The 138,694-nt window shown below is 44.4% G+C and overlaps 4 protein-coding genes across 4 annotated transcripts; 3 read left to right on the top strand and 1 right to left on the bottom strand.

Moving 5' to 3' along the window:
* Window positions 1-21,715: 21,715 nt before the first annotated feature.
* Window positions 21,716-25,517, top strand: LOC311108109 (hairy/enhancer-of-split related with YRPW motif protein 2-like; the record flags this gene model as incomplete). Its single annotated transcript, XM_084150747.1, has 5 exons — window positions 21,716-21,798; window positions 22,207-22,285; window positions 22,631-22,714; window positions 22,862-22,943; window positions 23,549-25,517. 5 exons carry the CDS (start codon window positions 21,716-21,718, stop codon window positions 24,223-24,225), a joined length of 1,005 nt encoding a protein of 334 aa, XP_084006873.1. The 3' UTR covers window positions 24,226-25,517.
* Window positions 25,518-37,944: 12,427 nt separating this feature from the next.
* Window positions 37,945-59,093, top strand: LOC311108149 (peroxisomal targeting signal 2 receptor-like; the record flags this gene model as incomplete). Its single annotated transcript, XM_084150777.1, has 7 exons — window positions 37,945-38,208; window positions 38,668-38,776; window positions 50,368-50,438; window positions 50,801-50,884; window positions 51,298-51,327; window positions 52,362-52,417; window positions 58,886-59,093. Exons 1-7 carry the CDS (start codon window positions 38,038-38,040, stop codon window positions 59,091-59,093), a joined length of 729 nt encoding a protein of 242 aa, XP_084006903.1. The 5' UTR covers window positions 37,945-38,037.
* Window positions 59,094-79,865: 20,772 nt separating this feature from the next.
* On the top strand, window positions 79,866-81,725 carry LOC311108250 (solute carrier family 35 member D3-like; the record flags this gene model as incomplete). The annotated part of the gene is made up of 2 exons (XM_084150871.1): window positions 79,866-80,301; window positions 80,869-81,725. The coding sequence occupies 2 exons, from the start codon at window positions 79,866-79,868 to the stop codon at window positions 81,723-81,725; spliced, it is 1,293 nt and encodes a 430-aa protein (XP_084006997.1).
* A 25,526-nt stretch (window positions 81,726-107,251) lies between these two features.
* On the bottom strand, window positions 107,252-117,336 carry LOC311108148 (interleukin-10 receptor subunit alpha-like; the record flags this gene model as incomplete). Its single annotated transcript, XM_084150776.1, has 7 exons — window positions 107,252-108,262; window positions 108,349-108,488; window positions 108,829-108,973; window positions 109,197-109,372; window positions 109,487-109,692; window positions 110,137-110,269; window positions 117,288-117,336. 7 exons carry the CDS (start codon window positions 117,334-117,336, stop codon window positions 107,252-107,254), a joined length of 1,860 nt encoding a protein of 619 aa, XP_084006902.1.
* Window positions 117,337-138,694: the final 21,358 nt, after the last annotated feature.

Raw genomic sequence — 138,694 nt, 5'->3', positions numbered from 1 at the left:
CACACACTCATTTATATTCCTGTACAGAACAGAATGGCCTTACAGACTAGCCAGCTAGCAGAAGGCTTGGCTTCCAACACAGCTGGATCCTTTGACATGTGAGGAAACGGCCAGCTGGGTTGTTATGCTTCCTCACTGTCAGAGCCCCATTACTGCTGCAGAGCTGCTCTTTAGGAACATACTGCCTGATTGATGCTGCTTTGGAATGCCAACTAGCAAGCAGAGAGAGAGAGAGAGAGAGAAGAGAGAGAGAGAGAGAGAGAAGAGAGAGAGAGAGAGAGAGAGAGAGAGAGAGAGAGAGAGAGAGAGAGAGAGAGAGAGAGAAGAGAGAGAGAGAGAGAGAGAGAGAGAGAGAGAGAGAGAGAGAGAGAGAGAGAGAGAGAGAGAGAGAGAGAGAGAGAGAGAGAGAGAGAGACATAATATGACATTTGAAATGTCTTTATTCTTCTGGTACTTCTGAGTGTAATATTTACTGTTAATATTTATTGTTCATTTCAATTTTGTTTACTATCTACTTCACTTGCTTTGGCAATGATAACATATGTTTCCCATGCCAATAAAGCCCTTAAATTGAAATTGACATTGAATTGAATTGAGAGAGAAAGAGAAAGAGAGCGAGAGAGAGAGAGTCTGTCTTGTCTACCGTAGCGCCTGTAGGTTACAGAAAACACACCCCAATAGACACACATGAATACATATCTAACGTCAAAATATTCTGCTTACGTTTGACTGTCACTTTGACATAATTTGTGGTGCAATATTTTAAAAATGCCAATTAATTTTGATTGGGGAAAAAACACCATTGTACTGAACTTCCAGAACCCCACAGACCAATGTCAAGATGGTAATTCAATTCAAGAGTAGACCTTGTCTCCCATACAGAGATCCAGCATTGTCTGTGCGGATGAAAGTCATCAATAACCACAACTTCTCATGCTTCTTATACAGTGAACACAGTTTCCCAGACTGTAGGACTGTGATTGGCAGAAAAGTAGTGTTCTGAACTCCTGAGGTCAGCTTTCAACAGCAGTGAAGACAATTGTGCTTTCGATTGAAACTATCTCATGCCATCAGAGCTGTGCTATGTTTTTGACCAGCATACTGTAGGTCGCACGCACACACACACACACACACACACACACACACACACACACACACGCGCGCGCGCGCGCGCACACACACACACACATTTCCATCCCACTTTCTCTGCATATTACTTTCTCCTGCATCCACACTGGGAGTTAGCTATAGAGCAGTGACAGCCACTTTAAGCACTCCTCGGTGAGAAGAGAACAGAGCAGGTCTGAATGGCCGCAGGTGGTGTTGGCCCTCTCCACACAATGCCAGAATAAATTTGCTGGTGATGTTGAGCGAGGTGCAAGAGGGCTGCCAAATTGGCAGGGAGGGTGCGGGCGGTCTGCACAGGAAGTCAGCACGCAGGCAGGGCCCAGTTCAAAGGAGAAGTGCCCTGGAGGGAGACTCGGCTCTCACTCTCTCTCTCCCTTTCTCTCTCGCTCTCTTTGTCTCTCGCTCTCTTTGTCTCTCTCTCTCTTTCCCTCTCTTTTTCTCTCTCTCTTATCTCCCTCTCTCATTCTCTCTCTCTCTCTCCTACTCCCCCCGTCTCTCACTGGTACTTGCCTGATGAGATTTCATCCGAAGGTATACCACTCAGCCACCTGTAGAGACGTCTCTTCTTCTGCCAAACGTTGACATCCTTAAGTGTACCCGGCCTCTGTTTGGCTGCCTGCTCGAAATACACTGCTGTGAAACTATCTCACACTCCACTCAGTCCCTTCCTCAATCTGAAGAGGGTATTTTAACAAGATCTTGTCTGGGACTAAAAGTGCATCACAACAAAATAACTCCTTGGATAACAACCTGGGGACTAACTGAAATGTAAAGGTAATTTATTAACATATAGATTCATACTGTTACTTAATTGTGTTACAATATACAATATGCTGACTAAATGGAATGACATTTGAATGGGGGTAAATAAAACACTAATTCAAAATGTCATTGCTCAATGTCAGTGTGTAGATGTCCAGTCAGTAGGCTTGAGGTGAGGTCTGTGTTGAGTATGTCACTGTTGGCAGGGCCAGCAGCACATTAACACAGCGACTTCCACTGTGACTCCCAGGACTACTGAGTGATGGGATAAACCATAGGTTAGGGTTTCATTTTAACTACCAGACAGCTACACTGGCAGATCACAGTGGATTTAAGTGATAAAGAGTTCATATATAACCTGTTCTTGTGGAGGAAATTATGTACAGCTCTAGCTATATAAAACTTTCTGACTAATATGTAGTTTTGGAGGTCAACCGTTAAATCAGACATTAAAAACAAAGTTAGTGAAATGTTTGAGAACTGAAGGCCACATGTAAACCATGCATTGTCAACTGACAAACATAGACCTCACTTTTTCTCAATGGGATTTATAGCACTGTACTTGCAACTTTATTTAAGTGTAATATTTACACAACATGTTAAAAGAAATCCTGCTGATTGCACTGTGAAAACAATGTCAGTGGGTATTCCAAAATGTTGGCTGTCATTAAGGGGTGACAGTTGGGTTTCCTAACTCTGCTTAGCAACACAGGAATTAATTTATGTTTGAGTTCCTGGCTGCTGACTGAGACGGAGGTGGTGTGATCAACACGTAATTACCATCACTCTTATCGGCCTCATCTGCTGCAGTGTGACACCCTAATTGTGTTGTGTTGGAAATGGCGCCTTGTCCTATACAACAACCAAGGAAACGGGCAGAAAACATGGAACCCCTTTTACATTGACTTTCCAAGAGTTAAATATTCAATTAACATATGCTCACCTGGAGCCTGTATAAGGCCACCATTACACTTGTACACCTGATAAGTACACTTCAGATAAGTGCCAACTCTTCTGTATCAGTCATAGCAATGTACAGTGCATTCAGAAAGTATTCAGACCCCTTGACTATTTTCACATTTTGTTACGTTACAGCCTTATTCTAAAATAAATTAAATGTTTTTTTTCCCTCATCAATCTACACACAATATCCCATAATGACAAAGCGAAAACAGGTTTTTTAAAATGTTTGCAAATGTATTAAAAACAAAAAAAAGAAATACATGATTTACATAAGTATTCAGACCCTTTGCTATGAGACTCGAAATTGAGCTCAGGTGCATTCTGTTTCCATTGATCATCCTTGAGATGTTTCTTCAACTTGATTGGAGTCCACCTGTGGTAAATTCAATTGATTGGACATGATTTGGAAAGGCACACACCTGTCTATACAGTGGGGGAAAAAAGTATTTAGTCAGCCACCAATTGTGCAAGTTCTCCCACTTAAAAAGATGAGAGAGGCCTGTAATTTTCATCATAGGTACACGTCAACTATGACAGACAAAATGAGGAAAAAAAATCCAGAAAATCACATTGTAGGATTTTTAATGAATTTATTTGCAAATTATGGTGGAAAACAAGTATTTGGTCAATAACAAAAGTTTCTCAATACTTTGTTATACACCCTTTGTTGGCAATGACACAGGTCAAACGTTTTCTGTAAGTCTCCACAAGGTTTTCACACACTGTAGCTGGTATTTTGGCCCATTCCTCCATGCAGATCTCCTCTAGAGCAGTGATGTTTTGGGGCTGTCGCTGGGCAACACGGACTTTCAACTCCCTACAAAGATTTTCTATGGGGTTGAGATCTGGAGACTGGCTAGGCCACTCCAGGACCTTGAAATGCTTCTTACGAAGCCACTCCTTCGTTGCCCGGGCGGTGTGTTTGGGATCATTGTCATGCTGAAAGACCCAGCCACGTTTCATCTTCAATGCCCTTGCTGATGGAAGGAGGTTTTCACTCAAAATCTCACGATACATGGCCCCATTCATTCTTTCCTTTACACGGATCAGTCGTCCTGGTCCCTTTGCAGAAAAACAGCCCCAAAGCATGATGTTTCCACCCCCATGCTTCACAGTAGGTATGGTGTTCTTTGGATGCAACTCAGCATTATTTGTCCTCCAAACACGACAAGTTGAGTTTTTACCAAAAAGTTATATTTTGGTTTCATCTGACCATATGACATTCTCCCAATCCTCTTCTGGATCATCCAAATGCACTCTAGCAAACTTCAGACGGGCCTGGACATGTACTGGCTTAAGCAGGGGGACATGTCTGGCACTGCAGGATTTGAGTCCCTGGCGGCGTAGTGTGTTACTGATGGTAGGCTTTGTTACTTTGGTCCCAGCTCTCTGCAGGTCATTCACTGGGTCCCCCCGTGTGGTTCTGGGATTTTTGCTCACCGTTCTTGTGATCATTTTGACCCCACGGGGTGAGATCTTGCGTGGAGCCCCAGATCGAGGGAGATTATCAGTGGTCTTGTATGTCTTCCGTTTCCTAATAATTGCTCCCACAGTTGATTTCTTCAAACCAAGCTGCTTACCTATTGCAGATTCAGTCTTCCCAGCCTGGTGCAGGTCTACAATTTTGTTTCTGGTGTCCTTTGACAGCTCTTTGGTCTTGGCCATAGTGGAGTTTGGAGTCTGACTGTTTGAGGTTGTGGACAGGTGTCTTTTATACTGATAACAAGTTCAAACAGGTGCCATTAATACAGGTAACGAGTGGAGGACAGAGGAGCTGTGAGAGTTACAGGTCTGTGAGAGCCAGAAATCTTGCTTGTTTGTAGGTGACCAAATACTTATTTTCCACCATAATTTGCAAATAAATTCATTTAAAAAATGTTTTTCTCATTTTGTCTGTCATAGTTGACGTGTACCTATGATGAAAATTACAGGCCTCTCTCATCTTTTTAAGTGGGAGAACTTGCACAATTGGTGGCTGACTAAATACTTTTTTCCCCCACTGTATAAGGTCCCAAAGTTGACAGTAAATTTCAGAGCAAAAACCAAGCCATGAGGTCGAAGGAATTGTCCGTAGAGCTCCGAGACAGGATTGTGTCGACTGCATTGAAAGTCCCCAAGAACACAGTGGCCTCCATCATTCTTCAATGGAAGAAGTTTGGAACCACCAAGACTCTTCCTAGAGCTGGCCGACCGGCCAAACTGAGCAATCGGGGGAGAAGGGCCTTGGTCAGGGTGGTGACCAAGAACCCGATGGTTACTCTGACAGAGCTCCAGCGTTCCTCTGTGGAGATGGGGAAATCTTCCAGAGGGACAACCATCTCTGCAGCACTCCACCAATCAGGCCTTTATGGTAGAGTTGCCAGACTGAAGCCACTCCTCAGTAAAAGGCACATGACAGCCCGCTTGGAGTTTGCCAAAAGGCACCTAAAGGACTCTCAGACTATGAGAAACAAGATTCTCTGATCTGATGAAACCAAGATTGAACTCTGGCTTGAATGCCAAGCGTCACATCTGGAGGAAACCTGGCACCATCCCTAATGTGAAGCATGGTGGTGGAAGCATCATGCTGTGGGGATGTTTTTCAGCGGCAGGGACTGGTAGACTAGTCAGGATCGAGGGAAAGATGAACGGAGCAAAGTACAGAGAGATCCTTGATGAAAACCTGCTCCAGAGCGCTCAGGACCTCAGACTGGGGGGTGAAGGTTCACCTTCCAACAGGACAACGACCCTAAGCACACAGCCAAGACAACGCAGGAGTGGCTTCGGGACAAGTCTCTGAATGTTTTGAGTGGCCCAGCCCGAGCCCGGACTTGAACCCGTTCGAACATCTCTAAAATATGTTTTTGCTTTGTCATTATGGGTTATTGTGTGTAGATTATGGGGCTCCAGGGTGGTGCAGCGGTCTAAGGCACTGCATCTCAGTGCTAGAGGTGTCACTACAGACCCTGATTCGATTCCAGGCTGTATCACAATCCGGCCGTGATTGGGAGTCCCATAGGGCGGCACACAATTGGCCCAGCGTTGTCCGGGGTAGGCCATCATTGTAAATAGGAATTTGTTCTTAACGGACTTGCCTAGTTAAATTACAATACAATTAATATAAAAGAAGATTGATGAGGGAAAAAAACAATTTAATCCATTTTAGAATAAGGCTGTAACGTAACAAAGTGAGGAAAAAGTGAAGGGTTCTGAATACTTTCCGAATGCACTGTAAGTAGGTTAAAGGACTGTTGAATGATTCACTGCACCACAACTATCATAGTTATTTGTGTTTTCAATTAAAACGTATGACTCAGTGACTGACATTGTGAGTGTCTCAGACAGTCTCGCTTGGTAATAAAATGAAATGATGTCTCTGTCACGCCCTGGCTCTGGGGACTCTCGTATGTTGAGCCAGGGTGTTTATTTTGTTTAGGTTCTAGTCGTTGTCTATCTATGTTGGCCTGAGTGACTCCCAATCAGAGGCAACGAGTGTCAGCTGGTTGTCTCTGATTGGGAGCCATATTTAACTGTCTGTCTTTCACTTTGTGTTTGTGGTTTCTTGTTCTGATTTGTGTTATACTGTAGACGTCACGTTATCGTTGTTGTTTTGATCGCGTGATCATTAATTAAATAAATATATAATGTTCGCATTCAGCGCTGCGCCTTGGTCTCTCCCTGACGATCGTGACAGTCTCAAAGAAAGTGGTTTTAAAAAGGGAACAATATGATATTGTAAAGTAAAACATTTGTTTAAACTTCTATTATTTATATTGTTATTTTTTGTGAGTTGGTAAGATCTCATTGGAAGCGCCAACCCAACTTCAATTACAAAAAGTCACGAATACTATGCAAATGCTATCACTAATTCTGCCATTGTGTGCCAAATAAAGGGGGAAAATAGAAATTAAACAAGGGGGAGAAGTTAATCAAGCCTTTTTAACCATTTCACTAGAACCATTTCAAAAGCCCCTACAGTAGCGTCTCACTCAGCACGGTGGTCCTGTTTTGTGGGACCTGATTTTGAAACCCGGCTCCGAGCTACAAAGGCTTTTCTATTTGCTCTGCAGCATAAATTAAAAAGAGTACAATCAGAGCAATCTAACAGCAATAGCAGCCCAGAGTCTGAACTGTGCTCTGGTCACGTTCTGAACTCTTGTCTTAGGGATTTTCCCAAAATCTTTACCCTGCTTCAATGGAAACTGTATCAGTAATTCAGTAATTAAACATGGTAAAGAGGGGGGGGGGGGGGGGGGGGCACAGCCATCAATGTCTTTTCCACACCCCTGTCTCTTCTGGGGAATGTACTGGAGCTCAGATTCCACACCCTGCGCCCCTCCGATACCATCTCTGGAACGTGTGCGGTTAAGCGGCCACAATACGCGCTCTGACAAAGGTCGCACTAATAAAGGGGGGTCGTGTAAGTAGCTGGTTCACTTTGCATAATCATGAGCTGTGCTGAGGGGCTCAGCCTATTGTACCCATCCTCTTTGATTCTCTAAGTAGGCTGATGTTTTGTATGTGCTTGAAAGACAGTGATGTAATCAACCTTTTCTTATTAAACGTGACAAAATTACACACTCCTATCATTGACCGTCACCGACCGTTTAAAGACTTAAACCATACAGGTTTACATGGTGGATTTAATTACACTACATAACGAAAAGTATTTGGACACCTGCTCGTCGAACATCTCATTCCAAAATCATGGGCATTAATATGGGGCCTAGCCCGAACCATGAAAATCAGCCCCAGACCCATTATTCCTCCTCCACCAAACTTTACAATTGACACTCTGCTTTTGGGCAGGTAGCGTTCTCCTGGCATCCGCCAAACCCAGATTTGTCCGTAGAACTGCCAGATGGTGAAGCGTGATTCATCACTCCAGAAAACGCGTTTCCACTGCTCCAGCCGACGCTTGGCATTGCGCATAGTGATCTTAGGCTTGTGTGCGGCTACTCGGCCATGGAAATCCATTTCATGAAGCTCCCGATGAACAGTTATTGCGCTGACTTTGCTTCCATAGGCAGTTTGGAACTCGGTAGTGAGTGTTGCAACTGAGGACAGACAATCTTTACACACTACATGCTTCAGCGGTCCCGTTCTGTGAGTTTGTGTGGCCTACCACTTTGCGGCTGAGCCGTTGTTGCTCCTAGACATTTCCACTTCACAATAACAGCACTTACAGTTGACCGGGGCAGCTCTAGCAGGGCAGAAATTTGATGAACTGACTTGTTGGAAAGTTGGCATCCTATGACGGTGCCACGTTGAAAATCACTGAGCTCTTCAGTAAGGCCATTCTACTGCCGATGTTTGTCTATGGAGATTGCATGGCTGTGTGCACAATTTTATACACCTGTCAGCAACCTGTCAAATAGCCGATGTGTCCACATACTTTTCTATATACAGTGTATTTATATGCAGTGGAACGAGCCAAAAGCTTAATTCTAATTTGTAATGAATAATTCCGATTTCATTATAATAACAAATCAGAGACAAGAGAAAACAGTCTTGCTTTGGAACTGTCTGCTGTACTGGCACCACTGTAGAACCAGATCTGACAGGGCTTGTTTTTCAATTGCATAGCATAAGACCACAAAACAACATACATTCAAATTGTTATTTTACTCAAAGCAATGTCTCACAGAATAATAAAACATGAAATCCCCATATTTGGTGACTAGCCTACATAATGTTTGTATTGCCTTACATATCTTCATATATGTAATTCAAATTATGTGCACCTAGTTGAACCAACTGCAAACGAAACCATTAAAGCTCTTACTATTGGTTTAGTGTGATGAATAGTCAAAACAAATGAAATGTTACATTATTCTCAATGGCCAAAGCTTTATCAAAGAGTAATGTCGCATCTCTTGAGAAGTCTTCTGAAACGCTGGTTCCAGCTGTACCTTGGGGACCTCAGTGGTTGTTTGTCTCTCACCACTCTTTTGCTTTATAAATAGACCTGAACAATGGCTCACAGAAGACATTGTCTATTTTGTAGACCACAAAAAGGGTCACAAACAAGAAAGCGCATGTTTGCAAAAGTCAAAAATGTCTTCACATTCAGCAACATATGCCAAATCAACCGTGAAGTTGTTTTGAAAGCAAAGACACACAAAAACACACTCTGGCACAGAGGAATTCAGACTTCATTTCTAACTTTAAAATTAGCTACAATGACAGTTTTGCCACCACAGCTCTATTCGACAGTCAAATACAGAAAGGGCACAAGAGTACAAATCTAATACCAGGGTAGTTGGAGTAGAGGGAGGCGCGTAGTGGGGTGGTATGCTGTTCATGAAGCAGCAGTCGGTTCAGGTGTGGACAGATGGGGAAATGGAGCTCATATGAGAGTGATGTGAACATTTGACCTTTCAGTTTGGGTGAGGAGGAACGCCGCACGCCCCCATGCTGACCAGCTTTCCATTAGACCTGGCCCTGACGCTGCCCTTCCCCTCACACTATTAACAGCCGGTCCCCAAGGGTCCCAATCACGTGGATACAAGGGTGGCACGGCGGGCCCTCAGAAACCCGTTGGCCTGGGATGGAGGTACAAGGTGACTGATGAAGGATTGACCCAGGCAACTGACGACCACCCTCAATGCTCCCGGCGTTCCCTTCCCTCCCGTCTCTCGGACTCATACAGGCTTCACAGCTCAGCACACATTTAACACAAAGGTTTGAGTGAACCTTTGACCCTTGCCAATGCCCTCTTGAACACAGTTTGGGGAGAGAAAAAAATGTATCACTAGATTTTAATTACAAGATTTGGTAATAGCAGAGATTTTCAAGGCACCTGTGATGTTTTGGAAATACTCAAATCAGAGTTCAGTTCAATGCCATACATGGCAATGACAGTGTAATGGGATTTACACACAAACATACACACACAGGAACCTCTGTTGCTACTTGAAAGTCTCCTCTGACTCTGAGAAAGTGTGTCTCACAGACTTCATTTAGCCCACAGAGGAATGTCTGCCTCACTACCATTTGATACCACAGAGTTTCTCAGTATTTAGAATTCCCAAGGTGAGTCTAATGTTTTATGGGGTGTCTGAGAGGACAAAAGGGATTCACTCCAACCACTGTCTCCTAAAACAGGAGCAGAATAACATTCACTGGAAGACAGTGAAGCCTTTTCTGCAACTATGAGTAATGGGAAAGCACTCTAAAACGTGATATAAAACAAAATGCATGACTAATGGAAAAATATTATGTGGACAGGAACGCTCATGAAATTACCAACATGGACTGATGTCCCCTTCTGGGATGCTTATTTGGTTAAATCCATTTAACATGGTGATAAACAAGTAATAAATCATTATTATGTGTAATAATTATTCCTGTAATAAGTATTTTTGGCACAGTGTAGCCTATTGAGGACCAAGCTGTGGGGAGAATAATGTAGACTACAAAATGCATAGGCTAACTTCTGCAAGGAATAGGTGGCAGGCCTGGGCTATTTCCATAACATTGTCTATTTACTGTTTCTTATAGTATCAGCCTATGGTCTGGAAAAACTGTTTAAAAAATATATCACAGACAACCATGGGAATGTGGCAGAGGAAACCAGGGTCCCCAGTGGGAAACGGTGGTATAGAAACCCAAATACCACGGCGTGAAGCAATCAATGGCGTCCATGTCAATGATCAATTAGCACGCTGTCGAACACACCTTTTCCACTACCCTCGCGCCGCCCGCGCGCCCGCCTCTCTCCCACCCATCTGGTGTTCTCACAGGCTCCCAGAGGCTGGCCCGGGCACTTCTCATTAAGGAGTTATGTGTAACACAAACAAACCCGCTCTCCCAGAGTGTTTATCTCATGGCACAAAGCACTGTGTGCCCGCACATCAAAGACTGTGGGAACAGACGACGCTCCGCGCAGCAGCTGCTCTGAGATTCTGTCCACACCCTTCCTGTTTGCCGCGGTCTACCTCGGGGCTATTATTTTCCCTACAGCCCCACGACGAAACCCCCCCCTACTGCCGTGGCCGCACCGTGTCTTTCCAGGGGTCTGCGTTTCAGTTGCCCACTGTGATATCTTGAGCTGGCTGGCATTCTTCTCTCAGGGCGCTGGGGTGATAGAGGCTTGATCAGAAGTTAATTAGCAATATCAATTGAAAGTATGTGCTTCCATGCAGAAAGTAATTGGTATTAATTGGGAATTAAGTATTTACTATCTGAAAATTACTTTGTAGAGGAAGATTTATAGAACAGATTTACAACTAACTGAATAGCATACAAAGCTACCTTTATGTTATTGCCTGTACAAAATAACACATATTGGTCCCATAAAAACAACAAATAAATGTTAATTTATGTTCTCTTATTCATCACATTGTTTAAGTATTACTCATATCCAGTGTCTGACTTCAATTGCAAGCTCTTTGGTAACCTTCATTGCAATTTGAAGAATGTGTTATAAGAGAGGTTACAGAGCACCTAATATCTATGTCCAGTGACAACAACATCACAACTCAGGGGATGTGGTTATGTGTGTCCCGTGGTAGGTCTGTGGGACCTCTGCCCTGACCACCCCCTGGGGAGGCCACGTTTCCTGTGTGTGGCAGGTTGTTTCTTCTACAATTGTACTGTCTCGCACAGTGTCTTCCAATGGAACAGACAGGGGCTGCAAACAAACCAATCAGTTTGATCTATGTGTCTAAACTGTGTGAAATCAACAGGTAGGACAGGAAATACACAGCGTTAAATAAAATGACAAAAAAGCGTCCATAACCCAATGTTAAGACATTTTTCTCCCACACTTCTCAACATTGCCAATGTAAAAGAGGACATCTTCACAATAAATATATTCAGGAAGTTCCTCTTGTTCTTTTTCAGGACCTGATACAGTAGCTCTTAACTAAGACAGTTCTCTTCCTTTGTGCACAGAAAATGAAAAACAGTGAAAACAATAAAGTCCATTGAGAGAACATGTAAGTAGGCTGGGACATTAAAGTGGCATTTTAGATGAGAGGAGTCTTGTTTCAGATATCAAACACTTACAGTCTACAGTGTTACTTAAAAATTTTACTTTTGGTCAGGGGCCCCTGATCTTAAAACATGAAAGCCATGTGCAGGATGTGTGGCTGGTGTGTGTGTATCAACGTGCGTGCATGCGTGTGGTGGCTACTGGCACCTGCTCTGCCAACACTGCTGGATTTCACCAAACTAGCCCTAATTTCCATCTCAAAGGGGCAAGTTGTAAAATAAAATAAACGTATTATCTGCCTTTTGGATCTGATTTTTGCTGGTAACTGAAAAGGGGCCTAATTTTACCATTATACCAACCCTTTGGACTGCAGCCTCCAAACAGAGAAGAAACCATAGCCATAAGAGGAAGCTAGGTAGGAAAGAAAAAGCATGATGGGGAGCTAGCTGGATGTGATGCAGGATATGAGGTCATGGATGTGTGGAAGCATCCACTCTGGGTCCAAAAAACAGTCCTGCTCTGAGAAGTGCAGAAGCGATGAAACATGTCAAGAGCCGGCTTCCGTTCCCTTCCATGGTCATTCATCTCAAACTGCAGTGGGTCAATATAACAGCCTTGCCTAAACCCCCATTCCACCCTGCTGGGCTTTCATCTCTGAGGAAAATTGTTTAATTGGGGGTAAAGAGACACAAAAATATCTCAACACTGCCCTTTTGTAGTGGGTACATTAGATCACATCATCGATGCTAATATCTGTCTAAGTTTGTGTTCTCAGCCAGGCCAGTGGAGTGGTCACACAGTGCCGGTGAGGAGGGGCCCTTCTCTTAACCCTGCACGGTCCGTTCCCTACAGGCCTTGGCTGGGGCCTGGCCCGGACCCTAGAGCATACTGAGGCCCCTGTGTGTGTCGTGCCAGCCCTCTGTCACCGCCCGTTATTTACTCTGTCCCCTTGGCAGTCAGGCCCTGTCAGGTTACAGTCTGGGAAAGAGGAGAGGATGTGGCTTCGTCTTCATCGGTGGACCTGAACCAAGACCAGCAACCAGATCCATGACAGGAAAACAAAGAGCGTGGTTACGAACAATGGCAGCGACGGCCATTGGCTTGGCGCCGCAGTCACGCAGGGCTGCAGCATGCCTCTGGGCAGCCAGCTTGGGTCCCATGGACTTCTCTAACTACCAGTTAACCCTCCACAGATGCTTGGTCAATAAGAAGAATAGAGTGTGCCATTATGCCTCATAGATTTGTCAGCTTATCCTGTTGACCGGTCTAACAATGGGCAGCCACTTCCAGGTCCATTCACTGCCCAAGTTTCACTGAGATCATGTAAATAGATTATTCCAAGAGGCCACTAATCTTCTGGTCCCATATCCTTTTATGAGGTAAGCATGGCTTGTCAATACTTTCAACAGGAACAAATGAACAGATAAATCATTCACGCTTTCTACAATCAAGCCATTATTGTGTGAGTGGGCGATGCTACTGCAGGCAAGGGTCTTTTATATGATAAAACAGAACCAAGTCCTCTTTTAAAATGACTTTAAAGACTTTTGAATATTCAAAAATGGCCTTGACATCTAAGTAGTAAAACCGACTCCTTAAATCATTGTTTTTGTTTTCCTTTCCCTCCCAGGTCGGTTTCTAATGCAGGGTGATAAATCCTCCTAGTCCAGGCACGTGATATCTGCCAGCCCAGTGGGAAAGAGCAGAGCAGTTTGTATCTGGGAGTTATCGTGGACACCTCTCTCCCCCCCTGCGTCTATCTGTGGTGGTCGGTGTGAACGGCCTCAGATTCCTCTGGATGATCTGCGGGCCCGTTGATGACAGGTATTTTCCAGGCCTGGGCCTCTGCAGCCACAGCTGTCCCTCCCAGTGTTTCCCGCGCTGAATGTGTGAAGAGGCGCTGGACGTGTGGGTGATCGGGGGGCCTGCAAGCACCCGTCCGCCCCCTTGGCCACCACCACGCGCCCCGATAAGGGAGCTGACCCCGCTGTTGTCACATTCTTTCAGAGATTATCCATGGTGGTTGGGGCAGATTGGACTGGGCTCCCTGGGCATAGAGAACCAGAGAGGAGGGGCAGGGGTCAAGCATGTGTGGTAGTAGTGCCCTTCAGGTCTTATCACTGATAAGCTGTAGCGCTTTAGTGTCTTCCCAAAAGTGATGGGGGACCATGAAAAGCCCATCTTGAATTAGAATAGCATTAATCTCAAGACTGGCCTTAAATAAAGGGACATTCCCATGATGCAGCTGGGCTTCTAGAAATGTTGGTCATATGGGAATTGCTATTGCTTCGTATGATATTTATCATATACTTGCATTTGGTAAAACCTTCTTTTTTTAAACGTTTTTTATGGACAGTTAAAATAAGGTGTTACCCACACATCAATGCCCATAGTTCCCATCCGTATCACTCATCACAAGCTCCCTGAACTCGCCAGTGTGTGAACACAACCTAATTGTCATTTCACAGGCATCCTTCATAGCGGGAAAAACACAGTCATAGGACAACGTGGGGCACAGCCCATAACAACAATATTTAGCATTGTTTATCAGGAGCCAGTGACCGGCTGTATCAGTGTTGTGGCTCTTGTGGGTCTTGCCCTGATAGTATCCGGCCGAGAGCTGCTTCCTGGACAGCCTTGTGGCTCCTCAGGGCCAGCGGGTCCACACCCACCCCAAGGAGAGATGGCCTGTCTGGGGCTGGGCGCTGGAGGGGAGAGGTCAGTCTGGAGACCCTGAACACAGACAGTGTTTTTACTAGGACATCTGTGTAAAACCTCTTGCATAACAAAACAGCTACTCAGTTACCTATTCAATTCTGTACTAATGGTATTGGTTAATTCTGATTTTCTGAAGTTCAAACAAAGTGTAAGAGAAGCATGTGCACGTGTGTGTTGTTGGGGGTGGGGGGGGGGGTCAAAATGTACTCCCATGAACGACAGTAGTGGACTACAATACTATGGGGAAGGGTCAGTGGTTTCAAAGTAGACCAGTGAGACCACTGCTGTATCCTGCAGGCCAGGGAAGCGACTTCACAGTGGTCAGGTAAATGTATGTGTGGCTGATGACTTCCTCATTCCCAGCTGCTACTTGCTTTAATTTACCACGGGAGTCCCTCAGCGTGCATAGCGCATGCTGTGTGTGTGTGTGTGTGTGTGTGTGTGTGTGTGTGTGTGTGTGTGTGTGTGTGTAGTGGGACTGGTCATAGGTCATGTGAACATAAATCATCAATTTATTGTGCCTTTCCTTCTTCTAGAGGTGAAAACAACACATTGGATACTGCCACTGCAGACTTGAATTAATGAGTTGAATGGGTATGGTGGAAAGCTTTGCAATTCAAAGGTGAAATAGAAAACAAGCTGTTTTAACAATTGAGTCTAGAGACATACAGTGCCTTCTGAAAGTATTCAGACCCCTTGACTATTTCCACATTTTGTTACGTTACAGCCTTACTCTAAAATTGATTAAATTGTTTTTTTCCCCTCATCAATCTACACACAATACCCCATAATGACAAAGCAAAAACAAGTTTGGAGAAATGTTTGCTAATTTATTAAAAATGTTAAACTGAAATATCACATTTACATAAGTATTCAGACCCTTTACTCAGTACTTTGTTGAAGCACCTTTGGCAGCGATTACAGCATCGAGTCTTCTTGGATATGACACTACAAGCTTGGCACACCTGCATTTGAGGGGTTTCTCCCATTCTTCTCTGCAGATCCCCTCAAGCTCTGTCAGGTTGGATGGGGAGCGTTGCTGCACAGCTATTTTCAGGTCTATCCAGAGATGTTCGATCGGGTTCATGTCCGGGCTCTGGCTGGGCCGCTGAAGGACATACAGACACTCCTGCGTTGTCTTGACTTTGTGCTTAGTGCTGTTGTCCTGTTGGATGGTGAACCTTCGCACCATTCTGAGGTCCTGAGCGCTCTGGAGCAGGTTTTCATCAAGGGTCTCTCTGTACTTTGTTCCGTTCATCTTTACCTCGATCCTGACTAGTCTCCCAGTCCCTGCCACTGAAAAACATCCCCACAGCATGATGCTGCCACCACCATGCTTCACCGTAGGGATTGTGCCAGGTTTCCTCCAGACGTGACGCTTGGCATTCAGGCCAAAGAGTTCAATCGTGGTTTCATCAGACCAGAGAATCGTGTTTCTCATGGTCTGAGAGTCTTTAGGTGCCGTTTTTGGTACCCTTCCCCAGATCTGTGACTTGACACAATCCTGTCTCGGAGCTCTACGGACAATTCATTCGACCTCATGGCTTGGTTTTTGCTCTGACATGCACTGTCAACTATGGGACCTTATATAGACAGGTGTGTGCCTTTCCAAATCATGTCCAATTAATTGAATTGAACACAGCTGGACTCCAATCAAGTTGTAGAAACATCTCAAGGATGATCAATGGAAACAGGATGCACCTGAGCTCAATTTCGAGTCTCATAGCAAAGGTGCTGAATACTTATGTAAATAAGGTATTTCTGTTCGTTTTTTAAAATACATTTGCAATAGATTCTAAAACCTTGTTTTGACTTTGTTATTAAGGGGTATTGTGTGTAGATTGCTGAGGATTTTTTTTTTTAATCCATTTTAGAATAAGGCTGTAAAGTAACAAAATGTGGAAAAGTCAAAGGGTCTGAATACTTTCCGAAGGCACTGTACATGTGGTAGGGAGACCCATAACTTCCTAAGGCATGTATCCTGACAGGAAACTCAGGTCACTAGACAGGAAATAGAAACAGTGGAATGGAACACCCATCTGTAATATGTCTATAAATATGTTCTATACCACTTCTTCCACAGGGATGCCAAAGCTCTCTCATTAAAACAAAAAAAAAACATACCACCAGATGAGTGAATGTGCTCGTCCTCATGAATTCGAGTTCTCTGGCATGAACATGCATACCTACCCTATGGAGTGATGCAATCTGGAGACACCTTATCTGGACCAGGAGCTGTCAATGCAGAATGGGGGAAGATTTGTGGGCTGCTGGATAGAGCCTCTGAGCCTGTGCCTGTGAGGGGGAAACCTCCGGACATGTTGGTTTTAAAAAGGCCTGACAGAAGTACAGCAGTGTGATAGGGAGAATGTCAGGAAGGGACCTATTATTCTGTGCCGTTTTGTTCCAGTGTTGGCCTGTACAACGCCTGGACCCAGTCTGCCGTGTTCTCGCTTCCCAGGATATCCGACTCACGGCTGCTGCTCCGACTAAAAGCCAAATATTTCTCTCCTGAGACGCACACCACTTCCTGATATAGGATGCACTTGCTTGTCTCTCTGTGACCTTAAAACACTAATAAAGGGCCTATAATGTAACTGGAGTCCAGAGGTTTGGAATCCGCCCAGCCAGGGCATTGTCATAGTGACTGCTCGTTCCCACTCTCAGAGAAAATAAACAGAGGGTCATTTGTCTCTGGACAACAATAAGGAATAGTCTGGATTGTTTGGATAGGACTGGATTGTTGTTTTAGCTAACCTGTTGTAATGATATACACTAACGTTTTGATATTAAATGATTGTCCTAAACACCCAAAACAGAAGTCTAAAATAATTGTAAATATTAAATAGACAGTTTAGGGCTGAATCATTAATGATACAAGCAATCAAAAACAGGGTGCTAACAGGTGCAGCTCTCAGTGCCCTTCAAAATTAATGGATTTATTCAGTAGATCCAAGGTCTGTATTGGACATTCTGTAAGACATCCATTTGACATCCATTTGTTTTTCACTCATTTTGGGAGTGGCTAAAGGGGACGTCCTTGTCGGAGCCCAAGAAAAGAGAATACATCTGTTGCCATGAAGCGGTTAACTTTGTTTAAAGAAGGCAGCTCACAGGGTACTAAGGGCAGCCTTGTATTAGGAGGGCTTGAGATTGTGGCTGTTGCTGCTGTTTTCATTGTGTGCTGGGGACTTGGACTAGAACAATAATGCATGTAATGCTGATTTTGGAACGACTCCACACAGCCTTTCCCAGGCTGGGCAGCCTTGGGAACAACTGATACCATGGCACACCGGGGCTGGGGCTTGGGGCTGCGGCTGTGGCATGGGGCTGGGTTTGGGACTGTAGCCGGGCCCCCATCGCATGGCACAGGGGCAGGGGCTGGGGCATGGGACAAGGCAGAGGCACGGAGCAAGTATGTTTGGGATGACAAGAATCCTTCCTTCTGCATGGGAATGGAGGACGCAAGCACACACACTCTCTCTCTCTCTCTCTCTCTCGCTCTCTCTCTCTCTCTCTCTCTCTCTCTCTCTCGCTCTCTCTCTCTCACACAAACATTCTCGCTCTCTCTCTCTCACACACACACACACACACGCACATACTGTACACACAGTACATTATGCCCTTGCGCACGTCGCCCAAGGCTGGACCAGCCTCATGCTCAGACTATTCTAAGAGGTGACACCAGACATACTGTTTCAAGACGCCGTCAAGGAGACTCGACAACGGCAGCCATATTCTGACTAATGTTTTCAAGTCATGTCCTGCATCTTTATCAGTGGCTCTTGTTTTCTATCTCCCAAGGACAGAACGTGAAAACATACAGACAAAGGAGGAGGAGATGGAAGTTTTATCCCCCTTTTGTCAAATTAAATTACACTGTTTTGGAGGATCTGGAGGACACGTGAAATGAATTCTCGAATACTTTGCCACCTGTGTTGCAAATTATAATATCAAAACTACTTTTGAAATCATTTTCAAGGGTCTTTGTGACCTGATATTGTTATAGATGTCATTAGATGGTCGGCTTGATCACAGCTAGTCATTAAACATGTTAAAGGAATGCATTTACAGTAACACACTGGTTTAAAACGCAGATATCTCTCATCATGGGAGGGATTGGTAGGGAAAGTCCCAATAGGACTAAATGTTCTAATTACTCCTCTATTCCCTGGGTCACACCTGAAAGAGCTTGTGCAGGACACTGGGCTATGAGAGGGTGTTGACAGGTAATTTCAGAACCCGGAGGTCTACCGGGAGTAGAGACCAGCCTCTCAGACCCAGGAGGTGGGGGGAGTAGAGACCAGCCTCTCAGACCCAGGAGGTAGGGGGAGTAGAGACCAGCCTCTCAGACCCAGGAGGTAGGGGGGTAGTAGAGACCAGCCTCTCAGACCCAGGAGGTAGGGGGGGGGGGGGAGTAGAGACCAGCCTCTCAGACCCAGGAGGTGGGGGGAGTAGAGACCAGCCTCTCAGACCCAGGAGGTAGGGGGGTAGTAGAGACCAGCCTCTCAGACCCAGGAGGTAGGGGGGTAGTAGAGACCAGCCTCTCAGACCCAGGAGGTAGGGGGGGGGGGGAGTAGAGACCAGCCTCTCAGACCCAGGAGGTAGGGGGAGTAGAGACCAGCCTCTCAGACCCAGGAGGTGGGGGGAGTAGAGACCAGCCTCTCAGACCCAGGAGGTAGGGGGGTAGTAGAGACCAGCCTCTCAGACCCAGGAGGTAGGGGGGTAGTAGAGACCAGCCTCTCAGACCCAGGAGGTGGGGGGAGTAGAGACCAGCCTCTCAGACCCAGGAGGTAGGGGGGGGGGAGTAGAGACCAGCCTCTCAGACCCAGGAGGTAGGGGGGGAGTAGAGACCAGCCTCTCAGACCCAGGAGGTAGGGGGGGGGGAGTAGAGACCAGCCTCTCAGACCCAGGAGGTGGGGGGAGTAGAGACCAGCCTCTCAGACCCAGGAGGTAGGGGGGGAGTAGAGACCAGCCTCTCAGACCCAGGAGGTAGGGGGGGAGTAGAGACCAGCCTCTCAGACCCAGGAGGTAGGGGGGTAGTAGAGACCAGCCTCTCAGACCCAGGAGGTGGGGGGAGTAGAGACCAGCCTCTCAGACCCAGGAGGTAGGGGGGGAGTAGAGACCAGCCTCTCAGACCCAGGAGGTAGGGGGGGAGTAGAGACCAGCCTCTCAGACCCAGGAGGTAGGGGGGGGGGGGGGGGGGGAGTAGAGACCAGCCTCTCAGACCCAGGAGGTAGGGGGGGAGTAGAGACCAGCCTCTCAGACCCAGGAGGTAGGGGGGGAGTAGAGACCAGCCTCTCAGACCCAGGAGGTATATTTCTAAGCTTTTATATCATGTTAGTTCAATTGGGCATACAACAAACACAAACAATGTGAAGAATAGGGTTACGAGCAATGGTGTCGGCAGAGGGGGCGACGCTTGGCTAGCGGTAACCTCCCTGTCGCACCAGCCCAGCCTGTGTTCCTGGCCGCCTCTCACACGGCGATTGGGTTTCACTGCAGTGCGGTGAGCTGTGGGAACGAGTCACCACACTGGCAGGCTGCCTGGGAGACTGTGCTATCCTCCACCAGGGGTAAGGCACATGACAGGGGGGGTTTGTGCACCAAACAATGCGCTATCTTCACTGTTTAACCCAGGAAACTAACTACAGCTGGAGCCTCCAACTGGCAGGGGACCCAGTTAATTTGTGCCCCTCTCGTTGTGTGTGTGTTCCTCTTAATTGCCTTGTCGTGAGCTACTTCTCTCACAGGAACTGCAACGTGTTTAAAACCAGAAGCAACATTTGTCTTTGGTTTATTTTTCCTTTCTTTTGGATCGTCAGTTATATTTACCTTTTTTGTGTGTTTTTATTTTATCTTTATCCCAATTTCTTTACTTCAGTTCCAAACAGCGCTCCCTATCTGTTGCAAATCTGCTTTGGGTCCAAGGCTGCATTTTCACAAGCAACCCAATTCTGATATTTTTTCCACTAATTGGTCTTTTGACCAATCAAATCAGATCTTTTCATATCAGATCTTTTTCAGAGCTGATCGGATTGCCTGTTAGTGAAAAACAGATCAGAAACGTAGCCATAGTGGCATATCTCTAAACAGATTATTAAGATGTGTGAAAATCTCTTTTACCAAGGCTCACATCAGATGTTTTTGTCACCCCCATGTCTCCATCTACTCGTTTTATAGTCCTTGATGTTGAGTAGACATTCTCAGTTCAAGACCAGGTGTAGACTCTTGACATACTCCATGCAAGTCCATGATGTCATACACACTACAGATAGATGTTCCTTCCTTCCCCTCCCTGGGGGCAGATTAGGATTGCTTATGGTCAGGATGTTCAGTTCCACCATCTTCAACTTTCCTTAGATTATCTAACTTCTCTCAAACACACCATCCCTTTGACAGCCATTTCATAATAGGCTAATGTGATCAATTATGAAAATGTATTTCTTCAGGTTATTATGGCAAACTATTCAACACATAATTCAAAAGTGTATATCTCTGCATATCAGTGGGGAATGATGGTGGTTACAGTTCTGGGGGGAAATAAAAAAAAGCAGTAATAGTTCTATAATATGTCCTAGTCCCTATCTCCACTGCTGCTGGAAATACCCACATAGCCAAACATAGAAAAAAAAGTTGTCCTAGTTGTGTAAAATGAATTTGGAGACATGGATACTTGCAGGAGGGGTTGCTCAGAGGAATGAATTTCTCACTGAAGATAAATGATTTTAGCAACATAAAGTCTATATATTTATCAATTATTATATATTTCTACTTTTTCTTTTTCAAGTTCAGGTAACGGTTTGGCTACTGTAATTGATTATTCCCTGCCACACATATCTGTTTTGTTATGGTTGAAGCAGTGTTATATGTCCTGTGTATGGTCTGTCACATTCCGAGTTCTTGTAAACAGTTCCTCACGCTTCTCGCGGCTCGCGGGTGTCTTAAACAGTACTAAAACTGGGCAGTCAATTATCTAGGGAACTTGGTCCAGCGCTGCACCACAAACCTCTCTCTCCTCATTGCTCAGTGGCTCGGGGCGTGTTTTTTCTGCTGTGGGTGTTGCCAAGCAGGACGTTGGCGGCTACGCTCCCCTGCATCTGTGATTGAGGCTCCAACGGTTCGTGGGAAAGCTGTACAGAGGGAATTGTACACGCACCAGTCAAGTCTACCTGGACGCGCACCCATCCACGGATACGTTCATATAGACATAGCGTGTGTATGACCATGATGAGGCCTTGTGAGGATAGTACTTCTGACAGCGACATGGATGAAACTATTGATGTCGGCAGTGAGAATAATTATTCTGGGTAAGTTCATAAAGATTTGGGGTAAATATTGGGTAGATACAGTATGTCACAAATTGGTTAGGCAACATTTTTCTGCGTGTGCACCACAGAGGGCAAAAATGATTAAACTTTTAAGTTGAGTAAAGTTTATCAAATGTGCATGCCGAAAAAGTTTCACTCTGGTGTAAACCTTCAGGTGACAAGTGCAAATCACCTTGATGTGTGGTTCATGAGCCATGCAGGCAATTTTGGAGAATTCTCTTTAAGGTATTTTAAATACAGGATTAATGGTGTTATCAAAATATGCATTGATGCATAAATTACACAAAGTAAACTGTGTGGTTTTGGATAATTGCTCATCCATAACAAAAATAAAACATTCTGTTTAGTAAAATGAATATATATATATATTTTGTTTGTCCCATGCAGGCACAGCAATGGATCATTTATTAGATGTGGCTCCCCAACAACAACAACCCAAGTTATGGCAAGAAAAAAACGAAGAGGGGTAATTATTTATGTAGTCGTTTATCATCATCATTATTATTATGTATTACTTATTATTCAATAATGTAGTTTAATTTAGTTGATTAATTCGACTATTTTAAAAACGAGCACACATAAGACTTGAAAAAGACACATGCACATGAGTAAAATCATCGCGGATAATACACAATAAAGTCTGGGACTTATTTATATTGTATCCTTTTATTCAATTGTAGTCCTCTTTATTGTGTATTACTTATTATTTAAACATGTATTTAATTATTGTTGCGTTATTGTTAAAAGTATTATTATTAGGCCTTGTATTGTTATATTTCAAAGTATGCAATAAAATATTTGTCTATCGTAGATCATCGAGAAAAGAAGGAGGGATCGAATCAATAATAGTTTATCAGAGTTACGTCGACTTGTCCCAACTGCATTTGAAAAACAAGTGAGTTGAAATTATATCCTCTCTCATTTCTAAAAGGAACTTACACAAAAGTTTCATTTTCATCAAAACAGTTATGACAGTTTGTGGGTCATTTTCATTGATAGTTATGAGAGTTCTAAGCCTCATACATCCTATTGCTCCTTGCAGGGTTCAGCCAAATTAGAGAAGGCAGAAATATTGCAGATGACAGTGGATCACCTAAAGATGCTGCAGGCCACTGGCGGTAAAGGTAAGGAGTTCACTGGTTGCATCTCTCTGCTCTCTGCCTTACTGTGTAGTGAAATCTGAGCAAGCAGTCCCCTTTGACAAGATTGAAGGAGTGGAAATCAATGCTAATGGTAGGTTTGAACTTGTGGAAAAGCGCTGCTCGGACTAAAGGAGCACTTGACCCTGGGATTGTGTTTGCTTTCATAAATCCGTGGGAGGGGAGAAGGCTGCATTCATAGGTTGCCCTGTCGGGGGTTTGTTTGGGGTTTCCAGCAAGTGTAAAAACGGGTGAGACAAAACAAACACATCCCAGCACAAACACATCCCAGCACAATCCCAGACTGTTAAGGTTATGCCTGGAGGCACAGCCGGAGCCCTAATGGTCAGCCTGGGAGACCAGCGTGTATCCATCCCACACCATTTAGTAATCACTCCCATCAGTAGCTGCTGGCTACATTACAGATCCTTAGAGAGACTGCCAGTATTTATAGGTGCTTGGCATTCATAATATCTCTCTCTCTCTCTCTCTCTCTCTCTCTCTCTCTCTCTCTCTCTCTCTCTCTCTCTCTCTCTCTCTCTCTCTCTCTCTCTCTCTCTCTCTCTCTCTCTCTATCTCTATCTATCTAGGGTACTTTGATGCCCACTCCCTGGCCATGGACTTCATGAGTGTGGGGTTCAGGGAGTGTCTGACGGAGGTGGCCAGATACCTGAGCTCTGTGGAGGGATTAGACAGCAGCGACCCCCTGCGTGTACGCCTGGTCTCCCACCTCAGCACCTGCGCATCCCAGAGGGAGGCGGCTGCCATGACCTCATCTATGACACACCACCAGCAGGCTCTCCACCCTCACCACTGGGCCGCCGCCTTCCACCCCTTCCCCACCGCCTTCCTCCAGCAGAATGGACTGCCCTCCTCAGACAACGCCGCCAGCAGACTGTCTGTGGAGGTGCCCCAGCGCGGCTCAGCCCTCCTAACGGCCACCTTCTCCCATACCGACTCCTCTCACAGGGCGCCCTCTAATGGCAGCGTGGCTCCCTGCGTCCCCCCGCTCTCCACCTCCCTCCTGTCGCTATCGGCTACTGTTCACGCCGCGGCAGCTGCTGCTGCGGCCCAGACTTTTCCCCTGTCATTCCCTGGAGGATTCCCCATCTTCACACCTCACAGTGTGAGCAGCACAGCGTCTATGGTAGCTTCAGCTGTGAGCCCCTCCATATCCACCTCATCCACCTCACAGCAGAGCAGAGACCGAGAGAGCAGCAGCAGCAAACCGTACAGACCTTGGGGAACAGAAGTAGGAGCCTTTTAAGTGTTTGACTTTTCGAAGGTCTCAGGGTGGCTAGAGGACTTCCACACTTTGAAGATAAAGGAACAATACTGTTTTATTAACTATGGCTTGTTTTTTTTGGTGTCCATGGACTTTTATTCCACCAGCTTATTTCATGTCTGACTGTGTGCAGATTCAGAGCAAATCCAAGTTCTCTTATGGGAGAGCGACAGAGGATAATTAAATCCACTTAAAATGTATTAATGATTTATTTTGATTGAATAACAACACTGAAATTGGACCTCTCTAGCTCCGGTCTTTTTCTCCGTCTTCAGTGTCAGTTTGTTTTCATAATTTTCTTAACACTGTCACTAGACCATTTGCTTCCCCAAAATTGGCTATTTAATTCATATTATTATGAGTACTATTTTCTGAATATGTGAAATGGAAACAAAATTCCTTAAAATATCCAGCAGAAGTTTTGTTTTGCTCTGACCTCAACTCAGTTGAGATTCTCTTGGTGGGGAAATAGTGTGATAAACACTCACAAAGCACCTACTGGGCTCAGACGTCAGTTCAACGTCTACTTTTGATTTACATTTGGTTGAGTTGTCAGCTAACGTGAATTCAACGTGAAATCAACCAAAAATGTCACCATGTCATTGGATTTAGGTTAAAAGTTGGGTGAAAGAAATACGAAATGCCCTTACGTTGATTACTTTTTCAAATTCAAATCAGTTTTGCACTGTGATTCAACGTCATCCCATAGATTTTTTTGAGATGAAATGACGTGTAAACAACGTCTATTCAACCAGTTTGTGCCCAGTGGGCAGTGTCTTTAGGAGTTGTTATAATCAATCAAATGAAGAACCAAAGGGTTTGGAGATAAACAGTCAATGAATGAATCAATGCAGAGTGTTTCTAATCTAATCCATTAACTTACACGTTTGTAAATATGAGATGAACTAGAAGCTATATGGAAGATAGAAGAATACATATTTGGTGATGCATTTACATTTTCTGCTGGAAAGAAGAGACAGGCGCTTTTTCCTTTAGAAACTACAAAAACAACACATCACATAGCCTAGCACTTCCAACTGCAGTTCAATGATACCACTGTAACTTGTTTGGCTTTTTTATTTTGTATTCTGTTGTAACCGTTTTCTATGCAAACAAGCCCTCTAGGCCTACTCTACAGATGTCACTGATTAAAAATATTTTTTTATATATTTGGCCACTCAGAGCATATTCTTCTTTGTTTTCACCACAACAGATCAATGGAGCCAGAGTGTGTGCCAATGCTCTAACGCCATAATAAAATAAATTGTTTTTTGAAGACCACAAAGTTTAATCTATTTTGGTGAGGGAAAATATTCATCCTTCCTGTTATGTGTTGTTGAGAGGATGGGGAAAACAAAACTCCCTAAGACACACATACATAAGTACAATTGCATAACTGGCACTGTCTGGCACTGTCTGTGCACAGTGTTGTAAATCAGTCACTAACATTTCTACAGCCTTTCTAGACAACAACTCACCCTATTCTGTAATTATATCTACTATAGGGACTTATAGACTTTGACGTTCCATGTGTCTATTGTGCCACTTGTAGACTGCACCTCTAGTTGATTGTACGCTATAATGTTATTGGTTAGCCTATGGTAATGTGAGATGGTATTCAAAGGGGAAAAAGGGAATCTGTACAGAGTCTGGTTCGGTTATTTTCTCCCTTGGAGAAAGAACTTGTCAACGCAATCGCAGGGTATCAGCATCCCTGACGAACCACTGGTTTGGAACTGAAGTCCCACTGGGCACAGACGTCAGTTCAACGTCTAGTTTTGATTTACATTTGGTTGAGTTTTCAACTAACGTGAATTCAACATGAATTCAACAAAAATGGTCACGTCATTGGATTTTGGTTAAAGGTTGGGTGAAAAAAAGAGGAAATGCCCTTACGTTGATGACTTTTGCAAATCCAATCAGTTTCCCACATTGATTCAACGTCATCACATTGATTTATTTGGTTGAAATGACATGGAAAAAACATTGATTCAACCAGTTTTTGCCCAATGAGGTATAAAGGCAAAACAACTTTGGTCACTCATACCAAGATGGTTATTTATACTGGCCTAATCCACTCTCTTTATCACGAGTCTGTTAGAAAGATTTACGTTAGTAAATCACTGTAAAACCATTAAATTCCTTGAGAGAAAAAGTATCAGCATTTCCGCCTACTGCCCACCGACAATCATGGGAACAGCGCTCGGTCATAAATCCGAGGGTTATCTGCTTTGCTCTGGACTGGTTCTCACGCCGGGGCGAGCGCATTGAAGTGGCTGTCATAAATCACATGATCCACAGAAACATGAAATGGCCAATGCTGTGGGATGGCCTTACCCCTTGATCATGACTCTCAGTTCCATTACATTGCACATAAGAGTCATTGGACCAAGGCGTCTTCTGATCCCCGACGCTCAATCTGAACCTTAACACATGTCGCTTGAGGTGCGGCATTGGAAGCATAAGGACCTTATCTTTCAATCATTTAAAAAAAACAAAAGGTTAAATTGATACACACCTTCATAGGGTTAGGCTTCCCACACGGCCATATCTCCATGTTACAGAGCTTGTTTACAGGAAACAGACGGAAGACAAGAGGTGACCACCTGTGCTAATTAGCCACCTAGTATGCCTCGAACACCTTTGTGTAAGCGTATCTCGGGAAATGTAGCGGAAGTGTAGTTTCGTTAGATGGATGCACCCATAGCTGTGTGGCTCTGTGCAATCCTGCTACAGTAAGTGTTTCTTTTTAATTTGAAGGATTCTTTCTCGCTGATGAAAGGTAAGGGCCATATGATTCGAAAGTCGTATCGCAAGCGATGATTATTGATGTTTCTAAACGTTAAAACACAGCGGCGGGATTGTAGTTCACATGAGGCAGTCGTGGGCGAAGCTAATGGCTGAGAACTGTAGGGAGAAGGAAGAATGCCGCCTAGAGTTTTCGAGAGCTAAGATAGACTGTGCTGGTCTGTACACCTTTTAGTAGACTTCATCATCATCGTTTATCATTGTTAAATCTAATGTTTATCGATTCCATATGATTATGATTATTTTATGAAATTGTGAGACTACTATAATGTGTTGAGATGCATCATATCTCGGTTATCAATGTGCCTTTTTTAGCGGGTAGCCTAATTCAAATATTTTTTCCATTTATTAGGCGGCAAAATTTAAATTCACATTGACAACTCAACGGATTTGATGTTCTTACATTCATTAAGACTGATTCAATATCATCAATGAAGCTTAGTCAAGAAGGCCAAAATACTTAACTTTTTACTTCAAACGTTATAATTGCCAAACTTAACAGTTTGATCTAAGTCTTAAAATTATTATTATTTTAAACATTTGTGATCATGTTGCAACAAGTGTTTTTTTATTAAATTGAAAATAGCCTACTTCTTATAGGCTATAGGATTAGTTTCAGTAGGTTGTCCCACCATCTAAAGTTAGGCCTACCTAACGAAAAACAATACTAAAGAAACCTGACAATCTGCAGTTGTAGGCTACAGGTGACAAATAACATTCTATCACTTACACATGAAGTAGGCTAGAATATGGTTGATATGTTCAAGTGAGTGATTGCAGGAACCCATAGCAATGTCGCCACCTTGTGATTAAATATATTCACCCATTAGCCAATCCACAGACATTAATTTGAACCATTTGGACCCAGAGAATAAGATACATCTATGACTGGGATGTAGGAATACAATTATTAAAGTGGTACCCTGAAGTGTGACTGTTGACTGCCTATTGCTCATATGATAACCCAAGAGGGCTGATTTGGCATCAGTAAATCAACGCTCAAAGCCATTCGACCAATGAGATGCTTGCAAGAAATAATGCATCAATCTGAAGGCTTGTGATCTTTGTTCTTCCACTGTGATCTCTCAGCTGAACATCAAAACACGGAAATGTCGAGACCAGACCATGTAATAGGGTCGTCACAAGTTACTACAGCCACAAAGTAATAAACCCCACCCATTTTTACAATTTATCTTCTTAAAATATGATTTTAAACATAACATTAACCACACTGCTAACCTTATGCCTAACCCTAATCTTAAATTAATTAAATATTTACAATATAGAACATTTTGACTTTGTGGCTATGGTAACTAGTGGAAACCACGTAGCTGGGTCTCTACTTCATCAAACAGAGGAACACTTGGTTGTTGTAAAACCCACACAGTTTTATGAGAATACAATGTAGCAAAGCTTTATTAATCAGCAAAGTATATATATATACTTTTTTTTGGGGGGGGGGGTAGATCAGCTTAATATTGCAGATACAGTGGGGGAAAAAAGTATTTAGTCAGCCACCAATTGTGCAAGTTCTCCCACTTAAAAAGATGAGAGAGGCCTGTAATTTTCATCATAGGTACACGTAAACTATGACAGACAAAATGAGAAGAAAAAAAATCCAGAAAATCACATTGTAGGATTTTTTATGATTTTGTTTGCAAATTATGGTGGAAAATAAGTATTTGGTCAATAACAAAAGTATCTCAATACTTTGTTATATACCCTTTGTTGGCAATGACACAGGTCAAACGTTTTCTGTAAATCTTCACAAGGTTTTCACACACTGTTGCTGGTATTTTGGCCCATTCCTCCATGCAGATCTCCTCTAGAGCAGTGATGTTTTGGGGCTGTCGCTGGGCAACGCAGACTTTCAACTCCCTCCAAAGATTTTCTATGGGGTTGAGATCTGGAGACTGGCTAGGCCACTCCTTACGAAGCCACTCCTTCGTTGCCCGGGCGGTGTGTTTGGGATCATTGTCATGCTGAAAGACCCAGCCACGTTTCATCTTCAATGCCCTTGCTGATGGAAGGAGGTTTTCACTCAAAATCTCACGATACATGGCCCCAATCATTCTTTCCTTTACACGGATCAGTCGTCCTGGTCCCTTTGCAGAAGAACAGCCCCAAAGCATGATGTTTCCACCCCCATGCTTCACAGTAGGTATGGTGTTCTTTGGATGCAGCTCAGCATTCTTTGTCCTCCAAACACGACGAGTTGAGTTTTTACCAAAAAGTTATATTTTGGTTTCATCTGACCATATGACATTCTCCCAATCCTCTTCTGGGTAATCCAAATGCACTCTAGCAAACTTCAGACTGGCCTGGACATGTACTGGCTTAAGCAGGGTGACACGTCTGGCACTGCAGGATTTGAGTCCCTTGCAGCGTAGTGTATTACTGATGGTAGGCTTTGTTACTTTGGTCCCAGCTCTCTGTAGGTCATTCACTAGGTCCCCCCGTGTGGTTCTGGGATTTTTGCTCACCGTTCTTGTGATCATTTTGACCCCATGGGGTGAGATCTTGCGTGGAGCCCCAGATCGAGGGAGATTATCAGTGGTCTTGTATGTCTTCCATTTCCTAATAATTGATCCCACAGTTGATTTCTTCAAACCAAGCTGCTTACCTATTGCAGATTCAGTCTTCCCAGCCTGGTGCAGATCTACAATTTTGTTTCTGGTGTCCTTTGACAGCTCTTTGGTCTTGGCCATAGTGGAGTTTGGAGTGTGACTGTTTGAGGTTGTGGACAGGTGTCTTTTATACTGATAACAAGTTCAAACAGGTGCCATTAATACAGGTAACGAGTGGAGGACAGAGGAGCCTCTTAAAGAAGAAGTTACAGGTCTGTGAGAGCCAGAAATCTTGCTTGTTTGTAGGTGACCAAATACTAATTTTCCACCATAATTTGCAAATAAATTCATTAAAAATCCTACAATGTGATTTTCTGGAGAAAATAAATCTCAATTTGTCTGTCATAGTTGACGTGTACCTATGATGAAAATTACAGGACTCTCTCATCTTTTTAAGTGGGAAAACTTGCACAATTGGTGGCTGACTAAATACTTTTTTTCCCCCACTGTACAGTGGGGAGAACAAGTATTTGATACACTGCCTATTTTGCAGGTTTTCCTACTTACAAAATATGTAGAGGTCTGTAATTTTTATCATAGGTACACTTCAACTGTGAGAGACGGAATCTAAAACAAAAATCCAGAAAATCACGTTGTATGATTTTTAAGTAATTAATTTGCATTTTATTGCATGACATAAGTATTTGATACATCAGAAAAGCAGAACTTAATATTTGGTACAGAAACCTTTGTTTGCAATTACAGAGATAATCCGTTTCCTGTAGGTCTTGACCAGGTTTGCACACACTGCAGCTGGGATTTTGGCCCACTCCTCCATACAGACCTTCTCCAGATTCTTCAGGTTTCGGGGCTTTTGCTGGGCAATACGGACTTTCAACTCCCTCGCGTGCGCTGCAGGATTTTAATCCATGACGGCGTAGTGTGTTACTAATGGTTTTCTTTGAGACTGTGGTCCCAGCTCTCTTCAGGTCATTGACCAGGTCCTGCCGTGTAGTTCTGGGCTGATCCCTCACCTTCCTCATGATCATTAATGCCCCACGAGGTGAGATCTTGCATGGAGCCCCAGACCGAGGGTGATTGACCGTCATCTTGAACTTCTTCAATTTTCTCCCTGATGTCCTTACACAGCTCTCTGGTCTTGGCCATTGTGGAGAGGTTGGAGTCTGTTTGATTGAGTGTGTGGACAGGTATCTTTTATACAGGTAACATGTTCAAACAGGTGCAGTTAATACAGGGTAATGAGTGGAGAACAGGAGGGCTTCTTAAAGAAAAACTAACAGGTCTGTGAGAGCCGGAATTCTTACTGGTAGGTAGGTGACAAATACTTATGTCATGCAATAAACTGCAAATTAATTACTTAAAAATCATACAATGTGATTTTCTGGATTTTTGTTTTAGATTCCGTCTCTCACAGTTGAAGTGTACCTATGATAAAAATTACAGACCTCTACATGCTTTGTAAGTAGGAAAACCTGCAAAATCGGCAGTGTATCAAATACTTGTTCTCCCCACTGTAGATTGTAACTTCCATCAATGTAATTGTCTGCATCACTTCCAATCCCCCATGTTTATATATATATATATATATATATATATATATATATATATATATATATATATATATATATATATATATATATATATATATATATATATATATATACACACACATACACATACACATACACATACACATACATATACATATCCTTAAAAAATATATATATATATTCCCCTTTATTACTGTCCAACCCCACCACCCTTTCCCTACTTGGAGTAAACTAGTGAACAACAATGCTTAGGCCTCTACTTCCAGCTTATACTTACTATCTACATTTTATGGACACAGTCAATTTTACAATAATTATATTTTGTTTGTTTTTTCTCCTGAACTTCTTCTACTCTCAACCTCTCCGATAATTTTCATAATGTCCATCTGGTTTGCTTCTATATGCCATATCTTTCCAACTGAGCTCTTTCAAGTATTTGATCCCCTGCTGATTTTGTACGTTTGCCCACTGACAAATAAATTATCAGTCTATAATTTTAATGGTAGGTTTATTTGAACAGTGAGAGACAGAATAACAACAACAAAATCCAGACAAACACATGTCAAAAATGTTATAAATTGATTTACGTTTTATTGAGGGAAATAAGTATTTGACCCCCTCTCATTCAGAAAGATTTCTGGCTCCCAGGTGTCTTTTATACAGGTAACGAGCTGAGATTAGGAGCACACTCTTAAAGGGAGTGCTCCTAATCTCAGTTTGTTACCTGTATAAAAGACACCTGTCCACAAAAGCAATCAATCAATCAGATTCCAAACTCTCCACCATGGCCAAGACCAAAGAGCTCTCCAAGGATGTCAGGGACAAGATTGTATACCTACACAAGGCTGGAATGGGCTACAAGACCATCGCCAAGCAGCTTGGTGAGAAGGTGACAACAGTTGGTGCAATTATTCGCAAATGGAAGAAACACAAAAGAACTGTCAATCTCCCTCGGCCTGGGGCTCCATGCAAGATCTCACCTCGTGGAGTTGCAATGATCGTGAGAATGGTGAGGAATCAGCCCAGAACTACACGGGAGGATCTTGTCAATGATCTCAAGGCAGCTGGGACCATAGTCACCAAGAAAACAATTGGTAACACACTACGCCGTGAAGGACTGAAATCCTGCAGCGCCCGCAAGGTCCCCCTGCTCAAGAAAGCACATATACATGCCCGTCTGAAGTTTGCCAATGAACATCTGAATGACTCAGAGGAGAACTGGGTGAAAGTGTTGTGGTCAGATGAGACCAAAATCGAGCTCTTTGGCATCAACTCAACTCGCCGTGTTTGGAGGAGGAGGAATGCTGCCTATGACCCCAAGAACACCATCCCCACCGTTAAACATGGAGGTGGAAACATTATGCTTTGGGGGTGTTTTTCTACTAAGGGGACAGGACAACTTCACCGCATAAAAGGGACGATGGACGGGCCATGTACCGTCAAATCCTTCCCTCAGCCAGGGCATTGAAAATGGGTCATGGATGGGTATTCCAGCATGACAATGACCCAAAACACATGGCCAAGGCAACAAAGGAGTGGCTCAAGAAGAAGCACATTAAGGTCCTGGAGTGGCCTAGCCAGTCTCCAGACCTTAATCCCATAGAAACTCTGTGGAGGGAGCTGAAGGTTCGAGTTGCCAAACGTCAGCCTCGAAACCTTAATGACTTGGAGAAGATCTGCAAAGAGGAGTGGAACAAAATCCCTCCTGATATGTGTGCAAACCTGGTGGCCAACTACAAAAAATGTCTGACCTCTGTGATTGCCAACAAGGTTTTTGCCACCAAGTACTAAGTCATGTTTTGCAGAGGGTCAAATACTTATTTCCCTCATTAAAATGCTAATCAATTTTTTACTTTTTTACATGCGTTTTTCTAGATTTTTTTGTTGTTATTCTGTATCTCACTATTCAAATAATCCTACCATTACAATTATAGATTGATTATGTCTTTGTCAGTGGTCAAACGTACAAAATCAGCAGGGGATCAAATACTTTTTTCCCTCACTGTATATACTTATTATGGACACAGTATGCTTACATTATTAGTTATCTTGTTATTATTTGTTGTTAGTTGTTATTAGTCCCATCCTTCAATTCCATTCAACACCTCCCATCTATCTCTTAACACCATCCATATAGGATTTCTATTTGCCATATATATTTCAACTGTACTGTGATGTCTTACAAAAGTTCTGAACATTTCTATTCTCATTGTTTCTACAGATTGTGAATTGAAAATAAACATTTTTGCTAAAAGTATTATTATGTTATTGATCGATTGACTATGACTTTTCAGATCACCCAGTAATGCTATCTGAAAGGTTAGCTCCAGGTAAATATTGCAATCCTTTAGCCATTCCTGGACCTGTGTCCAAAAACAAGCTACAAATGGACAGTACCAAAACAAATGATATAATTATTCTGTCTCTTCTTAGCAAAATCTGAAGAGCTGGGAAGATTGTATCCCCCATATAAATAACATTCTATTGGTAGCAAGAATTGTATATAATCATTTAAATTGAAAGATTCTAAGTTTTGAATCCGGTGTCGTTTTGCGTATCAGTTCATAAACACTATGCCATGGGATCGGTATGTCAAAAATCTCTTCCCAATCTATATGGGATGGCTGTCAATCCTTTGGTCCTTAAATGAAACTGATATACTTTTTTATTTATCACAGTTTTCCTTAACCAATTATGTTCTTTAATGCAAGGCCGACAGACAAGTTCCTTACTTTCTCCCCCTTATTTTGCTAATAAACCTTGCTAATAAACCTTTAAACATGTCTCTCTGGGGTTTATGACGTTGTGGCTGTGGTAACTAGTGACGAACTTGACATAGTTAGTCGGCCTACTCACCAAACTACTTGAAACGGTTATGAATACATTCAAGTTTCCTGCTTGACACGTCTATGCAGTGGAGATATCACAGTTTATTCCAACACAAGTGGAGTGTGCGACATCCCAGTACTATGGAATTGCAGATTAATAAACACTGTATTCAATAAATCAGTCTCATGACGATGAAATCATATAGGGCGGGCTCAGGAAAATTGATCATCAACTTAAACAGCAGATAACTACTAGCTAGTGTTGGGATATATTTTCTTATAACTAGATGTGATGCCTAGCTTAGAAAGAATACATTAATGATTAAACATAATAGGTTTGTGCTGTACTGATATAGATTGTTTAACATAACAAGCTGTGATTAATGTGAGGAACCGTTAGGGGGTAGGCTGAGACAGACTTGTGACTCACATACACACACACTGCCTCTTTGTTAAACCGCTCAAGGACAAAGTACTGCAACATGAAAAATAAAACTGTGTCTGGGGTTGCTGACTCGAGACAAGTGGTGAAGATAACAACTAATGCCTGGCAACAGTGAAGCGCCAAGGGTCTGGGACCAGCCTGTGCGCTAACGATAGGCTGAGTAAGTCTAAACCATGCTCAGCCTCTACTCTGATAGGCCTGCTTGGAGCAGGAACTATCTCTGTCAGAGTATTAAAATAATAATTTTGGGTTGGGACAGTTAGTTCTCTGACTGCCCTGCGTGGTTTTTCAGTGGGCCCGTATATACGAACATCATATTTACCATTCAAGTGTTTGCATTAATTAAAATACTAGTCTATTTTAGAAGACGTGTATTGACCTCTTTTTGTTCCTATACCAGATTTGAATTGACGCAACTTAACACTAGTTACCGGTAATCTCAACTCAATTACCCAACTTTTGCATGCAAAGGACCCACTCGGGGACACTAACACTGCAAAATAGGCTACCAGAGGTCAATAGAGAGGAGAAAGTCACATAACCGTCAGGGTAGCCAGTAGCCCTTAAGCATGCCACATAAGAGTAATTACACGTAAATCTTTGGAGAAGGCGTCTTCCGTATGCGGGAGTTTTGTTAAGAGCCCCGACACACGGTCTAAACATTAACAGGCATCACTTGCAAGCATTAAGGACCTTTCATATCTACAAGAAATAATTTTCAGAGAACAAAAGGTTAAATTGATACACACCTTTATAAGGTTAGGGTTCCCACATGGCCATATTTCCATGTTACAGCGCTTGTTTACGGAAGACGGAGTAGTCCACTCCATCTTCCGTCTCCACCTGTGCTAATTAGCTTTCTGTGTCTCCGAACACCTGTGTGTAAACGGAAGATTGACACCTCAAACGTGTTATCACTGTAAAATACTGTTGGCTGCAACTGTGTTAAAATTGGTTAAATCAGTGTACAGTAAGTGTTATTTTGCTTTTATTTTATTTGGATAGGGACAAGTACAAACCCATTTACACATTGAACAAACAATCGTCCGATGCATTGCACTAGGGTTTCTAGCTCACACTAATTTCAACACCTGTCCCTAGATGGACTTTAATGGAAACAAAAGGAAAGAAAGACATCCTAAAAAATAGAATAAATAATAGAAAATAACATATGTACATTATCATAATTATATCAACAAAGCAAATCTCCTCATATATATATATATATATATATATATATATACACCCCTAATATTTACAATGGTCTTAAATGGGTCTGTTGATAACACACAGCAGTTCATACATGATTTAACTGTTGGAGCTGTAGCAACCAGTTGTTGGTGGTTCTTTTGAATGTATTGAAATGTTCCAGCAGTTTGTAATTCTAATAAAATGTGTGAAATTATTTTTATGTGATATGAAAGTAGAGGGATTTATGTTTCTAGAACCGTACCTCAATTGAGAATCGATTCACGTTTAGATGGAGTATTTGGCTGTTTTGGCTTCCAGAGCCAATTCGCCTTTAAACAGAACATATAAGGTCCTTGGGAGTAACATTAGAATCCTTTAGTCCATTATTGAGCTAGGTAGCCAGCATATTCCGACCCTGCCGTTATGCTTGTTTACACTGAGCTGCATGGGGTCGGAACGTAATCATGGTTCGATTAAGACACTGTGGAGCCGGTGCGAGATACCTCATGCTAACTAGCTGATATGACGTCTTTTATACAGGATTTGTTAAGGTGACTGATAACTATTCTCTTGCATCCTGAATTACTTGGTACCAGAGAAACTCATCATAACACTAGCAGTAGCTACCACAACCATTTTGGATTGGCAGTGTCAGCCAATCGGCTCCTTTGATGTTCAACACAACGTGCCATTCCATAATGGCTGCTGTGGCTACTGCTAGCTACCATGAGGAGGGCTGGCTCTGCTAGCTACCATGAGGAGGTCTAAGAGAGAGAGAGAGGGAGGAAGAGGGTGAGCTTGAGTCAGTTAAAAATGGCGGGAAAAAGAGAGATGGTTTGTTAAAGAAGAATGGTAGAAAGTGTAAGCAGAGTGAGTTGAAGACAGGAGGAGAAATGGAAGGGAATGAGGGCGAGGTATTGGAGGTGGTAGGTGTGGTGAAGTTCTCGGAGGCCGAGGTTTGCACCGAGGGTCAGGATAAAGATGAGTCTGACAGTAGGAGTGAAGTTTTTGGTAAAAGTGGACCCTTGCCTTTTGGAGATCCATTTGTGGTTTCAGGGTGGGTGAAAACAGAGTTGGGTGCTGTGGAATCGGTGAGGGTAACCAGAAGTGGTCTAGTGATAATTGTTTGTGTTTCTGCTGGTCAGAGAGAGCAGGTACTCCGTGTTAAATGAATGGGTGCAAGATATGTGAATTGTTTTGCTCTCGAGAAAAGGGCGCCATTGAAAGGCGTGATTACTGGGGTAGTGGTAAATGTGAAAGCTGACCAACTGAAGGGGAAGATTCACAGTGTTTGTGATGCTCGTTGTTTGGTGCGACGCATACAGGGAGGCGTGAGTGGAGAAACAGAAGAGTCATTGTCTGTTCTTTTGAGTTTTGATGTTGAGTCTTTGCCCGACAAAGTGATGTTAGGATATATAAGTTATCCGGTACTTGCTTTTGAGCCGAATAATTACGTTGTTACAGGTGTCAAGTTTATGGGCATGTGGCAGCAGTGTGGAGGAGGGAGGTTCCTAGGTGTGACAAGTGATTAGAAGGGCATCAGACAAAGGAATGTGTAGCATTGGGGATATTGTGGTATGTGTTAATTGTAGGGGTGCCCATGGGGCTGGGGATCCGAAATGTCCGGTGCGAGAGAGGCAGGTTGAGGTTTCCAGGGTTAGAGTAGTGTAGAAGTTGTCATATGCTGAGGCAGTGAAGAAAGTATAGGAAGATGGGTCAATGGGGAGGGATCCTGAGAGGAATGGTGTGAGTAGTAGATCTGTACCAGTACAGAGGGATAAACCAACAAGTGATATATGTTTCAGTAAAATTGGATTTTTGGCATTTATAGCAATGGTTATCAACTGTACTGCAGGGATGGAACGTAAGTAGCAGAAAATAGAGGTTGTGGTGGCAGCTACAGAGAGGTATTTGGGTGTGTGAGACTTGACATCAGAAGAGTTACAGGGTGTGTTAAGTGGTGGTGTCCCATCCTTTCAGGCTGTTGGCCTGAAGTAGGAATACATATATTTAAATAGTGGAGTATGGTAGTTATTATTATAGTTGTTTTTTGTGTGTGTGTGTGTGTGTGTGTGTGTAGTGTTAGATGGTAGGGTATTTGTTGTATCTTTTATTTTTTTAAGCAAAGTATAAGGGAGTTATACTCCAGTCTAGTAGGTGGCGGTAATGCAACATTGATTGGATGCCAAGCGTCGTTAAACCTCATCGAAGAAGAAGAAGGTTCTGTTGGTTTGTATTTCCGAAGTAAACACTTGGACAATACGTAAACAATGGCAGAGTGTAACCGAACCACAGACCGAATGTTGTCGAATTTTAATTTGTAGTAAGAAGCAAGCACTTCCAGCTGATTGGAGGAAACGTGCTTCGGTCGACAACGTTCGGTTATGTTTCGACTATTGTTTACATATTGTGTATCTCGCAAAGCGTCAGGAGATTGGAAATACAAACCGGAAATACAAGTGGACATAGCCATATACAGACCGGCGCCCCAAGAAGTCGTATCTTATCTCCACTTCCTACCGTCAAAAGGGTCAACTGCACGAACCACCGGTAAAGTACGTTTTAAATACAATGTTATTAAACATTCTGGCTTGTAGAGACTCTTTTTTTAGGGCAACTTCTTTCAGACTGAATAGCCATGGGGTAACCATGGCAACAGTCTGACGTATTAGGCAATGTTTGTCATGTGTGGCCAATTTCAGGTTTGCTGCTTGTGCTGGTGCAGTTTAAGTTGATTAACATTCTGTACTTCCTGAATTTACTGGAATTTCAGTTAAATTAACCCCAACCCTGCCACTCATACACACACTGATAGTCAAACTGGATTGGATGAAAATTTGTTTGGCTTTATTTATTGTTTTATGATAGCCCTATGCTAATGAGTGGAGTGGAGTATGAAAAAAATAAAAATGAAAAATGTATGCACTCACTACCTAACTGTAAGTCGCTCTGGATAAGAGCATCTGCTAAATAACTAAAATGTAAATGTCAAATGAGTTGTGTTGTTCCAACAGTGGGATCCCAGCCGTGGCTGCCAGTCGCTCTGCACACTCCAGGGTCATGAAGGGGCCATCTACAGCACACTGTGGTCTCCTCACATCGAGTACAGTTATACTTCACTTGGTCATAAATGCTTCAGATATTAAATTAGTTGAAGTAGCATTTCAATTCTCTAGCTTGATCGAGGTTTATGTGACTGTTATCAGGTAAAATGAATTGTAATGCCTTGTCATCACCACATGGTATCACTAAAGCTCTAGTTCTGATACACGGGTCCTTGGCACTCTGCCTCTGGAAGCATAGTGTACAGCTGCTGCTAATCATTTTAAATTTTAGTCATTTAGCAGACGCTCTTATCCAGAGTGCAAACATTTTCATACTGGCCCCCCGTGGGAATCAAACCCACAACCCTGGCGTTGCAAGCGCCATGCTCTACCAACAGAGCTACACTAATCAGTACACATGTAGCCTTTCATAGTAAGTATTTTCATATTGTTCAATTCTGAATGATAGAGTAGAGAATATAGTAACTTATGCTTCTAAAATGGTTAAGATCTAAGGCCTACACTAATTATTACACAATAGTTAGGGAAATCTGCTTTTAGTTTATTTGCACCCAATGTATGGAACAACCTACAGAGTTCCCTACCACTAGATGTACTGGTGCCTCTCGGGCTGTTCAAATTGTTGATTGGGGACCACTTTGCTGAGTAATGTGATTGTTTCTCTTGATTGTGTTTATTTGTATTATGTTTAGTAAATTGTGTATATCCATATCTCCCTTGTAAAAGAGACCTTGGTCTCAATGGGACTCCCTGCTAAAATAAAGGGGAAATAAAAAGGACTTACCTGCATTTATCGTGAGCGCATATCTTGATCAGTTATCTGGATCATGTGACTTGCGGTGTTCTTGTGCTGCTCGTGAACATGACATTGTTTCTATTAAAAAACAGACACATGGTCCTCTTTTCGCAGACAGCTGCCACACTGTGATCTTATCTAACATGAGGTGTTTAGCCTACAGTGTCCTCCCTCCCACAATCAATTCCCAGTCGCAGCACACTGGGGCCTGGTGCTAATAGGGTTTGTCACCGCTGATAAGTGTTGGGCCCTGGATGCTACATTGAGGCCTGATGGGTATCAGAGCCTCTCTGTGGAGACCATATCAGAATTAACCAGGCTCTGTTTGCTCAGACATAACTGTATTTTATGTGGCTGTCTTATGATCTATAGTCTGTGTGCCAGTGTTCAGCCAGGGAGTCATAAGATATGAAGACAAGGTACTAGCCCAGCATGCAAAAATTGGCATGGGGTGTCATAAGGACGTTGTTTCTTTTTTTGAGTGTAAATCATGTGTTCTAGTTAAGGGGACATCCATTTTTTTGCCGCTGGGTTGAGTGGGTTCATGTATCAATGGTTACATGTTTCTGTGTGCGAAACTGTGAAATGTGACACAGAAAATGTTAAACCAGGGTGTTTATCGGTTTATGAATCTACTCTTGTTAAGGGTTTAGATTTTTAAAGATGTATCAGAAAAATATATAGGTTTATCAGGGAATGCTATTTATTGTATTTTTATTTAACCTTTATTTAACCAGGTAAGCCAGTTGAGAACAAGTTCTCATTTACAACTGCGACCTGGCCAAGATAAAGCAAAGCAGTGCGATAAAAACAACAACACAGAGTTACATATGGGGTAAAACAAAACATAAAGTCAAAAATACAACAGAAAATATATATACAGTGTGTGCAAATGTAGCAAGTTATGGAGGTAAGGCAATAAATAGGCTATAGTGCAAAATAATTACAATTAGTATTAACACTGGAATGATAGATGTGCAAGAGATGATGTGCAAATAGAGATACTGGGGTACAAATGAGCAAAATAAATAACAATATAGGGATGAGGTAGTTGGGCGGGCTAATTTCAGATGGGCTGTGTACAGGTGCAGTGATCGGTAAGGTGCTCTGACAACTGATGCTTAAAGTTAGTGAGGGAGATAAGTGTCTCCAGCTTCAGAGATTTTTGCAATTTGTTCCAGTCATTGGCAGCAGAGAAATGGAAGGAATGGCGGCCAAAGGAGGTGTTGGCTTTGGGGATGACCAGTGAGATATACCTGCTGGAGCGCATACTACGGGTGGGTGTTGCTATGGTGACCAATGAGCTAAGATAAGGCAGGGATTTGCCTAGCAGTGATTTATAGATGGCCTGAAGCCAGTGGGTTTGGCGACGAATATGTAGTGAGGACCAGCCAACAAGAGCGTACAGGTCACAGTGGTGGGTAGTATATGGGGCTTTGGAGACAAAACGGATGGCACTGTGATAGACTACATCCAATTTGCTGAGTAGAGTGTTGGAGGCTATTTTGTAAATGACATCGCCGAAGTCAAGGATCGGTAGGATAGTCAGTTTTACGAGGGCATGTTTGGCAGCATGAGTGAAGGAGGCTTTGTTGCGAAATAGGAAACCGATTCTAGATTTAACTTTGGATTGGAGATTCTTAATGTGAGTCTGGAAGGAGAGTTTACAGTCTAACCAGACACCTAGGTATTTGTAGTTGTCCACATACTCTAGGTCAGACCCGTCGAGAGTAGTGATTCTAGTCGGGTGGGCGGGTGCAAGCAGCGTTCGGTTGAAGAGCATGCATTTAGTTTTACTAGTGTTTAAGAGCAGTTGGAGGCTACTGAAGGAGTGTTGTATGGCATTGAAGCTCGTTTGGAGGTTTGTTAACACAGTGTCCAATGAAGGGCCAGATGTATACAAAATGGTGTCGTCTGCGTAGAGGTGGATCTGAGAGTCACCAGCAGCAAGAGCGACATCATTGATATACACGGAGAAAAGAGTAGGCCCAAGAATTGAACCCTGTGGCACCCACATAGAGACTGCCATAGGTCCAGACAACAGGCCCTCCGATTTGACACATTGAACTCTATCTGAGAAGTAGTTGGTGAACCAGGCAAGGCAGTCATTTGAGAAACCAAGGCTATTTAGTCTGCCAATAAGAATGCGGTGGTTGACAGAGTCGAAAGCCTTGGCCAGGTCGATGAAGACGGCTGCACAGTACTGTCTATTATCGATCGCGGTTATAATATCGTTTAGGACCTTGAGCGTGGCTGAAGTGCACCCATGACCAGCTCGGAAACCGGATTGCATAGCGGAGAAGGTACGGTGGGATTCGAAATGGTCGGTGATCTGTTTGTTAACTTGGCTTTCAAAAACTTTCGAAGGGCAGGGCAGGATGGATATGGGTCTGTAACAGTTTGGATCTAGAGTGTCACCCCCTTTGAAGAGGGGGATGACCGCGGCAGCTTTCCAATCTCTGGGGATCTCAGACGTTACGAAAGAGAGGTTGAACAGGCTAGTAATTGGGGTTGCGACAATTTCGGCGGCTAGTTTTAGAAAGAAAGGTTCCAGATTGTCTAGCCCAGATGATTTGTAGGGGTCCAGATTTTGCAGCTCTTTCAGAACATCAGCTGTCTGGATTTGTGTGAAGGAGAAGCGGGGGGGGCATGGGCAAGTTGCAGCGGAGGGTGCAGAGCTGGTGGCCGGGGTAGTGGTAGCCAGGTGGAAAGCATGGCCAGCCGTAGCAAAATGCTTTTTGAAATTCTCGATTATTGTAGATTTATCGGTGGTGATAGTGTTTCCTAGCCTCAGTGCAGTGGGCAGGTGGGAGGAAGTGCTCTTATTCTCCATGGACTTTACAGTGTCCCAAAACTTTTTGGAGTTAGTGCTACAGGATGCAAATTTCTGTTTGAAAAAGTTAGCCTTTGCTTTCCTAACTGCTTGTGTATATTGGTTCCTAACTTCCCTGAAAAGTTGCATATCGCGGGGGCTATTTGATGCTAATGCAGTACGCCACAGGATGTTTTTGTGCTGGTCAAGGGCAGTCAAGTCTGAGGAGAACCAGGGGCTATATCTGTTCTTAGTTCTGTATTTTTTGAATGGGGCATGTTTATTTAAGATTGAGAGGAAATTACTTTTAAAGAACAACCAGGCATCCTCTACTGACGGAATGAGATCTATATCCATCCAGGATACCTGGGCCAGGTCAATTAGGAAGGCCTGCTCGCTGAAGTGTTTTAGGGAGCGTTTGACAGTGATGAGGGGTGGTCGTTTGACCGCGAACCCGTTACGGACGCAGGCAATAAGGCAGTGATCGCTGAGATCCTGGTTGAAGACAGCGGAGGTGTATTTAGAGGGTAAGTTAGTCAGGATGATATCTATGAGGGTACCCATGTTTACGGATTTAGGGTTGTACCTGGTAGGTTCGTTGATAATTTGTGTGAGATTGAGGGCATCTAGTTTAGATTGTAGGATGGCCGGGGTGTTAAGCATATCCCAATTTAGGTCACCAAGCAGTACGAACTCTGAGGATAGATGGGGGGCAATCAATTCACATATGGTGTCCAGGGCACAGCTGGGGGCTGAGGGGGGTCTGTAGCAAGCGGCAACAGTGAGAGATTTATTTCTGGAAAGGTGGATTTTTAGAAGTAGAAGCTCAAACTGTTTGGGCACAGACCTGGATAGTATGATAGAGCTCTGCAGGCTATCTCTACAGTGGATTGCAACTCCACCCCCTTTGGCAGTTCTATCTAGACGGAAAATGTTATAGTTGGGGATGGAAATTTCAGAATTTTTGGTGGCCTTCCTAAGCCAGGATTCAGACACTGCTAGAACATCAGGGTTGGTGGAGTGTGCTAACGCAGTGAATAACTCAAACTTAGGAAGGAGGCTTCTGATATTTACGTGCAGAAAACCAAGGCTTTTACGGTTACAGAAGTCAACAAATGATAGCTCCTGGGGAGTAGGAGTGATACTGGGGGCTGCAGGGCCTGGGTTAGCCTCTACATCACCAGAGGAACAGAGGAGGACTAGAATAAGGCTACGACTAAAGGCTTTAAGAACTGGTCTTCTAGTGCGTTGGGTACATAGAATAAAAGGGGCCGATTTCCGGGCGTTGTAGAAAAGATTCAGGGCATTATGTACAGAAAAGGATATGGAAGGATATGAGTACAGTTGAGGTAAACCTAAGCGTTGGGTAACAATGAAAGAGATAGCATCACTGGAGGCACCGATTGAGCCGGTCTCGGCGTGTATGGGGGGTGGAACAAAGGAACTATTTGAGGCAGTTTGAGAGGGACTTGGGGTTCTACAGTGAAATTGTATAATAAGAACTAACCCAAACAGCAATAGGCAAGGCATATTGACATGGGAGAGAGGCATAAAGCAATCACAGGTGTTATTAGAGAGAGCTAAGACAACAACTGGTAATAGCGATAAAGTTTGGGCTGAGGCTAAACAGAATAAACAGGACAGGGTACCGTGTAAAGGAACAGTCCAGCAGGCATCAGCTGTGCAGCTGAGTGATCATAAGGTCCAGTGAACAGCAATATGTGAGTCCGAGAGCAGTTCAAATTGGTGCTTCAGCACAGCTAGCAGGAAGCACAGTTGTAGTTTGCGTGTGCTAGCGGGCTGGGGCTAGCAGATGGATCTTCGTTGGTCGTCGCAACGGGAAGCCTGTTGAAACCACATCAGACGATTTCGTCGGCAAACCAGTCGTGTTGGATCGGCGGGGCTCAGTGTCAACACTAGGAGGTCCCGTCCGGTTGACAGAGAGGTAGATAGCCGGGAGATGGGCCTGAGGCTAGCTCAAGGCTAACTGGTGCTTGCTATGGAGCAATGGTAATTAGCCAACAACAGGTTGCAGCTAGCTGGTTGCGATGATCCGGCGCTAGGGTCCAGTGATTCCGGCAGAAAGTCCGATATGCTCTGGGTCGATAGCACGCTGTGCAGACTGGCCGACGAATTGTCCAGGCTAGAGCTAGAGCTGGCTGGTGGATAGTGTAGGCCACAGACAATGGTGAAGACGCTAACAGTGACTAATAGCAAGTAGCCATTCAGTTGCAGCTAGACTAGTTTCAGCTTAAGGTTCTTGATGAAAGTTATAAAGAAATAATAGAATCCTTTCCACGTTGGGTGAGGCGGGTTGCAGGAAAGTATATTTAGTTAAAGAATGAAAAGTAAAATTGAGAAATATATACAAAATAGACAAAAAAAAACAAGAAACTGGATATTTACATTAGGACACAGAATAAAACCACGACCGCACTGCTACGCCATCTTGGATCGTGCTATAGGCCTATTACTAGTCAGATAGGTGTCAAAGATCAGGAATAACAATGATTTGATAGAGGGGATAGTTACCTTTGTAAGAGCTGGGGAAATGATGTTGTTGACATTATGTGTTCCTAAACAGCAGCCGGATGTAGGTACTTTGGTGTTTGATGACTCTGTTAAATAACTTGTTGTCACGGTCTCTCCCCTCGTGACATTAGCATGAGAGATAATGTCTCTTCAAAGTCAGTGGCTGCTTTGAAGAGTTGGGGGTAAGGGGGTGTGAATCTTCCCCTCCACCAGTGATCTATTTCACTGTAATTAAACATTTCAGCAGAGCCCTGAGCGAACCACAAATCAAAGTTTCTATTAAACGACAGCATCTAGGTCACCCCAGCCACTGAATATTGACATAGCTAATCTCTCAAACTTTGGAACAATTTTCATTAATCTCCTCCTTCCCTTCATCGTGATTCGCTTTCATAATGGGCTAAGGTTTTTTCCCGGTCCATTCTGAAAAGGCATCAAGGAATGAATTTGCTGCAGTGGTTTCAGTCAGTGGGCGTGAGAGTGGGAGTTAGTCTCTGAGGTTGCTGGCTCTCTTCGTTACTGGAACGTAAGGCACTCTGGACAGGAGATATGAAGAATTCAGCCATACTGCTCTTATACTGCTGTAAATGTAAATTGTGCTGCTATATTAAGATGCTGTTTCCCTTACCACTGGGCCATGAAACCATTGAGAGCTACAGTATGTGACTCAACAAAAGGTTGTGATGTATTGTAGACTAAGACAGAGAAAAGAAAGCAATGTGCACATTTCCTTGAGCAGACATCAATGTATTTAATCTCATTTAGATTTAAATGGACTTCACAGAAATTAGATGAACTTCAGAGTATTTAGATGAATTTCACAGAAGAGATGCCAAAGAACTTGCTTAAATATCCAATGCAGCTGTTTTTATCTCAATAGCTAATCTTTTCTGGGTAACAATTAAGTACCTTACTGTGATTGTTTTCAATTAATATTGTCAAAAATAAACAAAAATATCTTCTTGCTAAAGCGCAACCTCTCAAGCAAGAATTTTGCTAGGACTGTCTGGGTGGGGATAGGAAAACTGAAAACTAGCTGTTATTGGCAGAGAGGTTTGGAACTCTCTTTCTTATTGATCTATTAACTAATTTACCACCTAGTGATGTCACCAGGCAGGCCAAAACTCCATCCCACCAAAACAGGTTGAAATTTCAGGGCTGACAAGGTGAAAAATCTGTCTGTGCCCTTGAGCAAGGCACTTAACCGTAATTGCTCCTGTAAGTTGCTCTGGATAAGAGCTTTTGCTAAATTACTAAAATATAAATATACATTTCAAACATGTTATTTAATCTTTAGATTTTGGACTAGATGGGAAACACTCTCAAAATATAAATGTCAACCTTAATTTTGCATTATTGTAGCATGCAGTAGTGTAGTATTGTATAGGGTGAAATGTTGTTAAGTTGGCATTGGTCTGTGGAGCTGACGCAGCAGGTTGCCATTGATACATTTAATAGACACTGAACGCCCTGCCGAGGTCACTCACTGCAGACTGCAGAGGGAGTGGCCTAAAAGCCCATTGTTAGAATCTCACCAGGAAGCCCCTTCCAGCTTGGGTCTGAGTCAGGATTTCCGTTAGTCTGTAATAGTCAGCTTTTGGACGTAAAAATACATAAATAGAAAAGCACAGATTTATTGGCACCGGCTTATCAGTCCATGGGTTCATTTGCATAATTTTGTGGAACTAAATTGGCACGTGTGTATATTCGTTATGCATCTTATTTATCACACTCGCACAGCATGCAGATACAGAGCCTTTGAGCAGAAAATCTGTCAGACTTCTTGACTTTTTCCACATTTTGTTACGTTACAGCCTTATTCTAAAATTGATTAAATCGTTTTTCCCTCATCAATCTACACACAATACCCCATAATGACGAAGCAAAAACAGGTTTGTAGAAATTGTAGCAAATAAAAATTTAAAAATTTAAAAAACGGAAATATAAGTATTCAGACCCTTTACTCAGTACTTTGTTGAAGCACCTTTGGCAGCGATTACAGCCTCAAGTCTTCTTGGGTATGACGCTACAAGCTTGGCACACCTGCATTTGGGGAGTTTCTCTCATTCTTCTCTGTAGATCCTCTAAAGCTCTGTCAGGTTGGATGGGGAACGTTGCTGCAAAGCTATTTTCAGGTCTCTCCAGAGATGTTTGATCAGGTTCATGTCCCGGCTCTGGCTGGGCCACTCAAGGACATTCAGAGACTTGTCCCGAAGGATCTCTCTGTATTTGCTCCGTTAATCTTTGCCTCGATCCTGACTAGCTTCCCAGTCCCTGATGCTGAAAAACATCCCCAGAGCATGATGCTGCCACCACCATGCTTCACCGTAGGGATGGTGCCAGGTTTCCTCCAGACTTGACGCTTGGCATTCTGGCCAAAGCCCTTCTCCCCCGATTGCTCAGTTTGGCCAGGCGGCCAGCTCTAGGAAGAGTCTTGGTGGTTCCAAACTTCTTCCATTTAAGAATGATGGAGGCCACTGTGTTCTTGGGGACCTTCAATGCTGCAGACATTTTTTGGTACACTTCCCCAGATCTGTGCCTTGACACGATCCTGCCTCGGAGCTCTACGGACAATTCCTTTCGACCTCATGGTTTGGTTTTTGCTCTGACATGCACTGTCAACTGTGGGACCTTATATATAGAAAGTGTGCCTTTCCAAATCATGTCCAATCAATTGAATTTCCCACAGGTGGACTCCAATCAAGTTGTAGAAACATCTCAATGATGATCAATGGAAACAGGATGCTCCTGAGCTAAATTTCGAGTCTCATAGCAAAGGTTCTGAATTCTTATGTAAATAAGGTATTTCTGTTTATTATTTTTAATACATTTGCAAAAAATTCTAAAAACCTGTTTTATGGGGTATTGTGTGTAGATTGCTGAGTTTTTTATGATTTTTTATCCATTTTAGAATAATGCTGTAAATTAACAAAATGTGGAAAAAGGGAAGGGGTCTGAATACTTTCCGAATGCACTGTATAAGCCCAATCATTGCGCAACAATTCTAAATACAATTGTGTGTTGAAAATAGTTTTGGGCCATGATTAAAAATAGCTACTATTTTTATTTCTCAACTGGTAATTGAAGGGCGCTTCCCATTCGCCATTCAATGCATAGGCAACGGAAGGCAGGCTTCATCAACACATCACACACCACTTTGCAATGAGCTGGAGGCAGTATGCATTTTGAAAACGTATAGCTACTTAATTGTTAGAAACCTGAACGTTTTACTACATATTATGAGGCATGTTTTACCTTGCTTCAAAGTAGCCTAGGCAAAATCCAACCATATCAGTGGAGGCAATTATTTTATAAAGACTTCCATATGCTATTGAAATCAGTAGCCTATTTGTCTCATGTTCTGTTGGTTTTCAACTTTCTTTCATTGTCCGGTAGCCAAATGAACATTCACACGTAGCCTACTACCTTGTGCGCATTTCTGTGCTAATAATGTTAAGAAATAATAGTTTATCAACATTGTAAGCTAAACATTCTGATCTGTTGCATCAGATTCATTGCTTTTTAACGTTATTGTTTAAAATATATATATATATAGCCTAGGCCTACTGGTTGTATGAATTTGGGATCTATAGTCCCACAACTGTCCCAGAGTCTGTTTGGGCTAGTTCTTTCTCGACAAGCTGACCAATAGAATAGGTCAACTTTTCTACTTTGGGGGATAGTAGATTGACATAGGCTCATAGGTGGCACGTCCATAAGGCTAGGGGAAGCTAAGCTTTCCCTATGTAAATGTAATTAAATTGCCAAATGATATAGCCTAATTAGCCTACTCCTGTCTATACAGAAATAAATAGAATCAATCACCAAAATAGGCTACTAAAGCATGATTTGACCACAGGGGATCATTAGCTTCACCTAGCCTTAAAAATAAATACATTGTGGATTGTTTTAAATCGCATTGCCTACAGTGGGAAGGAAAGGCAGCGCGCGTGGCAAATACCAAATAGATTGTTGAGTTGCAACTGTCAGTGAAACGTAGAGGCCCAGCCAGGCATATCACAATATTTCGCATGAAAACATACTGTAGTTTGGAAAGCAAATGGGTATTGCTATCTTTTCATTATCAAAATTCTCAACTTAATTGAGCGAACAACAGTGGGCCTATAGCCTATCTTATTGGCACCAGCAGGGAGAGCATGGGCCATGTCCCCGGTGGGTGCGCGCTGCCATATTCACTCTTTATCATTGTTGGGTCAGTGCCACTTAAAAGTTAGTTTTTGGACAATAATTGCCTCCTCCAGTTTAGATGGATGTCATATTCTATTTGTGTCTCCCCTTTTCGTAGGCCTATTATATGGACAATGCCGTTTTTATGGATCTGTTTGTCAGTGTCAGCAGTGTAGGTTACCCTATAATTTGTCGTATTAAAAAAGACACTCATCAGCACAACGGTAGCCAGATGTAGCATTTTAAGAGGGTCTGGACAAGATGCCCCCCAACCCCTCTCTCTCTCTTTCTCCCCAGCTCTCCCTAACCCCACCCTCCCTCTCTCTACCCTCCCACCCTCTCTCCATCCTCCCACCCTCTTTCCTCTTTTTCTAAAACACATACTTAGACCAGGGTTTCCATTATGAAAATGTGGCGCCAGACATTTGACTGGCAGCATTTTAATTTACCGGACATTTGCACTAGACCTTATGATCTCAGTCTGCAGCTGGCATGTATAGACGTCTAGAGAACTTTCACTAAGACACGAGTTGGAGAGGACAATCCCTCTCAGACAACCGCTGGTACATCTGATGTACCCATTCTAACCACAACTACAACCAGAAACTCTACCAAGGACATTGGGATCTCTGGTGGGCAAACCAGAGTCCTACATCATCAACTCAACTATCGAGGACAGCTACACGTATATACATGTTGCATTTCTAATCCGAATTAGCGATTTATTAGGGTTTTAAGCATTTGTATTTCCGTGAGTGTAGTTTCTAAAGTAACCATGATAGTTTGAATCTCTGTCTCTCCCTTCCACTCTGACCTTCCTTCTACCCAAGCATTCATGCTATTGTTAGTCCAGTCCACTAGGGACCTGTTTTCATTGTATTACGTTAGTAATCAATGACCTGTGTGTTTGTATTGTGTTATTATTTAGTTAGTTAGTAAATAAATAATTAAGCCAATTTGTGTATTGCTGATTCATCAATAAGGTTAGGGTTCTTGCAGGTTCAAGGATTATGCGACGTTCAGAATGAGACTGATAAGAGGTAATTATTTAATAAGTGACTTATTGATATATAACATATATATATCTTCTAAGAGTTTAATTCGGGATATGGTAACTCGTTAAACAACTTATTCCGTGGTGCTGTAAGTCGCTCTGGATAAGAGCGTCTGCTAAATGACTAAAATGTAATGTAATGTAAATGCCCAAAATTCCTAATGAGTTAATTGTTACATGATTAATTTAATCGAGTGACAATTAAAAAGAGTTAGGTGATTCGATAAATAACAGTCATACATTCAAGTAAGTCTGTCACGACAACAGGGAGGTGCAGGCTGGCCATCCCATCCCACAAGGCAGAGATCCTCAGCTGTGACTGGTGCAAATACAATCAGGTACGTGGTACTTTACTGCAGTTCAGGACCTAAAGAGTTTGAGGTTTCAAATGCTTACGCTTCAAACCATTAATAAAACTCATCCAGGGACTGACTCACATTATCATTGAGGTCAAGAACAGTGGTGTCGAGAACAGAGATACTGTAAAAGCACCTCTGCCATATCCTAGCCTCACTGTCATTGTTATTAATGATATTGCATATTTATATGTGAGAAGACCTCTATATGTTGAAAAAGCTATTGTCTCAGCATTTCTTAACATGTATAGATTAATATTAATAAAAGTTGATAAATGCTTGTGTTAATACAACATGTACCGTTGGGATAATACTTTAACCCACTCTGTCTGGACAATCCTCAGAATGTGATAGTAACTGGAGCAGTGGACTGTAGCCTGTGTGTGTGGGACCTACGGAATGTCCAGCAGCCTATATCCCGACTACTGGGCCTGTCACGACTTCCTCCGAAGCTGCCTCCTCTCCTTGTTCGGGCAGGCTTTGGCGTTTGTCATCACCGACCTTCTAGCCACTGCCGCTCCTCATCTCATCATTCCATTTGTTTTGTCTTGTTTTTATACACACCTGGTTCATATCCCCTCATCAGTCCCTGTATAAGTATTCCCTCTGCCCCCCATGTCTTTGTGTGATTGTTTCATGTGGAGGTGTCGTTAGCTCGATGGAGCTTTATGTATTGTATCACCGGGATATTCACCTGTGTGTTTTGTTTTTCTTCAGTGCGGCGTTATACCGCACTGTCGTATTTTACACATTGCTGCGTACCGCTGTATTTGCCGAATAAACCATTTATTCTGTGATTTACCCCTCCTGCGCCTGACTCCGTCCAAATCACCCGCTACAGGGCCATTCCTACACCATACGAAGAGTAAAGGTAATGTGCCATCCATCATTCACCCATACACCATCCTCTCAGATGCAAGAAAAGTATTTTCCACGGTGTTGTTATGTTAGCAAATCGCCAGCTGTTAGAAGCAGGAAACAGCTCAGCCTATACTTGGCAGAACATGCAGCAGGCCCCTTTGTTTGTATACCTGCCTAGCGCTCTGTTCTGGAGAGATGGTTCTGGCATGATCAAAGCACCGAACTGAATGGAGTTAACAAGCACAGTACAGTACGGGCTGCTGGGATCACAGGCAGCCCTGCAGTACATTGTGCCTGCTCACAGATTGTCAGTATGTTTTCTCTCTGCTGTGGCGACGGCTATGGATTTTTTTCTCCCCTCCAAGATCTGTTTAATGGACTTTGCGGGAAAGGTGGTGGGTCGGGTGAGTCAGTCGGCAGGCCCTAGCTACAATGTCCAGTCAAACAGCAACCAATTAGTCAGATTAAACATAAGTGACCTCACACTGACCCCCGACAGACGGCCCAGCATGCGTCTAGCCCTCATCGGCCCTCATCGCATGATCCGTGTGATTCTCACCCCTCATAAGAATGGGGAATCACCCTGCCACACACCACTTTAACATCACATAATCAGCAAGCGCTAGCTACAACACAATCAGCTGGAAGTCAGCTGCTTTCAGGACAGATTTTTAGCAGGTGTGGGTAATCAATAGATGCAGGATGTTCGTGGCGGACTTCATCTTGATGTTTCCAGCGTGTTTGTAAATCTGCCAACAGGTATGGATTTTCTTAAGGCAGTCGTTAACATGAGGTTACAAATGAAGCATATCAGCAAGTCTGGGAGCATACTGGAAAGAGTGCTCAAAGTAAATGAAATAGTGCTTGTATTGGATAGGTAATATAGATAAGAGCAGAGATTTGATTGCTTTCATTTAACAACATCAAAACCCATAATTAAGGATGTGTTCAAATGTTTAGTCATGGTTGTATATGTGCCAGCCAATTTCCCCCTCACCTTTTAATAAAGAAGTGTATATCTTATTCTTATGGCTTTCCCCACAGTTCTGTCCATTCAACCAGACAGTGTTGGCCTCCTGTTCCTATGACTTCACAGTCAAGTAAGACTCTCTAATTAGGGATTCCAGTGATTCTTGTTTTGCTTGCTATGCACAGTAAAACATGATATTCCCCTGTGGTTGAAAAATATCTAAAGACAAATGCCACATTGACACAAGATTTAATTTGTTAAACACATTAAACTTTGCAGTGTCAGACCTTTACTAACACCTAGTAAAGTCAGTGAAGCGTGATCACAAGATGAGAATGTTTCCAGGAAGAAGGTCAGTCTCCTGGAATTATTACACAAATGGACCTCCAGGAACACTCGTGTTTAAAGGTTTGTAGAACGATGCGTAGATATGGATACAAGCAATAGTTGGAAGACAAACCACAATCATAATGTGTTGCGTGGGGTCAAAAAATCTGTAGGTAGACTGGATTATTTTTATTTGGGGATGCATATTCTCCATCTCTGAGTTTAAATATATGGGTTCATCTTTGCATGAAGACGATCATGATCCCAATTCACAAACAATGCAGACAGTCAAGGGTGTTTGTTTAGCGTCATGTATGTACAGTACCAGTCAAATGTTTGGACACACCTACTCATTCAAGGGTTTTTCTTTATTTTTACTATTTTTTACATTGTAGAATAATAGTGAAGACATCACAACTATGAAACAACACTTATGGAATCATGTAGTAACCAAAAAAGTGTTAAAATAATCAAAATATATAGCCACCCTTTGCCTTGATGACAGCTTTGCAGACTCTTGGCATTCTCTCAACCAGCTTCATGAGGTAGTCACCTGGAAAGCATTTCAATTAACAGGTGTGCCTTCTTAAAAGTTAATTTGTGGAATTACTTTCCTTCTTAATGCATTTGAGCCAATCAGTTGTGTTGTGACAAGGTAGGGGTGGTATACAGAAGATAGCCCTATTTGGTAAAAGACCAAGTCCATATTATGGCAAGAACAGCTCAAAAAAGCAAAGAGAAACGACAGTCAATCAATACTTTAAGACATGAAGGTCAGTCAATACGGAAAATGTCAAGAACTTTGAACGTTTCTTCAAGTGCAGTCACAAAAACCATCAAGCACTATGATGAAACTGGCTCTCATGAGGACCGCCACAGGAATGGAAGACCCAGAGAAAACCTCTGCTGCAGAGGATAAGTTTATTAGAGTTACCAGCCTCAGAAATTGCAGCCCAAATAAATGCTTCACAGAGTTCAAGTCACAGACACATCTCAACATCAACTGTTCAGAGGGGACTGTGTGAATCAGGCCTTCATGGTCGAATTGCAGCAAAGAAACCACTACTAAAGGACACCAATAATAAGAAGAGACCTGCTTGGGTCAAGAAACACGAGCAATGGACATTAGACCGCTGGAAATTTGTCCTTTTGGTTTTTAGTGATTTTTGGTTCCAACCGCTGTGTCTTTGTGAGACACGGTGTGGGTGAACGGATGATCTCCACATGTGTAGTTCCCACTGTAAAGCATGGAGGAGGAGGTGTGATGGTGTGGGGGTGCTTTACTGGTGACACTCTCTTTGATTTATTTAGAATTCAAGGCACACTTAACCAGCATGGCTACCACAGCATTCTGCAGCGATACACCATCCCATCTGGTTTGGGCTTAGTGGGACTAACATTTGTTTTTCAACCGGACAATGACCCAACACACCTCCAGGTTGTGTAAGGGCTATTTTACTAAGAAGGAGAGGGATGGAGTGCTGCATCAGATGACCTAGCCTCCACAATCCCCTGACCTCAACCCAATTGAGATGGTTTGGGATGAGTCGGACGGCAGAGTGAAGGAAAAGCAGCCAACAAGTGCTAAGCATATGTGGGAACTCCTTCAAGACTGTTGGAAAAGCATTCCAGGTGAAGCTGGTTGAGAGAATGCCAAGTGTGCAAAGCTGTCATCAAGGCAAAGGGTGGCTATTTGAAGAGTCTCAAATATATAATATATTTTGATTTGTTTAACACTTATTTTGGTTACTACATGATTCCATATGTGTTATTTCATAGTTTTGATGTCTTCACTATTATTCTACAATGTAGAAAATAGTAAAAATAAAGAACAACCCTTGAATGAGTAGGTGTGTCCAAACTTTTGACTGGTACTGTATGTATAAATTAAAACCATGTTTGAGAGCATATCTAGCACAGAGTTTACTAACATTAGCACATGGCTTGCAGATAATAAGATATCTCTGCACTTAGGTAAAACGGAGGCAATTCTTTTTAGGTCCAGACCTAAATTGTGTAGGTCCTCTAAAATCAAAATGGAGTTAGGGGGAGAGGTTCTGACTGCCAAAACCTCTGTTAGCTACCTTGGATGCATCATTGATGGAAGCTTGGGGGTTATGAGCATGGTCATTAAAGTGCTAGGGAAGGTTAATGCTAGGACCACGTTTTGGGCTAGAAAGTCCAAGCTGCTTGATAAGGACTCCATGAGAGTGCTATCCACTGCCCTCATTTGATGACATTTGACTACGCTAGTACTTCATGGTTTGGGGCTTATCTAAGCTTCTGAAGGGGAAGCTCCAGATAGCCCAGAATACGCTGATCAGGGTGGTATTGAAGCCTGATACTTTCAGGAACTCAACTGGCTGCCTGTTGAGGCTAGGGAGTCCCAGATTAGACTGGGTCTGGTTAGCAGGATTATTTATGGTTCTGCACTCCGATATCTGACTGTTTACGTTCCCCATGTTAGGGATGCACACAACCACAGCACCAGATCAGGTGTTGCTAATGTGTGCTTATACAGGTTCAGGAGTAATGCTGGGAAATGTACTTTTTTGTATAGAGGAGCATCAGAGTGGAATGAGCTGCCTCTGCCCATAAAAACGATGTTCTCTCTGGGCAGCTTAAAGAAAAATGGTTAAATCCTGTCTGATGTCTTGTCTACCCATATTAATGTCCCTTCCGGTATAACTACAATAAAGAAATAGATGTTTTTCTTCTTTGTTTGATGGTTTTTATATATTTTGCTGCCGTACTGTGTACAACAGTGTTGCCGATCTTGTCACAAGAGAACAACAATAGAAATGAGTCTGTGATGATTTTACTCGTTTAAAAAAAGGTTGAATTCATAAACTAAACTAAAAAACACGCCTCCACCAACAGAGCCCACGTCATCAGAGCAGGCCTCCCCAGTGCAACAACTTGTCTATCTATCTGGTGGTGTGCAGAGGGCAGGTTGGCTGGTTGGCTACTGAGGTTTGGACCAGCACCAGCCTGACTTTTATTGTTCTGGCCACTGATCGGGCTTACCAAAGAAAACCTTTCCACCCAGGAATTAGTCTTTTTTGGGACATTTTTCTTTGATATGCCCTATCACTTGATTACTGTCATACTGTTTGCTGAAGCACAGAGGCCTACCTGAACTCTTAAAACACATACCACACATATGCTGCTATTCACTCTTCACTTTCCTTGACCTGGCTTTTTGTTTCCACTGTCACGTGAAAGTCAGTGGCTATGGGAGAGCACTCCTACATATTATAGTCCTCCTTGTGTATCACCCTGGTGCCTCTGCGCTCCTGGGCACAGAGCAGGATCATGAGACTTTCACACGTGGCACATGACAATTCTTGCCTCAAGACTAACTTACAATATTGTGTTGTTCTGGCCTCAGTGACTTTTATACGTGTGTAACATTATTCACATTTGTGTATGTGTAACTGGCCGGGTATTGAACCAGGATTGTCAGTGTAACTTGCGAGACCACGTGTGCCTACTGAGCTAAAGCCGAAGTACGGCTGCTCTGGAAGCTAAAACAAGTTTACATAGGACTCGGTAAACAACTCCTTGATCATTACTGTTTAGAGCAGAGCGTGTTTTACCATTAGGAACAAGTTGTTGTCTCATATTCAGCTAAGACACCAGGTAATTATTGTACTGTACTGCACTGCATCGATCACCTTCGCTTTAAAGGTAATTAACATAAATTATTTTCCTAAGATCGCCATGGCGCTGCTGAACAAAAGCTTTGTTTGCCTATAGATCGAAAAAACGGCTGTGCCTTGTGTGTCATGCCTGTACTGCACATTCATTAGAAGGCATGGGACTGGATTGAGGCGAAGGCATTGGTTGTAACACAGACCTCATCCCAGGCCTCATGTTGGGTGTCTTTAGAATTCTGCCAGCTTCTCGTGTTTACATGACATTATGTGTCCTGTTTGATTCACAGTGCTAGGTGAGCTTGGGTTGCCACGGTGGGCTCTGTTCATTCAGGAGTGTTGGGACAGGAGGTAAACGATGCGCTGGCCACTGCCTCCTGTTATTGTAGGGCTAATTATAGCAGGATATTGCCTCACATGATTTAGCCTAAGCGCTGGCTGGGCATTGTGGCAGGAACGAGAGCGTGAGCCACCTACATTGCCTTAGCCAGACCATGTCATCACTGGGCCTGGATCAGATTTACTGTTTGTTTCCACAGAAACTTAATGAGTGTGAGTCATGGAGATAGACCGTGTCATCTTCTGAGTCCTACCGACACTACTCGCTTAAAGTTAATGGGTTGTTATATACAGTGGTATAACGTACTTAAGTAAAATTACTTTAAAGTACTACTTAAGTAGTTGTTTTGGGTACCTTTACTTTACTATTTATATTTGACAACTTTTACTTTTACTTCACTACATTCCTATAGAAAATTATGTACTTTTGTCCATACATTTTCCCTGACACCCAAAAGTACTCGTTACATTTTGAATGCTTAGCAGGACAGGAAAATGGTCTAATTCACACACTTACCAAGAGAACATCCCTGGTCATCGCTACTGCCTCTGATGTGGCTGATTCACTAAACACATGCTTCGTTGGTAAATTATGTCTGAATGTTGGAGTGTGCCCCTGGCTATCCGTCAATTTAAAAAAACAAGAAAATGGTGCCGTCTGGTTTGCTTAATATAAAGAATTTGAAATGATTTATACTTTTACTTTTCATACTGAAGTATATTTAAAACCAAATACTTTTAGACTTTTACTCAAGTAGGATTTTACTGGGTGACTTTCACTTTTACTTTAGTCATTTTCTATAAAGGTATTATTTATTTATTTAAAAAAAAAAAAATTTGGCGGGGGGGTAGATCAGCTTAATATTGCAGATAGATTGTAACTTCCATCAATGTAATTGTCTGCATCACTTCCAATCCCCCCATGTTTTTTATATATATACTCCCCTTTATTACTTTTCAACCCCGCCATCCTTTCCCTACTTGGGGTAAATTGGTGAACAACAATGCCCAGGCCTCTACTTCCAGCCTATACTTACTATCTACACCTTATGGACACATTCAATTTTACAATAATTCTATTTTATTTGTTTTTGCTCCTGAACTTATTCTACTCTCAACCTCGCCGATCATTTTCATGATGTCCATCCAGTTTGCTTCTATATGCCATATCTTTCTAACTGTGCTCTTTCCCAAAAGCTCCCAAAATACAACCTATATACTTTTTATGGACACAGTATGCTTACATTATTAGTTATCTTGTTATTATTTATTGTTATTTGTTATTAGTCCCATCCTTCAACTCCATTCAATACCTCCCATCTATCTTTTAACACCATCCATATAGGAGTTCTATTTGCCATATATATTTCAACCGTTATTAAGGTATTTATACTTTTCCTCAAGTATGAATATTGGGTACTTTTTCCACCACTGGTTATGTACTGTAGACTAAAAGGGGGAAGCCTTGTTCTCTTTGTGGATCTGTTTCATTCTTCTGTTGAACACCGATCTATCATTTAGACTAGAGAACACTCAACACATATTTTATTTTCCAAGACTAATTTCTGAGTTTGTATTCATCCTCCGCATTGTTTTTCCAAACCTCTTGTTTCCTTTGATTATAATGCCTTGTGCATTCTCTCTTGGTAGCCTAGTGGTTAGAGCGTTGGGACAGTAACCGAACGGTTGCTTGTTCAAATCCCTGAGCCGGCGATGTGGAAAAATCTGCCATTCTTCCCTTGAGCAAGGCAGTTAACCCCAACAACAACTGCTTCCCGGGCTGCGATGACGTGGAAGTCAATTAAGGCAGCCCCCTGCACCTCTCTGATTCAGAGGGGTTGGGTTAAATGTGGAAGACACATTTTGGTTGAATGCATTCTGTTGTACAACTGTCTAGGTATCCCCCTTTCCCAATCCTACCTGTTAACGTCCACTGGGCTCCAGTCCCACAGTGCAGTTATAGCATGGGAGAGGCTTAACAGCTTTCTTTCTATAATATCACTCTAAATGACTGACTACCCTGGCACACATAAATAACAGGCCTTGGCCGTGCTCTATGGCAGTGTTAGTATTATTGCTCCCCTAATGTATTTCAATAGGCCCAGAGTATTTTCTAAATAAATTATTTAATTACATTTGCAAAGTGGATCAGTCTGGCGCGCGCTGCGTCAGGGCTTTGAGCCACCACCCCCGCCGTCAGAAGGGGAAGGGGGGGGAGATAAATGGCTTTTCAATTAGTGTGATTGTGTTTTGTTGGGCTGCGTCTGCTTCCACAGACTCTGGGACTGCTCCAGGACAAAGCAGCCATTGCTGGAGACATTGGAGCACCTGCATCAGTATCGTCTACCATCTCACTGGCCCATACTTTCATCTCAGCCACAAGACTCAGCCATTGGACCCCACCACCTTGGAAAACATCGCTGCAAGAGGTTCCGACGTAGCGACATAACACCACAGTGGACACTTACCACTGCAGGCACTTAGAGAAAAACTCTCAAATGCTACTAGTGCCTTTTCCCGAGGGATACGTTGCACTGAAGAAAACTGTTGCTTAGAGTAAATGTATTCTTATAAAGTATACTGCAATTCTGTTCTATCTATCAATCTGTCTTACAGTAGCTAGCATCCATTAACTGAATTCTCCAGTGCCTCCAGTCAACATCCCTCACAAAATGGTTGATATCGGTCTAGCTATCAATCTAGCAGAACCATATGATTGAAAACGTCACTCTCACGTCTTCTTATGCCTACCCCCTACCTAGCATCTAGTCTTACAGTGAGGGAAAAAAGTATTTGATCCCCTGCTGATTTTGTACGTTTGCCCACTGACAAAGACATGATCAGTCTATAATTTTAATGGTAGGTTTATTTGAACAGTGAGAGACAGAATAACAACAAAAAAATCCAGAAAAACGCATGTCAAAAATGTTAGAAATTGATTTGCATTTTAATGAGGGAAATAAGTATTTGACCCCTCTGCAAAACATGACTTAGTACTTGGTGGCAAAACCCTTGTTGGCAATCACAGAGGTCAGAAGTTTCTTGTAGTTGGCCACCAGGTTTGCACACATCTCAGGAGGGATTTTGTTCCACTCCTCTTTGCAGATCTTCTCCAAGTCATTAAGGTTTTGAGGCTGACGTTTGGCAATTCGAACTTTCAGCTCCCTCCACAGATTTTCTATGGGATTAAGGTCTGGAGACTGGTTAGGCCACTCCAGGACCTTAATGTGCTTCTTCTTGTGCCACTCCTTTGTTGCCTTGGCCGTGTGTTGTGGGTCATTGTCATGCTGGAATACCCATCCAAGACCCATTTTCAATGCCCTGGCTGAGGGAAGGAGGTTCTCACCCAAGATTTGACGGTACATGGCCCCGTCCATCATCCATTTGATGCAGTGAAGTTGTCCTGTCCCCTTAGCAGAAAAACACCCTCAAAGCATAATGTTTCCACCTCCATGTTTGACGGTGGAGATGGTGTTCTTGGGGTCATAGGCAGCATTCCTCCTCCTCCAAACACGGCGAGTTGAGTTGATGGCAAATAGCTCAATTTTGGTGTCATCTGACCACAACACTTTCACCCAGTTCTCCTCTGAATCATTCAGATGTTCATTGGCAAACTTCAGACGGCCCTGTATATGTGCTTTCTTGAGCAGGGGGACCTTGCGGGCGCTGCAGGATTTCAGTCCTTCACGGCGTAGTGTGTTACCAATTGTTTTCTTGGTGACTATGGTCCCAGCTACCTTGAGATCATTGACAAGATCCTCCCGTGTAGTTCTGGGCTGATTCCTCATCGTTCTCATGATCATTGCAACTCCACGAGGTGAGATCTTGCATGGAGCCCCAGGCCGAGGGAGATTGACAGTTATTTTGTGTTTCTTCCATTTGCGAATAATCGCACCAACTGTTGTCACCTTCTCACCAAGCTGCTTGGCGATGGTCTTGTAGCCCATTCCAGCCTTGTGTAGGTCTACAATCTTGTCCCTGACATCCTTGGAGAGCTCTTTGGTCTTGGCCATGGTGGAGAGTTTGGAATCTGATTGATTGATTGCTTCTGTGGACAGGTGTCTTTTATACAGGTAACAAACTGAGATTAGGGGCACTCCCTTTAAGAGTGTGCTCCTAATCTCAGCTCATTACCTGTATAAAAGACACCTGGGAGCCAGAAATCTTTCTGATTGAGAGGGGGTCAAATACTTATTTCCCTCATTAAAATGCAAATCAATTTCTAACATTTTTTACATGCGTTTTTCAGGATTTTTTTTTTTGTTATTCTGTCTCTCACTGTTCAAATAAACCTACCATTAAAATTATAGACTGATAATTTCTTTGTCAGTGGGCAAACGTACAAAATCAGCAGGGGATCAAATACTTTTTTCCCTCACTGTAGCTCTCTCATGACTGTTTACATTGTTCAGCCTGAGAGCACTGGCACAATAGACTGATAGGACGTAATAAGCTCTATTGTAAAGGTTAGACATCGTTACTAGGGATGTCATTATTCACATGACACTGATAGCTTGCCTGTATGATTCCCTGGAAAAAGGCTGTCACATACATAATCTGGTCAACATAACTGTGGGTGTGCAGAGTGTCCACGCACTAGGGATCCACAAACACACAGAGAGAGAGAGGTCTGTGGTGCAGTCTGCGGGGTCTGGACTGTAGTTCCAAATCAAATCGTATTTGTCACATGCACCGAATACAACGGGTGTAGACTTTACCGTGAAATGCTTGCTTACGAGCCCTTCCCAACGATGCAGAGTTATAAAAAAAAAATACATAATAATAATAATAATAATGATACAAATAAAAATAGTAACACAAGGAATAAAATACACAATAATGAAGCTATATACAGGGAGTACCAGTACCAGATCAATGTGCAAGGGGACGAGGTATTTGAGGTAGATATGTACATGAAGGCAGGGTAAAGTGACTAGGCATCAGGATAGATAATAATAAGAGTAAAATAAAGAACAGTGTAGCAGCAGTGTGTGTGTGTTGAGTGTCAGTATAGTGTGTGTGAGTGATTGTGTGTATACACTGAGTGTACAAAACATTTTGAACGTCTGCTCTTTCCATGACATAGACTGACCAGGTGAAAGCTATGATCCCTTATTGATGTGACTTATTAAATCCACTTCAATCAGTGTAGATGAAGGGGAGGAGACAGGTTATAGAATGATTGTTAAGCCTTGAGACTATTGAGACATGGATTGTGTATGTGTGCCATTCAGAGGGTGAATGGGCAAGACAAACGATTTAAGTGCCTTTGAATGGGGTATGGTAGTAGGTGCCAGGCGCACCGGTTTGTGTCAAGAACTGCTACGCTGCTGGGTTTTTCACGCTCAACAGTTTCCACCACCCAAAGGACATCCAGCCAACTTGACACAACTGTGGGAAGCATTGGAGTCAACATGGGCTAGCATCCCTGTGGAACGCTTTCGACACCTTGTAGAGTCCATTCCCCGACGAATTGAGGCTGTTCTGAGGGCAAAAGGGGAGGTTGCAAGTGCAACTCAATATTAGGAAGGTGTTCTTTATGTTTTGTACACTCAGTGTACATCGTCTTGTGAGTGTGCATAGACGAGTCAGTGCAGGATAGGGTCAATGCAGATAGTCTGGGTAACCATTTAATTAACTATTGAGCGCTATTATGGCTATTTAGCAGTCTTATGGCTTGGGGGTAGAAGCTGTCTCGGAGCTTATTGGTCCAAGAGCCGATGCTCCGGTGCCGTTTGTCGGACGGTAGCAGAGTGAACAGTCTATGGCTTGGGTGGCTGAAGTGTTTGGTAATTTTCCGGGCCTTCATCTGACACCACCTGTATTAGAGGTCCTGGATGGCAGTGAGTTCGGTGCCAGTGATGTACTGTGCCGTCCGCGCCACCCTCTGTATCGCTTTGCGGTCGAGGGCAGTGCATTTGTGGTGATGCAGCCAGTCAAGATGCGCTCGATAGTGCAGCTGTATAACTTTTTGAGGATCCGAGGGCCCATGCCAAATCTTTTCAGCCTCCTGAGGGGGAAGAGGTGCTGTCGTGGCCTCTTCACGATTGTTTCGGGTTTGTGTGGACCACGTTAAGTCCATAGTGATGTGGACACCAAGGAACTTGAAGCTCTCGACCTGCTCTACTACAGCCTCTTTCTACTGTATTCCACGATCAGTTCCTTGGTTCCCAGAGGTCTCATTTATTAACTGTGTGTCAATTTCTCACAGAATGTTGGCGTACGTGGAGGTTCTAGGATTTGCGTGTGCAACTAATTTAATGGGATTTATCAAACTGTCGCACACAACAGATATGCATGTTTTCATTGATAAATCAGAGCCATACTATATTTGTGCACTCGTAAAGGAGCGTTACAACCCCGCCTCAAACGCCCTCCATTCACCTTTTATGGTAACAGAAATGCCCTATGATTTGCCTTATGCCCTATGATGTTCTGTATGATTTGGAGATGTTGGAACTGGGCCATGACAGTTTCTAAAATAAAGCGCAATGGCAAATTTGATCACATTTATGTAGAGGTGTGGGCAGAATGTTTTAATCTTTTTCAGTGACTTTTTCAAACAAAAAATGCATGCCATCTATAGCGAGTGCTAAACACTGGCAGCGCATTCTGCAAGTTTGATTGTCTATTCGAACAATGTAAAAGTGCGAGGACAGACGCTGGGAGACGAGAAGCAAGTACAGGGAGTGAACATTTATTGAGAAAAACAGAAAGGAACAAAACACCGACAGCGTCTGGACAACGGAAAACGAAACAACATTAATGCTGGCACGGGGATCAAACAGAGGAACAGGCAGATATTCGGGAGGTAATTAAGCCGTGTTGAAGTTCAGGTGAGTGAAGTGCTGATGCGCTGATGCGCGTAACGATGGTGACAGGTGTACGTAATGATGGGCAGCCTGGCACCCTCGAGAGTGGGAGCAGGCTTGACAAAAAGTAAATGCTACACCACACAAATGTTGTTCAATATTTTGATTATCAATAGATGATGGTGTTTTTATCTCCTGCCTTTGTATAGGCTCTGAATTTAAACAGGCTATGATGTTGCACGCCTATCGCACAGCAATACTGTAGCCTACTGTATACCCATACTGTCAAGTATTGTAAATAGGCTACTGGCCTATTTACTTTAGAGCATATTTGGCTAACATTTGTTGTGTAGTGGGAGTAAACCAGTTGTCATGTCAGAAAATGAGAGATGTGATTTAGGCCTATATAATAAAATAATAATAATATGCCATTTAGCAGACGCTTTTATCCAAAGCGACTTACAGTCATGTGTGCATACATTTTTACGTATGGGTGGTCCCGGGGATCGAACCCACTACCCTGGCGTTACAAGCGCCGTGCTCTACCAATTGAGCTACAGAGGACCACAAAGAAACACATTAGTCTACATGCTGCCATGCGATCTCCTTGCCAACGGCAAATGCATCTGTTTTATCAATAGGCCTACGTTATGTTTTCATTAGCCTACCATTATAATTATTGTGCATCAAACACCTCCATTTCCATCAAAATAACAATATTTGCTTGCAATACAATTGATCAACCACTAGAAGTTGTGCGGACGCATGGTTTCAGATTTGAGTGGAGATGCGCACACTTTCCCGTCAAGTTCAAAACTGCTAAATACCAACCTGGCGCACGCAACATTTAGTCTTTAGTCTTTTTTGTGTGCACTCACCTTTGATAAATGAGGCTCCGGGGAAGCTCGCTGTCAGGCCTGACACATCAGTGCTCAGTGTGATGAATGAGAGGTCAGCAGGTCAGACCAGTCAATGAGACATCACAGCCAGGCTCTGACTCAGACAACAGCAATCAACTACTGCACACTTCACTTCTCCACCTAAAACACAATGTACTACAGGATACCTCAATTGTGCATATATTAGAAAGGAAAGGGAGACTTCTATATTTGAAATGTTTGTCAGAATATCCTTTTGGATTACCTTGAGGATAATCTTGAGGAGCTAAGCAAATATGGTTTTTCTTGAACTTTTTTTCCCTTTCCAGATATAAATTGATTTAGAAAAAAATATGGCTTTTAACATTCTGTTTTTAAAGCAGTGGGAATGGCATCTCAGTCATCCATTTAGGTCTTGTCCTTAACATAATTTCAGTTACCCGTAAAGTTTGTAAATACTTTGTTAAGGGTCCAATGCAGCCGTTTTTATTTCAATATCAAATCATTTCTGGGTAACAATTAAGTACCTTAACGTGATTGTTTTCAATTAAAATGGTCAAAAAGAAACAAAAATAGCCTCTTAGCAAAATGCAATTTCTCAAGCAAGTATTTTGAGTGGTCAGAGAGGGGCCTAATGGGAGGAGCGTAATGGGAGGGATGTTTAACCTGAAAACGAACTGGCAGAGAGGAGGGCAAACTCTCTTTGTTATTGGTCTATTAACTTATAACCCACCCAGCCAAACAAGCTGACATTTCTGTCTTTTGAAACAGCGCTTACACTAAAAGTGTATTATCATAATTTCCACAATTTCACAGTATTATTCCAACCTCCTAGTGTGCAAAATATATGTAAAGCACATGAAAATCCCTATTGTAACTGCACTGACCCTTTTCAGGATATGCCTGCACTTCTTCAGATTCACAAATTTGCCCTGCTTGTTATGAACGACGTACCCGTCATCTCCAGTTAGCCAAACTCAGCTCATCTGGGGGCTGAAAATCTCTTTCTGGCAGATGTGTGACAGTTGCACATCTCCGGCTGCAAATGGAAGTCGTGCCTACCCAGCACAGCTACACAAAAGCTTTCTTGGCGCTCCAAACAATTTGTTGGGATAAGTGTGTTTGTGCAAGCATGCATTTTTCCTAATTTGTTCTCTGTCAGGCGCAGGTTTGCCTGTTGCCAACCTGCGGGGGTGCTGGAGGGTTTGGTTAGCCGTGCCAGGAAGAGTTGGCATGCAGTATGGAGGCGGGGAGATACTCATGCAGCAGTTCTTCTCTCCCTCTCCCCATCAGCGGAGAGAATAAACCGCAGACTAAAGCACATAGCCTCCAAACCTCTATTGCATCATGCCAAGAAGATACAGCCTTTACACAGCCTGCTTCCCTCTCCAGTCTCCACGTGACTGGAGGTCTCCTACAGTACAGCCCCCAACCTTCTCCCTCTGCCAACACACAGCGCACCACTGCCCCCCAGCCACCTACCCTCTCCCCAGCTAATGTACAGAGCGGTTCCCCACCCCCCACCCTCCCCAGGGCAATGCTGCATGAAATTCAGTGGTTCTCCCTTAACCCTGCTTCATTCACACGTGTCTGATTGATCACCTCTCTCTAGGTTTGCGCTAGCCTCTGACCAGCTGTATAGTCGTTGTGCTGTGAAGTACACCACACCACACAGTACCACAACACCACACAGCACCACCACAGCACAACACCACACAGCATCACAGCACCACACAGCACCACAACACAGCACCACACAACACAGAATCACAATACCACACCGCACCACACAGCACCACACAGCACTACACAACACCACACAGCACCACACAGCACCACACCACACAGCACCACACCACGCAACACCACACCACACCACAGCACCACACAACACCACACAACACCACACAGCACCACACCACACCACACAACACCACACCACACAGCACCAAACCACACAGCACCACACCACACAACACCACACCACACAGCAACACACAGCACCACACCACACAGCACAGCAGCCTCCCCTCCCCTGCATAGACCCTCCAAACTGCAGCAATTAATGTTAACAGTTCCTTATGGAGCAGGAGTTTAAGCTGCTTTGAGGCCAGGCAGGGGTAATACATCACAGAGGGGGAGAATATGACAGCTATTCTAACATGTAGAGGAAATTCACAAAGAGGCTCTCACACTACAGCTGCAAGCGCAGTCTTCAGAATTCCCAATAGTTGTCCACCCCACAAGTGTGTGGAGAAATCCGATTTTTTAGTATGGGATCGGACCTCTCCACCCTCTGCCACCCAGCAGGGACTGGGGATAGGGTTACCCCTCAGGGGTCATTCCTCTTCCTGCTTTACCCTCCAGACTGCTGCAGTGCTGGCCTCTATGTGGCTTTCACTTTATGTTTTGCCATTTTTTCCTTCAATGGAAGAGTCATGAGCTGCTTGGCAGCGAGACAGTCTCCTCTCTGTAGTACTCCCCCCCCTCCCACCGAGATACACAGGAGAGGAAATTAAGTATGGAGCTCATTGGAGACATTTATTTCGGGCTAAATCATACTGGCCGAATTATATACTGTAGGTCATGTTTGTTTTTTATGACCCTCCATACTTCATTGTTCATAAAAGAGAAAGCATCTTAGCCTTTCTTCAAATGTATGTGGATCGATAAGCCAATATATCATTTGTTGTGTGTGAAGACTTTTGACTGCCATGCCATGGAGCTTTTTGTCTTTGGCGCTAAAAGGCCAGATCAATTTGCCATGCATGCTATTGGATAGCATTGTCCTTGTCTTTATGAAGACTGGATGAAAGTGGACAGTATGTAATTCAGTTGACAACCATGACATGCTGTACGTCTGGTAGAGTTCAAACTAATAACGAACCCCACTAAGGCTCAAAGACATATTTGTCTCCACATTGTTGAAAAGGCATTTTGAGGCCTTTTTGAAGGTGCTTTAAAAGCAATGACTGCTTGAATTGTCCATTTTCTTTCAATCTCCACCCAGACGCTGTACCCACAGCATGTAAAATAATATTGGACATTGCTAAATAAGTGTGTGCAATTCTGTGTCCCAACACTAAGACACTATAAAACGTTCAATGCTATTATAGGAACAAAGTACAACTGTGTACCGAAACTGCCCTCAAAGCTTTCCATCCAACTCTCAAATCCCACCTATTGTATGAATGTGACCACACAACAAGTCACATGCATCCTAATATATCATAGTCCTCTGTCTGACACCAGTTCGAAACCCAACAAAACTTAATTTCTCATCATGTGAAATCACATGATGATGTCATCTCCATCCCTTAGATCACCTGGAATCTCCTTTTGATGAGTGCAATCTGTCTGTGTGTTCACAGGTGGTGGACTGCTCCTAGGTCAAAATCTACACACCTCCATGCCTGGCTGCCCCTCCGCCCAGTGCACCGTAGAGAGCTCATAATTGCCCTGCCGCAAGGAATGGGACAGAGGACTTTTAGGACGGCCTGGGCTTCAATCACAGCTGTGGAGTTTGCCAAAGCTTCACTGCGGCTTTCATAGTGTTGCTATTAAGAGCCCCCACACACAACAGAGCCTGAATACAGATGGGAAAACAGGGATTCCTCCGTAGCTCAACACACAGGTCTGAACTCTATCAATGATCTTCATCAGACTGTCCATTGCATTACAATGTTCATTCTTAGGATATGAAAGTAAATGTCATGAATCTGACTGAAGGTTCTGTGATCCCTGGAAGAACAGGTGAGGGGAGAGATCCCTAATTTAGCCCTCAGCGATCCCAGCTTGGTGCTGCTTAATGCATATGAGTTACGCTAATGAGGTCTGATCCGAATGTTCTCTGGAGACATTCTTTTCTGTGTGAGTAATTTTCGTAATAAAAGTGACTGCACTCAGGCTCTGAGGGCACTCACTCTCTCTTTGAAGGTCTTACATGAAGCAGAGTCACTGGAGAGCTGTCTGGCATGCACAGGCCTGAAATAGGCACACATTTGCTATAACTCTCTTTGAATTAGTTATTTACAATCTTTGCAATTGTTTTTTTTGCATGGAGACTGAATTCATTGTCTTTCACCACTTTATTCTAGTATGAAAAATGTATGCACTCACTAACTGTAAGTCGCTCTGGATAAGAGCGTCTGCTAAATGACTAAAATGTAAAATGTATTCTGTTGCCTATAGGCCTACCTTTATGTTAGTGTTTATGTTCATTTTTGCTGTTCATGTCTTATCAATATTTGCTTGGAGCTATGGACTAAATTACTTAATGGCAATAACACTGGATGCATTCTTATCACTTGTACAGTAATTCCTCCTGGTCGATATGGGAGAACTAACGGGGAATATTAGAATTTGCCTTTCTTGGCTCAAAATGTGATATCATCATGAAACATTCTAATTAAAATTATTTTAAATATATTTTGTATGCCTATTGTATTTTAATTATCCACCCTAATGTTGATTTTCCACACTGTAAGCTAAATTGGCGTGGTCAAAATGAATCTATAGATATAGTTAAGACATCAGAGACAGTAATGAGTGGTTGAGATAACAACATTATAGTGAGGGATCGAGGATTCTCCTCAAAGCTTTGTCCCTTAAAGAATATAAACTGGGTCCATGTGCCCGGCTCCCCGTTCATCATGGCACTACAGACAAAGACAAAATGTGCCTTTGAATGGGGTATGGTAGTAGGTGCCATGCGCACCGGTTTGAGTGTGTCAAGAACTGCAACGCTGCTGGGTTTTTCACGCTCAACAGTTTCCCGCGTGTATCAGGAATGGTCCACCACCCAAAGGACATCCAGCCAACTTGACACAACTGTGGAAAGTATTGGAGTCAACACGGGCCAGCATTCCTGTGGAACGCTTTTGACACCTTGTAGAGTCCATCAGAACTGAAGAATTGAGGCTGTTCTGAGGGCAAAAGGAGGTGCAACTAAGTTAATATAGGAACGTGTTCCAAATGTTTTGTACACTCAGTGTAGATCTTCATCGTATCTGAGCCTACAACACAGCCCTGGACTTCCCTACTGGATTTACTTACATTTACATAATTTAGCAGACATTCTTATCCAGGGTGACTTACTGGCGCATTATGGTGAAGTGCCTTGCTCAAGGGCACATCAGCAGATGTTTCACCTAATCGGCTTGGGGATTCGAACCAGTGACCTTTCTGTTACTGGCCCAACGCTCTTAAGCGCTATAGGCTACCTGCCGCCCCACTGGCTGGCTGTGGCGCAGCAGTTGGCACCTTCTTGCTGAAACTGAAATGCTGTGTGTTGAAACACTTGCAATTGAGTTGCTTCTGTGTTGAGCACATGCAGCTGACATCACAATATATCAGATGGCATATCCACATATATAAAGATTTTCAGGACAATTTACTTTAGACTGTGAAGATCTAAGCAGAAATGTTGATTGACAAGAATAGAATGCTCTCTCCAGTGACTTCACTCTAATACGCCTATACACATGGCCTATGGACTACTATTCTATACAGTGGGGGAAAAAAGTATTTAGTCAGCCACCAATTGTGCAAGTTCTCCCACTTAAAAAGATGAGAGAGATCTGTAATTTTCATCATAGGTACACGTCAACTATGACAGACAGAATGAGGTAAAACAAATCCAGAAAATCACATTGTAGGATTTTTTATGAATTTGTTTGCAAATGATGGTGGAAAATAAGTATTTGGTCAATAACAAAAGTTTCTCAATACTTTGTTATATATCCTTTGTTGGCAATGACACAGGTCAAACGTTTTCTGTAAGTCTTCACAAGGTTTTCACACACTGTTGCTGGTATTTTGGCCCATTCCTCCATGCAGATCTCCTCTAGAGCAGTGATGTTTTGGGGCTGTCGCTGGGCAACACAGACTTTCAACTCCCTCCAAAGATTTTCTATGGGGTTGAGATCTGGAGACTGGCTAGGCCACTCCAGGACCTTGAAATGCTTCTTACGAAGCCACTCCTTCGTTGCCCGGGCGGTGTGTTTGGGATCATTGTCATGCTGAAAGACCCAGCCACGTTTCATCTTCAATGCCCTTGCTGATGGAAGGAGGTTTTCACTCAAAATCTCACGATACATGGCCCCATTCATTCTTTCCTTTACATGGATCAGTCGTCCTGGTCCCTTTGCAGAAAAACAGCCCCAAAGCATGATGTTTCCACCCCCATGCTTCACAGTAGGTATGGTGTTCTTTGGATGCAACTCAGCATTCTTTGTCCTCCAAACACGACGAGTTGAGTTTTTACCAAAAAGTTATATTTTGGTTTCATCTGACCATATGACATTCTCCCAATCCTCTTCTGGATCATCCAAATGCACTCTAGCAAACTTCAGACGGGCCTGGACATGTACTGGCTTAAGCAGGGGGACACGTCTGGCACTGCAGGATTTGAGTCCCTGGCGGCGTAGTGTGTTACTGATGGTAGGCTTTGTTACTTTGGTCCCAGCTCTCTGCAGGTCATTCACTAGGTCCCCCCGTGTGGTTCTAGGATTTTTGCTCACCGTTCTTGTGATCATTTTGACCCCACAGGGTGAGATCTTGCGTGGAGCCCCAGATCGAGGGAGATTATCAGTGGTCTTGTATGTCTTCCATTTCCTAATAATTGCTCCCACAGTTGATTTCTTCAAACCAAGCTGCTTACCAATTGCAGATTCAGTCTTCCCAGCCTGGTGCAGGTCTACAATTTTGTTTCTGGTGTCCTTTGACAGCTCTTTGGTCTTGGCCATAGTGGAGTTTGGAGTGTGACTGTTTGAGGTTGTGGACAGGTGTCTTTTATACTGATAACAAGTTCAAACAGGTGCCATTAATACAGGTAATGAGTGGAGGACAGAGGAGCCTCTTAAAGAAGAAGTTACAGGTCTTTGAGAGCCAGAAATCTTGCTTCTTTGTAGGTGACCAAATACTTATTTTCCACCATAATTTGCAAATAAATAAATTAAAAATCCTACAATGTGATTTTCTGGAGAAAAAAAATCTAAATTTGTCTGTCATAGTTGACGTGTACCTATGATGAAAATTACAGGCCTCTCTCATCTTTTTAAGTGGGAGAACTTGCACAATTGGTGGCTGACTAAATACTTTTTTTCCCCACTGTATCACAGGAGGTTGGTGGCACCTTAATTGGGTAGGACAGGCTTGTGGTAATGGCTGGAGCGGAATGATTGGAATGGTATCAAATACATCAAACACATGGTTTCCATGTGTTTGATGCCATTTCATTTACCTTGTTCCAGCCATTATTATGAGCCGTCTTCCCCTCAGCAGTCTCCACTGGTATATATTCTTAAAGTTCGACTTAGGGCACGAAAAATTGTCCAACTCAGCCTCTTTCAAAATTTTCAAACAGAAATGGGATGTGCCTTTGGTGGTTCATCAATATGTCATTCTGGTCATGCGTAGCTAGTACATTAGCTAAGCTAGCCACTGTAGCTAGCCAGTAACTCCTCCTGTATGTGTTCACGTCATTTCACAGGATTTGTTTTTGGACGGAAGCTGTAGAGATCGGTAAGAAATGGCACTTCTGTAGCCACATATCTTATTCATCCATTTTATTACATTTTTGTTGCATTAAATGACCTGGTATGATGGTGCATTGATCCGTTATACAGTTTAAAGCCGTTATTTATTCATTTTTTACCCAAAGTCGACCTATAACATGGAGAACATTACAGTCAACATATGCATGTGGTTATAAGAATAAAGATAAACAATAATTTATTTGAATAATTGGATAACTTCACAAACAAAGTGACAAACTCAACCCTGTCACAGTCTCACAACTCTGTTATGATCAAACAAAGTGACAAACTCAACCCTGTCACAGTCTCACAACTCTGTTATGATCAAACAAAGTGACAAACTCAACCCTGTCACAGTCTCACAACTCTGTTATGATCAAACAAGTCATGGGGTTGAGTGTGACTGGGTTGAGTGGTGCTCCTCATGTGGTGAACAACAGGAGACCACATGGCATGCATGAAATTAGGAAATTGCATATATTTTTGCAATAAATAAGTTTTGATAAGTAATTGTTTTCTATCTTTTTTGCTGTTATTGAGAAGTGGAAACTTCTAGGAGCAACAACAGCTCAGCCCCGAAGTGGTAGGCCACACAAGCTCACAGAACGGGACCGCCGAGTGCTGAAACACGTAGCGTGTAAAAATCACCTGTCCTCGGTTGCAACACTCACTACCGAGTTCCAAACTGCCTCTTTTTATTTATTTTATTTTATTTCACCTTTATTTAACCAGGTAAGCCAGTTGAGAACAAGTTCTCATTTACAACTGCGACTTGGCCAAGATAAAGCAAAGCAGTGCGATAAAAACAACAACAACACAGAGTTACATATGGAATAAACAAAACGTACAGTCAATAACACAATAGAAAATCTATATACAGTGTGTGCAAATGTAGTAAGTTATGGAGGTAAGGCAACACATAGGCCATAGTGCAAAATAATTACAATTTAGTATTAACACTGGAGTGATAGATGTGCAGAAGATGATGTGCAAATAGAGATACTGCGGTGCAAATGAGCAAAATAAATAACAATGTAAATAACAATATGGGGATGAGGTAGTTGGGTGGGCTAATTACAGATGGGCTGTGTACAGGTGCAGTGATCGTTAAGCTGCTCTGACAACTGATGCTTAAAGTTAGTGAAGGAGATAAGTGTCTCCAGCTTCAGAGATATTTGCAGTTCATTCGAGTCAGATATACCTGCTGGAACGCAGTGGCGGCTGGTGAAAAATATTCTCGGTGGGGCTGTGCCATACTTTTTTTTTCCTGTAACCATCGCGATATATTTTAACACAAACTGCAGGACAGCAGTGCTCAGTGAAACATTCAGTAATTATTTAATGCCAATATTAAAAAGTTGAGGCATTCTTACACAAAAACATATTACACAAACCCAAGCCTTTCATTTGCATTTAAAGTGAACTTTTCACCATTGGTAGTAAACAGGCAACGCAACAGGCATGCTGTCAGAACAGAGTGGAAAGTGGACAATAACATGAAATTATTATAAAGTTTATAGGAAATCTTACACTGTATAAAAGGATGTATAATATAGAAATGGATATCAAGTGGATGAACTCAAACCTTTGACTGGAAGAATAGCATACAGTATTTTATGATCATACTAAATGTGACTAATTGTTAATGTGCTCCAGAACTGCAACAATTAATTGATACAAACAACATATATACAGTAATATTAGCAAAGACACTATTAAGACTTTCTAGAGTACCATATATAACTGGATTTTTTATGCTAAGGTCAACTATATACAAAGAAACATGCGGCCAGAGCTGCTCTGTGTGTGTGTGTCTGTCATCTTATTTGTACAGGAATTTTGCCCGTCTGTCCTTCTGAGTGGCAAACCTCTCAATGACCCTTTGATTAAAGTCAGGAATGTCCCTGACAAGTTTCTTCTCCATGGAGAGCATGGCCAGAGCGTTCAGGCGATCCTGTGTCATGCTGTTTCTCAGGAAGGTCTTGATCCTTTTCAGTGTAGAGAAGCACCTTTCTGACTCAGCAGTTGTCATGGGTGTGGTGATGAGGATCTTGAGGAGGCTGGCAGTCTCTGTGAAAGTGCTCTGAAGGTTGTTCTCCATGAAGAACTGGTACAGGGGCACTGCACCACTACAAGCCTTGAACTCACTGTTCTCATAGATGAGGGACAGTTCGGTTTTGAGCTTGGCCTTGTTCAACATGGGGTACGCCTCCACGGTTGTTTCAAGCGCTGTATCGGGGAACTTCACACTGTGTTGTGGGAACAACTCTCCGTGCAATAGTGTTGCGCTGATGAGGTGCTGGGTGAAGGAGAACCTCTCTTTGGCATGACTCAGGATGGTATCACATACCTGTAAAAGATACATCATCAGCTTTAATTTGCAATTAAGCTATTTTGATGCAAGTGATCCTGACTGACACATGCCTATGTCCAACTCAAGTATATGATTACCAAGGTGCTGATTGTTCAGGGTTTTGGCTACATACTACCAGGCCTGAAAATAGTTCTAGGGGGAAACACTGACAATTACATCACAACTTACCTCTATAGCCAACCTCTGTTGTTCTCCTGGTCCCAGCATCCTCCGTCGCTTGATGGGCTGTTGCTGCTCGTCAGATGCGCTGTCCCCACACAAAGAGGGAATTGAGGCCCTGGGTCCAAAAAATAAAGTTTAATTTGATAACTTGCAATCAGACTTCTTAACTCACTGTAATTCCCCCTCAACACACAACCAGTGACTTTATATATATATATATATATATATATATATATATATATATATATATATATATATATATATATATATATATATATATATATATATATATATATAGACAGACAGACAGACAGACAGACAGACAGATAGTGTGTATATACACACAAACTATGTCTAGTAACTGCTTTTAACCTGTGATGTACATAATTAACTGATGTTATTACGTTTTAAAGCCTTTTTCTATTACATTTGTGAGAGGGATGCAACATCATTTTGTTCTGCTGTGCACTTAGCAATAAAGTTAATCTTCAATAACAACTAGGCCTCTTCTAGAAATTGACCTGGTGGACACCTGAATAATTATTACAAACTGTGTAGTACTTTCCTGCATTATTATCAACGTCTGATTGTGTCTTCTCTTTCCTTTTAAAATACTAAAACAAATATAATTGTGACGGCTCTATGATAATCACTCACTTTGATGACCAGACACATTTAGGCTTTTAAACTGTTGTAAGTGAACTATTCATCTTTCTAACAACATCTTTATCAGCCAATAGTAAATATAGTTATTTACCTGATTGTTAGCATGCTGTCTGTGAACCTCTGGACAAGTGCTTTAATGAAGACAGGGTCGATGTTCCTCTTCTGCAGCTGGCTGAAAAGCATGTCCACATTTGGCATGATCTTGTGGAACAGTGCCAGGAAAAAACAGAAAGCCTCGTCTTCGAGCATCCTCACAAAGCCCCCCGCCTCTCTGACAGTCGGGGCATCAAAGTTCCCAGAGTCTCTGATGGTCTGGAAACACGTTAGGAGGTCATCCCTGTACTCGTACACAGTGTTTACAGCGCGACTGTGGAAGTTCCACCGTGTTGTAGAGGCTCTGGGGAGTCTATGCGCAACCACTTCGTCAAGCACGGTGGTTCGCTTGGGAGACCTGGAGAAGAAAGCAGAAAATCCTGCAAGGTCGGAAAAGAAAGTGCCGATCCTGGGGATGCGTGAAGTAGCCTGCTGCATGATGAGGTTCAGCTGATGTGCATAGCAGTGGACGTAGTGCGCATTTTCGTACACATCCACTATTTTACGCTGCACTCCGCCAGTGGCTCCCCTCATCACACTTGCTCCGTCGTAAGCCTGGGCAATAAGTTTGGCCTTTTGTCCATGTGAGAGTATGGTGCTGAGCCTCTCCAGCAGCGCTGTAGCGATGGTGTCGGCGGTTGCGTTCTCGATCAAAATGAACTCGAAAAAACGCTCTTGGACGTTACTTTTAGCATCGATGTAGCGTATCACAAGCACCAACTGGCAGTGGGTGGAAACGTCAGTCGTCTCGTCAGCTTGAATGGCGATAAAATCAGCACTCTTTACTTCCTCCAGGATGTAATCCTTAAGCACTGACAGCATACAGTCCAACAGCTCGTTCTGTATCGTCTTTGACGTGCCCTTAAAAACGGTAGCTGTCTTCAGGTGCTCCTCCAGCACACTGTCGAGGGAGGCAACAAAATCCACTAAGCCCCGGAAAATGCCGGGGTTGTCCGAGGAGTCAGTCTCCTCGTGCCCACGCAAGGCCAACTCAAAAGCCCCACAGAACTTCACACAATCGATAATTTTGGATAGAATGTGCCTGTTTTTATCCACCTCCTCATTGTGTTTCCTCACCGCAATCCTGTGGCCGTCATCCAGCTGCGTAGCAATGTTCACCCTTCCTAATACAGCTAGCTTTACAGAGTTGTCCATGTGTGCCCTGGTGTTCTCATGTTTCTTTACCTTCTCTGACAGGTGCTTCATATCCCTCACTCCGGTACCTGTCCATGCTGAATCTGACCCCGTCGTTTTAAAAAGCAAGCACGGAAAGCAAAATAAAGCATTAGCATCAGTGCACCCAGCTAGCCAAGCCTTCCTGGTGTACCAGCTACGGGAGAAGCCGCGCATATACTGCTTCCCTTTCTCGCTAGCCTGCTGTCTGATTGAGAGGTCAGGTTGATCTGGGCCCAGCTCTTTCACCCGAACTTTCTCTGACAAAGTTCTCCTCTCAAACGGATCTTGGAGGAGAGATTTCACCGAGTTAGGGTTGGGTCTTGGAGGAGTAACGTTTGCGCTCACCATTGTCGTCTAGTAAAAATGGCGCCACTGGAGCCCGGTCCTTATTTTATCAGGGGCGAGCTTGGGGCGATAAAATAATCGCCCTCCTTGGATTCGAATTAAAATCGCTGATTAGCTACATTTTATGTCATACATTCATATCTTAAATTAGCAATTGGCTTAACTGCTACGTAGACCCGCCTCCTCGGGGCACTTTCTGTATCGCCCAGAGCTGACGAGGCGTTTGACAGGCAGAGGAAAGGTTGCGAATATGATTTTCTATCATATCTTACACATATTACTGTGTGCATTCCATATTTCAAACACACAAATATTGACATACTGATGTTTTTATTATTATTATTATTATTATTATTATTATTTATTTTTTTTTTAAATAATTTTATTTAAGGGGGCGGCGCCCTAGCGCCCTCTATCGGCCAGCCGCCACTGCTGGAACGCATACTACGGGTGGGTGTTTCTATGGTGACCAATGATCTAAGATAAGGCGGGGATTTGCCTAGAAGGGATTTATAGATGACCTGGAGCCAGTGGGTTTGGCGACGAATATGTAGTGAGGGCCAGCCAACGAGAGCGTACAGGTCACAATGGTGGGGAGTATATGGGGCTTTGGTGACAAAACGGATGGCACTGTGATAGACTACATCCAATTTGCTGAGTAGAGTGTTGGAAGCTATTTTGTAAATGACATCGCCGAAGTCAAGGATCGGTCGGATAGTCAGTTTTACGAGGGCATGTTTAGCAGCATGAGTGAAGGAGGCTTTGTTGCAAAATAGGAAGCCGATTCTAGATTTAACTTTGGATTGGAGATGCTTAATGTGAGTCTGGAAGGAGAGTTTAAGGTCTAACCAGACACCTAGGTATTTGTAGTTGTCTAAGTCAGACCTGCCGAGAGTAGTGATTCTAGTCGGGCGGCGGGTGCAAGCAACGTTTGATCGAAGAGCATGCATTTAGTTTTACTAGCGTTTAAGAGCAGTTGGAGGCCACGGAAGGAGTGTTGTATGGCATTGAAGCTCGTTTGGAGGTTTGTTAACACAGTGTCCAGTGAAGGGCCAGATGTATACAAACCGGTGTCGTCTGCGTAGAGGTGGATCTGAGAGTCACCAGCAGCAAGAGCGACATCATTGATATACACAGAGAATAGAGTCTGACCGAGAATTGAACCCTGTGGCACCCCCATAGAGACTGCCAGAGGTCCAGACAACAGCCCCCCCCCCCCCCCCCCCCCCCCCCCCCGATTTGACACATTGAACTCTATCTGAGAAGTAGTTGGTGAACCAGGCAAGGCAGTCATTTGAGAAACCAAAGCTATTTAGTCTGCCAATAAGAATGCGTGATTGACAGAGTCAAAAGCCTTGGCCAGGTCGATGAAGATGGCTGCACAGTACTGTCTTTTATCGATCGCAGTTATAATATCGTTTAGGACCTTGAACAGGTGCACCCATGACCAGCTCGGAAACCAGATTGCATAGCGGAGAAGGTACGGTGGGATTCGAAATGGTCGGTGATCTGTTTGTTAACTTGGCTTTCAAATACTTTCGAAAGGCAGGGCAGGATGGATATAGGTCTGTAACAGTTTGGATCTAGAGTGTCACCCCCTTTGAAGAGGGGGATGACCGCGGCAGCTTTCCAATCTCTGAGGATCTCAGACGATACGAAAGAGAGGTTGAACAGGCTAGTAATAGGGGTTGCGACAATTTTGGCGGCTAATTTTAGAAAGAAAGGGTCCAGATTGTCTCTGGAAGCAACATCAGCTCAATAACTGTTTGTCGGGAACTTCATGAAATGGGTTTCCATGGCTGAGCAGCCACACACAAGCCTAAGATCACCATGTACAATGCCAAGCATCGGCTGGAGTGGGGTAAAGCTCACCGCCATTGGACTCTGGAGCAATGGAAACACGTTCTCTGGAGTAATTAATCACGCTTCACCATCTGGCAGTCAGACAGATTAATCTGGGATCGGCGGATGCCAAGAGAACGCTACCCAATGCATAGTGCCAACTGTAAAGTTTGGTGGAGGAGGAATAATGGGCTGGGGCTGTTTTTCATGGTTCGAGCTAGGCCCCTTAGTTCCAGTGAAGGGAAATCTTAACGCTACAGCATACAATGACATTCTAGATGATTCTGTGCTTCCAACTTTGTGGCAACAGTTTGGGGAAGGTCCTTTCCTGTTTCAGCATGACAATGCCCATGCACAAAGTGAGGTCCATACAGAAATGTTTTGTCGAGATCTGTGTGGAAGAACATGACTGGCCTGCACATAGCCCTGACCTCAACCCCATCGAATACCTTTGGAATGAATTGGAATGCCGACCGCGAGTCAGGCCTAATCGCCCAACATGAGTGCCAGACCTCACTAATGCTCTTGTTGCTGAATGGAAGCAAGTCCCTGCAGCAATGTTCCAACGTCTAGTGGAAAGCCTTCCCAGAAGAGTCGAGGCTGTTATAGCAGCAAAGGGGGGACCAACTCCATATTAATGCCCATAATTTTGGAATGAGATGTTTGACGGGCAGGTGTCCACATACTTTTGGTCATGTAGTGTACATAAAAAAAATGCTTTATAAATTAGACCCAATACTTAAAATATACTTTAAAATGTCAGAGGGACTCAAATCGTACCGGTTTCGTGGAATGACCCCTTGATTGTGAGTAAAAGGCAACCTTTGTTGCGGTAAATGTGTTATTCCACAGCGCAACTTCTGCACTTAATTAAGAATTGTGGCCATGCAGCTCTCTGCTGCTAGAGGGACATACTGGTGGGCTTACTCATATGCACGTCGCACTGTACTTTAGTTCTTTCCCAACAGCTATTTTCGCAGTCTCTAGTCTCTCTCTGCTGTGTCCAACAGCATGTGAAGGAAAAGAAAGAAAGCTAGAATTTCTCCAACATAACAGGTAATTTAATTGATGAAAAACGCATGCTAGCTGGCTGCATATTTAAACAGACCGATCAGAATACCCAAGATTTTTTTCTCTTCAACGTTTTAGGACCAGTCTCTATTTGCTTTTACGGACATCTTTATATTGAAAGGTCCTGCTTGTAATTAAAACATTTTCCTGACATTAATAAATTTGACATTTATAGCTGTGCGTTCAAGGAGGAAGACTGTACAGTGTTTACGCAACTTTATTCCAAGGGACTAAGCGCTCAAAAAGACACCGCTATTTTCCTTTTCCTGCTCTTTCGTAAAGGGAAATTCAAGGCAAGCATGGAAGTTTGTAAAGGTCGTTTACTTGGTATCTCAGTCGCTGTTGCTCATGGATTTTTCTCGGGATCGTTGAACATTTTACTAAAATTTCTCATCACGACTTATAAATTCAACTACCTCACTCTCATCCAGTGCCTCACCAGCACGCTGGCGGCGATTACACTGGAGATACTGAGGAGACTGGGCAAAGTAGACATACCTCCGTTCAGTCTTCAACTAGCCAAAGTCTTCGGAGGTGTTTGTATTCTGTCCACATTACAGTCCACTCTAACACTATGGTCTCTCAGAGGACTGAGTCTACCCATGTATGTTGTTTTTAAACGGTGTCTACCGTTGGTCACCCTAGGCATCGGCGTGTGCTTTCTGAAGGACGGTATCCCGTCAGTGGGGGTCATAACGGCGGTGCTCATCACTACTGGAGGAACAGCTTTAGCTGGTAAAATTACACTTATTCAAATAACATTAACTTCTACTGATGCAGTTAGGTAAAGTAGAAACGAAACATTATAATTGATTCTAAATTGCCTAGTCATAGGTTGCATATTATGCAGTAAGTTTTGATGAGTGTGTATAGGCTTCAAACTACCGCATACCAGCAATAATCTATCCTAGAGCTAATATTACAAATACACGAATGGGGTTACTATAAAAATAAAAAATAAAATAAAAATTAAGTGATTACCACAGTTTTTTCTAGAAACGTCCCTTTGGTAAAGTATCCAGATGCAACTGTTCTCAATGTTGCTGCTACTGTGAGTAAAGTTCAGCACCATGCTCTGTCCCCTTTACACCATACATTTAACACACATCCTATCCAAATGAATCATATGGATAGAATGTGTGTTAAAGATGTGGCTCCACACGACTTTTTAATAATGTTCAGAGCCCTAAGCCATTGCATCATTATACCTTACAATAGGTTTCACCCCCCAAAAATTAATGTAATCACTATTTTTTGTTTTCTGTTCTTGTTTTTTTTGACACTGTGTCTGTGTTTACTCAGGGTCTGGTGACGTGATGGGTGACCCGTATGGCTACGTGACGGGCGTCCTGGCTGTGATCATCCACGCCTCCTACCTGGTCCTGATCCAGAAGACCAGCACAGACAGTGAATATGGCCCCCTCACGGCCCAGTACTCCATCGCCATCATGGCCTCCCCAGTTCTCTTAATCTGCTCCATTGTCAGCATGGACTCCATCAACATGTGGAGCTACACAGGCTGGAGTAACCCCTTCATCTCAGGCATCTTCTCCCTCTGCATAGTCATCGGCTGTGCCATGAACTTCACCACGCTACAATGCACCTACATCAACTCGGCTGTCACCACCAGCTTTGTGGGTGTGGTGAAGAGTATCGCCACCATCACAGTAGGCATGCTGGCCTTCAGCGACGTGGAGCCCACCAGCCTGTTTGTTGCCGGCGTGGTGGTCAACACGGTGGGCTCCATCACCTACTGCATCGTCAAGTACTTTGAGACCAGGAGGAAGACCCTCTACCAGGACCTGGAGGAGCAAAGCAAGGACGAGAGCCTGCCTGGACAGCCTTACATCGAGAAGAAGCCACCCAACGGAGACCTGGAGCCCCTGCCCAATGGTCACGGAGGGTCAGGCGGAGGATCGATTAAACAGGTCCCCACACAGGACCACCTCCTCAATGATCAGAGCCTCAGTGACTACCTACCTCCAGACACCAGCAACAGCATGGAGTCTGTAGATCTCCAGAGAGAGGCCTTCCATAACGAGAACCAGGCCAACCAGTCTGTGAGTGACAGTTACGTGGGGGTGTGGAGGTCCATCCGTAACCTGCAGTTCTTGAAGAAAGACAACTTAATAGATAATATGGAGGTGCAGAGCCCTTGATGGGGAATCTCTCTATTTTCAAAGGGTGCATGTTTTGTCAGTCATTTCTGTTTATGTTTTTTCTGTTTGTTTGTGAGACTGGTTGGACGTTGGGCACTGATTTAATGTTTTGAGATCCGTATTTTTCTCACGCACATGCATTTATGGAACAAGAAAGTATTTTTGAGAAGATGGAGTGTTTATATGAATTGGAAAAAATATACTGACTATTTATAAAAGCATTTATGTTTCAATGTTTTATATTGATTTATCAGTCATATTAATAACAGGTGAATAGTTGATGGTAAATTGCTAAAAATAGGGGTCAAAGACAACTAATACCATAGTAATGGAATACCACCTCAGCTTCCCCCAACCACTATTTTACAGTGTGGTAAACAAAATTAATGGTCTGTGTGACAGTGCATTGGGTAAGGTTGAAATTGATATGTAATTACATGTTATAGAAAGATTAATACCAGTTTTTGTATGATTCAATTTAGTTGCATGTAATGTTACTGCCGGTCCAGATTCGGTATGGTCCATGAATTGTGATATTTGGCAAGTGAAGAGCAATAGCAACCTCCATTTGCATGTACAATGCAAAGTACATAAAAATAAATGAAACTCTTCCACTGTGATGTTGGCCTCTTCTTATGATAAATCCATACAGTGAAATCCATGGTAAATGTTTTAGCCATATTGCCTTTCCATTGAGAAATATTTTTGAATTACCAACAATAGATAACTGTTGCGGTAAGGTTCACTTATCATCAACACAATATAGGCATACTGAAAATGTCTCCCTGGGGCAGATAGATATGAGGTAATTGTATTTGTGAGGAGATCATTATCAGTAGAGCATATAGATCCTTAATGTCAACATTAGATTGGAAAGAGACTAGAGAATGACTTCGATCCTACAGAACACATCACTTCTCTTATTGGCTCATTAGTCAAAGTAAACCACAACAATTCCCTCTGAGAAAGTCTCAACTGCTCTGGTGTAGAAAACGCAGCTATTTCATATCACACCCAAGGAGGATGCCTGTGTCGTGATTCAAGTAATACTGTATACATATCTGTAAGGTAATGCATTCTCCAACATGTTTTAGAACCCATCCTTATCTAAACGCATGCAGTGAGAGTGTGTTCTTCCAGAGTACCTGCAGGGAGAGGAGAGGGAGAAGTGTGAGCAATCTGTCCCCTCACCAACCAGAAAGAGAGAGGCCTGCAGTCAGCGTGTTAGCTGCAGGAAAATCCATCCCAAAGTGCCTTTGAAATGCTTCATTGGGACTCTGGAAGTACAGATAGACCAGGAACTATGAGTGCTGATAACAGAGGACTTCAAGAAACAGGAATAGAAAAAAATGCAACTTTGTAAAGGAAAAGGGGTTGGTTGGTGAGTTTGATCACATCCTCTCTTTTGGAAGGGGGAATGTAGATTAATTCAGTCAAATGTACAGGAAAGGAAACACCATGCACAAGTCTAAGTGGTTTTTTAATTAAACCGTATTCAAGATTGGATCTTATGCTGCATTCCAATATTTTCCTATTTTCAATGATGCTGTTATCCGGGTATTGTCTCTGTAGACCACTGATTGTGGAATCACAGTGATATTTAAACACCTCATTAACCATATCTGCATGGATGCTCCTAACTCCGTACAATCCATACCATGCAGCTACACTTTCTCATTTTGGCCTGCCCATCAACACAGCCTCTCCCTAATCCTCATCTATGTAATAGGGAAACTACTTTAATGAAATGTAATCTGTTTTGGAAACGTTCATTTCCATTTTCCGTTTTTGCTAGCACTTACAGTGCCTTCAGAAAGTATTCATACCCATTTACTTATTCCACATTTTGATGTGTTACAGCCCAAATTAAAAATGGACAAATAATTGTTTTAATGAAAACATGTATCTTTATCCATATTTTTGCTCATTTATAAAAAATGAAATGCAGAAAAATCTCATTTACATAAATATTCACACCCCTGAGTGAATACTTTGTAAAATCACCTTTGGCAGTGATTACAGCTGTGAGTCTTTCTGGGTAAGTCTCTAAGATCTTTCCACACCTGGATTGTACAACATTTGCACATTTTTCTTTTCAAAATTCTTCAAGCTCTGTCAAATTGGTTGTTGATCATTGCTAGACAACCATTTTCAGGTCTCTTCATAGAGTTTCAAGTAGATTTAAGTCTGTAAAACTGTATCTCGGCCACTCAGGAACATTCACTGTCTTCTTGGTAAGCAACTCCAGTGTAGATTTGGCCTTGTGTTTTAGGTTTTCGTCCGGCTGAAAGGTGAATTCATCTCCCAGTGTTTGGTGGAAAGCAGACTGAACCAGGTTTTCCTCTAGGATTTTGCCTGTACTTAGCTCCATTCTGTTTCTTTCTTATCGTGAAAAACTCCCCAGTCCTTAATGATTACAAGCATACCCATAACATGATGCAGCCACCACTATGCTTGAAAATATGAAGAGTGGTACTCAGGAATGTGTTGTATGGGATTTGCCCCAAAAATAATATAATATAATATAATACTTTGTATTCAGGACAAAAAGTTATTTGCTTTGCCACAGTTTTTGCAGTATTACTTTAGTGCCTTGTTGCAAACAGGATGCATGTTTTGGAATATGTTTTATTTTGTACAGGCTTCCTTCTTTCCTATCACAGCCATTAAACTTTGTAACTGTTTTAAAGTCACCATTGGCCTCATGGTGAAATCCCTGAGTGGTTTCCTTCCTCTCCGGCAATTGTGTTAGGAAGGATGCCTGTATCTTTGTAGCAACTGGCTGTATTGATACACAATCCAAAGTGTAATTAATACACCATGCTCAAAGGAATATTAAATGTCTTCTTTTTTTTTGTATCTACCAATAGGTGCCTGTCTTTGCGGGGCATTGGAAAACCTCCCTGGCCTTTGTGTTTGAATCTGTGTTTGAAATTCACTGCTCGACTGAGGGACCTTACAGATAATTGTATGTGTGGGGTACAGAGATGAGGTAGTCATTCAAAAATGCATTTTTTATTAATTTGTAAAAATGTCAAAAAACATAATTCCACTTTGACATTATGCGGTATTGTGTTTAGGCCAGTGACCAAAAAATCTATATTTAATCCATTTTAAATTAAGGCTGTAAAACAACAAAATGCAGAAAAAGTCAATCGTGTGAATACTTTCTGAAGGCACTGAATTAGCAAGTAATTTAAGAAATGCCATGGTGAAACAGGAAAAAGTCTTCCAGTCAGATGCACATTTATTTTAATATCGCTGAGCTTTCGGTCAGTTGAAATACAAGAGGGACACAACTGATTACCAGCTTAACCAAGTCTACAAGTGGACATACAGTATGAGGACCCCACGAAACAACATAACCCACCAAAGGGAAGCCATCCCCACCACCAATCGGACTTTGCGGCAGACAGTGACTTCCCAAGTGACTCAGACTCCAATCAGAGCGGCTATTACCACCAAGACCTCGGACACCAGAGATAAAAAAAAAGGGCAGACTGGGCACAGGAAAACGAGGAGGCGCAAGAAGAAACCACGCTCCCAGGATCAGGCCCTTCACCCGCCAACCGGCGGGGATGCTGTAATCAACTTATCTGATAAGGTAGTTACCACACATCAGCTGTCTGCCTTAAGTAAAGGCCTCTCTTTTGTCCCCACATGAAGCTAACTCTTTTGAAATAAAGACCGATCTTTGTAGCTACATTTTTTATAATCAAACTTAGGTATACAGTAGGTGGAGGAGAGGCACTCGAAGCGGCCTGCTGGTTCGACTTAGGAGGCGCGCACACCACCCACCGCTTCCAAGTATTCTACTTGCTAATGTTCAATCTTTGGTTAACAAGGTCGACGAACTACGGGCAAGGATTTCTTTCCAGAGAGACATCAATGCCTGTAACATACTCTGTTTCACGGAAACATGGCTCTCTTGGGATATTCTGTCGAAATCGGTCCAGCCAGATGCGTTCTCAGTTCATCATGCAGACAGGAATAAATATCTCTCCGGGAAGCAGAAGGGCGGAGGTGTGTGTTTCATGATTAACGACTCATGGTGTAATTGTAGTAACATACAGGAACTCAAGTCCTTCTTTTCACCCGACCTAGAATATCTCACTACAGACCCGGGTTCGATCCCAGGCTGTGTCACAACCGGACGTGACCGGGAGTCCTATAGGGCGGTGCACAATTGGCCCAGCGTCGTCCGGGTTAGGGGAGGGTTCTAGCGACTCCTTGTGGCGGGCCGGGCACCTGCAAGCTTATTTTGGTCGTCAGTTGAACTGTGTTTCCTCTGACACATTGGTGCGTCTGGCTTCCGGGTTAAGCGGGCGGGTGTTAAGAAGCACGGTTTGGCAAGTCATATTTCGGAGGACGCATGACTCGACCTTCGCCTCTCCCGAGCCCGTTGGGGAGTTGCAGCGATGAGACAAGATCGTAATTGGATCGCAATTGGATATCACGAAATTGGGGAGAAAAAGGCAGTAAAATAGAAAAAAACTAAAAACATTTCTAAAAACCTGTTTTTGCTTTGTCATTATGGGGTATTGTGTGTAGATTGATGAGGCAAACATTTTATTGAATCAATTTTAGAATAAGGCTGTAACGTAACAAAAGGTGGAAAAAGTCAAGGGGTCTGAATACTTTCCAAATGCACTGTATGCCTCAAGTATCAAATCTTTCCATTCACACCTTCTGTAGAATTGTGGAACATGACGTTTTAAACTATAATAATATTTTTCTGTCTAAACCGACTTATTCTCCAAAGGATGTGAGCCAAGATGAAAAACTAGCCATTCAGGAACTTGCTAAAGATACGCATTAAACCTGCCAATAAGGGAGGAGCTATAGTCGTTCAGAGGCTTATTGCCAGCTTGATGATGAACATTTCTATAGGAAACTCAGAACTGACCCTACATCTGACTTCCATACAACTATCTGACATTTGGTCTTAATCAGAACTGGATCTCTAAGCATGAATTTGACTACCTTCATTGCAAATTCCCTGTCATGCCTGTTCTATATACTACCTAAGATCCATAAGAGCCTATACAAACCTAAGGGCAGACCCATCGTTGCCAGTATTGACTCTCTTCTAGAGCCACTCTCCAACTTTGTTGATTCTTTCATTAAGCCTATTGTGCAAAAACTCTACAGATGTAATTAACAAATATCAGAACTGTCTAATCTCCATTTGATCTAGAGAGCCTCTACACAAATATCTCTCATGAAAAAGGCCTAGATGTACTGGGATATTACCGACAGGACCGTGACAGAGAAATGTCACCACCTACTGAATTCATCTGTGGACTGGCTTCTCTAGTTCTCAAGCTCAACTACTTTGCCTTTGAAAAACATTTTTCCTTCAAGTCAGTGGAGTTTATATGGGCTCCACCTTTGCCCCTAATTATGCTAATAAATATGTGGGCTATTTTGAGCAAAAGTTTATCTGTGATGAGACCAGGAACCCTTACTTCTCCAAGATCCTCAAATGGTTCAGGTATATTGATATTCCCTGTGTGTATTGGCACTGAACAAGAACTCCATGAATTCATTTCCTTTTTGAACAGTATGAACACTGACCTGAAGTTCTCTATTGAATAGAAGTTCTGAAACCATAGGTCTGGAAAAAGATAATGTTCAAGGCGTGATCACATGCAACACAAACATTTTGGATTTACATCCTATGCTGTGTTTGTGTACATGGGCAAGACATCCAGAAGATTGAAACAGAGAATAAGTGAACATAAGAGTTCTATAAGACGTAAGGAAGAAATGACCCTGTTGCTTGTCACTTTGTCCAGTGCTCTCACAGTGTGTCTTCTCTACAATTCTAGGGCATTGAGCAGGTGGAAGTGTAACCAAGACGACAAGACAACGACCGTAAACTGTGCCAGAGAGAACTCTTCTGGATTCATACTTTAGGCACCCTACAGCCGTTAGGACTTAATGAGGATTTTGATATGAGGGTCATGTTGTAATTGTAGCTCCCCTCCCTGGTATTAGGGTGTCCTGTATTCATGACGGCCCTAGTGGCCTGATACATCCCAGACAGGTTACCTTAACCTTTTCCTTTGTCTAGTTGTTTTCTAAATTTCTCCTGGTTCTACATATGTACATATAAAAGTATGTGGACACCCTTTCAAATTAATGGATTCAGCTATTTCAGCCACACCCGTTGCTGACAGGTATATAAAATCGAGCACACAGCCATGCAATCTCCATAGACAAACATTGGCAGTAGAATGGCCTCACTGAAGAGCTCAGTGACTTTCAACGTGGCACCGTCATAGGATGCCACTGTTCCAACAAGTCAGTTCGTCAAATTTCTGCCCTGCTAGAGCTGCCCCTGTCAACTGTAAGTGCTGTTATTGTGAAGTTGAAACGTCTAGGAGCAACAATGGCTCAGCTGTGAAATGGTAGGGCACACAAGCTCACACAACGGGAACGCGTAAACATCGTCTGTCCTCAGTTGCAACACTCACTACCGAGTTCCAAACTGCCTCTGGAAGCAATGTCAGCACAATAACTGTTCGTCGGGAGCTTAATGAAATGGGTTTCCATGGCCGAGCAGCCGCACACAAGCCTAAGATCACCATGCGCAATGCCAAGCTTTGGCTGGAGTGATATAAAGCTCGCCACCATTGGACTTTGGAGCAGTGGAAACGCGTTCTCTGGAGTGATGAATCACGCTTCACCATCTGACAGTCCGATGAATGAATCTGGGTTTGGCAGATGCCAGGAGAACGCTACCTGCCCAAATGCATAGTGCCAACTGTAAAGTTTGGTGGAGGAGGAATAATGGTCTGGGGCTGTTTTTCATGGTTCGGGCTAGGCCCCTTAGTTCCAGTGAAGGGAAATCTTAACGCTGCAGCAAACAATGACATTCTAGACGATCTGTGCTTCCAACTTTGTGGCAATAGTTTGGGGAAGGCCCTTTCCTGTTTCAGCATGACAATGCCGCCGTCCACAAATGGTTTGTCAAAATGGTTTGTCGAGATCGGTGTGGAAGAACTTCACTAGCCTGCACAGAGCCCTGAACTCAACCCCATTTGGGATGAATTGGAACGCTTACTGCGAGCCAGTTCTAATTGCCCAACATCAGTGCCCAACCTCACTAATGCTCTTGTGGCTTAATGGAAGCAAGTCCCTGCAGCAATGTTCCAACATCTAGTGGAAAGCCTTCCCAGAAGAGTGGAGGCTGTTATAGCAGCAAAGGAGGATCAACTCCATATTAATGCCCAGGATTTTGGAATGAGATATTCGATGAACAGGTGTCCACATACTTTTGGTCATGTAGTGTATATAACTTTGCGTTCTGAAAGTATTCAGTCGTAGATTTAGTGTATGTTTTCTTTATGTGTCCTTTTCTTTATTTTCTTTTGCCATTTTTCATCTTTATTGCTGTCTTTGAGAGTATGGGTTCTTTATTCTAACAACACATTCTCTGTGTACATGGGTTTTTGTTCTTGTAGAAATACATCTATAACATGTTCTGTTCTATCCTGTATTTCTATCTGATAGTATGACACCTTGTGGCCCTTTTGGGTACTTTAGATTACCACAGATTTCTGCAATTAACTCTGGCTGCTGTGTTGGCTTATTTGTCCCACTATTGTTTGTGGAGATATGCTCTGATGAAGATCGATTGACCAAAAGCTCAGCTATATTAAAATAAATATGCGTCTGACTGGAAGTGTGCAGAGACTTTTTCCTGTTTCTCCAGTTTTGCCTTTTACCTGCAGCACCTTCACAAATTAGCTTTGGGTGTGCGGTAGATTCTACGTATTATCTCCAAGAAATGCCATGGTAACATGGTAATTATACAGTAATAACCTGTCATGCAATGGAGCTTCACATTTGAACCCGTAGCTCATGAAAAGTGAATGCTACTATTATGCACTAAAAGATGTCATTTACCAGTTGATCAGACATTAAGGTTATTTGATACCAGAAATATACCATCAAAGTCACCCTTTTCAATATTTTATTTCAGTTTTCTCTGTTAAAGTTACATATTTTGACAGTTAGCATTGAGGCGAACGCAAAGGTAATGATCAGTTCACCAGCATATTTCTATTCACACAAATTAAACATCCCTCATGCATTACATTATTAATGGCATGATCACAATGGGGGGATTCATAGAACTCTCCTTGACAGTCTGCTGAGTGTGAATCATAACACTTCTCAAAATGTGATTCTGTTGACGCCTACTGGGAATATACTACCAAATTCAAAGGTATTCAATCCAGCAACAGCCATGATTCAAAGCTATTGTATGATGTCCCTTGTAAGGTCTTATGAGTCAGCTGCCATTGTCCCCATTCTGTGCTACCATACCACACAGTCAGCACAGTCCTACCTGGGACTAGAGCCCACAACCCTCTGATTTACACTAGGGAAGGTTCCAAGCTTTTTTATTGACTAGTCGAGAGATGTGATTTTGGAGTCACTTTTATTGTAAATAACAATATATCTTTCGAAAACACTTCTACAATAATGTGGATGCTACCATGATTACGGATAGTCCTGAATGAATCGTGAATAATGATGAGTGAGAAAGTTACAGAGGTACAAATATCATACCCCCCCAAAATGTGTCTTGGGGGTATGATATTTATGCAGTTATGCAGGCTTTTTTGTTCAAACCCAGTGCTACCCAGTGGCGACCCGGCATTCATGTTTTGAGCCCCACCTGTTTTTTGTTGTTGCCTGTTTTGCCTGTTATTTTGGCATTAATACGTGTCACATATCAGTTTGCAAACAATGTAAAAAATAATCTTTGAGTTAATAAAGCCACTTACAAACATGGTCTCTTTTTTGCTTTCTTGAGTTAGGCAGCCCCAAAATGCAGGTGTTTCAGCCTAGCTCAGTGCTTTCTGTGGTGGTGGGGCAGCCAGCGGAAAATACCGAGAGTAGGGGTTGGTAATGTTCTTTAGTTGCGCCATGATTGGCTCAGTGTTTTGTCACTCATGGAGACACTACGTCACCACAAAATCTACAGGGAGAGCTAGAAAGTTCAAGCCCCTTGGGTGCTGCCATAGATTTACCCTAGAAGTGCCCATCCAAGAAGGCTGAAGGTCATTGGCCACAGATAAAATGACATCAAATCATGTTATATCTACCGTAGCTTTGATTGGACTGATCATGTCAACATCATACTTTCAAAATCTTGGCTAGCAAGCTAGACAAGCAGTCATCATCATGAATCAAGTCGACAATATACTGGCAAATCCTTTTCAATCCTTGTCATATGAAGATAAATTATAGATAAAACGTATTGGTGCTCATCGGCCATTAGACATAAACATTACACAACAAGTTGGAAATCGCAGTTTCAACAATGAGTGGGTTGGACGGAATCAGTGGCTAACTGCAAGCATTGCAAAGCAATCACTAGCCTGCTATTCAGTGGAGAGGGTGTGTGGTCCAAGTCTGGGTTTAATGCTCTCTTTTCCAAGCTAAAAAGGATAAACATTCACATGCAACACCATGGGTCTGTCACGTTCGTTGTATAAAGGATCGGACCAAGGTGCAGCGTGGTATGCGTACATAGTCGTTTATTTTAATAAACACTGACAAAATAACAAAATCCAACAGAACGTGAAGTTCAAGAGGCTAAACATCAGACAAGCCAAACAGAAACAAGATCCCACAACTAAGGTAGGTAACATGGCTGCCTAAGTATGATCCCCAATCAGAGACAACGACCGACAGCTGCCTCTGATTGGAACCACACCCGGCCAACATAGAAATATATAAATTAGATTTCACACCCTGACCCCCTCCCCCCCAAAGGTGCGGACTCCGGCCGCAAAACCTGACTCATTAGGGGAGGGTCCGGGTGGGCATCTAGCCTCGGTGGTGGCTCCGGCTTCGGACGTGACGCAGGCAGTAAACTCTTCTCCCATCCTGCCTCCCCTTTGCACGCCCGGTCCGGTCTGGACCCCGGCGCGATGCTCCCCCTCTCAGTCCTCCCACAATGCACCAAGCCCTGTCTGGACCCTGGTGTGGGAGCCCTCGACCCTGGAGAGGGGCTGACGTCTGGTCCCGGCCCAGCAGTCCTCCCGCGATGCACCAAGTCCTGTCTTGACCCTGGTGTGGGAGACCCCGACCCTGGAGAGGGGTTGACATCTGGCTCCGGCTCGGACCCCGGTGGAGCGGATGGCTCCGGCATGGGGGAAGGGTAGACGACCGGACCCGGACTGGGCACCGGTGAAGCGGACTGCCCCGGCTCTGGTAGGGAGCAGATAACCGGAGCTGCACTAGGCACCGGTGGAGCGGACTGATCTGGCACTGGAGTGAAGCAGCTGACCGGAGCTGGACTGGGCACCGGTGGAGCGGACTACTCTGGCACTGGAGTGGAGCAGCTGACCGGAGCTGGACTAGGCACCGGTGGTGCGGACTGCTCTGGCACTGGAGTGAAGCAGCTGACCGGAGCTGGACTAGGCACCGGTGGCGCAGACTGCTCTAGCACTGGAGTGGAGCAGCTGACCGGAGCTGGACTAGGCAACGGTGGTGCGGACTGCTCTGGCACTGGAGTGGAGCAGCTGACCAGAGCTGGACTCTCTGGACTGCAGACCATCGCAGGAGGCTCCGGGCCATGGATCATCACTGGAGGCTTCGTGCCATGGATCATCACTGGAGGCTTCGTGCCATGGACCATCACTGGAGGCTTCGGGCCATGGATCATCACTGGAGGCTTCGTGCCATGGACCATCACTGGAGGCTTCGGGCCATGGATCATCACTGGAGGCTTCGTGCCATGGATCATCACTGGAGGCTTCGTGCCATGGATCATCACTGGAGGCTTCGTGCCATGGATCGGAGCTGGAGGCTTCGGGCCATGGATCATCACTGGAGGCTTCGTGCCATGGATCATCACTGGAGGCTTCGTGCCATGGATCATTACTGGAGGCTTCGTGCCAGTGCGGGGCGCTGGCACAGGACGCATTGGGCTGTGGACACGCACCACTGGTTTGGTGCGAGGAGCAGGCACGGGCCGTACCAGGCTGGGGACACGCACCACTGGTTTGGTGCGAGGAGCAGGTACGGGCCATACCGGACTGGAGACACGCACCACTGGTTTAGGGCGAGGAGCAGATACGGGGCGCACCGGGCTGGGGACACGCACCACTGGTTTGGTGCGAGGAGCAGGTATGGGCAGTACCGGACTGGAGACACGCACCACTGGTTTGGTGCGAGGAGCAGGCACCGGGCTGGAGACACGCACCACTGGTTTGGTGCGAGGAGCAGGCACGGCCCGTACCAGGCTGGGGACACGCACCACTGGTTTGGTGCGAGGAGCAGGTACGGGCCATACCGGTCTGTGAAGGCGCACTGGCGGCACAGTTCGTAAAGCCGGCGCATAGCCTGGTGCCTGTACGGTCACACGCTCCTCAAAGCGAGTGCAGGGAGTTGGCTCCGCCAGCCTCTGCTCTCAGGACCGAGCTCTCTGCTGCTGGAGGGTTAACTCCTCTCTCAGCTCCTCCTGTTGCCTGGCCAGCTCCTCTCTCTGTGCATCCACTGACTCCTTCTCCCTGTGGGCCTCCTGCAGCGCCTCCTTCTGAACTCTTAACTAACATCTCCCGTAAGGCGGTGGTCTCTGAGGAGCGATGGGGTGAGGTTGTGTTCCTCTAGATTGAGGTTGTGTTCCTCTAAGCGGGGAGGTAAGCTTGGCTTCTTCTTTATATGTGTCGAGTAAAGCTTAAACCATGCATTTAGATTGTCGGTCGGTATTGTAGTTAGGTATTGTAGGTAGTTTATCCAGGTAGTTATTGTAGGTAGTTATTGTAGGTAAGTATTGTAGTGTATTCGACTGAGCCTGGTGAAGCACGAGGCTAGCTAGCTAACCCACTACCTGGACCATTAAAGCTAGCTAGCTAGCGGGTAGCAACACCGCAGCCACTGCTTAAACCATGCATTTAGATTGTAGGTAGGTATTGTAGTTAGGTATTGTAGGTAGTTTATCCAGGTAGTTATTGTAGGTAAGTATTGTAGTGTATTCGACTGAGCCCGGTGAAGCACGAGGCTAGCTAGCTAACCCACTACCTGGACCATTAAAGCTAGCTAGCTAGCGGGTAGCAACATCGCAGCCACTGCTAGCTGGCCAACTATACCAGCTAGCAGTACTGTAGCAACTAAATACATTTCAACGGAACGATTTGATTAGTGTAAAGTTAGCTAGCTACATAGTTGTCTTGGTATCAAAGACAAAGGTGTAGTATAGAGAAACTATCGAGGTTAGCTAGCCAGCTACATTTTCAAACAGTCAACACCGCAGCCACTGCTAGCTAGCCAACATTACCAGCTAGCAGTACTGTATCATTTTAGTCATTGAGAATTTTGCAACGTAAGCTTCACTTTCTGAACATTCGAGATGCGTAGTCCACTTGTGTAGCTGGCATGACTGACTTTGTGCTAGCTAGCCAACGTTTAATTACTTCTGCGTTATGAAAGGAACTAGACACGGACATGAATGATCCATTGGTAATTTGTTGTAACCAAGTATTGGTGCTAAACCGTGTGTTATTGGATGCTAGCATGCTAGTTAGCTATGGCGTCATAGGATACGGTGCCCTGGGCGGTTTTCACAGAAGAATACTGTACCAAGTTAGCTAGCTGAATAAACTAAGTTAGTCTATTCCTGGAAACATTGAACTACTGTAGATTACAGCAATTATAATTTCTAAAGTGGAAGTTGGAAGAGTTGTATTTGAGTGTTTCAGTGAAAGGTTAGTGAGGGAGGCCTCGTTTCCCCAGATGTTAAGTTAATTTCATTCCGATCTCCTTTGCATTAGTGTAGCCTTTTCTGTAGCCTGTCAACTATGTGTCTGTCTATCCCTGTTCTCTCCTCTCCGCACAGGCCATAAAAACGCCTCACACCGCGTGGCTGCTGCCTCTCTAACCTGGTGGTCCCTGCACGCACGACCCACGTGGAGTTCCAGGTCTCCGGCAGCCTCTGGAACTGCCGTTCTGCGGTCAACAAGGCAGAGTTCATCTCAGCCTATGGTACCCTCCAGTCCCTCGACTTCTTGGCGCTGACGCAAACATGGATTACCACAGAAAACACTGCTACTCCTACTGCTCTCTCCTCGTCTGACCATGTGTTCTCGCATACCCCGAGAGCATCTGGTCAGCGGGGCGGTGGCACAGGAATCCTCATCTCTCCCAAGTGGACATTCTCTCTTTCTCCCCTGACCCATCTGTCTATCTCCTCATTTGAATTCCATGCTGTCACAGTCACTAGCCCATTCAAGCTTAACATCCTTATCATTTATCGCCCTCCAGGTTCCCTTGGAGAGTTCATCAATGAGCTTGATGCCTTGATAAGTTCCTTTCCTGAGGATGGCTCACCCCTCACAGTTCTGGGTGACCTTAACCTCCCTACGTCTACCTTTGACTCATTTCTCTCTGCCTCCTTCTTTCCACTCCTCTCCTCTTTTGACCTCACCCTCTCACCGTCTCCCCCTACTCACAAGGCAGGCAATACACTTGACCTCATCTTTACTAGATGCTGTTCTTCTACTAATCTCACTGCAACTCCCCTCCAAGTCTCCGACCACTACTTTGTATCCTTTTCTCTCTCGCTCTCCTCCAACACTACTCACTCTGCCCCTACTCAGATGGTAATGCGCCGTCGCGACCTTCGCTCTCTCTCTCCCGCTACTCTCTCCTCTTCCATCCTATTATCTCTTCCCTCTGCTCAATCCTTCTCCCTCCAATCTCCTGATTCTGCCTCCTCAACCCTCCTCTCCTCCCTTTCTGCATCTTTTGACTCTCTATGTCCCTTATCCTCCCGGCCGGCTCGGTCCTCCACTCCTGCTCCGTGGCTTGACGACTCATTGCGAGCTCACAGAACAGGGCTCCGGGCAGCCGAGTGGAAATGGAGGAAAACTAGACTCCCTGCCAACCTGTCATCTTTTCACTCCCTCCTCTCGACATTTTCTTCCTCTGTTTCTGCTGCTAAAGCCACATTCTACCACTAAATTTCAAGCCTCTGCCTCTAACTCTAGGAAGCTCTTTGCCACCTTCTCCTCCCTGCTGAATCCTCCTCCTCCTCCCCCTCCCTCCTCCCTCTCTGTGGATGACTTCGTCAACCATTTTGAAAAGAAGGTTGACGACATCCGATCCTCATTTATTAAGTCAAATGACACCGCTGGTCCTGCTCACACTGCCCTACCTTATGCTTTGACTTCTTTCTCCCCTCTCTCTCCAGATGAAATCTTGCGACTTGTGACGGCCGGCCGCCCAACAACCTGCCCGCTTGACCCTATCCCCTCCTCTCTTCTCCAGACCATTTCCGGAGACCTTCTCCCTTACCTCACCTCGCTCATCAACACATCCTTGACCACTGGCTATGTCCCTTCCGTCTTCAAGCGAGCGAGAGTTGCACCCCTTCTCAAAGAACCTACACTCGATCCCTCCGATGTCAACAACTACAGACCAGTATCCCTTATTTTTTTTCTCTCCAAAACTCTTGAGCGTGCCGTCTTTAGCCAACTCTCTTGTTATCTCTCTCAGAATGACCTTCTTGATCCAAACCAGTCAGGTTTCAAGACTGGTCATTCAACTGAGACTGCTCTTCTCTGTGTCACGGAGGCTCTCCGCACTGCTAAAGCTAACTCTCTCTCCTCTGCTCATCCTTCTAGACCTATCTGCTGCCTTTGATACTGTGAACCATCAGATCCTCCTCTCCACCCTCTCCGAGTTGGGCATCTCTGGCGCGGCTCACTCTTGGATTAAGTCCTACCTCACAGGTCGCTCCTACCAGGTGGCGTGGCGAGAATCTGTCTCCGCACCACGTGCTCTCACCACTGGTGTCCCCCAGGGCTCAGTTCTAGGCCCTATCCTATTCTCTCTATACACCAAGTCACTTGGCTCTGTCATATCCTCACATGGTCTCTCCTATCATTGCTACGCAGACGACACACAATTCATCTTCTCCTTTCCCCCTTCTGATAACCAGGTGGCGAATCGCATCTCTGCATGTCTGGCAGACATATCAGTGTGGATGACGGATCACCACCTCAAGCTGAACCTCGGCAAGACGGAGCTGCTCTTCCTCCCGGGGAAGGACTGCCCGCTCCATGATCTCGCCATCACGGTTGACAACTCCATTGTGTCCTCCTCCCAGAATGCAATGAACCTTGGCGTGACCCTGGACAACACCCTGTCGTTCTCCGCTAACATCAAAGCGGTGACCCGATCCTGTAGGTTCATGCTCTACAACATTCGCAGTGTACGACCCTACCTTACACAGGAAGCGGCACAGGTCCTAATCCAGGCACTTGTCATCTCCCGTCTGGATTACTGCAACTCGCTGTTGGCTGGGCTCCCTGCCTGTGCCATTAAACCCCTATAACTCATCCAGAACGCTGCAGCCCGTCTGGTGTTCAACCTTCCCAAGTTCTCTCACGTCACCCCGCTCCTCCTCACACTCCACTGACTTCCAGTTGAAGCCCGCATCTGCTACAAGATCATGGTGCTTGCCTACGGAGCTGTGAGGGGAACGGCACCTCCGTACCTTCAGGCTCTGATCAGTCCCTACACCCAAACAAGGGCATTGCGTTCATCCACCTCTGGCCTGCTGGCCCCCCTACCTCTGCGGAAGCACAGTTCCCGCTCAGCCCAGTCAAAACTGTTCGCTGCTCTGGCACCCCAATGGTGGAACAAGCTCCCTCACGACGCCAGGACAGCGGAGTCACTCATCACCTTGCGGAGTCACTTGAAACCCCACCTCTTTAAGGAATACCTGGGATAGGATAAAATAAATCATTCTACCCTCCCCCTACCCCCCCCCAAAAAATTAAAAATAATAATAATAATAATAATAATAATAATAATAATAATAATAATAATAATAATTGATATATTGTAAAGTGGTTGTCCCATTGTGTCACACCCTGGCTCTGGGACTCATTATGTTGAGCCAGGGTGTGTTCATTTCTATGTGTGTATTTCTGTGTTGGTGTTCATTCTAGTTTGTTGTATTCTATGTTTGCCTGAGTGACTCCCAATCAGAGGCAACGAGTGTCAGCTGTTGGCTGGTTGTCTCTGATTGGGAGCCATATTTAACTGTATGTTTTCCCTTTGTGGTTGTGGGTTTTTGTTCCGTGTTCGGTCATTGATACCGTGGACGTCACGAGTCGTGTTTTGTTTTGTATTTTGATGCTTTAACTAATTAAAGTATGTTTGTTCATCACGCTGCGCCTTGGTCTACTCCTTACCTCGATCGTGACAGAAAAACCCACCATGCAACGACCAAGCAGCGTGTCCAGGGGCAGCCCTTGGGGTGGACATGGGAGGAAGCGCCGGGAAAGGCCCTGGCGAAAGAGGAGCAGCGTGTCCAGGAGCAGGCAGCCTGGACATGGGAGGAGATATTGGACGGTAAAGGGTCCTGGACTTGGGGGGAAATCCTGGCCGGGATGGATCGCCGGCCATGGAGTGAGACAGTGGAGAGGCGACGGAGAGAGGAGCAACGGCGTGATCAGGGTCGTCGTCGGACGGTCGTGAGGCAACCCCAGAAAATTTTTAGGGGGGGGCACACGGCATGGACGACGGGGCTGACGGAGGAGAAAAGGGGGCGGATCCAGAAGGCCACCAGGCCAGGGGTTCACCGCCCTGTACGTCCTGTGCGGATGCCTCACACAGAGTGTGTGAGGGTAGGCATTCAGCCAGGACGGGTGGTGGCCGCTCTTCACTCCAGGCCTCCTATCCGTCTCCACAGCCCGGTTCGGCCTGTCCCTGCTCCACGCACCAAGCCTACGGTGTGCGTCGCCAGCCCAGCCCGGCCTGTCTCTGCTCCACGCACCAAGCCTACGGTGTGCGTCGCCAGCCCAGTCCGGCCTGTCCCTGCTCCACGCACCAAGCCTACGGTGTGCGTCGACAGCCCAGCCCGGCCTGTTCCTGCTCTACGCACCAAGCCTACGGTGTGCGTCGCCAGCCCGACCCGGCCTGTTCCTGCCACTCGCACCAAACCTACGGTGCGCGTCGCCAGCCCGGTCCGGCCTGTTCCTGCCACCCGCACCAAGTCTACGGTGCGCGTCGCCAGCCCGACCCGGCCTGTTCCTGCCACTCGCACCAAACCTACGGTGCGCGTCGCCAGCCCGGTCCGGCCTGTTCCTGCCACCCGCACCAAGTCTACGGTGCGCGTCGCCAGCCCGACCCGGCCTGTTCCTGCCACCCGCACCAAGTCTACGGTGCGCGTCGCCAGCCCGACCCGGCCTGTTCCTGCCACTCGCACCAAACCTACGGTGCGCGTCGCCAGCCCGGTCCGGCCTGTTCCTGCCACCCGCACCAAGTCTACGGTGCGCGTCGCCAGCCCGACCCGGCCTGTTCCTGCCACTCGCACCAAACCTACGGTGCGCGTCGCCAGCCCGGTCCGGCCTGTTCCTGCCACTCGCACTAAGCCAGGGGTGCGAGAAGTCAGCCTGGTAAGGCCCGTTCCTTCTCCACGCACCAAGCCAGGGGTGCGAGTCGTCAGCCTGGTAAGGCCCGTTCCTCCTCCACGCACCAAGCCAGGGGTGCGCGTCGTCAGCCTGGTAAGGCCCGTTCCTCCTCCACGCACCAAGCCAGGGGTGCGAGTCGACAGCCTGGTAAGGATCGCTCCTGTTAAGTCCAGTCCTGCTCCAGCCGGCGGGGCCAGACTGGACCAGGGGCACTATGGGGGGTGTATTGGAGGGTGGTGGTCAAGGCCGGAGCCAGAACCGCCGCCGAGGAGGTATGCCCGCCCAGCCCTCCCCTGGTTTGTTTAGTTGAGGCGCGGTCGCAGTCCGCGCCTTTAGGGGGGGGTACTGTCACACCCTGGCTCTGGGACTCATTATGTTGAGCCAGGGTGTGTTCATTTCTATGTGTGTATTTCTGTGTTGGTGTTCATTCTAGTTTGTTGTATTCTATGTTTGCCTGAGTGACTCCCAATCAGAGGCAACGAGTGTCAGCTGTTGGCTGGTTGTCTCTGCTTGGGAGCCATATTTAACTGTGTTTTCCCTTTGTGGTTGTGGGTTTTTGTTCCGTGTTCGGTCATTGATACCGTGGACGTCACGAGTCGTGTTTTGTTTTGTATTTTGATGCTTTAACTAATTAAAGTATGTTTGTTCATCACGCTGCGCCTTGGTCTACTCCTTACCTCGATCGTGACACATTGGCTATCATAAGGTGAATGCACCAATTTGTAAGTCGCTCTGGATAAGAGTGTCTGCTAAATTACGAAAATGTAAATGTAATGTAAAAATGTCTCCTCTCTCAGAGTACTGAGCTGAACCACCCCGTGTGCCCCCCCAAAACATTTTCTTGGGGCTGCCTCTCGGGCTTCCTTCGTGATCGGGACCTTTTGAGTCGCCGTTTATCCTTTCCTGCCTGGGCTTCTTCCTTCGTCCAGGGTCCCTTACCGGCCAATATCTCCTCCCATGTCCAGAATGTTTTCCCCACCTGTGTCCAGCATGTCTGCTCCTCCTGGCCACGCTGCTTGGTCCGTTGGTGGTGGGATCTTCTGTCACATTCGTTGTATAAAGGATCGGATCAAGGTGCAGCGTGGTATGCGTACATAATTGTTTATTTTAATAAACACCGACAAAATAACAAAATCCAACAGAATGTGAAGTTCAAGAGGCTTAACATCAAACAAGCCAAACAGAAACAAGATCCCACAACTAAGGTAGGCAACATGGCTGCCTAAGTATGATCCCCAATCAGAGACAACGACCGACAGCTGCCTCTGATTGGGAACCACACCCGGCCAACATAGAAATATATAAATTAGATTTCACACCTTGATCAACCCAACTAGAGATCTCAATGTCAGGGCGTGACAGGGTCAGAAAAAGTTGAATACATTGACCATGCTGCCAATCCAGCAAGACTTCTGCCATGTTCAAAACAACTGGAAACTCGGAACATGGAAAACTCAGACTTCAGTGAGTTCAAGACCACTGAGAACTCCGAAAAAAACGAGCTCCAACTGGGAAGCTGCGTTTTGAACGGTCATCCAACTCGGAATTCCAAGTCGGGAACTCGGGCCTCTTTCTAGAGCTATAATAAATAATAATAATATGCCATTTAGCAGACGCTTTTATCCAAAGCGACTTACAGTCATGTGTGCATACATTTTCACGTATGGGTGGTCCCGGGGATCGAACCCACTACCCTGGCGTTACAAGCGCCATGCTCTACCAATTGAGCTACAGAGGACGATGTGTTGTGTAATGCTGCCTAGAGCTCTGACCTGAAGATCATTGATGTCATTATTCGACCTTGTTTATTTCAGAGTTCCCAGTCGTCTTGAAAGCACGAGAAATACAGAAATGCCAGACTTTGATGACAAAGTTTGATGACATAATTTCCACACAAGAAGGACCGACGCACCACCTTCCTGTTCAAGTGAGCACAGCACAACAAGGTGAGTCCAAAAATGTATTGTATGCTGCTGCATAAATGATGTAATGTGCCAGGGAGATATGTATACTGTAGCTAAGAAAGTAATACTAAGTGTGTGTTGTGTAGTAAGCTGTTAGTAGCCCATGTGCCTCACCCTAACAATTTGGTCCCTTTCTCCCTCATAACTTAGCCTACTGTTCTGACTTGGTGGTGCACTTGTAGCCTATAGCCTGTTTTAGATAAATGTCATCATCGGATATTGTAAGAGCTTCCATTGTCTGCTTATATGCCCCCTTTATTTATCCTATGGTTCTGACTTGGTGTACAGGGAGAATACTGTAAGAACGGCCCATGTTCTGAATTCTGGTGCTGTACATTTCAAAAGTGCAAATAGTTATGTTGACTACATCTGTCTTAGCTCGCTCAAAAATGTCTTCATCCAAACTACAGATTGCCTCTTACCTGCTCATCATTCCCTTATGCCATAGTTTGTACATCTCAATTGTCAGTAGAAACCACATTTGTTTAAGCAAGTCATCCATATCAGTTATATATTTTTTAAAGGCAGTAAATGAGGCTGAATGAACTGTTTCGCTGCCAGACAAGGCTCCACTGATAGCCAGGTGTAGCGGTGGAAAGGATTCACTCCATGGTACTGAAAAGAAAGCTCTGCTGTTGGGACAGCTTTATATAGGCCCTAGCACTTTGTGAGCACTGTTTGTCACCGTTATAGTGCAATTAATGTGTTGTTTAGTGTTGTGTTGTGTAGTGGCTTTGCTGGCATGCATTTTTTTTGGGGGGGGAGTTTGCCCCACCAAGATTTACATGCTAAAATCACCACTGGTGCTACCACACCTGATTCTACTACTCAGCTGTTCATCAAGACCTCAGTTGTTCATCGAGACCATGAATAGTAGAATCAGGTGTGGTAGAACTGAGATTGAACAAAAAAGCCTACATACAGCGCATTCGGAAAGTATTCAGACCCCTTCACTTTTTCCACATTTTGTTACGTTACAGCCTTATTCTAAAATGTATTAAATAAATAAAATCCTCATCAATCTACACACAATACCCCATAATGACAAAGTGAAAACAGGTTTTTAGAAATGTTAGCACATTTATTAAAAATTAAAAACAGAAATAACTTATTTACATAAGTGTGCAGACATATAAGACTCGAAATTGAGCTCAGGTGCATCCTGTTTCCATTGATCATCCTTGAGATGTTTCTACAACTTGATTGGAGTCAACCTGTGGTAAATTCAATTGATTGGACATGATTTGGAAAGGCACACACCTGTCTATATAAGGTCCCATAGTTGACAGTGCATGTCAGAGCAAAAACCAAGCCATGAGGTTGAAGGAATTGTCTGTAGAGCTCCGAGACAGGATTGTGTCGAGTCACAGATCTGGGGAAGGGTACCAAAAAATGTCTGCAATATTGAAGGTCCCCAAGAACACAGTGGCCTCCATCATTCTTAAATGGAAGAAGTTTGAACCACCAAGACTCTTCCTAGAGCTGGCCGCCCGGCCAAACTGTGCAATCAGGGGAGAAGGTCCCTGGTCAGGGAGGTGACCAAGAACCCGATGGTCACTCTGACAGAGCTCTAGAGATCCTCTGTGGAGATGGGAGAACCTTCCAGCACTCCAGCTATCAGGCCTTTATGGTAGAGTGGCCAGACGGAAGCCACTCCTCAGGAAAGGGCACATGACAGCCCGCTTGTAGTTTTCCAAAAGGCACCTAAAGGACTCTCAGACCATGAGAAACAAGATTATCTGGTCTGATGAAACCAAGAATGAACTCTTTGGCCTGAATGACAAGCGTCACGTCTGGAGAAAACCTGGCACCATCCCTACGATGAAGCATAGTGGTGGCAGCATCATGCTGTGGGGATGTTTTTCAGCGGCAGGGACTGGGAGACTAGTCATGATCAAGGGAAAGATGAACGGAGCAAAGTACAGAGAGATCCTTGATGAAAACCTGCTGCAGAGCACTCAGGACCTCGGACTGGGGCGAAGGTTCACCTTCCAACAGGACAACGACCCTAAGCACACAGCCAAGACAACACAGGAGTGGCTTCGGGACAAGTCTCTGAATGTCTTTGAGTGGCCCAGCCAGAGCCCGGACTTGAACCCAATCGAACATCTCTGGAGAGACCTGAAAATAGCTGTGCGGCGACGCTCCCCATCCAACCTGACAGAGCTCAGGACTCTATCAGAGAAGAATGGATCTGCAGAGAAGAATGGGAGAAACTCCCCAAATACAGGTGTGCCAAGGCTCGAGGCTGCAATCACTGCTAAGGTTCTTCAACAAAGTATTGCGTAAGCAATCTGAATACTTACGTAAATGTATATTTTTGTATATTTTTTATGTTTCTAAACATCTGTTTTTGCTTTGTCAATATGGGGTATTGCGTGTAGATTTATGAGGGAAAAAAACAATTTCATCCATTTTAGAACAATGCTGTAATGTAACAAAATGTGGAAAAAATGAAGGGGTCTGAATACTTTCCAAATGCACTGTAAACCTGTAGCTTGTCAAGAGCAATTGTGCCCATCACTGAATTGTATTTACAAAGTTGACTATATCTGAAGTATTGTGAATTTTATACGTAGTGATAACTCACCTTTGTTTACAGGTCATGTTGTACTAGGCCTTTCTTCAGTAAACTTTAAGGTGCATTTTCATGTAAATAGTTAATGGGTACATGTCAATTATTTGGTTTGAATCCTAAGCAACCTGCCTACTCATAGTTTGAAGTACAATACCAACATAGCTACTGTAGTAGGTCAAAGCTGTGTGCTGGAAAACCTTGGTACAGCATGGGTGGAATAGGCATTGTGGTGCTCATGTGAATTTCCGACAGACCAATGCATATTCTCACAGAATTTTTGTTTTGTTTTGTTTTAATAGTCCCAAGCTCTCGTAGTCTGGCCTATAGATCATCCATCATCATTAGGCCGTGCTTCGTCCATAGCCGTCTATTACCCAGTTCTGCTGCAAATATGGGTTTCCTTTACAGAGGAGCACAAAGTGATAGACTGGAATCATGAATCTCTGATATGATCATTCACCAACCATAAAACCTAGTTCCCGATAATGAAAGGGCTTTGGAGCGGTCATGTGATAGATCCAGCTCAGACCTGTATATTACCCCATGGATCTGACTGGGAGGATGACAGACTTGGAAGCTTGGAGTGGGAAGATTTGTTGAAGGCTTTCCTGGCCATTAACGCAGTTGTCTCCTCAGGTGCACAAGGCAATTGAGCAGAATATATGTCTGGTCTCAGCACTGTTTTCAATATCACCCCACTCACCCCTCATTTGTGCAAAATAAGCAATATGACTTAAACAGACAAGCGCTCCTTTGTCTTCGTCTTCCTCAGAAGAGTGAGGCTGGCTGTCAGAGGAGGGAAAGAACTCAGTGAATGAGGGAGAGTGTGAGGACTTTACTTTGATGGTGTTTGCGGTGCGTGGCCCACATGGAAATACAGCCTACAGGTTTGAGCTGTCTTCGCTCGGTGTAATGCTGCATATCCACATTTGCCAGGCTTACGAGATTTAAATACAGCAGAGCTTGTATAGGAACTTGCTAGGTTTTTCTTTAAGAAGCATATGAATGATGTTTTTTGCCAAAGTAAAATGAATGCTCAAAGAGAAAGAAATACAACCTGTGTTTGAAAATGAAACATTGAGTGTGGCCAGAGAAAGTGAGATAAGCTTGCCTTAAGCTATCCCGTTTGTACAGTAATTACACTTCTGTACAGAGCATGAAACTGTCTCTCAGAAGTGCACCTTCCAAATCAATATCTTCCAATTCACAGTCAGTACAGATGGATAGACTGCAGATGTGCTGTTATAGGAAAAGGGCTCCATCTAGTGTACCTATGATTCTGTTTTTATGATATAAGATATGAAGTTGAGGGCACTGATGTGTACAGTAGGCCTGCATTACATGTCTTTTTTTTATATCACCACTGGGCTAGTGCTGGCCAAAAACTCAGTCTTGAAGACTTGAGAGATCTTTCATATTTAATCTGTTCCGTTTTCAAGAATGTCTGAATCATGAGGATAAAATACTAACATCCACTTAGCTCCTCTTTTCTGAATCCTGATTGGTCCATTTTGAGCAACTAAAAGGTGAGAGTACGGCCTCCCAGTGGGAACAGTACAACACAGTTAGTCATTCATTATCACTAACCAGACCATGTTAATCCTTCCTTTTCTTCAGTTCCTCTTTTCAAAAGCTTTCGGCACAGAATAGTGTTTCTCGCTTGTGTTATACCTCACAATGAACCAACATTATGCTTCTGGTAGTCTGCTCCATGTTTTTTTTTTATTCTGTGTACAACACAGGAGGTTGGTGGCACCTTAATTGGGTAGGACAGGCTTGTGGTAATGGCTGGAGCGGAATGATTGGAATGGTATCAAATACATCAAACACATGGTTTTCATGTGTTTGATGCCATTCCATACGCTCCGTTCCAGCCATTATTATGAGCCGTCCTCCCCTTAGCAGCCTCCACTGGTGTACAATATATTGTAGGCCTATATCATTGTTGGCTTCTTTATTGAGAACAAATTTTTTTCAGGGAAATCATTGGACTTTCCTGTCTATGCAAATAAAGGATATATATATATCTGTTATTTCCTTAAACACTTTACACGTTGATGTCGGTGATGCCTTGTATTATACTTAGCACATTGAGGCAATATTGACTTTACAGTGTAACCTGACTTTTAAAAGCACTTAATTTGTAATGTTTATTCCCTTTTTTCTACCTAATATTTTGGTGGGTGTGCGAGTGTGACTGTGTGTGCATGTGTGCGTGTGTGAACTGGTTAACTGTTAACAGTTGACTTTCACATGGACTGTGAATGTTCATTCTCATGATCACCTCTTTGAAGTCTACCATTTAGAATGTGAACAGAGGGACCTTTTGTTTTTGTTTGTTCCAAAAAGCCACATTAAAAAGGAAGTGGGTCACCAAAAGGCATTCACAAAGGTCAAAAAATATCTGCCTGTGTTTGATATTTAACATAATTACTTAAAAACAGATGTGTCTTTATACTGCAGAATGTGAGCTTTACTGTAGTCTCTTTAAAGGACAGAATCAGTCAGTCAGTGTCAGATAAATGATCATACACCCTGATAACTCCTGCTTCCATCTGCAGGCTTGTTAGTGGTTAATTATAAAATGATCATATAACAACAATATGATTATATTAATATTACACTGTAGGGAATCACCCACACAACTAGTCATGAATCAATGCTGAAAATGACCATCCATGTGGTGTAAAAGCCTAGTTGGTAATAATAGTCCATGCTCTGACCAATAGCTGAGGAGGTGGCAAAGCTTCCTATGGAATCTCCATGTATTCTCGTCTTCACTGAGTAGGGAGAGCGTGAGGAAACAGACTTAAGAATACATATCTTGTCATCTGTTCTAAAGAATAAAAAGTGTAGTTACTGTAGTTGAGGTTTTGACTGAGACTATCAAAATGAGAAGAAGCGCAAATAAAGGCCAATGACCCAAACTAATAAGTGTTGTTAATTATGGCCCTGTGCTGTGAAGGTGACAGATTTGAATTATGGTGTGAATCAACTCTGCATTTATCTGTGTGTTCAAACGAGGGTTTACAACCATTATATGAGAAGGTCAGTGACTCAAGAGCATAGTCTTACATCATACAGCACTGAGTGTGCACAAAAGCGATGCAATTGTTATTCTTTGGAGGTTGAGGACAGTAAGCTTTAGTGTGTGGTTAGAAACCTTTCCAGCCACACTCCTTCCTGGTTGTTAATCATCATGATGTAAAGTGGCATTGCATGTGGCTTCATATCAACTTTGTATGAAATTGTACACAAAAAAGCTATCTGGCAATACATCAGTCGTAATAAATTAGTAGAAAATAATGGATAAAAAAGGTACAAAGTAAACAAAACCTCTTCAAAAATATGTTAATTACAATCACATTGCTAAAGCAGTTACAAACCTTTTTGGATTAGTTAAAAAGATGTCCTTCATTTGATTTGGCAACTGAATCAATTGGTACATACAGCAATCTGAATTATTCTTCCACATACAGTAAACAAACTTTTTTTTGCTGTAATAATGTGTGTCCAATAGGTTAACTGTCCAATAGGTTAGTCCTTCATGTTGATCTGTAGGCTCCAGACATTCTGTAGTTTAGTCAGGTCACTCTCACCCTCACTCTCCTCTGAGGATTGCCTCACTAACACACTGGGTAAGATCTCCACCTGCTCTGACTCCCTGTCCTTCTTCCTCGCTCCATCCACTTCTGGAATAGGCTTGGAGAGCAGAGGCATCTGGAGGATCCCTGTTGTAGGGCTCCAGTCAACACAGTTACCACCACCGAATCCATCCTCTTCCTCAGACTCCTGTGGAAACAGAGCTTGCCTCTGGCTTCTGAACAGGTTGACCTGGGCTAGCAGCAGGGGCTGAGTATCCCTATTGTTAGACTGCGTCTGGTACTTTGTTGTCACCATCTGCTGCTCTGGGGCTGCTCCCACGAAGCCATAGTCTGAGGGGTAACTTTGGGGCTCCTCAGCCTTGTCTCCCCACAGGTCCACAGTGGTCTCTCTGACTGAGAAGAGCTGAGGTGCGTAGGGACCCACCTGATCAGGCGCTTTGTAACTTGCGCTCTCCACCCCCAGCTTTATATCAGACAGCAGTGGCATTCTAAAGAGCCCTGTCTTGGGGTCCTTGTCTAAACAGATCCCAGTGAAAACATTATCCACAGGCTCCTGTGAACCTGGTGCACATCTCTGTGCAATGTACGGGTTGACCTGGCTGAGACGCAGGGGCAGGGTTTTCTCACTGTCAGATGCCTCCCTTTCCCTCACTTCCGGCATCTCTGGGGCCGCTCCAACGAAGACGTAGTCTAGAAGCTCTGGTTGGGCCTCACCGAACTCATCTTCCCATGATCCCTCCTTAGGAGGCTCTATGCCAGGGGCTTGCTGGGCAGTGTAGGGTAGTACGGGCTCCCCCTCTGTTTGGTAGATCAGGGCAGGGATATTGTTGGGCTTTATGGCCATCAACTCCATGGGCTTGGCAATGTTGACCTGTACCACATTCATTTTCACAGCATGCTCAGGACAGAAGGTCTGCGGTGGGTACTGAATGTCCGATATTTCCTGAAAGACCAAAAAGGGTGACATCTTAGTAAATTGCACTTCATAGCCATTGTTGAAGGCTTCTATTAGTCACATATAATTCTTACCAGGAAAGGGGGACTTTTCTGTTTATTACCACAGACAAAGTGGTAGACAAGGCATCCGGCCAGGATCAGCGTGAAAATGGAGATAACTGATGGCACAACGGCTCCCATCAGCATCAGTAGCAGCTGGTCATAGAAGGGATCTGTAAAGACAGAGTGGTAGGGTAGAGATCAAACAAGACAGATCTATACAGTGTACAGCCATCATAGGAAGAGGAAAGCCTATAGGTTACAGCTGAGAACACACACACACCCCTTCAAACTTCAACATAATTCCATCTCTACCAGGAAGAGAAAATACCCTCTGGGAAAACACCTCAAGTCTCCTGTCACATTTACTGATAGAGAGAACAATTCTTGGAATGCTTTTGTGCTTTACCAAAACCTGTTGGGCAGGTTTATCCTGACAGACATTCATGCATGTAATAGAAGAAAAAAATCACTGCACACTAGGTAATTGGATAAACGCAAGTCTTATCTTACCCTTTGGGGTTGTTAGGCACTGCCATTCAGATCCTTGCCAAGGTATAGGAAGTGATAGAACCTGGGAATTAGCAGAGACACAATACTGGGTTTCATAGGCAAGCAACCCATATTCAAAGGATCTGTTTTCCACAGTGAAGTGTTGCTGAAAGACAAAATGGATACAGAAAGTTAAAATACACAATATAGAACTAACCCTCATTATAATCTGCATTATAAAATAATTACCATGATATAAAAAATATTGAATTGTCTATTATAATCTATTAATGCAGCAATTTGCACTGATTAAAGCTCCTGCAGGGAGTCCTACATATTATGTAATTTAATTATTTACACAGAGTTACAGTAACCAACATAACACCAACCATTTTGTTGCTTCTGTTGTCGTACACAGACAGGCTGTATGTCATCTGAGGGTAGATTTTCAACAAGGAGTACTCTTTTGTCATGTTTCCAGTCTTCCATCTCATTGGACCCTTCAGCTTGACAGTAACACTATTCTCCTTCACCACAAGTTTTACAAGTGGAGGTCCAAAGGTTGCTGTTGGAGACAATAAACATTTCATATCATTCTCTGATTTTATCTTGAAGTAGTTCGCTATGGCTCCTCATTCATAGATAAGGAAAATTATATTTGAAGAGGATCTCAACTTACTGTCAGCTTTGGGGTCAAACCTCTTTTCTGTGAATGCCCATTTGGAGGATAGGTTTGTGCCCACAGCCTTGACCCTGGCAAAGTAGCCTTCATCTAGGTCAGTAGTCTCATTGGATAGATCACACCAGGTCTGAGGGATGTCTCTGCACTGCTTCTTCACCGTCCAGCGCACCTGTGTCACCCCACTATCCATTCTATCACCATAACTAGGAGACAACAAATAAACACATCATGAGATGTGTCCTTAAATCCATGGATCATGGGTATTTATTTACAATTATAAACTGGGTGTTTCGAGCACTGAATGCTGATTGTCTGAAAGCCATGGCATTTCAGACCGTATACCACAAGTCAAAACATGTATTTTTACTGCTCTAATTACGTTGGTAACCAGTATATAATAGCTATAAGGCACTTCAGGTATTTGTGGTATATTGCCAATATACCATGGCTAAGGGCTGTATCCAGGCACTCCGCATTGCGTTGTGCGTAAGAATAGCCCTTAGCTATGGTATTTTGGCCATATACCACACCCCCTCGGCCCTTATTGCTTAACTAGTTCATGGAAATATCAGTCTCTCGTGACAAAATTGAGGAGCTGATTTGGTTCTGGGTACCAAGATTATGGAAATGTATAAAAGTGTCCTCACATTGCATACTCCACTGTGTAATGTGTGTCATTTGGTGTGTCTTTCCCAGGATGCCACTTTACAATGTTCCTCAGGTTCACAGAGTTAAAATGAACTCCTTCAGGATGCCATACAACGGACCCATGTGAGACCACTAGGACAGGAGAAAGAGCAGAAAGTAGATGATCAACTGCCAAGGGCAATTCGAATTGTCAACTTGAGACACTTTCTAGAGAGCATCACTCCCTATAAACAATTCTAAAAATGAAATAGTATTATAGCGAAATTAAGATAATTAAATTACATCCTTCTTCCTTAACATACTGTAGAATGTCTTAAAGTTGAAGAGAAACATTGTATAGAATAACAACAGGATGTTGATGTGATTAAGGTTTACATTTACGTCATTTAGCAGACGCTCTTATCCAGAGCGACTTACAGTTAGTGAGTGCATACATTTTTTTCATACTGGCACCCCGTGGGAATCGGACCCACAACCCTGGCGTTGCAAGCGCCATGCTCTACCAACTGAGCTACACGGGGCCGTTGAGGGATAAGATATTTCATAAGCCGTCACAAAGAAACACTTATTTTCCCCTGACTGCACGAGACTACATTTGTTTTCTGTGTGTTTCAGAATATCACATGTGCTCAGTTAAACACGTCTTTCAAGGACATCTCATGATTATATTAACCCTATTCATTGCACCATAAATGTAATTGAGAGCTGCTTGTTTGTTTTTCTGTAAGCTTTGCGAACAGCCTTTTTGTTGTGATCAATGCCTCAACTTAGCATTAAGTGTTACATATGTCACTACTCAACTCTGTAACTATATATTTTTTTCGATATAGCACATACTGTACAAGGTTGGTGGAAAATACAGTAGAGGGAGTGAAAACAAAAGTAAAGCAAAGTAAATGCCACCCACATACGTGTTGCAGTTGGCTACAGCTGAAGGTGTGTTTGGGCGAGTTTTAAAATGACACAAAATTATTACATTGGTTGAACATGCTTAAAATGCATTTTTAACCCTCTACTGCACATCGTTGCACTCAGGCAACAGAAAACCTTTTTGCCCCTCACACGACAGGTAGCCTAGCGGTTAGAGCACTGGGCCAGTAACTGAAAAGTCGCTGGTTTGAATACCTGAGCCGACAAGGTGAAAAATCTGTCAATGTGCCCTTGAGCAAGGCACTTAACCCTAATTTGCTCCAGGGACGCCGTACTACTATGGCTGACCCTGTAAAACAACACAATTTCACTGCACCTATCCGGACAGCGTATGTGACAATAAAAAATATTTTTTTATGCATTTTTTTTTTTTTTTTTACACATGACAATATATGATGACATGTCTGTAAACAATCCAATGAGGTGCAGAATTTGGTAGGATGTATCAGTTAGGGCAGGAAGCAGAGTGAAGTGAGAGCATTGTGTGAGCAAAGGGTCAGATACATTTAATTATTTTGCATGTTTAAATAGAGATATGTACTTGTGTAGGGACCTCTAAAGAAGCATATTTGATAGGTTTTGAACATATTTTGTTTTTATATATTTTTAAAAAAAAGTTGTATTTGTGTTGCCTCAGGGCAACGTTGTGCAATTAGGCTACTTTTCAGGGCAATGAAAGACATGTAAAATTATGTTAAATGATGGCCTTGGTCAATGTTTTTGCCAACATATCCACTGACATTGACAGGCAATTGAGCAGTTAGGATCATACCCTCTGATAGTGAGGACTGTGAGCTTTAGGACAGTGACAGTGAAGAAGAATAGACCACAGAATCAGGTTTGAGAGGCAGTGAATATTACTAGCTTATGTCCAACTTGTATTTTCTCATCAAGAGTTCTTGTTTCTACTATATCTAACTTAATAAATGTTCTGAAAATATCAGATTTTCCTTATGGCACAGCATTGCGCCATAAATGTCTGGGTGTTGGGGGTAATTTTATTTATTTATTTTTTAATGATTGATACATTATCAGAAAGCCTAAATCTTCCCCCAAAAAGCTGTGCAGTAGAGGGTTAGGGGAGAAAATGGGAATCTTAAATTATACACAACATGTGGCTTCCAAATTCATCAATGACAGCTGAACAATGACAGCTGAACTATAGCTTGACTGAAAATAATAAATTGTAGTAGCAAAATATTGAGTTCAAGGCATAATTAAACTTGCCAGTGGTTCAATATGTGATAAGATGTAAACTGCACTGCTTACCACAATAGTAAACCTTTTCCTTTTAATTACTGATTATGATACGCAGTCAATGAAAATGAAGCCTACCTGCCGTACATAGATAAATAATGAAGAGATATTTGACCATTCTTTCCCGTAGCATTGGTAAAAAGATATATATAATATTAAGCTCATGGACATTTCAACCAATATGCTACAGTAAATTATTCCGTTCGAGGAGCTCCTTCAGTGTCTTTCATGTTGTTATCTGCTTTACATTACCGTGGCCAGGTAGCCTAGTAGTCAATACTCACGTGAAATGGGCGGAGTTATTTACAGTAAGCGAGGAGGAATTTAGAATTTAGAAACACGCTCCTGTGAATGTGGGAACAAACTTGGCCTGGTGTGGTGAGATAACTCGATCTGTGATACAACTATGCGTGCCCTTATTTCAAAGAGCGCTCCATAAGCCACGCCCCAGTTGGCAGAGCTAGGCATTCTTCTTCTTCTTCTGTGGGACTACAACCCAAAAAGGTGCATTGCCGCCACCAACTGGACGGGTTGAAACCAAAACAAGAAAAAAATAAAATCCATACGTGATAGGGAAACTAACTTAATCCATCCAAATAAAATTATATATTGACAAAAAAAAACTCCCACTTCTTTCTTCTTTCAATTCTCCATATCTCCCTTCTCAGGCTCTAGGGAAAGAGAGGGTGGTACGGCTTGTGACAATATTCCATGTAACACCAAGAAATCTTTCAGCCCCAGGAACCGCTCCGCCGCTTCCACAATGATTTCTATCTTCCTGGACCTTCTCTCCACCTTGGCAGTGCCATTTATCACCATAGCTATAAAGGCCACAAATTCCACCTTCTTAACCTTTAAAATGTCAGGATCCTGCTGGTGAAAGGCAACCACTGCAGCCTGCACTGAAGACCTATCCACCACCATGGACTCTTCAAGAGCACGATTCAAACCCTCAACCTTTTTAACAGCTGCTGTATATGATATGCTCTGGATAGCCCTGACTTTGGCCACGTCATTCTCCTTCACCCTTGTGGGGCATTCGAAAGATGATGGCTTCATGATTCCCACCACAATTGCAACATGTCAAATCAAATCAAATCAAATTTTATTGGCCACATGCGCCGAATACAACAGCTGCAGACATTACAGTGAAATGCTTACTTACAGCCCTTAACCAACAGTGCATTTATTTTTAATAAAAAAGTAGAATAAAACAACAAAAAAGTGTTGAGAAAAAAAGAGCAGAAGTAAAATAAAATAACAGTAGGGAGGCTATATATACAAGGGGGTACCAGTGCAGAGTCAATGTGCGGGGGCAGCGGCTAGTTGAGGTTGTTGAAGTAATATGTACATGTGGGTAGAGTTTAAGTGACTATGCATAAATAGTTAACAGAGTAGCAGCAGCGTAAAAAGATGGGGTGGGGGGGCAGTGCAATTATTCCGGGTAGCCATGATTAGCTGTTCAGGAGTCTTATGGCTTGGTGGTAGAAGCTGTTGAGAAGTCCTCTGTAGCTCAGCTGGTAGAGCACGGCGCTTGTAACGCCAAGGTAGTGGGTTCGATCCCCGGAACCACCCATACACAAAAATGTATGCACGCACGACTGTAAGTCGCTTTTGATAAAAGCGTCTGCTAAATGGCATATTATTATTTTTTATTATAAGTCTTTTGGACCTAGACTTGGCATTCCGGTACCGCTTGCCGTGCGGTAGCAGAGAGAACAGTCTATGACGGGTGGCTGGAGTCTTTTACAATTTTGAGGGCCTTCCTCTGACACCGCCTGGTATAGAGGTCCTGGATTGCAGGAAGCTTGGCGCCAGTGATGTACTGGGCCGTACGCTCTACCCTCTGTAGTGCTTTGCGGTCGGAGGCCAAGCAGTTGCCATACCAGGCGATGATGCAACCAGTCAGGATGCTCTCGATGGTGCAGCTGTAGAATTTTTTGAGGATCTGAGGACCCATGCCAAATCTTTTCAGTCTCCTGAGGGGGAATAGGCTTTGTCATGCCCTCTTCACGACTGTCTTGGTGTGTTTGGACCATGATAGTTCGTTGGTGATGTGGACACCAAGGAACTTGAAGCTCTCAACCTGTTCCACTACAGCCCCGTCGATGAGAATGGGGGCGTGCTCAGTCCTTTTTTTTTTCCTGTAGTCCACAATCATCTCCTTTGTCTTGGTCACGTTGAGGGAGAGATTGTTATCCTGGCACCACACGGCCAGGTCTCTGACCTCCTCCCTATAGGCTGTCTCATCATTGTCGGTGATCAGGCCTACCACTGTTGTGTCGTCGGCAAACTTAATGATGGTGTTGGAGTCGTGCCTGGCCATGCAGTCATGGGTGAACAGGGAGTACAGGAGGGGACTGAGCACGCACACCTGAGGGGCCCCCGTGTTAAGGATCAGTGTGGCAGATGTGTTGTTACCTACCCTTACCACCTGGGGGCAGCCCGTCAGGAAGTCCAAGATCCAGTTGCAGAGGGAGGTGTTTAGTCCCAGGATCCTTCGCTTAGTGATGAGCTTTGAGGGCACAATGGTGTTGAATGCTGAGCTATAGTCAATGAATAGCATTCTCACGTAGGTGTTCCTCTTGTCCAGGTGGGAAAGGACAGTGTGGAGTGCAATAGAGATTGCATCATCTGTGGATCTGTTGGGGCGGTATGCAAATTGGAGTAGGTCTAGGGTTTCTGGAATAATGGTGTTGATGTGAGCCATGACCAGCCTTTCAAAGCACTTCATGGCTACAGACGTCAGTGCTACGGGTCTGTAGTCATTTAGGCAGGTTATCTTAGAGTCCTTGGGCATGGGGACTATGGTGGTCTGCTTGAAACATGTTGGTATTACAGACTCAGTCAGGGACATGTTGAAAATGTCAGTGAAGACACTTGCCAGTTGGTCAGCACATGCTCGGAGTACACGTCCTGGTAATCCGTCTGGCCCTGCGGCCTTGTGAATGTTGACCTGTTTAAAAGTCTTACTCACATCGGCTACGGAGAGCGTGATCACATAGTCATCCGGAACAGCTGGTGCTCTCATGCATGCTTCAGTTTTGCTTACCTCGAAGCGAGCATAGAAGTGGTTTAGCTCGTCTGGAAGTCTTGTGTCACTGGGCAGCTCGCGGCTGTGCTTCCCTTTGTAGTCTGTAATAGTTTTCAAGCCCTGCCACATCCGACGAGCGTCAGAGCCGGTGCAGTACGATTCAATCTTAGTCCTGTATTGACTCTTTGCCTGTTTGATGGTTCGTCGGAGGGCATAGCGGGATTTCTTATAAGCGTCCGGGTTAGAGTCCCGCTCCTTGAAAGCGGCAGCTCTACCCTTTAGCTCAGTGCAGATGTTTCCTGTAATCCATGGCTTCTGGTTGGGGTATGTACGTACGGTCACTGTGGGGACGACATCATCGATGCACTTATTGATGAAGCCAGTGACTGATGTGGTGTACTCCTCAATGCTATCTGAAGAATCCCGGAACATGTTCCAGTCTGTGCTGGCAAAACAGTCCTGTAGCTTAGCATCTGCGTCATCTGACCACTTTTTTATTAACCGAGTCACTGGTGCTTCCTGCTTTAGTTTTTGCTTATAAGCAGGATTAAGGAGGATAGAGTTATGGTCAGATTTGCCAAATGGAGGGCGAGGGAGAGCTTTGTATGCGTCTCTGTGTGTGGAGTAAAGGTGGTCTAGAGTTTTTTTTTCCTCTGGTTGCACATTTAACATGCTGGTAGAAATTAGGTAGAACGGATTTAAGTTTCCCTGCATTAAAGTCCCCGACCACTAGGAGCGCTGCCTCTGGATGAGCGTTTTCCTGTTGACTTATGGCCTTATACAGCTCATTCAGTGCAATCTTTAATGCCAGCATTGGTTTGTGGTGGTAAATAGACAGCTATGAAAAATATAGATGAAAACTCTCACATTTTCATCACTTTTATAACACATAATATGATCTTTTCCACAACTTGGATATCTCGGCTTCTCCCTTCTGCAAACACTTGAAACATGTCCAAAAGCTTTACAATGATCACACTGCATTGGTCTTGGGATAAATGCTCTGACTCTGTAGGTAATATACCCTAACTGCACTTGAGTAGGGAGAGACTCCAAATCAAAAAACAAAAGAACAGATAGACTTCACCTTTTCTTCATTCACCATACGATTCATTCGACGTGCATCAATCACTCCAGGAATATTTTTCATCTCTTCAACATGTACTTCCCACGAGACTCCAGACATAACCCCCTTGAGGGGTGCCCTGTTCCTAAGAGACACACACGACACTTCAAACTTATCAAAAAGGTTGAGACACAACACACGTTTCTTCTGATCCTCAGAAGCACAAAAAATCTAAACCAGTCCAACTCTCGTGATCCTCACAGTCTTCACTCTACTCAGCACTCTCTCCACCAGTTTGGATATCTCAAATGGATTCCTCAAGATTGGTAATTCGATCAGCTGCTCCTCATTTACAAACTGTACTCCTACAAGATACGAAGTGACATTCTCATCACTGTACTCTACTTTGCTCTGTTTTCCTTTCTTTTAATAATATTCCAATTATCCTTGATTCTACCGCCATTAGATTCAGAATCCACTTCATAATCCGCTTCCGCCACACCTTTTCCGTCTGACCTCGCACTCGCTGCAATCAGAAAATCCCAGAGCTAGTCATGTTGGACTGGGTCACATTTTAATTATTTAGAGTAAGACATTGGGGGGCGCTAAACTGACATATGGAATTGTTTAAAGATGGTCATACTATGGATCATTTAGCTATTTTATTTATTTTAGGACCCCTTTAGGTATCAATAAGTACAATAAAAAATAAAATAATAAGAAACAAGGTTTTGAAGTGTCTGTCCTAAATCTAGGAGATTATCTTGTATTAAAACAAATTATACATAATTAGCCCCTTTTTGGGGGTAGGCGCAAAACTACCTTCAATCTTCCATTCCTTTTTTTAAACCGGTACCGGTTACCTTCAGATGAGTACCCTGGGGTGAAGAGCAAAACGGAGAACACCATCATGTTCGTAAGAGTCTCCTCTTTCCATAGGTTTTAATAAGATAAAATATCTCATTTTACAATGGGTCCGCCTTGGTTCTGTGTAGCCTAGTTATGCTAATATAGGCTATGTGAGACCAATCTATTGCAGTTAATTTAGTCTTTGAGCTAATAAGTAAAATATCTTTGAGTGTATTTGAGTAGTAAACAGGTAAACAACAACGAGTCCCAGACAGTTTGCAATAGAACATACCGGAGGGGGGCATCGTTTACTAGGCTACCTACATTATTGGGGACATCTGGTTACCAGCAGTGTTTGGAATACATTGAGTTCGTTAACAAAACAGACCAGGGGACGCCTTTTCACACAGAGATTTATTTATAGCAGTGAATGTCATGTATTTCTAAGTAGCAGCCATATCAGCCAGGGAAACTAATTGTTCACACTTTGATAGAACATTCAGATTTTTTTGCCTGACTGTGGCGCTCTTTAGCCTACCTGAATTGTTAGGATTTTCTTGTGATCACAATAAAACTACTTATTGGCCTCAAATTGAGATAGAATTAAATATTCTTTGAAAAGATGGGCCTGGCTGAGAAAATAACATTCAGTTTTCTGCCTGAGTGTGGCGCTGTTTACAGCAATATTCTGGATTATCTCGTGACCAGAACAAAACTACCTATTTTACTCAACTAGAGATGAAAATAAATGGTGTTTCTTTGAAGAACTGTTTTCTCACCTTATTCTCCTTGTGGTTATCCATGGTTGTTGGTTATTTACCAGGTAACAAGAAGTGAAAACGAAACAAGGACTGAAGCAATAGACTCCTTATTTTACTTAACTAGAGATTGAAATAAAATTAAAGATGGGCCTGGCTGACATAAAAAAATACATTAAAGGGAAAGGATCCACAGACACAGAGGCTGATTATCTTCCTGAACATCTCTTTATTTACCATGCTGACTGCCATGGTTAACACAAAAGCAGGATATTGAATGCTACCTGAATTGAATCAGAAAAGTAACATAAGTAGGCCTACAGTATCAGAGCGTGGTCAAACAGGTGTGTGCTAGTTAGATTATCCAGGGTCCACAGCAACACTATTGATAATTCTCTACCCCCAGTGCATGCTCTCACTAACCCTAATATTTTCTCTGTCTCCCCTTCTGGAGGGCCTGAGGCTCTAGGACCACGACTGAGGACACCCTGGGCTGACACCTCGACGTGCCTGGCCCAATCCAAGCTGGCCACACTCTACCTGCTACCTGTCTGTTACCATGACGTCTTTATGAAAAGCAATCTGACCATAGGGTCTTGAATGTATGCTTTTATACGGTCTGTATCTTTGTATTACAGCAAATCAAATAAAGTGTATTGCAAACTGGAGGTGTGACTTCTTTCCCTAATGATTTTCTATGGCTGAGGTATTTTGTCAGCGCCACAGGCCCTCCGGAAAGAGAGACAGAGAAAGAGAAAAGTTAAGAGTTAGTGAGAGCATGGCTAAGACCATGGTAACACCACATGCACTTGGGGTAGAGAATATTCAAGTGTTGCTGTGGACACTGGATAATCTGACTAACACACACACCTGTTTAACCTCACTGTGATACTGTAGGCCTATTTATGTTACTTTTCTGATTCAATTCAGGTAGCATTCAATTTCCTGCGTTTGTGTTAACCATGGCAGCCAGCATTGTAAATAAAGAGATGTGCAGACAGATAATCAGTCTCTGTGTCTGTGGATCCTTTCCCCTTATTGTATTTTGAAATTTCAGCCAGGCCTATGTTTTCAAAGAAATACAATTTTAATTAAATCTCGAGTTGACTAAAATAAGTAGTTTTGTTCTGGTTACAAAATAATCCAGAAAATTGCGGTAAACAGCCCCACACTCAGGCAGAAAGAGGAATGTATTTTTCTCAGCCAGGCCCATCTTTACAAAGAAAACAATTGAATTAAATCTATATTTGAGCAAAATAAGTAGTTGTTGTGATCACAAGAAAATCCTAACATTTCAGGTAAAGAGCGCCACAGTCAGGCAGAAAAATCTGAATGTTCTATCAAAGTTTGAACAATTAGTTTCCCTGGCTGATATGGCTGCTATAAATAAATCTCTGTGTGAAAAGGCGTCCCCTGGTCTGTTTTGTCAACGAACTCAATGTATTCCAAACACTGCTGGTAACCAGATGTCCCCAATAATGTAGGTAGCCTAGTAAACGCTGCCCCCCTCCGGTATGTTCTAACTGTCTGGGACTCGTTGTTGTTTACCTGTTGAACCTGTTGAGGAGACTAAATTACTTGGCGTTACCTTCGATTGTAAACTGTCATGGTCAAAACATATAGATTAAATGGTTGTAAAGATGGGTAGAGGTCTGTCCATAATAAAGAGATGCTCTGCTTTTTTGACACCACATTCCAAAAAGCAAGTCCTGCAGGCTCTAGTTTTCTCTTATCTTGATTATTGTCCAGTCGTGTGGTCGAGTGCTGCAAGGAGAGACCTAGTTAAGCTGCAGCTGGCCCAGAACAGAGCGGCACGTCTTGCTCTTCATTGTAATCAGAGGGCTGATAGAAATACTATGCATGCCAGTCTCTCTTAGCTAAGAGTTGAGGAGAGACTGACTGCATCACTTCTTCTTTTTATAAGAAACACTAAATGTGTTGAAAATCCCAAATAGCTTGCATAGTCAACTTACACACAGCTCTGACACTCACACTTACCCCACCAGACATGCCACCGGGGGTCTTTTCACAGTCCCCAAATCCAGAACAAATTCAAGAAAGCGTATATTATTATGTAGAGCCATTATTACATGGAACTCCGTTCCATCTCATATTGCTCAAATGGACAGCAAACCTGTTTTCAAAAAACAGATAAAGCAACACCTCATGGCACAACGACGCTCCCCTATTTGACCTAGATAGTTTGTGAATGTATTGGTATTAATATGTAGGCTACATGTGCCTTTAATTATTTATTTTTAATAAGTTGATATAGTTCTGTCCTTGAGCTGTTCTTGTCTATTAATGTTCTGTATTATGTCATGTTTCATGTTTTGTGTGGACCCCAGGAAGATTAGCTGCTGCTTTTGCAGCAAGTAATGGGGATCCTAATAAAATACCAAAATACCAAAGACAGTACAGTTTAGAAACTCCGTGGCCGTAGCATCCAAAAGCAATCCATGCTCAGTGAATGGAGCAGAGTGCTTTTGCGATTTCTGACATGATTTCGTAAACGTTACTTTCCATCGTTGAAACATGGCGATTTCAATGGAAACCCAGCTTTCTGATTTCTCACCCACTGCACTATGGCCTACAGTAGTAAGTTTGTGGTTAGCCACATTTTACAACTATCTCAGTATGCATTATACTTAATATGCTGTCTCATTCACAAAGGTAATGGTGCATGTAGATACGAATGCCAAAACCTGTTAGCTAGTTAACGTTCTGCAAAATGAGCCATATGGCTAACGTTAACCATACTTAGCTAGCTAATGCTAGTAACCCTGATAAGTGATGCTTCCATAGTCGGAGTTACTCCTTGGCTAATGGAAAACACCGCCATAGATTTTTCAACTTTCGCCGATTCTGTTGCAAAACGTTTTGCAACAGAAACCGTTAACTCCAAATGCTCTTCAACGTGACGTAGGGCGTCAGGTAGCCTAGCTGTTAGACCAGTAACCGAAAGGTCTCTGGTTCAATACCCGAGCCGACACCGTGAAAAATCTGTCGATTTGCACTTGAGCAAGGCACTTAACACTAATTTACTCCAGGGGCACAGTACTACTATGACTGACCCTGTAAAACATCATACTGCACCTATCTGGTGTATGTGACAATACATTGTTTTTTCTGGGTTTTTTTAAACTTGGGTTCTTAAACAGAAGTTGTAGTTCATTTTAATTGAATGGCTTCAACTGTTGCCATTCCAATCTGAATAGTCTAAAAATTGCCTAAACATCAGACAGGTTTAGACATTTGGCAAACTCCAAGCGGGCTGTCATGTGCCTTTAACTGAGGAGTGGCTTCCGTCTGGCCACTCTACCATAAAGGCCTGATTGCTGGGGTGTTGCAGAGATGGTTGTCCTTCTGGAAGGTTCTCCTATCTCCACAGAGGAACTCTGGAGCTTTGTCAGAGTGGCCATCAGGTTCTTGCTCCCCTCCCTGACCAAGGCCCTTCTCCCCTAATTACTCAGTTTGGCCGGGCGGCCAGCTCTAGGAAGAGTCTTGGTGGTTCCAAACTTCTTCCATTTAAGAATGATGGAGGCCACGGTGTTCTTGGGGACCTAAAATGCTGCAGAAATGTTTTGGTACCCTTCCCCAGAGCTGTGCCTCGACACAATCCTGTCTCGGAGCTCTATGGACAATTCCTTCCTCCTCATGGCTTGGCTTTTGCTCTGACACGCATTGTCAACTGAGGGACCTTATATAGACAGATGTGTGCCTTTCCAAATCATGTCCAATCAATTGAATTTACCACAAACATCTCAAGGATGATCAATGGAAACAGGATGCACCTGAGCTCAATTTTGAGTCTCATAGCAGATGATCTGAATACTTATGTAAATAAGGTATTTCTGTTTTTTATTTTTAATAAATTAGCAAAAATGTCTAAAAACCTGTTTTCGCTTTGTCATTATGGGGTATTATGTGTAGATTGTTGAGGGGGGTTTGGTTATTTAATCAATTTTAGAATAATGCTGTAATGTAACGAAATGTGGAAAAAAGGAAGGGGGGGGGTCTGAATTATTTCCGAATGCATACCAGGGTACTGAAAGTCGGGTTAATAACACCGCTCTTGGATATTTTGTCTAAATTTCCAAGCAGCAGAAGGACAAAACGCACAGACAACCGGTAGAACAAGTTTAAATGTAATTTTATTCAACATTCTGGCCTCTAAGGAATATTTACACAAATGTCTCAGGCTGTATATACCAATGAATTGTGTATTACAGGCTAATAAGCAAACTAGTGTGCAAAGTGTTTGGCAGAAGCTGCACAATGTATCAACTTCCACAGTGAATGCTTTTGTTTATACGTTTTGTGCGAATGAATTGAACATCGCCAAATGCATCATTTTTAAAAAGAGCGCCTATTTAATGCAACCGTTAGCCCTGTTTGGACTGTATATGTTTTATTGGGGAGCTCAGGTAAGTCATTTTTATTTGGCAGGAAGGTTATTATCCCAGCCCTAAAAACCTACAGTTTTTCAGCAAACTCACAAGTCCTCTGATAATACTTATCCTGTGTGAATCGTCACCCCTGTGTTTTGAGGGATATTACAGAGTTGTAACAGGTGCTGCACCCAGTTTGGGTAAGGACATGGGAACAAATGGATGATTCTTAGATACTACTGATACACATTTTCTATAGGATTGAGGTCAGGGCTTTGTGATGGCCACTCCAATACCTTAACTTTGTTGTTCTTAAGCCATTTTGCCACAACTTTGGAAGTATGCTTGGGGTCATTGTCCATTTGGAAGACCCATTTGTGACCAAGCTTTAACTTCCTGACTGATGTCTTAAGATGTTGCTTCAATATATCTACATCATTTTCCTTCCTTATGATGCTATCTATTTTGTGAAGTGCACCAGTCCCTCCTGCAGCAAAGCACCCCCACAGCATGATGCTGCCACCCCCGTGCTTCACGGTTGGGATGGTGTTCTTCGGCTTGCAAGCTGCCCCATTTTTCCTCCAAACATAACGATGGTCATTATGGCCAAACAGTTCTATTTTAGTTTAATCAGACCAGAGGACATTTCTCCAAAAAGTACGATCTTTGTCCCCATGTGCAGTTGCAAACCGTAGTCTGGCTTTTTTATGGCGGTTTTGGAGCAGTGGCTTCTTCCTTGCTGAGCGGCCTTTCAGGTTATGTCGATATAGGACTCGTTTTACTGTGGATATAGATACTTTTGTACCTGTTTCCTCCAGCATCTTCACAAGGTCCTTTGCTGTTGTTCTGGGATTGATTTGCACTTTTCACACCAAAGTAAGTTCATCTCTAGAAGACAGAAGGCGTCTCCTTCCTGAGCAGTATGACGGCTGCGTGGTCGCATGGTGTTTATACTTGCATACTATTTTTTGTACAGATGAACGTGGTACCTTCAGGCGTTTGGAAATTGCTCCCAAGGATGAACCAGACTTGTGGAGGTCTACAAAAAATTTTCTGAGGTCTTGGCTGATTTCTTTTGATTTTCCCATGATGTCAAGCAAAGAGGCACTGTTTGAAGGTAGGCCTTGAAATACATCCACAGGTACACCTCCAATTGACTCAAATGATGTCAATTAGCCTATCAGAAGCTTCTAAAGCCATGACATCATTTTCTGGAATTTTTCAATCTGTTTAAAGGCACAGTCAACTTAGTGTATGTAAACTTCTGACCCACTGGAATTGTGATACAGTGAATTATAAGTGAAATAATCTGTCTGCAAACAATTGTTGGAAAAATTACTTGTGTAATGCGCAAAGTAGATGTCCTAACCGACTTGCCAAAATGATAGTTTGTTAACAAGAAATTTGTGGAGTGGTTGAAAAACGAGTTTTAATGACTCCAACCTAAGTGTATGTAAACTTCCGACTTAAACTATATGTACAGTAGCTTTGATTGGACTGATCATGTCAACATCACACTTTCAAAATCTTAGCTAGTAGTCATCATCATGAATCAAGTTGACAATCTACTGGTAAATCCTTTTTAATCCTTGTCATATGAAGAGGAATAATGAAGAGAAATTATAGATAAAACGTATCTGTGCTCATCGGCCATTGGACATAAACATTACACAACAAGTTGGAAATTGCAAATTCAACAAATGAGTGGTTTGGAAGGAATCGGTGACAGGGGCTAACTGCAAGCATTGCAAAGCAATCACCAGCCTGATATTCAGTGGAGTGGCTGTGTGGTCCCAAGCACTTTTCCAAATTTAAAATGATAAACATTCAACATTGGCCATGCTGTCAATGAAGCATGATTTGTGCCGCGCTCAAAACAACTGTTAACTCAAAACTGCGAAAACTTGACCAGTGAGTTCAAGACAACTGGGAAGTCGGGAATAAACCTGCTCCGACTGGGAAAATATGTTTTGAACAGTCATCCAACTCGGATTTGTAAATCCGGCCTCTTTCTCTTTCTTTGATGACAAAATTTGCCCACTGTTATGATGTATTTTCATGGTGTTGTGGGAACAAGATTACATTTATTAGATGAGTGATTCTGGGTGCCGCACAGTCTGAATACCAAGGATTCCATTATGTCGAGGGAGCTTACTGAGGTTTATCTTAGAATGATTGATGGACATGATATACTGACTTGGGGTACAAGGTAATAACATCAAAGAAGGGAGTGCCCACTGAGGGTTAACAGATGTTGTTAAAGAAACGTGTAACATGAGGTATATAAACTGAGATATTTTCTTTGTTCAGTGGTTCGGATGACAAGAGGCGAAGCACGTGACTTTTGTTAGACGAACCTGGTACCGAATGTATAAAATATTTGTATGAACTCTCCATCTAAGTGTTAAGTATATTCTTGCATCCTGAATTACTTGATACCCTAGAAACTCATCATAACAGATTGACGTCTGAACTAACAGGATGCAGTTTACAGCCGAACTAACAGGTAAGCAGACGTTCATTTTTCTGATTATGTCAAATTCTGCTTATCTGTGATGAAGCTGAGCTGTAACGAACGTTTAGAATTTAAATATTTTTTTGAGGGGAACAAATGAGTGGTATTTGAGTACGTAAATGGATGTAAGGAGAATATCATATTAGGCAATGACATGGTGCTATGATTCAAAATAGGGTGTGTTTGAAGTAATGAGTAAAAGCAACAGAGGACAAACGAGTGGGTGCAGGATTCCCTTAATGATAATACATTATAAAGAGAGTGGGTGTTAGTCCTTTAATGTTTGAAGTACATTATAAAAGAGAATGTGCGCAGGATTCCCTTAATGTTTAAAGTACATTGTAAAGAGATTGGGTTTTATTCCCGTAGTGTGTAAGGCATTATAAAAGGAATAGGTTATGGGTCTTTGATGTGGTAAATCATCATAAAAAGAAGTACAGAGTTAGTCCTTTGTGAGTTACTCAAAATGGTCAGGAGAGAGAGACGAGCAGATACAATGTAACATATTGAATCATAGCACCAATGACAAAAGTGGCAAACAGAATTTTAATAAAGATCAAATTGGGGATTTGATTCAAGTATTTGATTTACTAACATTGCATGAACTAATAATACAAAACAATGTGGAACCATATCTTAGTGATTTATCAGCATGGACAGATAATGAGTATCCTCAAGAAGGTATTTTTAAAAAGGGATAAATTACAGATAGTGTGAAAAGATATCATTGACAATATTGCTGTAAGCATCACGAAATGGGATTTAGATTATATGAAAGAGGCGTATGAGTAGTGGAAAAGTCTGTATTTTCTGGGTGGATTCCATGACAGGCAGGGCAATCCTGGAAACTAAAGTCTGTTTTTTTGGTTCCACTGGGAGTATGTTTGAAGAAGTTGATTTGTGTCAATTGAGAATTGGTTAAAAAACCACAAAAGTATTATTTGATGTGAGTACCTAGAAGTTTCTAACGTTCTATATGGAGTTTGAGACGATGTGAAAATAGGATGAAGTTTATGTGTGTAATCGATTACTAGAGAAGTGAGAAAATCATAATTAGGGTGCTATGTATGTATTAACATGCTCACCCAAACGTAGACGTACGTCATGGGTGAGAAATGATGAATACGGGTTTTCTAAATTTGTACCATTGTTAGATCCTTTGATAGAGATACGTTTTAAGAAATTAACTGCCCATAAGGAGTGGAAGTTATAGACGTAACTTTTAACATAGTACAAAGCCAATTTAGGGTTTCCATTAAACTAATTATCATTGCGGAGCTAAGGTGGTGAAGTGAAGGAATTTCATTTTGTATCAGATGGTAATATGATAAACCAGTGTAATTGGGCTATTTGTGTGATTACTAAGTCATTTCAATGGCATTGAGTAAACAAATCTGGGTTTCTGAGTGTAATTCAACTGTTGGTACAGTGGGGAAAAAAAGTATTTAGTCAGCCACCAATTGTGCAAGTTCTCCCACTTAAAAAGATGAGAGAGACCTGTAATTTTCATCATAGGTACACGTCAACTATGACAGACTGTCACGATCGCCGTATACAGATGAGGACCAAGGCGCAGCGTTGAATGCGAACATATTTATTTATATAATGATCACACGAACAAAACAACAAAACGAAAACGTGACGTCCCTGGCTACATAAACAAACCAACACGGAACAAGAAACCACAATGAATGAATGCCTATCGGCTACCTAAGTATGACTCCCAATCAGAGACAACGAGCTACAGCCGTCTCTGATTGGGAGCCACCCTGGCCAACATAGATATACAACAACTAGAACCAACACACATGAAAACTCACACCCTGGCTCAACATACTAGAGTCCCCAGAGCCAGGGCGTGACAGTACCCCCCCCTAAAGGCGCGGACTCCGACCGCGCCAACCAAATACCACAGGGGAGGGACCGGGTGGGCATTCCGCCTTGGCGGCGGATCCGGCTCCGGGCATGATCCCCACTCGCTCTCTAACCCCCCAAAGTACCCCTGGTCCGGTCTGGCCCTGCTGACCGGAGCTGGACTGCACACTGGTGGAGCGGATTGCTCTAGCTCCGGCGTGAAGCAGCTGACCCGTGCTGAACCAGGCACCAGTGGAACAGGCACGGGCTGTGCCGGACTGATGACGCACACCACTGGCTTGGTGTGGGGAGCAGGAACGGCCCGAGCCAGGCTGACGAAACGCACCCCTGACTTGGTGCGGGGAGCAGGAGCGGGCCGAACCGGGCTGACGAAACGCACCACTGACTTGGTGCGGGGAGCAGGAACGGGCCGAGCCGGGCTGACGAAGCGCACCACTGACTTGGTGCGGGGAGCAGGAACGGGCCGAGCCGGGCTGACGAAGCGCACCACTGACTTGGTGCGGGGAGCAGGCACGGGCCGAGCCGGGCTGACGAAGCGCACCACTGACTTGGTGCGGGGAGCAGGAACGGGCCGAGCCGGGCTGACGAAGCGCACCACTGACTTGGTGCGGGGAGCAGGAACGGGCCGAGCCGGGCTGACGACGCGCACCATTGGCCTGGTGCGGGGAGCAGGAACAGGCCGGACCGTACTGGGGACACACACCACTGGTCCTACGCAGGGATCTGGAATGGGCCGGACCGGACTGGTAACACACCCCAGTACCTCTCGCCGTGCCTCTACACCTTCCATCCCCTCTTCGACCAGTGGCCCCCGTAACCTGGCGGCCTCCTCTGCCAACCCGCTGGGCCGCTCTGCCGCGGTCTCCTGCTGGCCCGTCGTCCACGGCGTTAGCCCCCCCCTAAAAATGTTCTGGGCGTCTCTCCTAGCCGTGGACCAGGTCTCCATGTCCCTCGCCAGCCTTTTGCCCTTCTGCTTCCATGTCAAGCCCTTCTCTTCCTCACCCGGCTTGACCCAGTCGAGGAGGCGAAGGAGATCTGCTAGAGATCTCCCTGGCGATGGCTCCTGGACACGCTGCTTGGTCCAGTCTTGGTGGTTTCTTCTGTCACGATCGCCGTATACAGATGAGGACCAAGGCGCAGCGTTGAATGCGAACATATTTATTTATATAATGATCACACGAACAAAACAACAAAACGAAAACGTGACGTCCCTGGCTACATAAACAAACCAACACGGAACAAGAAACCACAATGAATGAATGCCTATCGGCTACCTAAGTATGACTCCCAATCAGAGACAACGAGCTACAGCCGTCTCTGATTGGGAGCCACCCTGGCCAACATAGATATACAACAACTAGAACCAACACACATGAAAACTCACACCCTGGCTCAACATACTAGAGTCCCCAGAGACAAATTGAGAAAAACATTTCCAGAAATCACATTGTGGGATTTTTAATGAATTTATTTGCAAATCATGGTGGAAAATAAGTATTTGGTCACCTACAAACAAGCAAGATTTCTGGCTCTCACAGACCTGTAACTTCTTCTTTAAGAGGCTCCTCTGTCCTCCTGTCACGGATGCCGCCGAGGCTGCTCCTCCTCCTTGCTCGGGAAGGCTTCGGCGTTCGTCGTCCCCGGAGTACTAGCTACTACCGCTTGATGTTTTCGATGTTTGTTTTGTCATGTCTAGTGGGTACACCTGTTGCGTATTCTGTATTGATTATGTCACGTATAAGTTCACCTGTTTTATGTTTTGTCTTTGTATGTTATTGTCCGCGTGTCTTGGATGCCTTGTGTCGGTGTTATACTCATTGTGTCATTTTACGAATATGGTGTTTTTTCCCTCCAGTGTTGGAGACGTTTATTTTCGTGCGTATTTCGTGTTCTAGTAAAGTCGTCTTTACTTATCCTCTGTGTCCTGCGCCTGACTCCACCACCGCATACACATCAGCCTTTGACAGAATAACAAACCAACCCATGGAGTCAGCAGGAGCAGCGGCGGTGCCCGAGTCACTGGAGGATCGGGTCAGCAGCCAGGACGCCATGATCCATCGACTCGGCTCCGCCATGCAAGACGTGATGGACACCCTGCGCCGATGGGAAAGAGGAGGTTTGCCCACACCTCCTCCTACATTACCACCACCATCGGCCAGCCCCATCATACCATCTCCGGAGTCCAGTGGGATTCGGCTCTCGCTCCCGAGGGCATATGATGGCACCGCAGCCGGGTGTCAGGGGTTCCTACTTCAAGTGAAACTCTACCTGGCCACCATACACCCGGCGCCCTCGGGATACGAGAGCGTTTCCGCCCTCATCTCCTGTCTATCCGGCAAGGCTTTGGAGTGGGCCAATGCCGAATGGAGGGGAATAGACGCCGCCACCATCAGCTACGCGGAGTTCTCCCGCTGCGTCAGGGCTGTTTTCGATCATCCCCCAGAGGGTAAAGCGGCGGGGGAGCGTCTGTTCCACCTCCGACAGGGGAAGAGGAGCGCACAGGAGTTCACCATGGACTTCCGGACTCTAGCAGCGGATGCGGGGTGGAATGAGAGGGCCCTCATCGACCACTATCGGTGCAGCCTGCGAGAGGACGTTCGACGAGAGTTGGCCTGCAGGGACACCAATCTAAACTTCGATCAGTTGGTGGACATGTCAATCCGTCTGGATACCCTGCTGGCTACCCGCGGACGTCCGGAGTTGGGGCCGTCCATTCCATCCCCCAGCACCTCCGAGCCGAGCCCAATGGAGCTCGGGGGTGCTGGCGCTAGAGAGAGGAGGAGAGAGATCCGGAGGCAGGCCGTCCTCTGCACCAACTGTGGCCGTGGAGGACACACTGCGGTTAGGTGCTGGGGAGGGCCTCCAGGGGATCGAGGCAACAGGTCACGCAGTGTTTCCCCAGGTTGCATCTCATTCCCAGCATAAGGCGCTAGTCGATTCAGGCGCAGCTGGGAATTTTATCGATCGTAATTTTTGTGTTAAGTTAGGGATTCCCCTCCTACCAGTAGATATGCCCTTTCCTATCCATGCCCTAGATAGCCGTCCGTTGGGATCTGAGTTGATTAGGGAGGTCACAGCGCCACTAAAGATGAAGACGCAGGGGGGTCATGAGGAGATCATTCAGTTGTATCTGATCGACTCTCCTGCATATCCCGTGGTGCTGGGGCTTCCTTGGTTAATCGCCCATGACCCCACCATTTCGTGGCAACAGAGGGCTCTCAAGGAGTGGTCTGACCAGTGTGTCGGGCGGTGTCTAGGTGTTTCCGTAGGGGCGACCACGGTGGAAAGTCCGAACCAAGTGCCCGCACTGCACATTCCTCCTGAGTATGATGATTTGGCACTCGTGTTCAGCAAGACTAGGGCGATGCGATTGCCACCTCATAGACAGGGGGATTGTGCGATAGACCTCCAGGCAGGTGCTGCACTTCCGCGTAGTCATGTGTATCCTCTGTCTCAAGAGGAGACGGCGGCTGTGGAGACATACATAGCCGAGTCTCTGAGACAGGGATACATACGGCCCTCCACTTCTCCTGCGTCCTCAAGTTTCTTTTTTGTGAAGAAGAAGGATGGAGGGTTGCGCCCATGTATTGATTACCGTAGTCTCAATCAGATCACTGTTAAATACAGTTATCCTCTCCCGCTGATTGCGAGTATGACGGAATCATTACACGGAGCGCAGTTCTTCACAAAACTGGATCTCAGGAGCGCCTACAACTTGGTGCGCATTAGGGAAGGAGATGAATGGAAGACAGCATTTAGTACCACCTCGGGTCACTATGAGTATCTCGTCATGCCATACGGGTTAATGAATGCTCCTTCAGTCTTCCAATCCTTTGTGGACGAGATCTTGCGGGATTTGCATGGGCAGGGTGTAGTGGTGTATATTGACGACATTCTAGTTTACTCTTCTACACGAGCCGAGCATGTAGCCCTGGTGCGTCGAGTGTTGGGTACGCTGTTGGAGCATGACTTGTATGTCAAGGCAGAGAAATGTCTGTTTTTCCATCTCCTTCCTGGGCCATCTCCTTCCTGGGCCATCGACTGTCCGCGTCAGGGGTGGAGATGGAGATTGACCGCGTTTCAGCTGTGAGAAATTGGCAGACTCCAACCACGGTTAAGGAAGTGCAGCGGTTTTTGGGTTTTGCCAATTACTACCGGAGGTTTATCCGGGGTTTTGGACAGGTAGCAGCTCCCATCACCTCCCTGCTGAAGGGGGGCCCGGTGCGTTTGCAGTGGTTGGCTGAGGCGGACAGGGCGTTTGGTAAACTGAAGGACCTGTTCACCTCAGCTCCGGTGCTGGCGCATCCGGACCCCGCTTTAGCGTTCCAGGTGGAGGTGGACGCGTCAGAGGCCGGTATTGGGGCTGTACTGTCTCAACGCTCAGGCACGCCTCCTAAACTCCGGCCCTGCGCTTTTTACTCTAAGAAGCTCAGCCCGGCGGAACGTAATTATGACGTGGGGGACAGGGAGCTGCTAGCCGTGGTTCAAGCCCTAAAGGTGTGGAGGCATTGGCGTGAGGGGGCTCAACACCCTTTTCTCATTCTGACTGACCATCGTAACCTGGAGTACATCCGGGCAGCTAGGAGACTGAACCCTCGTCAGGCTAGGTGGACCATGTTTCTGGCCCGGTTTGTTTTCAAGCTCACTTACATCCCAGGGTCCCAGAATGGTAAGGCAGATGCCCTGTCCCGGCGATATGACACAGAGGAGAGGTCCATTGAGCCCACTCCCATACTGCCGGAGTCTTGTCTGGTGGCACCGGTGGTGTGGGAGGTCGATGCGGAAATCGAGCGGGCGTTACGCACCGACCCTACTCCTCCAGAGTGTCCAGTGGGGCGGACGTACGTTCTGCTCGAGATTCGTGATCGTCTCATATATTGGGCTCATACGTCACCCTCCTCTGGACATCCTGGTATTGGCCGGACAGTGCACTGCCTTAGTGAAAAGTATTGGTGGCCAACATTGGCTAAGGACGTGAGGGTTTATGTCTCCTCCTGCTCGGTGTGCGCTCAGTGTAAGGCGCCTAGACACCTGCCCAGGGGGAAGTTACAACCCCTACCCGTTCCACAACGGCCGTGGTCTCACCTCTCGGTAGACTTTGTCACGGACCTTCCCCCTTCCCAGGGGAATACCACTATTCTGGTCGTTGTGGATCGGTTCTCTAAGGCCTGTCGTCTCATCCCAATGCCGGGTCTCCCTACTGCCCTACAGACTGCTGAGGCTTTGTTTACCCACGTCTTCCGGCACTACGGGGTACCCGAGGATATAGTGTCTGATCGGGGTCCCCAATTCACCTCTAGAGTCTGGAGGGCGTTCATGGAACGCTTGGGGGTCTCGGTTAGCCTTACCTCGGGTTTCCACCCTGAGAGTAATGGGCAGGTGGAGAGAGTGAACAAGGATGTGGGTAGGTTTCTGAGATCTTATTGCCAGGACCGGCAGGAGGAGTGGTCGGGGTATATCCCCTGGGCAGAGATTGCCCAGAACTCTCTACGCCATTCCTCTACGAATCTGACCCCTTTCCAGTGTGTGTTGGGGTATCAGCCGGTTCTGGCACCATGGCATCAGAGCCAGATCGAGGCTCCTGCGGTGGATGAGTCATTTCGGCGCTCGGAGGAGACATGGAACGCTGCGCATGTACATCTGCAGCGGGCTATCCGTAGGCAGAAGGCGAGCGCCGATCTCCACCACAGTGAGGGTCCAGTGTACGCACCTGGAGATCGAGTCTGGCTCTCGACTCGAAACCTGCTCCTTCGCCTGCCCTGCCGGATGCTGGGTCAGCGGTTTGTGGGGCCATTTAAAGTCCTGAGGAGATTGAACGAGGTATGTTACAGGTTACAACTGCCTAATGATTATCACATTAACCCCTCGTTCCATGTGTCTCTCCTCAGGCCGGTGGTAGCTGGTCCACTCCAGGACAGTGAGATACAGGAGACTCCTCCGCCCCCACTGGACATCGAGGGGGCTCCGGCGCACTCAGTCCGGTCCATCGTGGACTCGAGACGTCGGATGGGGGGTCTGCAGTATCTCGTGGAGTGGGAGGGGTACGGTCCGGAGGAACGGTGCTGGGTGCCTAGGAGGGACATTTTAGATCCCTCCCTCCTGACGGAGTTCCACCGGAGTCACCCCACGCGCCCTGCTCCGCGTCCTCCTGGCCGTCCCCGAGGCCGGGGTCGGCGCACGGCTGGAGCCGCGCGTCAAGGGGTGGGTACTGTCACGGATGCCGCCGAGGCTGCTCCTCCTCCTTGCTCGGGCAGGCTTCGGCGTTCATCGTCCCCGGAGTACTAGCTACTACCGCTTGATGTTTTCGATGTTTGTTTTGTCATGTCTAGTGGGTACACCTGTTGCGTATTCTGTATTGATTATGTCACGTATAAGTTCACCTGTTTTATGTTTTGTCTTTGTATGTTATTGTCCGCGTGTCTTGGATGCCTTGTGTCGGTGTTATACTCATTGTGTCATTTTACGCATATGGTGTTTTTTCCCTCCAGTGTTGGAGACGTTTATTTTCGCGCGTACTTCGTGTTCTAGTAAAGTCGTCTTTACTTATCCTCTGTGTCCTGCGCCTGACTCCACCACCGCATACACATCAGCCTTTGACACCTCCACTCGTTACCTGTATTATTGGCACCTGTTTGAACTTGTTATCAGTATAAAAGACACCTTTCCACAACCTCAAACAGTCACACTCCAAACTCCACTATGGCCAAGACCAAAGAGCTGTCAAAGGACACCAGAAACAAAATTGTAGACCTGCACCAGGCTGGGAAGACTGAATCTGCAATAGGTAAGCAGCTTGGTTTTGTCACGCACGTTGACTGATGACTCGTGGAACCAAGGCGCAGCGTGATAAGCATACATCTTTAATTAGTACTTAACACACGAACAAAACCAAAACAACAAACCAACGATACGTGAAGTCCTGAGGTTACACACACCAAACCTTTACGGATCAAGATCCCACAAACTAACTGGTGCCAACAGGCTGCCTAAGTATGGTCCCCAATCAGAGACAACGAGCTACAGCTGCCTCTGATTGGGAACCACCCTGGCCAACATAGATCTAAACGATCTAGAACAAAAAACATAGAAAACTAAACATAGAAAAATCCACACCCTGGCTCAACATTTAAGAGTCCCCAGAGCCAGGGCGTGACAGTACCCCCCCCCCCCCCCCCCCCCCCCAAAGGCGCGGACTGCGACCACGCCACACAAACACAAGGGTAGGGGCCGGGTGGGCATTCCGCCTCGGAGGCGGATCCGGCTCCGGGCGTGACCACCACCTTTTCTCCACCTCCCCGTTGCGCCCCTGGTCTGGTCTGGCCCCGCTGACTGGAGCTGGACCCGACGACGGTGGACCAAACCTTACCGGCTCCGGACTGGAGCCGCTGGCCGGAGCTGGACTGGACACCGGTGGAGCGGATTGCTCTGGCTCCGGAGTGGATCCGCTGACTGGAGTTGGACCGGACCCCGGTGGAGCGGATTGCTCTGACTCCGGAGTGGAGCAGCTGACCGGTGCCGGACCAGGCACCGGTGTAACAGGCATGGGCCGTGCCGGACTGGACACACGCACCACTGGCTTGGCGCGGGGAGCAGGAACGGGCCGGACCGAGCTGACGACGCGCACCACTGGCTTGGTGCGGGGAGCAGGTACGGGCCGGACCGGGCTGACGACGCGCACCACAGGCTTGGTGCGGGGAGCAGGAACAGGCCGGACCGGGCTGGCGACGCGCACCACTGGCTTGGTGCGGGGAGCAGGAACAGGCCGGACCGGGCTGGCGACGCGCATCACTGGCTTGGTGCGGGGAGCAGGAACAGGCCGGACCGGGCTGGCGACGCGCACCACTGGCTTGGTGCGAGGGACAGGAACAGGCCGGACCGGGCTGGCGACGCGCACCACTGGCTTGGTGCGAGGGACAGGAACAGGCCGGACCGGGCTGGCGACGCGCACCACTGGCTTGGTGCGAGGGACAGGAACAGGCCGGACCGGGCTGGCGACGCGCACCACTGGCTTGGTGCGAGGGACAGGAACAGGCCGGACCGGGCTGGCGACGCGCACCACTGGCTTGGTGCGAGGGACAGGAACAGGCCGGACCGGGCTGGCGACGCGCACCACTGGCTTGGTGCGAGGGACAGGAACAGGCCGGACCGGGCTGGCGACGCGCACCACTGGCTTGGTGCGAGGGACAGGAACAGGCCGGACCGGGCTGGCGACGCGCACCACTGGCTTGGTGCGGGAGCCGGAATGGGCCGGGCCGGACTGTGGAGGCGGACTGGAGGTCTGGAGCGGAGAGCTGACACAACCCGTCCTGGCTAAATGCCTATTTCCACACAATATGTGTGAGGCATCAGCACAGGACGTACAGGGCTGTGCACTCGTACTGGCGCTACAGCACGTGGCACTGGCGCAAGATATACGGGACCGAGGAGGCGTACTGGAGGCCACGAGCGTTGAGCCGGCACACCCCGTCCTGGCTGCATGCCCATCTTAGCACGACACGTGCGTGGTGCTAGCACCGGACGTACAGGACTGTGCCGGAACACTCGCGGCACAGTACGTGGCTCCGCATAACACGGAGCCTGCCTAGTCTCACGCTTCCTAGCCTGAGTACGGGGAGTTAGCTCTGCTCTAACTCTAGGCTCCACCAACCACCCTTTTAGCTCCCCCAAATTGTTTTATTGGGGCTGTCTCTAGGGCTTCCTCCTCGGCCGGTACCCTCTGCGATGCCGCTGCTCCTCTCTGTAGCGCGCCTCCACAGTCTCCTCCCAAGGACGGCGATCCATTCCGGCCTGAATCTCTTCCCAAGTCCAGGATCCCTTCCCTTCCAGGATCTCCTCCCAAGTCCAGGCTGTCTGTTCCTGGACACGCTGCTTGGTCCTTTTTTGGTGGGATCTTCTGTCACGCACGTTGACTGATGACTCGTGGAACCAAGGCGCAGCGTGATAAGCGTACATCTTTAATTAGTACTTAACACACAAACAAAACCAAAACAACAAACCAACGATACGTGAAGTCCTGAGGTTACACACACCAAACCTTTACGGATCAAGATCACACAAACTAACTGGTGCCAACAGGCTGCCTAAGTATGGTCCCCAATCAGAGACAACGAGCTACAGCTGCCTCTGATTGGGAACCACCCTGGCCAACATAGATCTAAACGATCTAGAACAAAAAACATAAAAAACTAAACATAGAAAAATCCACACCCTGGCTCAACATTTAAAAAACATAAAAAACTAAACATAGAAAAATCCACACCCTGGCTCAATCTCCCTCGATCTGGGGCTCCACGCAAGATCTCACCCTGTGGGGTCAAAATGATCACAAGAACGGTGAGCAAAAATCCCAGAACCACACGGGGGGACCTAGTGAATGACCTGCAGAGAGCTGGAACCAAAGTAACAAAGCCTACCATCAGTAACACACTACGCCGCCAGGGACTCCTGCAGTGCCAGACGTGTCCCCCTGCTTAAGCCAGTACATGTCCAGGCCCGTCTGAAGTTTGCTAGAGTGCATTTGGATGATCCAGAAGAGGATTGGGAGAATGTCATATGGTCAGATGAAACCAAAATAGAACTTTTTGGTAAAAACTCAACTCGTCGTGTTTGGAGGACAAAGAATGCTGAGTTGCATCCAAAGAACACCATACCTACTGTGAAGCATGGGGGTGGAAACATCATGCTTTGGGGCTGTTTTTCTGCAAAGGGACCAGGACGACTGATCTGTGTAAAGGAAAGAATGAATGGGGCCATGTATCGTGAGATTTTGAGTGAAAACCTCCTTCCATCAGCAAGGGCATTGAAGATGAAACGTGGCTGGGTCTTTCAGCATGACAATGATCCCAAACACACCGCCCGGGCAACGAAGGAGTGGCTTCGTAAGAAGCATATCAAGGTCCTGTAGTGGCCTAGCCAGTCTCCAGATCTCAACCCCATAGAAAATCTTTGGAGGGAGTTGAAAATCCGTGTTGCTCAGCGACAGCCCCAAAACATCACTGCTCTAGAGGAGATCTGCATGGAGGAATGGGCCAAAATACCAGCAACAGTGTGTGAAAACCTTGTGAAGACTTACAGAAAACGTTTGACCGGTGTCATTGCCAAAAAGGGTATATAACAAAGTATTGAGAAACTTTTGTTATTGACCAAATACTTATTTTCCACCATAATTTGCAAATAAATTCATTAAAAATCCTACAATGTGATTTTCTGGATTTCTTTTTCTCATTTTGTCTGTCATAGTTGACGTGTACCTATGATGAAAATTACAGGCCTCTCTCATCTTTTTAAGTGGGAGAACTTGCACAATTGGTGGCTGACTAAATACTTTTTTTCCCCACTGTAGATGTGGACACAGTCATTTGTCCTATTATCTTTAATGCTTGTTCTTGCTTCATTTTTACCATTAGCGGATGAATAAGCACTTCTGTTCCACACAGTAAGTGTGTGAGACAGAGAGACCGTTATACAGACAGTGTCTAAAATGTCTGTCTTGTGTATGTTGCTCCTCAGCTGGCCGGTCGAGATCAAAGGCAGAGACCACCTGATGTGGGTCCTCCTCCAGTTCATCTCTGGCAGCATCCAGAAGAACTGGTTCAAAGCCCTGGCAGACTTCCTCCCTGTTGACCTGCTCTACCCAGAGAAAGAGGTGTGTGTGTGTCAATGACTGTATATATCAATGGACAAAGCCATGGATCACGTGACACCTTCCATTCCTATGTGAAGAATCAATAGCGCATTGAAGCCAAATAAAGTCGGTTAAGATTAAGATGGCATCTCATGGAGACATAACATAGCAGTTTGAGCTACTCCAGGAAGTGACGATGAAGGCTAGCTCAGTGCTGCCACCTCTCATTAAGTAACTCAAGTTGAAGGCCGACCGGGGTACTGCAGGCTGCCATAAGCAACTAAATTGTCCTTACTTCTTCTGTGTGCGATTTAAAAAAAGAATTGGTTCAAAGTCATACATCTGGTGTATTAGAATCAATTATTGGTACCAATTATTGTCCTCTAAAAAATATTTTTGTAACACGATGCAAACAATGCCTGCAGTACCGCGGTTGGCCTTCAACTTCCATGGCTTCAATGAGAGGGGGCAGTCGTTCTCCCCTGGTGTGTGTACGTCTATAGGTGTAGAGGTTGGCATGCTCACTGTATCTAGAGGGGAGATCATGGAGTAGGACTATACAGTAGCATTGCCCCCTGTGTATCTGTGTGGTAGCCCAAGTAAGAAGGGACTGACTACCACACATCCATTCTCGGTGTGCTGCCTATCAGAGCTCTGAGGGCCTGTTATTTCAGTCTCCTCCATCTGTCTGAGCAGCCCCACAGGAACCAGGATGCTCCACTCTGAGCCTAGCTACATCTGGAGCTGCCATCTCCAAGGGGACGCAATTAAGGCATCTGCGGCCCCATCTCCATCAATCAACTCCCAGCCAAATCTGCCATTAGCATGCAAATATTGGATCTGTGTACTAACGCTGCACTAACAAGTTTGTTTACATCCCTGTTAGTCAGATGTTATCCTTTGCCAAGATAATCCATCCACCTGACATGTGTGGCATATCAAGAAGCTGATTAAACAGCATGCTCATTACACAGGTGCACCTTGTGCTGGGGACAATAAAAGGCCACTCTAAAATGTGCAGTTTTGTCACACAACACAATGCCACAGATGTCTCAAGTTTTGAGGGAGCGTACAATTGGCATGCTGATTGCAGGAATGTCCACCAGAGCTGTTGCCAGAGAATTGAATGTTAATTTCTCTACCATAAGCCGCCTCCAACGTCGTTTTAGAGAATTTGACAGTAGGTACAACCACAGACCACATGTAACCACACCAGTCCAGGACCTCCACATCGGGTTTCTTCACCTGCGGGATTGTC

This window comes from Coregonus lavaretus (assembly GCF_964263955.1).
Source record: "Coregonus lavaretus genome assembly, chromosome: 33".
Lineage (NCBI taxonomy): Eukaryota > Metazoa > Chordata > Actinopteri > Salmoniformes > Salmonidae > Coregonus > Coregonus lavaretus.
Note: the sequence above shows the minus strand (reverse complement) of the source record. Positions and strands in the feature narration are given on the sequence as shown.